The sequence below is a fragment of the Lontra canadensis genome, unplaced genomic scaffold (assembly GCF_010015895.1).
Source record: "Lontra canadensis isolate GAN:19392208 unplaced genomic scaffold, GSC_riverotter_1.0 scaffold11, whole genome shotgun sequence".
Lineage (NCBI taxonomy): Eukaryota > Metazoa > Chordata > Mammalia > Carnivora > Mustelidae > Lontra > Lontra canadensis.
The window spans coordinates 21,158,857-21,303,035 of record NW_022631005.1 but is presented as its reverse complement, the minus strand read 5'-3'; the positions used below and the strand labels follow the sequence as shown (position 1 = coordinate 21,303,035).

The 144,179-nt window shown below is 36.4% G+C and overlaps 1 protein-coding gene across 5 annotated transcripts; it reads left to right on the top strand.

The window, feature by feature from the left end:
• The first annotated feature begins 40,603 nt into the window (after window positions 1-40,603).
• SPOPL (speckle type BTB/POZ protein like) lies at window positions 40,604-104,875 on the top strand. 5 transcript variants are annotated; one of them, XM_032856143.1, is made up of 11 exons: window positions 40,604-40,914; window positions 79,966-80,102; window positions 80,286-80,407; window positions 80,655-80,806; window positions 82,678-82,805; window positions 88,571-88,748; window positions 88,829-88,884; window positions 90,293-90,415; window positions 100,851-100,993; window positions 101,083-101,136; window positions 103,378-103,522. In XM_032856143.1, exons 2-11 carry the CDS (start codon window positions 80,025-80,027, stop codon window positions 103,520-103,522), a joined length of 1,179 nt encoding a protein of 392 aa, XP_032712034.1. In that variant the 5' UTR covers window positions 40,604-40,914; window positions 79,966-80,024. The 5 variants fall into 5 exon arrangements, with proteins under 5 accessions (XP_032712034.1, XP_032712032.1, XP_032712031.1 ...); XM_032856141.1 differs by lacking the exon at window positions 40,604-40,914 and adding an exon at window positions 62,214-62,311; XM_032856140.1 differs by lacking the exon at window positions 40,604-40,914 and adding an exon at window positions 70,631-70,689.
• Window positions 104,876-144,179: the final 39,304 nt, after the last annotated feature.

The following is a 144,179-nucleotide window of genomic DNA, read 5'->3' as shown; positions in this document are numbered from 1 at the left end:
AGGTTGTACAATATAGTGATTCAACCCTTCCGTACATCACCTAGTGTTCATCACAACAAGTGCATGCCTTAATCTCTGTTGACTACTTCACCCACCACAATCCACCTCCCTTCTGGTAACCATCAGTTTGTTCTCTGTACTTAAGAGTCTGTTTCTAGTTCATCTCTTTCTTTTTTTCTCCTTTTGCTTATTTGTTTCATTTCTTTAATTCCACATATGAGTGAAATCATATGGTATTTGTCTTTCTTGGACTGACTTACTTTGTTTAGCATAATACTCTCTAGTTGCACCCCTGCCATTGCAAATGGTAAGATTTCATTCTTTTTTATAGTTGAGTAATATTTTTGTGTGTGTGTGTGTCTGTATCTGTGTATGTGTACACACACACCACATCTTCTTTATCCATTCACAAATTATCACATGCTGTTTCTGTAATTTGTATATTGTAGATAATGCTGCTATAAACATCTGAGTGTATGCATCCCTCTGAATTAGTATTTTTGTATTCTTTCAGTAAATACCTAGTAGTGTAATACCTAGATTGCAGGGTAGTTCTATTTTTAAATTTTTGAGTAACCCCCACACTGTTTTCCAGAGTGGTTGCACGAGTTTGCATTTCCACCAACAGTGCAAGAGGATTCCCTTTCTCTACATCCTCACCAATGCTTGTTGTTTCTTGTGTTGTTGATTTTAGCCATTCTGACAACTGTGAGGTGATATGTCATGGTAGTTTTGATTTGCATTTCCCTGATGATCAGTGATGTTGAGCATTGTTTCATGTGTCTGTTGGTCATCCACATGTCATCTTTGGAAAAATGTCTGTTCATGTCTTTTGCCCATTTTTGTTGGATTATTTGGTTTTGAGATGTTGAGTTTTATAAGATCTTTATACATTTTGAATATTAACCCCTTCCTGGATGTATTATGTGCAAATATCTACTCCCATTTAATAGGTTGTCCTTTAGTTTTCTTAGTCATTTTCTTTGCTATTCAGAGCTTTGTATTTTGATGTAGTCCTAACAGTTTACTTTTGCTTTTGTTTCCTATGACATAGGAGACATATTTAGAAAGAACTTGCAATGGCCGATGTCAAAGTACTGCCTGTGTTCTCTTCTAGGATTTTTATAGCTTCAGGTCTTAAATTTAGGTCTGTAGTACACTTTGAGTTTATTTTTATGTATGGTATAAGTGGTCCAGTTTCATTCTTTTGAATGTTGATGTTCAGTTTTCCCAACAACATCAGTGGGAGACACTGTCTTTTTTCCCATTGGATAATCATTCCTGCTTTGTCAAAAATTAATTGACCATATAGTTGTGGGTCTATTTCTGGGTTTTCCACTCAGTTCCATTGACCTATGTGACTAATTCTGTGCTACTACCAAACTGTTTTGATTACTACAGCTTTATAATATAATTTGAAGTCTGGAATCGTAATGGCTTTACTTTGATTTTCTTTTCTGAGATTGCTTTGGCTATTTGAGGTCTTTTTTGGATCCATACAAATCTTATGATTGTTTGTTCTCTGTGAAAAATGTTATAATTTTGATAGGGATTGCATTAAATGTGTAGATAGTATTGGGTACTGTTGGCATTTCAACAATAATTGTTCTTTTAATCCATGAACAAGGAGCAGACTCCCTGTGCTTCTTGGAGCCTAATGCAGGACTCAATCCCAGACTCCGGGATCATGACCTGAGCTGAAGGCAGTTGCTTAACTAACTGAGCCACCCAGGCGCCCCCAGTTTTCAAGTATTTTTTTTAATTTTTTATTTCCTTTCAACATAACAAGTTTCCAAGTATTTTATTGAGGATTTTTGTATCTATGTTCATCAGAGATATTGGCCTGAAGTACTCCTTTTTAGTGGTGTCTTTATCTGGTTTTGGTATTGGTAATATTGGCCCCATAGAATGATAGTGGAACTTTTCCTTCCTTTTCTATTTTTTAGAATAGTTTGAGAACAATAGGTATTAACTCTTCTTTAAATGGTTGGTAGAATTTGCCTGTAAATCCATCTGATCCTGGGCTTTTGTTGTTAGGAGTATTTTGAGTACTGATTCAGTTTCTTTGCTGGTTATCAGTCTCTTCAAGTTTTCTATTTATTCCTGTTTTAGTTTGGTGATTTATATGTTTCTGGGAATTTATCCATTTTTTCCTAGGTTGTCCAATTTGTTGGGCATATAGTTTTTCATAATACTCTCATAATCAGTTGTATTTCTGTGGTGTTGGTTGTTATTTCTTCTCTCTTTGTGATTTTATTTATTTGGGTCCTTTCTCCTTTCTTTTTTGATAAGTCTGGTTGGAGGTTTATCAATCCTATTAATTTTCCCCAACTCCTGGTTTCATTGATCTGTTCTATTGGGTTTTGTTTGTTTGTTTTGTGTGTGTATGTTTTGTTTTTAGTTTCTATATCATTTATATATACTTTAATCTTTATTATTTCCTTCCTTCTGCTGGTTTTAGCCTTTGTTTGTTGTTCTTTATCTAGCTCCTTGAAGTGAAAAGTTAGGTTATTTGAGATTTTTCTTGCTTCTTAAGGTAGGTTTGTATATTACTATATATTTCTGATCTCTTAGGACTAGGACTGATTTTGTTGCATCCCAAACGTTTTAGACCATAGTGTTTTCACTTTCATTTGTTTCATGTATTTTTTTAAATTTTCATCTCTGACTTCTTGGTTGACCCATCATTGTTTAATAACATGTTGTTTAACATCCTTGTTATTTGTGGTCTTTCCAGATTTTTTCTTGTGGTTGACTTGTAGTTTCATAGCATTGTGGTCAAAAAAGGTGCTTGGTGATTTTAGTTTTCTTGTGTTTGTTAATGTCTCTTTGTGGACTAATTTGATTATTCTGGAGAATGTCCTATGTGCACTTGAGAAGAATGTGTATTCTGCTCTTTCAGGATAAATATTATCTGTTAAGTCCACCTGGTCCATTGTGTCATTCAAAGCTATTGTTTCCTTATTGATTTTCTGTAGGTGATATGTCCCTTGATATAAGTAGGGTGTTAAAATACTCTACTACTATTGATTATTATCAATGGATTCCTTTATTTTTCTTTTTTTCTTGAACTTTTTAATTAAATGACATTTATTAATTTCATTTTATAAATAAATTGTAAAGAAAGTTATGTTGCCAAACATGCTTACTTAACTTTGTCATTTCTTTTTTTTTTTTTTTTTTTTAACTCCGTTAACTAACATATCGTGTATTATTGGTTTCAGAGGTACAGGCCTGTGATTCTGTAGTCTTGTATAATACCTTGTGCTCTTTATTACATTATATGCCCTCCTTAATACCCATCACCCAGTTACACCATTCATCCACTCTTCACCCCTCCAGCAACCCTGTTTGTTTCCTTTGATTAAGAGTCTCTTAGGGTTTGTCTCCCTCTCTGGTTTCACCTTGTTTTTTTTGTGTTTTTTTTTTTTCCTCTCTTCCCCTACGATCCTCTGTTTTGTTTCTTAAATTTCATGTATCAGTGAGATCATATGATAATTGTCTTTCTCTGACTGACTTATTTCATTTAGCATAATACCCTCTAGTTGCATCCATGTTGTTGCAAATGGCAAGATTTCATTTTTGTTTGATGACTGAGATATAGATATATATATATATATATATATATATATATATATATATATATAGTCTTCAGATCATTGCATTTGTATTTTTGGGGTAAATACCCAGTAGTGCAATTGCTGGGCTGTAGGGTAGCTCTACTTTCAACTTTTTGAAGAATCGCCATACTATTTTCCAGTGTGGCTGTACCAGCTTCCATCCCAACCAATAATGTAAGAGGGTTCCCCTTCCTCTACATCTTTGCCAATGTCTGTCATTTCCTGACATTAATTTTAGCCATTCTGACTGGTGTTAGGTGGCATTTCACTGTGGTTTTGATTTGTATTTTCCTGATGCCAAGTTATGTTGAGCATTTTTTCATGTGCCTGTTGGCCATTTAGATGTATTATTGGAGAAATATCTCTTCATGTCTTCAGTCCATTTTGTTACTGGACTATTTTTTTTGGGGGGGGGTGTTGAGTTTGATAAGTTCTTTATAGGTCATGGATACTAGCACTTTATCTGATAAAAAAAAAAATTGCGAACATCTTCTCCCATTCTGTCAGTTGTCTTTTGGTTTTGTCAACTGTTTCCTTTGTTTTGCAAAAGCTTTTCATGAAGTCCCAACAGATGTGCCTAGTAACAAGTTGCTGCAGCTGAGTTTAAAGAGGTTGCTGTCTGTGTTCTCCTCTAGGATTTTGATGGATACCTGCTCATATTAGGTCTTTCATCCATGTTGAGTCTATTTTTGTGTATGGTGTAAAGAAATGGTCCAGTTTCATTCTTCTGCATGTGGCTGTCCAATCTTCCCAGCACCATTTGTTGAAGAGACTCTCTTTTTTCCATTGGGTAGTCCTTCCTGATTCATCAAAGATTAGTTGACCATAGAGTTTGGGTCCATTTCTGGGTTCTCTGTTCTGTTCCATTGATCTATTTGTCTTTTTTTGTGCCAGTACCTTAAGTTCTTGATGATTACAGCTTTATAATAGAGCTTGAAGTCTGGAATTGTGATGCCACCAGCTCTGGTTTTCTTTTTCAACATTCTTTTGGCTATTTGAGGTCTTTTAATGTTCCATACAAATTTTAGGATTATTTGTCCCAATACTGCGAAAAAAGTTGATGGTATTTTGATAGGGATTGCACTGAATGTGTAGATCGGCCTGAGCTGCATAGACATTTTAACAATATTTGCTCTTCCAATCCATGAGCATGGAATGTCTTTCATTTCTTTGTGTCTTCCTCCATTTCTTTCATGAGGGTTATATAGTTTATCGAGTACAGATACTTTCCCTCTTTGGTTATGTTTATTCCTAGGTATCTTATGGTTTTGAGTGCAGTGTAAATGGGATAAACTCCTTCATTTCTTTTTCTTCTGTCTCAATATTAGTGTATAGAAATGCAACTGATTTCTGTGCATTGATTTTATATCCTGGCACTTTTCTTTATTCCTGTAGGAGTTCTTGCGATTTTGGGGTGCAGTCTTTTGGGTTTTCCACATAGAGTATCGTGTAATCTGAAAAGAGTGAGAGTTGACTTCTTCTTTGTCTAATTTGGATGCCTTTTATTTCTTTGTGTTGTCTGCTGAAGCTAGGACTTCTAGTACTATAATTGAATAGCACTAGTGATAGAGGACATCCCTGCCATGTTCCTGACCTTAGGGGAAAAGCTCTCAGATTTTTCCCCATTGAAAATGATATTTGCTGTGGTCTTTTCATATACAGCTTTTATGATATTGAGGTATATTCCTACTATCCTTACACTGCAAAGAATTTTAATCAAGAAATAATGTTGTGCTTAGTCAAATTTTTTTTCTGCATCTATTGAGAAGATGATATGGTTCTTGTCCTTTCTTCTCTTTATGTATTATATCACATTAATTGATTTGTGGGATGCTGAACCACCCTTGCAGCCCAGGAATAAATTCCACTTGGTTATGGTGAATAATCCTTTTAATGTACTGTTGGATCCTATTGGCTAGTATTTTGGTGAGAACTTTGGCATCCATGTTTATCAGGGATATTAGTCTGTGATTCTCCTTTTTGGTGGGGTCTTTGTCCAGTTTTGGGGTCAAGGTTATGCTGGCCTCATAGAAAGAGTTTGGAAGACTTTCTTCCATTCTGATTTTGAAACAGCTTCAGAAGAATAGGTATTATTTTTTTCTTTAAATGTTTAATAGATTTATCTGTTTCCTCTGGCATCTTGGGTTGAGATCTGAAATGAAGAAGGTTGTTGACTTGTTTGGAGGGCTTATCATACTTTTCATGTTGATTCGTGGTTTTGAGGATGTGTCTGTAATCTGTAACCAGTGCTAGTTTCATGTCAGAATTAAACAAAAGCTTTATCTGTATTACCAGAAACCCCGAAATTGTGAAATCTATTTAGGAACTGGCTGTCCTATATCTGGAGAGATGTTGGATTTCTTTGAGTTCCTTTACCATCTCTCTTTTGTGTAATCAGGTTGAAGACCACCCATGGGTCACTCTCATCGAAAGTTCAATCACTTATGTGCTGGCAAATTTAAATATGACTGGTTATCTCCTGATATCCTGCTACATTCAAAGAAATTTTGTATTCACTTTTGTTCAAAAAGAGAAAAAGAATAACAGTAGTAAATGTGGGATAACATCCCAAAAGCCAGTGGGACAGAAAAAGTCAACATCACCTCAAATGGAAAATGGGGGGACTCATCCAGAAGTGTCTTTTGGGGCAGGAATTAGCCTATAAATTCTGGATGGTGAGGAAATCTTGCTGACCTTGGCATGGTGATTGATGATTGCACTGCCTACTAGAAGTTGACTGGTGTCCATGGATATCATCTTTTACAAATTCTTAAATGATATTTTTAAATGAAGAACTTGCTCCAATGTTTATATTAATGAACTCATTGGGTAGGGGGAAAAGGAGCTTCCCTAGATTTTAAATGTGTAATAAAGGAATTTTTAAAAGAACAAAAATAATAACATAAATAAATAAATGTTTGGTAGAATTTCCCTGGGAAGCCATCCAGACCCAGGGAGGGGCTGGGAGATTTGGGGAGATTTTTTTGACTACTGCTTCAATTTCCTTGCTAGTTATGGGTCTGTTCAGATTTTCTATTTCTTGTTGATTCGGTTTTGGTAGTTTGTACATCTCTAGGATTGCGTCCATTTCTTCCAGATTGCCTAATTTGTTGACGTGTAGTTGCTCATACTATATTCTTATAATTGTATTTCTTCAGTGTTGGTTTTGATCTCTACTCTTTCACTCATGATTTTTTTTAAGATTTTATTTATTTATTTAACAGAGAGAGACATAGTGAGAGAGGGAACACAAGCAGGGCAACAGCAGAGGGAGAGGGAGAAGCAGGCTTCCTGCCAAGCAGGGAACCTGATGGAGGGTTCGCTCCCAGGACTCTGGGATCATGACCTGAGCTGAGGGTAGACGTTTAACAATTGAGTCACCCAGGCGCCCCTACTCTTTCATTCATGATTTTCTTTACTTTCGTCCTTTCTCTTTTCTTTTTCAAAAGTCTGGTCAGGGGGTTACAATCTTATTAATTCTTTCAAAGAACTAGCTCCAAGTTTTGTTGATCTGTTCTACTGTTCTCTTGGTTTCTATTTCATCAGTTTCTGCTCTAATCTTTATTATTTCTCTTCTCTTGCTGGGTATAGCCTTTATTTGCGGTCCTTTTTCCTGCTCCTTTGGGTGTAAGGTTGGGTTGTGTATTTGAGAACTTTCTTGTTTCTTGAGAAAAGCTTGTATTGCATATACTTCCCTCTTAGGACCACATTTGTTGCATCCCAAAGGTTTTGAAAAGCTGTGTTTTAATTTTCATTGATTTCCATTTTTAAAAAATTCTTCCTTAATTTCTTGGTTGACCCATTCATTCATTCTTTAGTAGGATGCTCTTTAGCCTCCATGTATTTGAGTTCTTTCCAAATTTCATCTTGTGATTGAGTTACAGTTTCAAAGCATTGTGGTCCAAAAATATGCAGGGAATGATCCAAATCTTTTGGTAAAAGTTGAGACTTGATTTGTGACCCAGTATTTGTGATCCAGATCTATTCTGGAGTATGTTCCATGCGTAGTTGAGAAGAATGTGTATTCTGTTGCTTTAGGATAGAATGTTCTGAATAATCTCTGTAAAGTCCATCTGGTCCACTGTTTCATTCAAAGCCATTATTTCCTTATTGAAATTTTTGCTTAGATGATCTGTCCATGGCAGTGAGGTGGGTGTTAAAAGTCCCCTACTATTATTGTATTATTATCAATGTGTTTCTTTAATTGTGTTATTAATTGGCTGCCCCCATGTTAGGGGCATAAATGTTCACAATTGTTAGATCTTCTTATTGGATAGACCCTTTAATTATGATATAGTGTCCTTCCTCATCTCTTACTAGTCTTTGGTTTAAAATCGAATTTTTCTGATATAAGGATTGCCACCCCATCTTTCTTTTGATGTCCATTATTAGCATGATAAATGGTTTTCCACCCCCTTCTGTCAATCTGGAGGCATCTTTGGGTCTAAAATTATTCTCTTGCAGATGGCATATGAATGGGTCTTGTTTTTTTATCCAATTAGATACCCTGTGTCTTTGGTTGGGGCATTTACCCCATTTACACTCAGAGTAACTATTGAAAGATATGGAGAGGAGGGTCACAATGGTGGAGAAGTAGGAGATCTTGTTTCAATCCATCCCCTAAAGTGAACTAAATATCTACCAGAACACTCTGACACCCATGAAATCAGCCTGAGATGTAGGATTATACACTTCTGGATCTCCATGGGGGAAGAAGACACAGTGGAGAGGTAAAGCAGAGTGGGAATGCTCAGACTGATTGCAGAGGATAAACAGAAGGGGTAGGGAGCCACCAGAAGTGACACATTGGAAAGTAAAACCCCAATACAAAAGCACCCTGTGATTGGGGACAAGCATTAAGTTGGAGTCTGGTGAAAAGCACTCAAAAAGAACAAAAGATCTTAATGGGCAACTGGTGGAATCAGGCAGTCACAGGCACAGACCTAAGCCCACAGACCCAGGACAGCCACTACCAGCGACCACTGGTGCAGAGAGTGTGAGGGAGCCTCCAGCTTCTGGTTCCTGAGCCCTCAGGGTTGTGCACCTTGCAGCACCACTGTATTGGGTGTACTCCCATCCCTGCATGAGGGAGTCTAGTGTGGATACCAGCCTGTGCTCTATAGAACTATAGCCTTTTGTGCTCTGTGAGCACTGCGTGACCAGGGTCTGACCCACTCCCATCCACGCCTGAGAAAGCTCCAAGCAAGTGCTAGCCAGCAGTCCCTAGGACTGGCCAAGAGTCCGGATGCTCCCAGCCTGGGCCTGAAGGAACTAAGCACAATCTCTGGTTGGGATCCCTCAGCAGTGGCCTATACAACTGTGAGGTCTGGATCCCAGACACCAGTCCTGGCAAAGTCAGCCACTGGAAGCAGACTCCCTGTACCAATATTGCTCATGGTTTTAGTGGCACAGGGGTGCAGAGACAAGCAGGCACTTGGGCAACCCCTGAGACAGTGGCTGTGGACATGCACTGCCTGTGGGAGGTTGCACGGTTCAGAGGAGTTTGCAGAAAGGGAGTGTGTTCTGGACCACCCAGAGGGGAGCAGACTGAGGCTTCTATCTGAGAAGGAGGTCTGGGAGCAGTTTGTTTTCCACTAAATCTCCAAAAAGCCACAAAAAGCTGCCAAAGAACAAAAACTTCCAGAGAACAAAAGCCTGAAAAACCAGTTTCCACAGAGCCCAGCCCCTTGATAGTGGGCAAGAGGATTCAACCCAAGCAAGACTGACTGAAAAACAACGTCGTAGACCCCCTCCCCCATAAAGCAAGCCAAAAGAATGAGAGGATAACCACCACAGGGTCCTCATGAAACTGTAAAACCCAAATAACAGGGGAAAACAATAGAGTAAGCTCCCAATATTGCCCTAAAACCTGTATATTTCATAGTTACAACTTTTATTTTTAATTTGTTCTCACTATTCTTGTTCTTTTTTTTTTATCCTACTTACCATTACAACTAGAGGTTTAATACAACATATTCCATAATAACCTTTAACTTGAACTTTTTTCATACATATATCTGTGTTTTTCTTTTTCTTTTCTATTTTTTTAATATACATATGATATAACCTTCATAGTAATCCTCTTTTCCTAATCAATACTACCCCTATATATAAACCAGTTTTAATCTCCCTTTATCTCTGGAAAGTTGAGTCCTTTAACAAAGATATCAAGATACACCCAGGAAGAATCAAAATAAACTTCCTCGCCCACATTGAGGATTTATAACCACCCTCTCAACTTTTTCTTCTGTCACTGTTTCTGTGTATTTGTTTTTGTTCTGGTATTATATAAATCTCATACTTGGGATTCATTTTAGCTGGGTTCTTTTTTTTTTTCCTTGTCATTTACTTTTGTCAGTATTTTTTTTTTTGTCCATTTTTGTTTGTATGCCTTATAAATCCTACTTTTAGGGCTCACTCTGGCTGGGTCTTCTCTTTTTCTTCTCTCGCTCTCTCTCTTTTTTTTTCTTTTTTCTTTCTTTTTGCTGGTGACTTCCAATTGCTCTGAAGCCTTCCAGGGTACACTTTGCCTGGATTAAGGTTGATATTTTCAGCTACACATGCCCTCAACCACCTTTCACCAAGTTAACTAGGAGGAGGAACACCCAACAGAGGAAAAATTCAGAGATTGTGCCCTCTCCATAAGAACTATTGGATATGTCAGAAAGGGAATACAGGGTAACAATTATCCAGGCAATGGCTAAGTTGGAGAAAACCATTAGTGACAACATAGAATCTCTAAGGGCAGAAGTGAAAGCCACCCAAGAAGAAGTTAAAAATGCTATCAATGAGTTCAAATCTAATCTAAATACTCTAACAGCTTGGGTAAAGGCAGAAGATAGAATTTGTGATCTAGAGGAAAAACTGATAGAGAAAAAGGATCAGGAGGCATGGAAGAAACAACTTAGAAGCCACGAAAACAGAACTAGGGAAATAAATGACACCATGAAACGTTCCAATGTCAGAATTATTGGGATCCCTGGGGGTGAGAGGGGGTGGAGAAAGAGAGAAGACTAGAAGATATAGTTGAACAAATTCTGGAAGAAAATTTTCCCAGTCTGGGGTATAGACTCAGCATTCGTGTCCTAGAACAGAAAGAACACTCCGCCAAGATCAACAAATCTAGAAAGACCTTAAGACACTTGATTGTGACTCGTGAATCATAATTTTAGACAAGAGGTTCTGAGGGCAGCTAGAGGGAAGAGATTCCTTATGTACAGAGGATAGTCCATCAGAATAACGTCAGACTGGTCCACAGAAACCTGACAAGCCAGAAAGGGCTGACAAGATATATTCAGGGCAATAAATAAGAAGATCATACAGCCAGGAATACATTATCCAGCAAGGTTGACATTCAAAATGGATGGAGAGATAAAGAGCTTCCAAGACTGGAAAGGTTTAAAACAGTATGTGACCACCAAGCCAGCACTATAAGAAATATTAAGGGGGGGGTTCTATAAAGACAGAAAGAAACTAAGAGTGACGTAGAACAGAAATTTACAGAGACAATCTATAGAAACAAGGACTTCATAGGCAACATGATGTCCATAAAAATGCATCTTTCAATAATTACTCCCAATGTGAATGGCTTAAATGCTCCCATAAAATGGCACAGGGTGGCAGATTGGATAAAACAACAGGACCTGTCCATATGCTGTCTATGAGAGACCCATTCGGAACCTAAAGATACATCCAGACTGAAAGTGAAAGGATGGAAAATCATCTTTCATGCCAATGGGCCTCAAAAGAAAGCTGGGGTAGCGATTCTCATATCAGATAAATTAGATTTTAAATAAATTAGATTTTAAAGACGGTAGTCAGAGAAAAAGAAAAACACTACATCATTCTTAATGGGTCTATCCACAAAGAAGATCTAACAATTATAAATATTTATGCCCCCAATATGGGAGCTGCCAACTACATAAGCCAACTGTTAATCAATATAAACAGTCATATTGATATGAACACATTAATAGTAGGGGATCTTAACACACCACTCAACAACAGACAGATCAGCCAAGCAGAAAATCAATAAGGAAACAAGAGCATTGAAGGACATATTGGACCAGATGGACCTTATAGGCATATACAGAACATTCCATCCTAAAACAACAGAATACTCATTCTTCTCGAGTGCACATGGAACTTTCTCCAGAACAGACCACATATAGGGTCACAAATCAAGGCTCAACTGATACCAAAAGACTGAAATTATTCCCTGATTATTCTCAGACCACAATGCTTTGAAACTGGAACTCAACCATAAGAAAAACTTTGGAAGGAATTCAAACACTTGGAAGCTAAAGACCACCCTGGTTAAGAATGTTTGGATCAACCAGAAAATCAAAGAAGAACCTAAGCAATTCATGGAAACCAGTGAGAATGAAGACACATTGGTCCAAAACCTATGTGATACAGCAAAGGCAGTCTTAAAGGGGAAAAACATAGCCATCCAAACCTCACTCAAAAAAAAAAATTAAAAAAATCCAGAATACACCAGCTCTCATTACATCTTAAAGAACTGAAAAATCAACAACAAATTAAACCAATCCCACTCACAAGAAGGGAAATCATCAAGATTAAAGCAGAGATCAATGAGATAGAAACTAAAGATACAGTAGAACACATCAACAAAACTAGAAGCAGGTTTTTTGAAAGAATCAATTAGATCGATAAACCACTGACCAAACTAATCCAAAAGAAAAGACAGAGGACCCAAATTAATAAAATTATGAATGAAAAGGGAGAGATCACGACTAACACCAAGGAATAAAAATAATCATCAGAAATTATTATCAACAGTTATATGCCAATAAGTTAAGCAACCCAGACAAAATGGATACATTCCTAGAAACCTATAAACTTCCAAAACTGAATCAGGAAGAAATTGACAACCTGAATAGACCAATATCTTGTAATGAGATTGAAGCAGTGATCAAAAACCTCCCCAAAAAACAAGAGCCCAGGACCTGATGGATTCCCTGGAGCACTCAACCAAACATTCAAAGAAGAAATAATACCTATTTTCCTGAAGCTGTTTCAAAAAATAGAAACAGAAGGAAAACTTCCAGACTCTTTCTATAAAGCTAGCATTACCCTGATCCCCAAACCAGGCAAAGACCCTATCTAAAAGGAAAATTTCAGACCAATATCCCTGATGAATATTGATGCCAAGATTCTCAACAAGATCCTAGCTAATAGGATCCAACACTACATTAAAAAGATTATCCACCATAACCAGCTGGGATTTACCCATGAGATGCAAGGGTGATTCAACATTTGCAAATCAATAATGTGATAGAACAAATCAGTAAGAGAAAAGAACCACATGGTCCCCTAATTTGATGCAGAAAAAGCATTGGACAAGATACAGCATCCCTTCCTGATTAAAATGATTCAAAGTATAAGGATAGAGAGAACATTCCTTAACTTCATAAAATCTATTACAAAAAACACACAGCAAATATCTTTCTCAATGGGGGAAAGCTGAAAGTCTTCCCTTTAAGGTCAGGAACACAAGGATGTCCACTCTTGCCACTGTTGTTCAACACAGTACTAGAAGTCCTAGCAACAGTAATCAGAAAACAAAAAGAAATAAAAGGTATTCATATTGGCAGTGAAGAACTCAAACTCTCTCTCTTCGAAGATGACATGATACTTTATATGGAAAACCCAAAAGACTCCACCCCCAAACTACTAGAACTCATACAGCAGTTGAGTAACGTGGCAGGATACAAAGTCAATGTACAGAAATCAGTTGCTTTCTTATACAGTAACAATGAAAATATATAAAGGGAAATTAGAGAATTGATTCCATTTACTATAGCATCAAGAACCATAAGATACCTGGGAATAAACCTAATGAAAGAGGTAAAGGATATGTACTCGAGGAACTACAGAACACTCATGAAAGAAATCGAAGAAGACACAAAAAGATGGAAGACCATTCCATGCTCATGGATCAGAAGAATAAACATTGTTAAAATGTCTATACTGCCTAGAGCAGTCTATACTTTCAATGGCATCCCAATCAAAATTCTACTGGCATTTTTCAAAGAGCTGAAACAAAGTATCCTAAAATTTGTATGGAACCAGAAGAGACCCTAAATTGCTAAGGAAATGTTGAAAAAGAGAAAGAAAATTGGGGGCATTATGTTGCCTGTTTCAAGCTTTACTATAAAGCTGTGATCACCAAGACAGCTTGGTACTGGCACAAAAACAGACACATAGACCCAGTGGAACAGAGTAGAGAGCCCAGGTATGGACCCTCAACACTATGGTCAACTAATCTTTGACAAAGTAGGAAAAATACACAGTGGAAAAAAAAATCAGTCTCTTGAATAAATGGTGCAGGGAAAATTGGACAGCTATGTATAGAAGAATGAAACTCAAATGTTCTCTTAAACCATACACAAAGATAACCCCAAAGTGGATAAAAAACCTCAACATGAGGCAGGACTCTACCAAAATCATAGAGGAGAACATGGGCAGTAACCTCTTTGACTTCAGCCACAGCAACTTCTTTCAAGACATGTCTCCAAAGGCAAAGGAAACAAAACTGAAAATGAATTTTGGGGACTTAATCAAGATCAAAAGCTTCTGCCCAGCAAAGGAAACAGTCAACAAAAAAAAAGAAGCAACCCAAGGAATGGGAGAAGATATTCGCAAATGACACGACAGACAAAGGGCTGATATCCAAGATCTCTAAAGAACTTCTCAATCTCAACACACACAAAACAGATAATCATGTCAAAAAATGGACAGACACTTCTCCAAAAAAGACATACAAATGGCTAACAGACACACGAAAAAATGTTCATCATCATTGGCCATCAGGGAGTTTCAAATCAAAACTCCTTTAAGATACCACCTTACACCAGTTAGAATGGCCAAAATCAACAAGATGGTAAACAACAAGTGTTGGAAAGGATGTTGAGAAAGGGGAACCCTCTTACACTGTTGGGGGAATGCGAGTTGGTGCAGCCACTTTGGAAAACGTATGGAGATTCCTTAAGAAATCAAAAATAGAGCTACCCTAGGACCATGCAATTGCACTACTGAGTATTTACCCCCAAAGATACAGACATAGTGAACAGAAGGGCCATCTGTACCCCAATATGCATAGCAGCAATGACCATAATCACCAAACAGTAGAAAGAGCCAAGATGCCCTTCAAAAGACAAATGGATAAAGAAGATATGGTCCATATATACACTGGAGAATTATGCTTCCATCAGAAAGGATGAATACCCAACTTTTATATCAACATAGACAGGACTCTAGGAGATTATGCTAAGTGAAATAAGTCAAGCAGAGAGAGTCAACTATCATATGGTTTCACACTTGTGGAGCATAAGGAATAACATAGAGGACATTGGGAGATGGAGAGGAGATGCGAGTTGGGGGAAATCAGAAGGGGAGACAAACCATGAGAGACTGAGGACTCTGAGAAACAAACAGGGTTTTGGAGGGGAGAGGGTGAGGTGTTGGGTGAGCCTGGTGGTGGGTATTAAGGAGAGCACGTATTGCATGGAGAACTGGGTGTGATGCATAAAAAATGAATGTTGGAACACTGAATAAAAATAAAATTAAACTAAACTTAAAAAGAAGGTGAAAAAAACTATTGAAAGATATGAATTTAGTGCCTTTGCATTACCTGTAAAGTGAATAGTGTATGTTGTCTTTGCTCCTTTCTGGTCTGTTACTTTTGTTTTCTCTCTTTGCTTAGAGGATCCCTTTTAATACTTCTTGTAGGGTTGGTTGGTTGATCACAAATTCTTTAGATTTTGTTTGTCGTGGAAGCTTTTTATGACTCCTCCTATTTTGAATGACATCCTAGCTGGGTAAAGTATTCTTGGGAGCACATTTTTCTCATTTTACACCCTCAACATATTATGCTAGTCCTTTATGCCCTGCCAGGTCTCTGTGGATAGGTCTCCTGCCAATCTAATATTTCTACCTTCGTAGTTTACAGACCTCTTTTCTCTGAGCTGCTTTCAGGATTTTCTCTTTGTTTCTGAGATTTGCAATTTTCACTATTATACGTCAGAATGTTGATTTTTTTTTTTTTTAAATTTTGCGGGGGTTCTCTGTCCATCCTGGATTTTGATGCCTGTTTCCTTCCCCAGATTAGGGACATTCTCTGCTATAATTTCCTCCAATTTACCTTCTGCCCCCCCCCCTTTTCTTTCTTGTTCTGGGATCCCAACTATTCTAACCTCGTTTTCTGTTATGGTGTCAAGTATTTCTCGAATTCTCCCTTCATACTTCAGTCGTTGTTTATCTCTTTTTTCTCAGCTTCTCTATTCTCCATAATTTGGTTTTCTATATCACTCATTCTCTCTTCTGCCTTATTTTTCATAGCAGTTAGTGCCTCCATTTTTTATTGCATCTCATTAATAGCCTTTTTTATTTTGACTTGGTGAGATTTTTAGTTCTTTTATTTTTCCAGAAAGGAATTCTCTAATGTCTTCTATCTTTTTCAAAGCCCAGCTTGTATGTTTATAATCATTATTCTCAAGTCTAGTTCCAACATTTTACTTATGTCCCTACTTATTAGATCCCTGGTAGTTAGTATGGCCTCTTGTTCTCTTTTTGAGGTGAGTTTTTATGTCTTGCCATTCTGTCCAGAGTAGAATAGATGAATAAGAGAACAAAATATTAAAATGGCAACAATAATCCCACACAATGAAATGATAAAGTATAACTGTAAAAACGAAAATTAAAAGACAAGGAAAAAACAATAGAAAAACAACAACAACAAAGGACGGTATATAAACAGACAGGTGAACAGAACAGAGCAATATACTACCTCTTCAATAAGTGTGTTTTGATCAGTTTGTCAGAAGAAACTACATCTCAAAATTGTAAAGAAAGAAAAACTAATATATACAAAAATAAAATTAAATACATTGAAAGTATAGAATATAACTGTAAAGATAAAAAAACTGTAAAGATGAAAAAACAACCAAAAAAAAAAGAAAAAGAGGAAAAAAATGCCAACAAAAAAGAGAATATGATCAGACAGATGAATAGAACAGAGCCATAAACTAGATTTTGGGTGTATTTTGTTCTGTTAGAATAAGCTACATCCCAAAATTATAAAGAATGAAAAACATATATATACACACAAAAATAAGCTTAAATACAACAAAGAGAAAAGAATGAAACAGTAAGAATGAAAATTTAAAAAGATTTTTAAACAAAATGAGTTGATAAAATAAGAAATTAGTTGAAAAGGGAAAGAAAAAATAATACCTATTCTCCTGAAGCTGTTTCAAAAAATTGAAGCAGAAGAAAAACTTCCAGACTCTTTTTATGAAGCCAGCATTACACTGATCCCCAAACCAAGCAAAGACCACACCAAAAAGGAGAATTTCAGACCAATATCACTGATGAATATGGATGCTAAGATTCTCAACAAGATCCTAGCAAACAGGATCCAACAGCACATTAAAAAGATTATCCTCCATGACCAGGTGGGATTCATCCCTGGGTTATAAGGATGGTTCAACATTCGCAAATCAATCAACGTGATAGAACAAATCAATAAGAGCAGAGAGAAGAACCACATGGTCCTCTCAATTGATGCAGAAAAAGCATTTGACAAAATCCAGCATCCGTTTCTGATTAAAATGCTTCAAAGTATAGGGATAGAGGGAACATTTCTGAACTTCATAAAATCTGTCTATGAAAGACCCACAGCAAATATCACCCTCAATGGGAAAAAGCTCACAGCCTTCCTGTTGAGATCAGGAATATGACAAAAATGCCCACTCTCACCACTCTCGTTCAACATAGTATTAGAAGTCCTAGCAACAGCAATCAGACAACAAAGAGAAATAAAACGTATCTAAATTGGCAATGAAGAAGTCAAACATGATTCGAAGATGACATGATTCTTTATATGGAAAAGCCAAAAGACTCCACCCACAAACTACTAGAACTCGTACAGCAGTTCAGTAATGTGGCAGGATACAAAGGCAATGTACAGAAATCAGTTGCTTTCTTATACAGTAACAATGAAAATACAGAAAGGGAAATTAGAGAATCGATTCCATTTACTATAGCACCAAGAACCGTAAGATATCTGGGAATAAACCTAACCAAAGAGGTAAAGGATCTGTACTCAAGGAACTACAGAACACTCATGAAAGAAATTGAAGAAGACACAAAAAGATGGAAGACCATTCCATGCTCCTGGATTGGAAGAATAAACATTATTAAAATGTCTATACTGCTTAGAGCAATCTATACTTTTAATGCCATTCCGATCAAAATTCCACTGGTATTTTTCAAGAGCTGGAGCAAATGATCCTAAAATTTGTATGGAATCAGAAGAGACCCCGAATTGCTAAGGAGATGTTGAAAAACAAAAATAAAACTGGCGGCATCATGTTACCTGATTTCAAGCTTTACTACAAAGCTGTGATCACCAAGACAGCATGGTACTGGCATAAAAACAGACACATAGACCAGTGGAACAGAGTAGAGAGCCCAGATATGGACCCTCAACTCTATGGTCAAATAATCTTCGACAAAGCAGGAAAAAATATGCAGTGGAAAAAAGACAGTCTCTTCAATAAATGGTGCTGGGAAAATTGGACAGCTATATGTAGAAGAATGAAACTCGACCATTCTCTTACACCGTGCACAAAGATAAACTCAAAATGGATAAAAGACCTCAACATGAGACAGGAATCCAACAGAATCCTAGAGGAGAACATGGGCAGTAACCTCTTCGATATCAGTCACAACAACTTCTTTCAAGATATGTCTCAAAGGCAAAGGAAACAAAAGTGAAAATGAACTTTTGGGACTTCATCAAGATCAAAACCTTCTGCCCATCAAAGGAAACAGTCAACAAAAAAAAAGAGGCAACCCAAGGAATGGGAGAAGATATTTGCAAATGACATGACAGACAAAGGGCTGATATCCAAGATCTCTAAAGAACTCCTCAAACTCAACACACACAAAACAGATAATCATATCAAAAAATGGGCAGAATATATGAACAGACACTTCTCCAATGAAGACATTCAAATGGTTATCAGACACACATGAAAAAATGTTCATCATCACTAGCCATCAGGGAGATTCAAATTAAAACCACATTCAGATACCACCTTACACCAGTTAGAATGGCCAAAATTAGCAAGACAGGAAACAACGTGTGTTGGAGAGGATGTGTTGAAAGGGGAACCCTCTTACACTGTTGGTGGGAATGCAAGTTGGTGCAGCCACTTTGGAGAACAGTGTGGAGATTCCTTAAGAAATTAAAAATAGAGCTTCCCTATGACTCTGCAATTGCACTACTGGGTATTTACTCCAAAGATACAGATGTAGTGAAAAGAAGGGCCATCTGTACCCCAATGTTTATAGCAGCAATGGCCACGGTCGCCAAACTGTGGAAAGAACCAAGATGCCCTTCAACGGACGGATGGATAAGGAAGATGTGTTCCACATACACTATGGAGTATTATGCCTCCATCAGAAAGAATGAATACCCAACTTTTGTGGCAACATGGATGGGACTGGAAGAGATTATGCTGAGTGAAATAAATCAAGCAGAGAGAGTCAGTTATCATATGGTTTCACTTATTTGTGGAGCATAACAAATAACATGGAGGACATAGGGAGATGGAGAGGAGAAGGGAGTTGAGGGAAATTGGAAGGGGAGGTGAACCATGAGAGACTATGGACTATGAAAAACAATCTGAGGGTTTTGAAGGGGCGGGTGGTGGGAGGTTGGGGGAGCCAGGTGGTGGGTATTAAGGAGGGCATGTATTGCATGGAGCACTGGGTGTGGTGCAAAACAATGAATTCTGTTACGTTGAAAAGAAATTTAAAAAAATAATAATTAATTTTAAAAAAGGAAAAGGGAAAGAAAAAAATTAAATTTGAAAGACTAAAGAATCAATGGAAAAAAGGCATGAGTTCTATGTTCTGTATTCCACTAGCAGTGGAGTTTTGCAATTCTCATTCATGGGTAAACTTGGTGTTGGCTGGATGTTCTTGCTGATCTTGGGAGGGGCCTATTGCATTGAATCTCAAGTGTCTTTGCCTTAGGTGAAATTGTACCACCCTTGCCAGGGGCCCAAGCTAAGTAATCTGCTCTGATTTCTTCTCTGTGGCTTTTGTTCCCTGAATGTTTTAGAGGATGAGAATGAAAATGATGGCCTTCCTATCTCCTGTCCCAGAGCTGAAAACTCAGGGCCCCACTCCTCAGTGCACTCCTAGAGAAAAGCAGGCCTGTCTTCTTGGTCTCTGGCTGCACTCTCTTCAAACCTTGCAGACCCCTGTGGTGCACTCTTGCACTGCTCCCCCCACCCCAGGGAGGAAGCGAGGTCTCAATGTTTCTGCTGCTTGTTGGGGCCCATCTTGGAGAGCAGTTGCCTGAATGTGCCGCAGTTTGTGGGTTATGCCAACCCCAAGCTAAGAGCCTATTGCTGGGCTTCCCCACTCCTATACCTTTGAGCTCTGTCACCCTCAGGCACCACCAGTCTTCCTTGACCCCAAGGATCCTGAGACCACACTGTTCCAGCTAGGGTTTTACCCCCGCTTAGACATTTGAATGACTTCCCTCATCCGAGCACACTTCTAAAAGTTCTGATTTTGTGCTCTGCTGCTATATCTCTTGCCAGTAGCCATGTTATGGAGGCTCCCTGCCCCCATGGCTTATCTTCCCATATATCGCCTCAGATTCACTTCTTTGCACCTCCTCCCTTGAAGAAAGTGGTCACTTTACTATTTGTAGAGTTGCAGCTATTCTTTTCTTAGACCTCCTGTTGAGTTTAGAGGTGTTCAGAAGTATTTGATAGGTATCTAGCTGAATGCCTGGGACCAGATGAAATTAAGGTCTCCTACTCCTCCATCATCTTGGATTCAGTCCTCTTTTATGTTTTTATTAAATGTTTTATTTTGGTGCTTCCATGTTGGGTGTATAAATATTAATTTTTTTGTCTTCTTGTTGCATTGTCCCCTTTATTATAATATAGTGCCCTTCTTTGTGTCTTGTTGCAGTCTTTCTTTTAAAGTCTAGTTTGTCAGACTTTACTGAACCTGGTGGCTCAGTCAGTTAAGAATATGCCTTTGGCTCAGATCATGAACCCAGTTTCCTGGGATTGAGTCCCATGTGGGGCTCTCTGCTCAGCAGAGAGCATGTTTCTCCCTTTCCTCCCTGTTCATGCTCTCTCTTGCTATTTCTGTCTCGTTCTCTCAAATAAATAAATAAGATCTTTTAAAAAGGCTTTTAAAAAGAAATAAAGATAATTAAAAAAAAATAAAGTCCAGTTTGTCAGATATAATTATTGCTTCTCCAGCTTCCTGTTGATATTCATTTGTAGATTAATTTTCTCCATCCCCTCACTTTCAATCTGCAGGGTTTTTTTTAATTTATTTTTTTTAAGATTTTATTTATTTATTTGACAGAGGGAAAGACAGCAAGAGAGGAAATACAAGCAGGGGTTAGTAGGAGAGGGAGTAGCAGATTCCCTGCTGAGCAGGGAGCCCAATGCCAGGCTCAATCGCAGGACCTTGGGACCATGACCTGAGCCGAAGGCAAACGCTTAACAACTGTGCCACCCAGGTGTCCCTGCACGTATTTTTAGATTAAAATGAGTGTCTTATGGGCAGCATATAGATGGTTCGTTTTTTGTTTTGTTTTTTTCAATCCATTCTGACATTCTATGTCTTTTGATTGGAGCATTTAGTCTATTTATACTCAAAGTAATTACTAATAGCTCTGTATTTATTGCTGTTTTGTTACTTGTTCTGTCATTGTTTCTGGAGATTTTCTCTGATCCTTTCTTGTCTTTGTTACTTTTGGGCTCTCCTTTGCAATCAGAGTACCCTTTAATATTTTTTGCAAGGATTGGTTTAGTGGTTAAGAACTCCCTCAGTTTTGGTTTTCTGGGAAACTCTTTTTCTCTCCTGTTCTGAATGAAAGTCTTGCTGGATAGACTATTCGTGGCTGCAGATTTTTCCCATTCAGCACTTTGAATATCTCATGCCACCCCCTTCTGGCTTGCCAAGTTTCTGTTGAGAAATCCCCCGCTAGCTTTATGGGACATGCCTTATAAGAACTTCATTTGTTTTGCTGCTTTTAAGAGTTTTTCTTTATCACTGTGTTTTGCAAATTTAATTACAATAGGTCTTGGTTTTAGTTGATTTTGATGGGAGTTCTCTATGCCTCCTGGATTTGCGGGTCTGTTTCTTTCCCCAGATTAAGGAAATTTTTAGCTATTATTTCTTCAAGTAAATTTTTTGGCCATTTTGCTCCCTATTCTTCTTCTGGGATTCCTATAATAGGAATGTTATTACATTTGATGGAGACACTGAATTCCCTGGTCTATTCTCATTTTATATAATTCTCTTTCATCGAGTCATTATTTTCCATTATTTTGTCTCCTAGTTCACTAACCTGTTCCTCTGCTTCTTTCAACCTTCTGTTCATTGCATCATGCCTATTTCAGATCCTAGTCATTGTAATCTTCATCTCTGATTCTTATTTTAATTCTTCTATCTAGTGGTAAGGGTCTCACTAATTTCTTCCATTCTTTTCTCAAGTCCAGTGAGTATCCTTAAGATCATTGCTTTAAATTCTCCATCAGGCATGTTACTTACATCTGTTTCACTTTTATCTCTGGCCATGACCTTATCTTGTTCTTGGATAATTTTCTCTGTCTTCTCACTTTGTTTAAGTCTGGGACTGCTTCTCTGTGTTAGAAAAGCCAGTTATGTCTCCTGTTCCTGAAAGTAATGGCCTAATGAAGAAGAGGTTATGTAGTGCCCAGGGCCTGGCACTTCCAGGGAGTGTCTCCAGTGTGTTTTGCATGCACTGTTGTGTTCTGGCTACTTTGTCCTTTTAGGCCAGTTCTCCACAAGACTTTCCTTCTCTGCTAGAGGAAGTGTTTCTTTTCTTTTTCTTTTTTCTTTTTTTTTAATTAAATTTTATTTTTTTTCAGTGTTCCAAAATTCATTGTTTATGTACCACACCCACTGCTCCATGCAATACATGACCTCCATAATACACACCACCAGGCTCGCCCAACCCCCCACCTCCCTCCCCTCCAAAATCCTTGGTTTCTCAGAGTCCACAGTCTCTCATGGTTTGTCTCCCCCTCCAATTTCCCCCATCTCACTTCTCCTCTCCATCTCCTAATGTTGGAGGTAGTGTTTCATCCCTGATGTGAATATAGTGAGCTTTAACTAGGTGTGCTCTAGGTTGCTTGTGAAATGAAATCTGTCATCACCTCCACAACTGAGGCCCTACAAAACTCTCTGTTTGGGAAAAATAGTGTGGGCAATTTTTTATGCTGGGGAGGGACCCACCCACTGGGACTAAGGTAACCATGACTGAGAAGGACACAGCAGCACAAGGGTGTGGGGGTTAGCAGTTAGGCAGCTAGTGTCCACACTGCACTACTTCCCACAGGTGGCTCTGTGGTATGCTGGGGGTGAGGGAGGGAAATGGCACTGGCCAGGCAGTTCCTTTGTTCTCAGAAAGGTATCTCTGTGAATGCTGCCTCTTACTGACATGGTCTAAGAGAAAATAATCTTACTATGTGCCCCAGGTGTTCTTCAGTTCACTGTTTCTATACTGTCCATCCCTGGGTTGTTGGCCTGCTTTCCATCCTGGAGCAGCACAGTACCCTATCCCAGCCAAGACTGCTGACCTTTAAAATTCCAGACTTTAAGCTCTGCTGGTTACAATACCTCACAATATTCAGCACCTCTCACTTTCCAAGCCAAGAGCTATGGGGTGATGTTCTCCTCAGCATTCCCCCATATGCTCCTTTCTCTTGCCCTTCTCCATGACCGCAGTTGTCTCCCCTCAGCAACAGTCAGGATCCCTTTCTTCCCTAAACCATGTCTCCACACTTTTCTACCTTCTTCCATGTGGCCTCTTCTCCTTAGTTGTGGAGGTTGTTCTACCAGTCTTCTGTCAAATGGTTGACTTCTGGGGTATTTAAGATGAGCTCACAGATATATAGTTGTATTTATGGGACAAGGTGAGCCTAGGGGCCTCCTACTCTGCCTCTATCTTCCTGTCTCTCAGCATTTTTCCACTAATTTTGTTTCAGAAGACTCTTAAGAATGAACTGGTCTTCTAATTCTAAATAAGTGGAAAATTATTTCCTTCCATGATGTCAGGAGAGCTACACTTTATTATCATCAGCAGAGTACCCCCTCCACACACACCCTCAATATATACAAAATATACCGGTCTTCTACTTCTGGCACAGATTTAGTAGGAGCCAGTACTGAATGCCAGAATACAGCCAGGCATGCACTCAGGCCACCCTGATGATCCGCACTTTTAACACTTGTAAAACCTTCCTCATCGTGGTCCCTATTTTCGTTTTTGCATTACCCCCATATAATTTAACTTCAAAACAGAAATCAGAGTGTTCTTTAAAGATGTAAGCTAGATCATGTTACTACTTTGGGCAAAATCTTGAATTCCATTTGAACTAAAAGTAAGAGTCTTTACAGTGGCCCAGGGGACCACATAGAACCTAATATCCCAGGCACTGTTCCACATAGACTCTTTGACATCTTTGAATAAATGAGAGTTGGACAGATTCAGCAGATTCTATTTTGAGAGTAGCACTGTTAAGATCTGCCAATGAATTTGCTGTGGTAAGATCAGGGAAAAGGAACAATCGGATGTGGTAAATGACTCCTTGATTTTCGGCCTGAGCACCTAGGTAAATGCTTATGTGTTAACTTTGCATAAGAAAGACCGGGCCTGGGACGCCTGGGTGGCTCAGTTGGTTAAGCAGCTGCCTTCGGCTCAGGTCATGATCCCAGCGTCCTGGGATCGAGTCCCACATCGGGCTCCTTGCTCGGCAGGGAGCCTGCTTCTCCCTCTGCCTCTGCCTGCCATTCTGTCTGCCTGTGCTCGCTCTCCCTCTCTCTCTCTGGCAAATAAATAAATAAAATCTTAAAAAAAAAAAAAAAAAAAAGAAAGACCAGGCCTAATATACATATGTGGGGTTATAGGTAATAGGGAGGAATTCTATCACATACATTTGAAATTTTAGGAGACTATTAGAAATCTAATAGAAGAGTAAGGGTATGCAGTTGGTTATACAAATCTGGTAAGAGAAAACTAGGTGAGTGTGATTTCACAGAACCCCAGAAAAAAAAAATGTTGTATCAAAAAGGATGCAGTGGCGATCTATTTTTGATGCTTCCAACGTTGAGTAAAATTATGACAGAAGTTGACAATGGATTAAACAAATGCAGGCTATTGGTGATCTTGGGAAGATGGTGTCATTTGGGTGGTAAATGGATTAAGGAGAGAATGGGAGGAATTAAATGGAGGAGAGCTTATACAACTGATTTGATGGTAGAAAGATAAGTCAGTTCCCCCTTGATTATATCCATTTTTATTGTGAACAAGGAGTAAGTTTAACCTTCAAAGTGTATAATTTAGTGATTTAGTGGCATTTACTATATCTAGAAGGCTGTACAACAATTACCACCATTGTGATTTTAGGACATTTTCAATATCTCCCACCCCAAAAAAACACCCTATAATCATTAGCAGTCACTTTCCATCTTCTCCAACCCGTCCCCTAACCTCCAACCCCTGGCAAGTACTAATTTACTTTTTATCTTTATGGGTTTGCCTATTCTGGGCATTTCATGCAAATAAACTCATACAATATGCGGTCTTTTGTGTATGGTTTCTTTCAGTTAGTATTTTTTCAAGGTTCATCTATGTTATATATGTCAAGATTTAATTCTATTTTTTTAAAGATTTTATTTATTTGAGAGTGACAGTGAGAGCGAGCATGAGTTGGGGGGGATGGGCCGGGAGAGAGGAGAAGCAGGCTCCCCACTGAGCAGGGAACCAGACATGGAGTTCATTCCCAGGACCCCAGGATCATGACTTGAGTCAAAGGCAGATGTTTAACAGACTGACCACCCAGGTGCCCCTATTTCATTCTTTTTATGGCTGAATATTTTCCCACTGATTGGTTTTACCACATTTTGTTTATTCATTCATCAGTATATAGACAGTTGCAGTTGTTTCCACCTGTTAGCTATATGAGTAATGTTCATATAAACACCCATGTATAACTGTTTGTATAGACATGTTTTCATTCCTTTGTTATACTTAGGAGTGGAATTGCTAGACCATACAGTAGCTGTATGTTTGGCAATTTGAGGAACTGCTAGACTGTTTTCTAAAAAGGCCATACAATTTTATATCCCTAACAGCATTGTACAAGGAATGTATATTTCTCCACATCCTTACCAACATCTATTGTCATCTGACTTTATGATTACAGTCATGCTACTGAGTAGGACATGGTATCTTACTGTGGTTTTGATGTGTATTTCCCAGATAACCAATAATGTTAAACACCTTTTAACAGATTGTGTTTACTGACCATTTGTATATCTTTAAAGAAATGCATATTCAAATCATTTGTCCATTTACAAGACCAATGCTCTAACCCCTGAGCTATGGAGCCTATTTGTCCATTTAAAAATATATATATTAACTCATTTACTATTCACAACAGCTATAAGATATGGGTGGTACAATGGTCCCTATTTTACACATAAGGAAACTAAAGCAGTGTTTCAGTACCCTGCTCAGGAATGCATAGCCACTAAATCCTGGTTTGAGGTTTAATGCTCTGAACTACAATGCTAAACCCCAGTGTACAGACTCCTGATTTTAAATTCTATTCAATCTTCTTCAACAATATCTCTGTCTGCACCAACCCCATACTTCTACAATTGTATTTTCAAATGTGTTTTAATTTCTGAAAGAGAATTTTCTACCTTTCTTTTACTTCTGCATTTTCAGGATATTACTTTCTATTTTCTCTACCATTTGACCTATAGAATCAGCTTAACTTCCATAAATGATGATTAGGATTACATTTCTAAATTACCTTGGGGAGGATTTATATCTCAAAGGTAGTGTCTGTTAGGAAGAAGCTACGTATCTACATTTATTGGATCTTAAATTGTTTCTGGGGCGCCTGGGTGGCTCAGTGGGTTAAAGCCTCTGCCTTCAGCTCGGGTCATGATCCCAGAGTCCTGGGATTGAGCCCTGCATCGGGCTCTCTGCTCAGTGGGGAGCCTGCTTCCACCTCTCTCTCTCTGCCTGCCTCTCAGCCTACTTGTGATCTCTGTCTGTCAAATAAATAAATAAAAATCTTAAAAAAAAATAGTTTCCAAAAATATGAATCATATTTTTGTTAGATATCTTACAGTTTTGTTGTTGTTGAGAATAGGTTCCTTTTTCTGTTTCACTCTTTAACATATTGTTGATAATATATAGGAAAAAATTTATTTTTTTTTATACCAATTGTGTATCTAACCATCATACTGAACTATTCATTGATTTTAGTAATTTTTTCCTGGATTTTCAAGATAGTTGTTTTCAAATAATTATATACCTGTGTCATCTGTCCATTTTTAAGTTGTTATTCATCTTTTTATTTTTTGAGTTTTAAAAGTTTTTTTTTAATTTTAAAAGTTTTATTTTAAAAGTGGTTTTTTTTTTATATTTTCTAGATCAAAATTCCTTCCAAAATATTCCCTTAGTATCCTTTCACTGTCTGTAGAATCTGTAATGATGTCCACTCTTATTCTCGATGTTGATATTATGTATCTTGTCTCTTTTATTTCCTGAGCAGTCCAACTATAGGTATATCTGTCTACTGATCTCAAAGGATTATCTTTTGGTTTCATCAATCTTTCTCCATTGTTTTTTATTTTTTATTTCTGTTTTGATCTATATTATTTCATGCTTACTGTTCACTTTGGTCTTAATTTCCTTTACTTTGTTTCTCATGGTGGAAGGTCAATCACTTCAAACCTTTTTTGTGTGTAAATATAGGTTTGATGGTATAAATTTCCAAGGGAAATATCCCACTGATTCTTTTTTATGTTTCTATTTTCATGTAACTCAAAGTAATTTTGACCTCTTTGATTAATGGGTCATTTAAAAGTGCATTATTTAATCTTGTAATATTTGGGAATTTTTCAAGGATCTTTACATTATTGATTCCCAGTTTGATTCCATTGTGGTCAGAGAACAGATTCTGTATGATTGGAATATATTTTTTTTAATTTCTGAGATTGTATTATGGCACAAAATATGATCTATTTTGGTAATGGTTCCTATATACTTGAGAAGAATATGTATTCCACTCTTGTGTATAGGGTTTTAAAAAGGTCAATCAGATCAAGTTGGTCATGAGTGTTGTTCAAGTCTTCAAGTTCATTTGTCTATTCCTCCTTGTGGTTCCATCAGTTTTTACCTCACTTTTTTTGAAGTACTGTTAATAGTTGCATAAATCTTTAGGATACATCCTTTTGATGAGTTGACTACTTAATCCTTACGAAATGACCATTGTAATCATTACAAAATGAAAATTTTACAATAGAAATAAAAATCATTTCATAAGGATTATGAAGGATTAAGCCTGGTAATACTCTCCTCTCTGAAAATGTCTTTGTCTAATGGCCACCTCAGTGTTCTTTTGACTAGTTTTGGCCATGCTGTATCTTTTTCCTATCCTGCTAACATATTTCTTTCTTTATGTATGAAGTGTACTTCTCGGAGGCAGCATATAGTTGGATCATGCCTTCAAATCTGATCTGATAATTTTACTGTTTTAATAGCAATGTTTACACTATTTACATTTAATGTGATTATTTATATGGTTAGGTTTGTTTTCTATTTATCTTTGTTAAATGTGTTCTTTGTTCCCCCTTTCCTTTTTTCCTACCATCTTTTGTATTTTTTTATGAATTTGCTGCTTTGTTGGGCTATTCATTATGTCTTTCTTTACTTATTTTATTGATTGCTTTATCTTGTAATAGTCTATGTTCAAATGATAGTATAACACTTAAGCTCTACAAAAACTTTAATTTTTCCTCCCTGAACTTTATGTTAATGTTGCATGCATCTTACTTATATGATTATAAATCCCACAGTATACTGTTACCATTATTTAAACAGTAAGTTATCTTTTTAAATTATTACTATTACTAAAGAGAAAGAGAGAGAAATCACAGACCAGGGGAGAGGGAGAAGCACAGCTGAGCAGGGAGCCTGACCTAGGTCTCAATCCCAGGACTCTGGCATCATGACTGGAGCCAAAGGCAGATGCCTAACTAACTGAACCACCCTGGTGCCCCTAAACAGTAAGTTATCTTTTAAAGGATTTGAGTAGAAAAATAGATATATATTTACCTATATAGTCACCAATTATAGAGTTCTTTATTCCTTTGTGTGAATTTACATTTCCACCTGGTGGTGGAAATTATTTTGTGTTTGAGGACCTTTTTATAACATTTCTTACAGATGTGTCCACTGGTAATGAATTCTTCTAGTTTTTGTATGTCTGAAAATAGCTTTACTTCACTGTTGTTGAAAAATATTTTAGCAGGACATATAATTCTAGGCTGACAAGTTTTTTCATTACTGTAAATATGTTCCACCGTGTTCCCATTTGGATTATTCCCAATTAAAAAAAAAATTGTTTTCAGTATTATCTTTGTTGTTTTGTATGTGTCTTTTATTTTTGGTACTTGTAGGTTTTTCCTTTTTTACCACCATTTTTTAACAATTTAGTGATGATAGACCTTGCTGTAATTTTCTTCATGTTTCTTGCACTTGGGCTTCATTGAGCTTCTTGGATATGTGGGTTTATAAAGTTTGGAAAGGCTTTGAACATATTTCTTGAAAAAAATTTTTCTGCTCCTCTCTCTCTTCTCTGGTAACTCTAGGCCACTTGAAGTTGTCCCACAACTCACTAATACTCTTTAATCTGGGAGTTCCTTTTTCTCTGTGTGTTTCACTTCAGATAGTTCTTATTGCTATGCCTACAAACTCTTATCTTCTGTTACACCTAATTTGCTATTAATCCCATCCACTATATTTTTCATCCTAGACATTGTAGTTTTCATCTCTAGAAATCTGATTGGGGTCTTATTTTTTTAAATCTCTACTTATCTCTTTGAATATATAGAATGTAATCACAATTGTCTTGATGTCCATTGCTACTAATTATATTATCTGTGTCAATTTGGAGATAGTTCTGACCAATTGGTTATTCTTATTGTGGGTTGTATTTTCCTATCTCTATGCAGGTGTGGTATTCTTTGATTGCATGCATACTTTGTGATTTTATTTTGTTGGGTGCTGGATACTTTTAATTCTCATAAATCTTCCTGAGTTTTGCTCAGGAGTAATGCTGTTATAGGAAACAGTTGATCTGTTCAGGTTTTGCTTTTATGGTTTGTTTGACAGATTGGGAGCAGTTCTGAGTCTAGAGCTAATTATTCCCTGCTAGTGAAGAAGACATTCTTGAGTAATCTACCCAGTATCTTATGAACTATGAGTGTTTCTAGTCAGGTTGGAGGGAACAGGCACTATTTCTGGCCCTTTATGTGCTCCAGGTATAGGTTGTCTTTATTCCTTCCAGATTCTTTCCTGGTCCTCAGGTAGTTTCCTTACAGCATGGGCTGATCAGGACTTTACTGAGCATTTTCACACGAGTACCCCTACACATTGCCAGTTTTCTTTCTGTGTAGCTCTCTGCCCTTTTTCCCTCAACCTATCAACTCTCACTGCCCTAATGTCCCTGGACTTATACATTTGTCTCTTCAATTTATGGTCTTAACTGGGCTTCACCTCAGCTTCCCTTCCATATGTGAGGCCTGAAAACTCTCTCAAGTTAATATCCTGGGGCAAAAGTAGGTCTCATCTCTTGTTTCTTGTCTTTCAAGAATCAATTTGTAATAAATTGTCCTTTATTACCTGGTATCCAGTGTCCTAAAAGCCACTGTTTAATTTGTGTTGGTTTTGTTTTGTTGTTTGTTTTGGTTGTTACAGGTGGGAAGGCGAATTTAGACCCTGTAACCCCACCTGTGAGCTTTTCTTAAGCAGAGGTAGCAGGAAGCACTCTGAATGGCTCCTCATTAAGGTCTTTTCTTCTTTATTTATGATGAGAATGAGAAATTTGGTCTACACACACAAACACGCACACACACAGAAACACACACACACACCGTTTTTTTGTTTTTCAGATCTTTAAACACATGTGCGCGCACACAGACACGCGCACACACACACACACACAGATGGAGCAAACACTGATACCACAAACAAATTCCTTTTCCAGGAACAAGAGAATTCCACTGGGGAACACTCCTTTATGTTGTGGTGTGCTAGCCCAAGCTTTATCCTGATAGTTTAAAAATCCAAATTTCTCCCATAGATGGGAAGTTATAGGCCAGATATAATATACAATTTACTGGGGAAATCGCAGTGAACGTAGAGGTAGGCCTGGCCCAAAGTCATTCATATTCAGTAGTATGACAGCAAATAGGAGAGCCCTAACTTTCTGGCCCAACTTTATTGCACATCTTCACCCTCAATTCTTACCACCTACCTCAATCATAAGACTTTTTACTGAAATACCCTATGGGGAAAAAAAATCCTTAAAAGAAGAGCACTATATAATATTAATAATTATAGTTGTATTATTATTAATGCTGGTAAGTCCTTCAAAGAGGACCTCTAGCCCCCCAAAGAAAGGTTAACCAGGAGGATAAAAAATCATAGATGAGGAAATGAATCTAGCTGCCCTGAAGCAGTAAGTATCCTTTTTACCAGTCTGGGAGAGGCTGTGTGTCCACAAAGCTTAGCAATACACTCATGTTAAGGACAGTACATCTCTCTGTCTTCCCAGCGAAAGTACCCTATTACTACTATCCACTTTACAATCTGCTTTGGATAATATTTCCTTAAGCTAGGAAGAATGCTAACCAACAGAGTGATGAGAAACTGCTCTTAGAAACCTGTTGACAATATGAGCTAAAAAAGACAGGTTTGGAAAGCTAGAATCAGTATTTTTAAAAATAATAATTTCTATTTTTCAAATAGTTATGGTTTGCTTGACAGTGGTAATTTAATGATAACTAAGAATATCATATTAGGAATTATAATAATATGAAGGAGTCTACTGATTATGGGCTAGCCAGGATGCTCATAAAACTCTAACTCCTATTGCTACTAAAGGTAGTCTACGCAAGTACAGACCCAGAATATTGAGTCATATTATGACTGAAATCTATGTTCCTACTAATATTCAATGATGTCTTAAAGGACATCAAAAGACAGCAACATATGATATTCAGATATAACGTATTAGTGTTTTTTAATACCTAATATAAATAAAGAAGAAATTAATTTTATGAAGAAAGCCCATCTTGGTTAGGTAGTTTAATCACAATACTAAGCAGGAAGATTAGTCTCTCCAACGTAAATACTTAGTGAGACTCATCACTGCTGTTACAATAACCACTAACTTTCCCTGCAAGGTTTATTGATCTCTTAAGACAAGTTATGTTTCATGGCTGCATTTTTAAAAGTCCTCCCACATAGTCTTCATTTTTAAAAGTCCTTCCTCATAGTCTTCTTTAGAAAGCCAAACTCCATTATTTTTTTTAACAACTTAAATTAATAAGAGGTGACATTTTTCCAAATAGGTTTGGTTCAATCAGTGCTTTTGCTTCTCTTTCTCCCGGGGACATTTGCTAATGTTTACAAAAGTTCTGGTTGTCAAAACTGAAGGGGAGGGTGCTACTGGCATCTATCAGACAGATGCAAAGATTCTACTAAACCTTTTACAAAGTACAGAACAGCCCCCTGCAACAAAGAATTATCTAGTCCCAAATGTCAACAGAATTGAGATTAAGAAGTCATATGTTAGATGTAATGCTACTAAACTTCACTATAAATTCCAATTGGGAAATACCTTTGCTGCAACTTTTAAAGTTACATTTGTTTTAAGAAAAAATAACTAGTCTTACTCACAGTTTTTAAATAACCTCTTGCATTTGCTTCGCATTTTATTGCTTCCAAAATTTTTTCATACGTTTTAATCTCATTTGTTCCTCCCTCTGATGAAGTCATCTTTTCCCTGTTATACTACCAAGGATGTGTTGTATAAGAGGAGACTTTGGGCGGGGAGGGGGACTGTGCCTGGGTCCTGGGATCTAGCCCTGCACTGGGATCCCTTGCTCAGCGAGGAGCATGTTTCTCCCTCACCCACTCTCCCTGCTTGTGTTCTCTCTCTCTCTGTCAAATAAATAAATAAAATCATTAAAGAAGAAGAAGAAGAAGAAGAAGAAAAAGAAGAAGAAAAGGGTTAGAGATTCAAGTAACATCACACACAGATTCAAATTCTGGATGAAAAATCCATGCCCTTTTTTGCTATCCTACATTTGTGACACTCTTGTTAAGAACAATATATAAAAATGAATTTAAAAATTTAAAAAAAGCAAATAAATCATCGGCATCCCTGAGGATATGACTCCAAAAGACAGATGTCATATGCTCTCAGGATGGAAAGTGGCAGAGAACAGGGAATGGGCTGGGTGTTTTGGGAGGTGGGAAGCAAGTATGGGAGATAAGAAGCAAAAAGAACAAACACATTAGTCAAACCATGGGGATAAGCACAGATAGATCCCTAAATTTAAAATGACTACTTCTCTGTGAAAATCATTTTTTCCCCTATAAATAGGATAAAATTCTTATGAAAACATAAAATGGACAAAAGTGCTGAATCCGACCAGTAAAAGAGAAACCACATTCATTACTTCAGAGAATTTGATACAAGGAATCTATTGTACAGGTGATTGGAAAATCTGAGAAGAATCTAGGGATTAGTAACCACAGGAAGCACAACAGTTTTAAATGGGCAGGAGAGTGGAAACAGTATTGCCAGAGCTCAGGGCCTGTCCAGTAGGAGATGGAACCTGGGAGGATAAACAGTTGTTGCTGAGAATAATGCCTAACGCAGAAAGAGAGGGGGAGAAATACACTGGTTTCTCCCTTCTTCCCACCCTCTAGGCATCTGACAGTGCTTCCAATTGGCCTAACTCAGCAGGAAGCCAGCTGACACAGGGCACAGGAAACAGCTGGGAGCTGGCTAAGATTGGGAGCATAGAAGAGCCAAGGGATGAATCTAAAGGAGACAAGCTTAGAGCCATCACATTGTCCTGTGGGCATTTTGCCAATGCAAGGACACCACAAATTAGTTCAAGGCAATAAATGAATATTCCCGTACTAAATTGTTTTCCTGCAAGGCAAGTAAAACAGGTCTTAAGTGTATTCTGGACCCAACAAATAAGTAAACTAAAAATCAAACTCAGAAAAGGAATCTGACAGATGAAGCACGTAATAATTTTTCATAAATATCTAGACCTAAGTAGTGACAACTGAGAAAAATAAAAATACACAAAAAATCCTGCTATAATAGATGCTCAGAAAGGAAGCTTGGATTTTGTCACACCTATTTTGCACACAGTAGGCTCCATATTCAAAACAGAAGGAATTTCTGAGCTCTTGACAACATGAAAATAAAAACATTCATCACCTTTCCTCTTAAAATTGTAGACTATAGCAGAACACGATTTTTAAAAGGCTAGCCTAATTTTCTTTTTGGGAAAAAAAAATACTCAGAAAGTAAACTAAAGAGGCAATAATGTATTACTGTAATGTCTCCCTTTTAACTGGTTCACCGTGTGTACTGAATGTGCATAATTCAATTTAAGTAGGTTGAAATTGTAGAAACACTAGTATAAAACTAGAAATCATGAAAAGTAAAAGCCAAACTTCTAATGGTTATTTCAACTAAGTAATGGTTAATATTTAGAAGAGATATCATCTAGGGTAATTCCTGGCACATTTGGTTTCTTGTATATACTCTCAATTCTGCAATAGTGAATGATCATTAAAACCTTCAGAAAATACAGCAGTGATGCTGTTGGTAACTGAGGCATAAAATTCCCCCTTTAGGGAAGGAGATACCTAAAGCAGATAAATGTGAATAGGCACTGAAGTTAAAAAAAAAAAAAAATGTAAAGTGTGATTTCTGGTAGCTATCCTGCCTCAGACACAAGTGGGCCTTCCTGGTCAGTCCCAGCAGACAGGGTAAGACTGAAGCATCTAAAATGCAGCACTGGGCCTGTCTCTTTGAGTGGAAGAGCCACCAGACAGCTGGATGCAGCTGCAGACTTATGAGAGTTCAGTGTGTAGAGAACATCATCATAGCTACAGGGTCAAGCAAACAAATGCCATAGTCCAAAGCTGCAGTTTCCTAGGGGGAGGAGGCTTTAAGATTGTAACGGTGGGCCCCCAGTGGTAGAAGCACTGTGAAAGCAAATCTAGGGTCTTGTGATGCTGTGAAATCCCAGCAGGCCAGCTGGCATTTGGAATAAAGGGAGTGTCTATGTGAGCAGCGTGAATAAAAGGTGAGTGACCTAGGCAAGGAATCAAACAGAGAAGCCCAGTTATTAAAAACTAGAAAAGAAAAAGATTTAATTGATGATAGGAGGTAGAGGGGAGGGCTTGAACCTGAATCCAGTGTGGAAGTGCTTATATCCTTCCCTCCCTCCCAGAGCCATTTTTAAAATCCTTTTAGGGTTCAGGTTCTAACTAAAGGCACAACCCCTAGAGTCCTTATGTTTTTCCAGGTTTTACCAAATGGAGAGCTGGAAAAGAAAATATCTTGGCTCTAAAAGCTACAGAAAACTGTGAGGTGAAATTAATATATATTTTAACAGGAAAATTATATGAATCTTTCGTTTTGCATAACTGAACATTGTATTTGTCATGTGGGATATGACTGTATTTTTGAGTTTCACAGGATGTGGGATAAGGCCTCTAAAAGAATATCCAGATATTATGGCAGCCCTTTAGTTGGCCCTTTAGCGTGGCGTAGTTCAGGCGGGGAAGGTCAAGAGTATGTCAGAACTTTGGCAAGGATGGGCAGGCAAGAAGAGGAAGGCAGAAACCCAAATCACCAAGACCAGATAGGGGTAGGGAGAAGAGGGAGGCTTGAGGGAGGGGTGTCTGAGACAAATGCAGAGGTTGGGCTTGACGGGGAGCTGGGAGGGGCAGTGCACTGTCCCTGGAGATGGCACAGTTTGGTTTCTAATTTTGGAAATGGCCATACCAGGGTTTCCAAACTGGCAGGCAGGCTGGCAGCAAAGGGCTCTGAATAGTAGAGAGAACCATCTGGAGGCAGGTGGCCACTCACTGTTATGGAGGGGTTATATGCAGAATCAGCAACACCTAAACAATAGGGCTTAGTTTCTAAAGGGGGAAAGAGGCAGAAAGAAAGTAAGGACTGAGCCAGAGAACTCAGTCCTTCTAAAGGAGCAGAGAAGTGAAAATCAATGAGTCAAGGAACACTGGGGCACAGAGGTTCCAAGGCTCCCAGGTTCACTTAGTGTGATTGGCTACTGGGCAACCCCAGGAACACTGCCAGAGCTCAACCAATGGACCCCCAGGACTCCTAGTCTGGGAGTCTGGAGCAGGGCCCAATTCTATATGCTTTCCCCTTGAGAAGAGGGGTACCTTAGTCTAAGCGAAACAGGGGGTCATCAGGATTACTCTGGAAGCAGGGCCCCTTAATGTGCCCAGATAAAATGGCTATAGAGCTATTGTTCCTTGAATCAGGGTCAGAGGGGAGTGAAGTGAAGTGATTTCAATTTTCAAGGAGAAAGCTAGAGACAGGAACCACCCAGCAGGCTTTGCAGGGGCAGATGTTTAAATAAACTCCTCTTGCCAGAAATTGCCCTGATAGCCAGAAGGGTGTGTCTCTCTGGGAGGGGACCAAAGACCCTGACCTGGAGACATTGTGATGACTGAGCAGAGATAAAAGAGGAGGAGACTGAGCAGCTATACCTCTACAGTCATTTGAGGCTGCTGCAGGGGCTGGTGACCTCTGGCTGGAGAGCAGAGCGGAGAGCTCTAGGCTTCCCCTGGGACTATCTCCAAGGTCCAGGATCAACCACAACTGCTCAGGTTACCTAACAGCAGAGCAGGGCGAGGGCACCAGCAAAGGAGAAAGAGCTTAGCTAGCCAACCTGAAGAAGAGAGAGGTCATCAGGGACTACTAGATCATGGCAGTAGCAATCACCTGGATCCTGGCACACTAAAAGATTTCCAGCAACTGTAAGTGACCCCGATGAGAGTGAGTTCTCGGGGCATGCTTGGAGGGATGGTGTAGGGGCTTTGGATAATGTTGTCAAGGAGATCATTTTTGTTGTTTTTGTCCTATTACATTGTAAACATGGAATTTGTAGATTAGGGTAACCAAGATTTTTTTCCAAGACAATTTATTGCCTAGGTAAAAGTTTGCTGTTTCCCATTCATTGTGTATTAGTGATCCAAAATCTAGGGATAATTAATGTTTTAAGAGCCTCAAAAATGTTTCAAAACTGATTAAAATTAATATCTAACTGAATGGCTATAAAATTTAACAGTAAGCCAACTAGTGAACTGCAACTCAACACTTAACTCTTCACATGGTGATAGAACAAAAATAACAAAAATCATCTTTCTTATAGTAGACCCCACAGATTACCCAAAAGACCAAAGCATTAAATACATGAGTACATATTTAATTTGAAACAAGAGTATCTTGAAATATTTGATATAATGTGGCTGGGGACATGAAAATGAAGGTGCCAGAGAAGGACGTAAAGGACACAAAAATGATCCTGTTCTCAAGATTCTGGGTGGGCTCCATCTCAGTTTTCTGGGAATGTCTTTTGAATAAATAGTACATCAAACTTGCTGGCTCTTTCTTGCTATAGGCATCGCTACACAAAGGTTGTAGGTACTTAATCCTAAAATTCTAAAGTTTTTGGATCCTTAATGAGTATCATATAATGCAAAAGTACTACAAAACTAGGAATTCACATGCAAGGTGAAAAGCCAGAGACCCAAGAAAGAAATGGAGATATGGGAAAAGGAAATGAAATTATGTGTAAGTAACTCACAAGTTATTAAAGAGTTTTAGTGTTTTCTTCCAAATAAAAGACCTAAAATTTATAACAGTGAAAAATAATTAGCAACCAAGTTGTTCTTTTCTTTCCACATAAATTCCAAAACATAAATGTTATGTCAAATATTTGTCTGGTAACAAGTGTTAGTTTATGGAAGTAAAGCCTGAGTTTGGTTCCCTTGAAGAAAATTTAAGACGGAAAGGGATAATGGCTAGAAAACTATGAGGAAGCCAGCTCACCAGGAGAGAAGAGCTTGGTGGACATTGGGAAGGTTGGGTATGAGCAAAATGTCCAGGGAAGCACAGAGTACTTCACTTGGGATTCATGAAATATATCATGTTTACCAAAAAGCTTAGTACCACTTTCTTGACTCTAAACAGAATAATGAATTTGGGAATTATTTGCTACTGCATGCTTTAGGTTTTTTTTTTTTTGTTTTTGTTTTTTAAGATTTTATTTATTTATTTGTCAGAGAAAACAAGCAGGGGGAACAGCAAGCAGAGAGAGAAGCAGGTTTCCCACTGAGCAAGGAGCCTGATGCTGGACTTGATCCCAGGACCTGGGGATCATGATCTGAGCCAGAGGCAGATGCTTAACCAAATGAGCTGCTCAGGTGTCCCTGCTTTAGTTAGAACTGGAAAATAATAGTACAAAACAGCTGGTGGTATGGAAGGCAGTGGTGAGTCTATTGTGTGTACCCAGTCACGAAATGGAAGCATTTGTGATTTTAACTTAGAAAAGAAAAATAAAATGCTGCAGTCACTAAAATACCAAAGTGGGACGCATGGTTGGCTCTTCAGATGAGCCTCATAGGGTTAGGTCAAGAAGATCCAAAGTCTAGTCCTCATCTGTGCTCATGACACTCAGAGAACGACTCTTCTGATTTTTATTAACTGCCAACCTATTAATTACAATGAGTAGAACTTTCAAGTCATCCACTGAGGAGTGTGAATGGTTTTCTACAGAAAACTAGCATTGGAGAGAAAAATGAGTATCAAAAGTTTATTGGTGTCTAAGGAGTTAACAACACCTTGCATTGCCTTGAGCAATGCAAACCTGATAAATGACTAGTGGAAGTACACTATGCACAATACCGGTGAAAAAGCTGTTACTTATTTATATATTTATAAAAATCACTTATGGCAGTAATAAACCAAAGCCTATAATAGTTTAGTTTTCCAGTAGATATCCAGTAAGTTCGAAATCAAATCAACAAAGGTAGTTCTTTAGGGGATTGGTATAATAGCACCAAGGTTTAATCCAAGCTTATTGATCACTGTGTCATCTTTTACTTTGCCAAACCATAACAGTTTTATTAGCATTAGTTATAAGCCATCTTTACTCTTACTCTTTCCTATTACTTTATCAGTGGATAAAGTCACCAAAAAAAGAACGGCATGTCCCAACACTGCAGAGAGAGCAAGCCTAGGGAAAGGACGCTATGAAAATACCCTGAGGAGCTATTTGACATTCTTGTGGTGGAACCACCTCCAACCAGAACCCAGTCAAGTGTCAAAGGTCACCCAAGTACCACTCATTCCTTAATACCCAATTGAAAATCTACTTCAAAGATTTATTATAATGATTGCTTGGGTGTATTACATGTATCAGTGCCTAACAATGACTGATCAGTGGAAGAGAGGGTGTGATATAATTTAAGGGGTTGAAAGAGCTAAAAGGCCTGGGCAGAAATCTTACACAATTTTCAGTGTTTCACATAACATAAAGTTAACACAGACCTACAATGAGTACAGCAAATAATTTAACTGTTCTTTGTGTTTGGAGAACACGAAATTTTGCACTAATATTTGCTTTCCCCACTCACAAGTCCCTAGCACACTAATGCTCACCTCCACTTTTGCTTTTTTTAACCCTTGACTAAGGTAATTTTGAACTTTATGGTTATGCTGATCCTTTTTTTTTTTTTTTTTCTGATACTCTTTGGCGCTGGTTGTATCCCTCGCATGTTTTATGTGTTACATCGTGAATAACACACAGTAGTATTAATTTGAAGTGAAGGAGATCTGCTTTCCTGGTATTCAAACCCCATTCACCCTTGAATTACTTACTACTTCTGATCCTCAGCTCCTTTATCTGTAAGATGGGAATCATTTCTACCATGAAACTGTAAAGTTGCTGAGAGGATTTTAAAAGATCATCCAAGAAAAAAAAAAAAAAGATCATCCAAGTCTGTGCTTACAGTGCTCGATACAGAGTAAAATAGTATTTTTCTTCCACCTCCCCTTTTCTTGGAAAAGCAGGTAAACAGTGGACTGAGGCGCAGTTTTAAAAAGTTAAAGGAACTGGGGGGGGCTGTCTTTAAATGATATTCGTGCCTGCACTGTCCCTCAAAACTCTTTAAATGAGTGCATTCTCGGCAGCTAGAGCAAGATTTCTCTCACGAGTGCTGAAACAATGTTCTGTAGGTGGTCATCTTTCTTTGAACTCCATGAGGAAGTCTCCTCATGTCTTAAGACCATTGCTTAGATACAGCATTATTTACCGACGTTTAGTCGTGGGATGCCACCTGTTCTTTCTTTTGCAAGCAAGCCCAGTCGCCTTTAGGCGGACCCCTTCCTTCCTAGGCCTGAGACTTCCACTGCAGGCTCATCTCTAACCAAAAACCGTTCCACTGTGGCATTTCATTTGCCGACCTGGAGTTGTCTTTATTTCTCCCTGGAGACTTTATTGCTGTTTTCGTTTTCGCACTTCACATAGTTATGAACTTGCAACAGGGGCTCGGTAAAAGTTGCACCTTGGCTTTCCAGTCTGGTACAGCACCAAGGAAATCATACCGAGAAACGGTTGCCGCCTATAGCACCTACGTCTATCCATTTAAGAGGCGTTATCAGAGGGCTTTTTAGGCAAGGAAAGTTTTACGCTGGGTCGAAGGGACGTCCCGCAAGAGGAGGGACGCCTGGACCCCTCCAAGGTTGCTAGTGCTTCGGGCGCGCACAGCCTAGGGCCCACCGCCCGGCACAAGCCGTGGCGGCCGAGGCTGCGGCGGCGGCTTCCAAAACCCGGCGGTGGATTCGGGCCGGCCCGGAAGTGCCCGGCGCGTGAGGGAGGGAGGAAGAACCTTGCGAGCCCACGCCGCCGCCGCGCGCACGCGCCCTCGCTGGCTGGGGCTGGGGCTGGGGCTGGAGAAGCAACTCGGAAGCCGGAGCCCGGACGGGCCCGGGTCGGGGAAGGGGGGGGCTGCGCGGGGGCGGGAGCAGCGGAGGCAGCCGCCCCTGGCGGCGGGTTTGTTTATCCCGGGGAAGAAGTTTAGGAGCGGGAGATAGGGAAGGAAGGCGGGCCGGGGAGGAGGGATGCGGCTCGGTGGAGGCGGCCGCCACAGGGACTCGCCGCCATCACCTCCGCCGCCGCGGCCGCCGCAGCCGCCGCCTCAGCGGGAGAGAAGTCGCTGCCGGGACTGCCCGCCGCCGCCGCCCCGCACGCCCGGGTAGGTGCCCCTCCCCCTCCGAGGTCCCCGCCGCACCTAGGTTGCTTGCTCTTCCAACTCCTAGCCCTTTCAGCTCGCTTGCGCTGGAGCGGGGCGGCCTTCTCCTCACCTACTGCGCCCCCATTCCTCCTGGCTCCGGACCCCTGTTCCTGCGGCGTGCCTTCCCTTTCTCAGGGCTGCTTTTCGCCCCCGCCCCTCAGCACCCCCCTACCCCCCCGCCCCGGCAGGCCTTCACTTCTCCAGTCTTGGCTTGCCCCTGGCGACCCCCACCCCCCATCGATTTCCCAGCCTCCGCCTACCAGGATTCCCGAGACTTTCCTCCACGAACCTCGCCCCTTTTCCTTCTCCAGTCTCGCTCCTTTGTACCTGTGTATCTCCACGCCCGCCCCTTTATACCTGGTCTGTTTTCTTCCCCTCTTGGAGTATTGCCTAAAGATGGAAGCCCCTTTGCCTCTCTTCTCCCCCGCTCCCCAGCGTCCCCATCACCTCTCATCCCAAACGTGTGAAGTTATCCCCATAAGCCCATTTTAGCTTGAATTCTCTGCTCCCCGGCTAGACCACTCAGTGTTTACTGCGGTGTTCAGGCCCTCAACCTACTTCCCTACCTCCAAGCACACCTTCCCCTCTCACAAATTCTCTGTCACGTTCACAAGGTAACATCAAACTAGCTCTGAGGTTCAGGGTTCAAATGTTCACTTTCCCCTTTTATTCCCTTGTGCTATCTTTTCCCCTAACTCCTCTTTCTTTGGAGTCCGTGTGTACTGAGTACAGGGGAGAGGATGGTCGAGTTTTCTTCCTCAGAGCAGTAGATGCAGTAGAATTAAGATTTACCTTTTACTTATCTCAACTTTTGACCTCTTTTTCTGTGAATTGTGTCATTCAGCCATACTTTTGAGGCTGTTGATGCTTTGTCTATACTTGAATGATCCTGGGCCTAGATTATTCCATTGTAATACTTGTCTTCGCAGTTTTTCCTTATAGCTGAAGCCACTGTTTTTTAGGAAATTTAAGTAATAAAAGGTTTTATACCTTGGAAAATTACATCTCTGCTGCCATAATGGGAAAGCTGGAATATTTCAAATCATCATCCTGTTATTCTTAGGAGAAATGGCGCCTAGTGGTTAAGAGCTCTGATGTAGCTGAACTGCCAGGATCTAAACCCCTGCTTTGCCATCTTCCAGCTCTGGCCTTGGGCAAGTTATTTAATCTCTATGCCTCAGTATTCTTACACCTCTAAAAGGGGGTAGTGGTATTCTTGATAAGATGGTGGTGATAATTGTATAACTTATTGCAGGTAAAATACAACAGTTCCAGGCACCTGGTAAGCATTCAGTAAATGTTCTTTATCATCATCTCTTAGCTTGACTTCTCTTGTCTATTGGTAGGTTAATTTTGAGGAGGGAAGGTGGGAATGGAAGGCTGCTTTTTGCTCTTTTTCATTTAACACCTTTTTTGATGTAGTCATGATTCATATTTTGTATAAATTAATTCCTTCTGGTGTGAAAAGTACAGAGTTTTAGCTCCCTGTTTAAGGGTAAGTTACTAGGCTACAAGCAAGTCAGTCCCAGCTTCAGGTGTCCTTAAAATGTTACATTTGTTTTGGGAATAGACAAAATACATAGCAAATTTATCGTAGTGGAAAATGACAGTTTTACTGGTAAGTAAAACTGATTGTTCACACTTACCAGTCCTTTATGTTGAATTGGTACTCAAGAACTTGGCTTCATTCAAAAGACTGGTGGCTTTTCTCTCTTAACATATTATGTTTGTTTGTTTGTTTATTTATTTTGAACTTGGCTTCATTCAAAAGACTGGTGGCTTTTCTCTCTTAACATATTATGTTTGTTTGTTTGTTTGTTTTTGAAAGATTTTACTTATTTATTTACCTGACAGAGATCACAAGTAGGCAGAGAGGCAGGCAGGGAGGTTGGGGGGGTGGGGAAACAAGATCCTTGCTGAGCAGAGAGCCCGATGTGGGGCTGGATCCCAGGACCCTGACATCATGACCCCAGCCCAAGGCAGAGGCTTTAACCCACTGAGCCACCCAGGTGCCCCAACATATCATGTTTATTAATACAGCCATGCCTTGATGTTTCCTAGATTTTACTCTTTAAAACCCTGACAGTTATTGTCATATTTGCTTACATCCTGTGCATTATTTTCTTGATTTTTTTTTATAACAACTCAGTTAAAACCCAAATAGGTACTGTTGGTATTGTTATAAATAGTGCCATATGCACTATCAAAATAAAGATGTTGTCCGTGTATAGCTTAAAATTATATTTTATGTCACCAGTGGAATGTACTCCAAACTTTGAGCAACAGTGACTTTGCCTATGCTATTTTCTCACCTAAAATAACCTCTGCTCTTTTCCCAACATACCCAGGTTCTACCTATCTTTCACATAGTTTCTGCCAACACTGGTTTCTTTGTCTCTTGCTTTTCCTGCTGTCTGTATGCTGCATTTTTTGGCTTTGAGTAATATAAGCCCTGGTTCAAGAAAAGTGACTCCCTTAGAGTAAGACTTCAGAAGTTTATAGGAACTTTGAAGGAGTGGAAGGAAATGGACATTTAGCATCTACTTTGTGCTAAGCACTCTTGCTTTGGTTTTGTACATATTCATCCTTTCTAAAAATATTTAATGAGCACTTACTTCATGCCAGGCATTGAGGATATGCAAGAGCAGTCCTTCTGAATCAAGAGTTCTAGTGAGTATCAAGCCCTAATGCTCTAGGGCATCCGAGGTATGTAATGAATTAACTCCTCTCCGATGTATCTGAAATGGTACTAGCTATGTACCTTGAGAGAGAGAACTGAGGAAATAATCACTTAACTCGGTTTCTGTAGGGCTTAATTCTCACAGAACCCTGGCTGAGAAAAGCCCCATCAGAGAATAACAGACTGCTTTTTTGTAAGTTATTTTAATGTGGCACTGACAGAAAATAAGCAAGAAGGCAGATAAAATTACTTTATAAGAGACTGGTAGTATTGAAGATGACGATAATCACTAACAGTTACAAAACACTGTGCCAGGCACTGTTTAAAATAATTTAATATCTTCTTTAATCCTTGTAACAGTCCTTTGAAGACTTTATTGTATCTCAGTTTCACAGATAAGGAAACTAAGAAATTATTTAAGAGCCACAAAATCACACAGCTTTGTAAGCAGTGGAACCAGATGATATTGTTGTAGTCTGTTACCTTTTGTTGCCTCTCAGATCTTTTAGTTCCTTGTTGGTTACTTTAGACAAAGTTCTTCACCTTTTGGGGGAAGAAAGAAAAAATAATTTTGACAGTGAGGTTTCCCTGTCTTTTTAGGTTTAGGGAAGTAAAGGAGATGTAACTTTTTTAAAGCAAGGGATGCATAGACTTATCCAAGTCTTATACATGACTAGATACTGAAGGCATTTGCATTTTTGTGGTCCTGCTCACCATTATGTTTCCTGACATAGGTTTATTCACTTACCAAAAATTTATTGAATGACGGATAGTGTGCCAGGCACTGTTCTAGGCTCTGGTGATGTATGTTAGTGGAAGGAATGTACCTGTATTCATGGAGGCAAAAGCTATTGGGATAAAGAAGCTAAACAGCTAATTACAAAAATAATAATTACAATTATGATTACTGCCACAAAGGAAAATTATTTTAAGCATTGAAAGCCCACTAATGTTAACAGGGAATGCTTCTCTGAAAAAATGACTTTTAGGCTAAATTTGAAGGATTAAGTGAAGTTACCCAAGTGTTGTTGGCAGTTTCAGCTTTCTAGAACTGAAAATCCTGTTGGTGCTGGACCTTAGCATATGAAGCTGGTTGACGCAAAATGACACCAGAGCAGATCACAATGGTCAATCATTGTTAAACATTTTGTACTTAAATTTTGGCAATGGGAAGCCACTGGATAATGTTAAAAACCTGAATAAGTTACTTAAGTTCTTACTTTAAAAATATCACTTGACTGCTCTGCAGAGCACACACTGGAGAAAGGCAAGTATAAAGGCAGGGAGACCAGTTAGGCCAGTCCTTCTCAAACTTAATGTGGAGAAGGACCAGTTTTGGTTGGTTTGGTTTGGTTTGGTTTCTAATATGTACTGGTACTTTAGTGACACAATAAAATGGATGTTGTGGCAGTTGTCAAATTGCTATAAAAATTTCTAAATACTTATTTCAGTTTCTGTATTTACCTTGTCTCAGACCAGTAACAGTAGTTCATGGATGACTGTTGGTCTACAGAACACACCTTTGAGTAGAATTGAGTTCAGCTATTATAGTAGGTTAGGCAGGAGACGATGGAATCCTAGTCCAGGATGGCAGCAATAGAAAGTAGCTTGATTGGGGGAAAGTTAAATTGATAGGATTTGGTGATTAGTTAGAGTAGGGCGTCTAGAGAGAGGAGAAGGCAGGTTTCCGGGGTTGGTGGTTCTTGTTGGTAACACAGGGAATAATACTAGGGAGAGGAGCGGTTTTTTGTTTGTTAGTTTTGGGGAAGTGAAGAGAGTATTGATCATAATTCAGCTCGAAATCCTCGTTATATGGCTTACAGTTGATATCTTACTGTGGGAGCTGGTGAATGTGATTTCCCAGAGAGAGATGGTAAAGGGATATAATAATCCCTTGTGAATTTTCAGCATTTAAACATTGGGAAAAAGAAATGAAGCAGAGGAGACTGAGAAGGTGTAGCCAGAGTTGGGAAGAAATTTTCCTTGACATCGCTGAAGCCAAGGCAATAGACTGTTTGGAAAAGGAGTGGGTAATCAACTATTTCAACTATGTTGAATGAAGCTGAGAACTCAATTTAGTTGGCAACTAAAAAGTACTCTTTGGATTGAGCAACATGAAGGGAATTTAATTTTATTATTTATTTATTTATGGGGGGAGGTGCAGAAAGAGACAGAATTTTTTTTTTAAATATTTTATTTATTTGATAGAGACACAGTGAGAGAGGGAACACAGCAGGGGGAGTGGGAGAGGGAGAAGCAGGCCTCCCATCAAGCAGGGAGCCCGACGTGGGGCTCCATCTCAGGACCCTGGAATCATGACCTGAGCCAAAGGCAGCTGCTCAACCACAGCCACCCAGGCACCCCCAGAGAGAGAGAGAGAATCTTAAGCAGGCTCCATCTCACAACCCTGAGATCATGAGCTGAAATCAGGAGTTAGATACTTATTCTAATGAGCTACCCACAACATCAAAATTTTTTATTTCTTAATAGTCTGTCCATAAACTAGTTGATGATGAATTTTGTTTTAACCTGCCAAAGCAACAATCCTAAATTTAGGATAAAATTATCATATCTATAGCATGAGCCATCTTCAGTCATCAGTTTAGACCTCATGTTAGACCTATGTTTCTATTTATCACCATGTAGATGTTCTATAAGCATCTTAAATTCTTTCTACAACTCACGCATCAGAACATACTTAAACAGTGTTTTTAAAGGTGCTTATCAGGTGTTGAATACTAAACTTGTAGAAATGTGATTAGACTTAAGAGCCTAGGGGCATTGGACAGTTAAATATTGTTACAGTGTATTTAGTGTTGTCACTGCAGCTTATTCAGGTTGCCTTGGAAGCACAGATAAGGCATTAGGGAAGACTTGAGTAGTGTCTGAAAGGTGGAGAGGTGGAAGGGGCCGTCCAGTGTAGTTAGTGATAGAGGAGTTTAAAGAAATGATAAAGAAAGGCTACTAAAGAGATGATACAAAATACAGGTATTTTGAAAGCATGCAAAGGCAAGGAATTGGGACACTAGCATGTGCATGGTAGTTTGGAGAAGTTAGTGTGCCATTCAGAAGTTTTTCTCTTCAACTTATGTACCTCTTTCTGTTTGCCGTTTTGATTAATATCACTACCCATGTAAAGGCACCAAGCTTGGAGATACCTGCTGAATATTTTCAAAAGTTAAAGATAACTATGTTGTAGCATTTATTGTTCAAGGTGATTATTTTTATTGGTTGGCTTTATATTTCATACACTAACACCCATACTTACAGAATTATTAAGTAATTTATAGCATAATTTAAAAATATTGGTTATGCCTTGGGTTTGTTTTTTTTTTAAGATTTTATTTTATTTATTTGCTAGAGAGAGAAAGAGCACAAGCAGGGGAGTAACTGGCAGAGGGAGAAAGAACCAGCCTCCCCACTGGGCAAGGAACCAAATGTGGGACTCATCCCAGGTCCCTGGAATCATGACCTGAACTGAAGGCAGATGTTTAACCGACTGAACCACCCAGGCATCCCTCTTTTGGTGATTTTTTTAACGGGAGAAATTTAATACATATAACTTTTTTCAAACTTGGAGAGTTGAAAATGAAGGCCTTGGTAAGGATTGCTAAGAGTTTACTACTAAACCTCAGGTATATGGTTAATGATGGTGTTTTTGGACAATAAGAATAAGAAGAGGCCCCTGATACCGTAAACACTATTTTAGATAGTTGTCTAAATGTCCCTAGATTTACCCTCTTGCACCGTAGTAGAACACAGTTCATCTGCTGGGATTACTCTCTGAAGAATACTGTAGTTGGCAAAACCTTATTGGCACGATCAAAGGCTCATAGAAAATAGTGTGTTAAAAGGGAAAATGAGGTTAAATGTATTTTAAACTTTTAAAACAGTAAAGTTCTAAAATTGATCTGGGATGGGTTTTATCAAAATTTGCTTCTGAGTTCATTGAGTTACTGTGGAAATGTTGTTATTCTGATCTGCTAAGGTAGTTTCCCTTAAATTTTGTACTAGAAAATTATAACTCTTAATTGTTTTTTAATATCTTTTGCTTTTGCCTTCTCCCTGGTTTTTAGTTCCTTAAATCTTGCTGAATTCTTGTGTAACAATTGTATATTTTTCATATGTTACCATGGTTCTTAGAGGCATACTTTTTCAGGCCTCTTTTTTATATACTTATGTAGAGCTCTGATGTTTTCAGACTTGCCTACATGTTCTAAAGGAGGACAGAATAATTACTAGCATTATATTTTGAATTGTGCTCTATAACTACTATATATGAAACAAAACTTTACATAGATAAAAGATAGCAGATTAAAAAAAATTATCAGCAGATAGAAAATTGTGTTACCTCCAACCATGATTGGGATAGGTTGTTTATACACTGAGAACAAACGTATGATGGAAATAATACATTTATACAATATGAACATGCTTACAAAATACTCTTTTGAACTTGTATTTGCTTTCATTCTTAATTGGATATGAGAATAAATAAAATTGGATATGAGAATAAATAAAATTAATTGGATATGAGGAGAATAAATAAAATTGGATATGAGAATAAATAAAATTTAAAAAGAGGTACTTTACACTCCTATTAAGTAATGCAGTATCTCAAGGGTTGTAGTATGATGCTTTTAAAATACTACTTGAGATTTATTAGCAAAGAAGAAACCATTGTTTCCTGTCTGGATATGTTTTTTGAAGCAAATTTAACAATTTTTTTATTGTGTATAAATGCATTTGTACTTCTCCTACCACCCTGTTCCCTCAAGGTAATTTAAGTGACTTTAAGGTAAAGAGTGCAGTTGATACAAGGTGTTTTTTTCAGTTGTAATTTGGATACGATTTTTGCAGTTTTAGTGGGAAATTCCCCTAAAGGTAAATAGTTTTCATCCTATAAAATCGAAAACACACACACAAAAAATTATTGTATAAATTCATTCTGAAATCATCAAGGCAGATGTCAACACAAGATGCTACCAAATACTTAAATTAATTGAATTTGTTTTAGTTAAAAATTTTGGTGGCAATTCTTAGGACCAGTTTAAACCTTTTTTAGTTATTCAGCATGGAGGTTGAGCTTCAAGTTTAATAGGTCCAGTTTTGTTAGAGCTCGAGTGGGCACACACTAAGCAGATTGGTCATTTCTGATTGCATTCAAAGTGTATTTTTTATTATGGTGATCATTATTATTTATTTATTTATAGAGAACACAAGCTGGGGAGAGAGAAGGAGAGTCTTTTTTTTTTTTTAAAGATTTTATTTATTTATTTGAAAGACAAAGATCACAAGTAGGCAGAGAGGCAGGCAGAGAGAGAGAGGAGGAAGCAGCCTCCCTGCTGAGCAGAGAGCCAGATGTGGGGCTCAATCCCAGGACTCTGGGATCATGACCTGAGCTGAAGGCAGAGGCTTTGACCCACTGAGCCACCCAGGCGCCCTGAGAAGGAGAGTCTTAAGCAGGCTCCATGCCCAATGTGGAGCATGTCGCAGGGCTTGCTCAATCTCATGACCCTGAGATCATGACCTGAGCCAGAATCGAGTCAGACACTTAACCTACTGAGCCACCCAGATGCCCCTAAACTGTATTTTTAAAACTTGAAAATATTTTTTTTATGTGAGCATTTTATCCGTGGCACTTGAGAACTGGCTTGAAGCAAGTGGTATTTGGGAGTATCCTAATTTGTGCTTTATTCTTGATGATTTTAATTTTCTCAGATGTCTTATTTTCACTGTTGTTTTGTCTGTCTGCTTCCCCCCATAGTGTATCCCTTATCAAAGAAAATTTCCTCATCAAGTTATATAATGAAACCAGTATTTCTTTCTCACAAAGGATATAACATGGTCTTTCTGCATATATAACATTTGCACATGGTCTGAGAAACTGACAGTACTGTAAAGGTATTTTCATAGAATTTTCTTATAGATCATATGGTTTAAAGGGAAGAACTACCCTTTAAAACACTTGTACTGTATTTTTTTGTATTTTACTACCTTAGGTATAGATAATAGCATAAATTTTTGAAATGTGCTTGCCTTCAATTACTGGATGCATCATTATACATGTACTCCAAAGAGAGAAGATAGTATCAGTTACAAATATAAAATGCCATCAATTTTAACCCATTTTTTAACCCACTGAGCCACCCAGGTGCCCCTAAAATGCCATCAGTTTTAGAAATGTTAAAATATGAGAGAAAATGGGCATCTTAGAATTAATGAAATGTGGCATTAATGTACCTCATTTTATGGTTATCACCCAAATTCCTCAAAATAACTAACCTCCCAACATGAAGTGAAATTTTATCCTGCTTTACCTTAGAGCTTTCTGAATTCTAAAATTCTGCTTTACTTCAGAGCTCTTTAAGTAGCATAGCACAGAAATTAAGAGCATGTAACCAGACTGCTATTTAATAGCTTTGTGAATTTAAGCAGTTAGCATCTTTGTCTCAACATTCTCATCTTTGAAATGGACATGGTAATAGTACTTACCTTGAAAGAGTTTGTTTTATAAGAATGAAATGAGTTATATTTATATTTAGAGTTGTGCTTTATACATAAAATAAATGTTTTGTGTAAATGTTGGTTGATTAAGGACAATATTATTTCTGATTTAGGATATATAAGTAAATGATGTGTTTAAAAGGGAGGGACAAGGGGCCTTATCAAATGGGTCCTTGGTATTTTGGGCACCCAGTGAAGATTAAAGTACTTTGTTGATTTGTCTTCTTTTTTTCTTTTCCTGTGTCTTTTAACTAATGTGAGATTGCAGTCTTGACAACTTTGATAACAAAGTTGCATTTTTATTTTCATGAAAATAATACTCTATAAAGATTCAGCTGAAATTTGCTTTTCTTTCATCTGTATTATGATACAGTTAGAATTTGACATACTATGACGGATGTCTTGAAAATAGCTTGTGATATACTTATGATTCCTGTTAGCCTCATAAGGAATTCATTCAGATATTTTTAAAGAGTTTCAAATTAAAGAACAATGTTTTAATTTTAGTTTAAAACATCCTACTTTGACATTGTGAAATACATGGGGGAAAATAATGAGGCAGTTTTTGTTTATTTTGATGGTATATTTTATATGTTCATGATTTTGTTGGTTCATTGGAGATTTAAAAATATTGTCATATGCTTTAATAGTAAAAGTAGATTAAGACCTTCCTTTGTACTTCCGAATTTTTTCCTCATTCTCACTTTTGCTTTGTTTTCATTTTTTCTGTTCTATTTTGAGCTCACTTCATTCATTTATTCCATAAGTGGTTATTGACCCAACTACTAAAGATCAGGTTCTGTGTTTACACTGATATATTGGAAATAGCCCTCGACCTGAAAGCCTCATTATTTGGGATATAATACTGTCTAGTCATTAAGTGCTTAAGCACAGTGCTGCAAATTGTATATGCACTCTTTGTTTTAATCCTTATAACTAGCCTGCTAGGGCAGGTTATTACTTGTCAAATGTTTCTTCTAAATGATTGGCAGAAGAGTGAACTCTTTGCTGATGGAAGGAAGGTGAAGGTCTGAATGGTCAAGGTCATGGTGGAGGGGAGAGCTTTAGTGGTAAAATTTTTTTTCAAAAATTTTTAGTGTTTTCTTCTGGAAAGGATTTGGCTCTTGCATTCTATAACCTTAATACAACCTTCTTTGTTTTCATATAAAAATGGTTTTAAATTAGCATGAGGGAAGATTCAAAAAAGTGTTCTCTCCCAATTTTAGACTGGAGGGAGCATGGCACTGGGAACAGGATTTTATTACAGACATCTAGGCATCAAGCTGCTTACTTATTTATTAAATTTTTTTTTTGGATAAATTTTTTATTGACATTTAATATTTAAAGACGTGCATACTACATCATATAGCATATACACCCTTGTGTCTGGCTTCTTACACAAAACATTTCTATTTTTTCTTTTATTTGTTTACTTATTTATTTTTGAGAGAGAGAAAGTGTGGGTGTATGTGCAGGGGATGGTGGGGAGAGGGAGAGAGAATCTTAAGCAGGCCTCACGCCCAGTGTGAAGCCAGATGCAGGACTCAGTCCCACTGCCCTGAGATCATGACCTGAACCAAAATCAAGAGTCAGATGCTTAACCAGCTGAGCCACCCAGGTGCCCCCCAAAACATTTATTTTTATATGATCCATTCATGTAGTGTGTAGTAGCAGCTTATTCATTCTCACTGTTCTGTAGTATTGTTTCACTCTTTAGCTATATACCATAAATTACCCACTCTACTGTTAATGAACATTTAGGTTGTTTCCAGTTTTGAGCTACAGCGAATAGTGCCCCAGTGGAATATTCTTGTGTATGTAGTATACATTTTTGTAGTATATGTTCCTTGTAGTGCAACTGTTGGGTCATGGTATGTGCTTGTATTCAGTTTTAGTATGTATTACTCAGTGTTTTCCAAAGTGGTTGTATCAGTTTATACTTTCATCAGTAAAATGAGAATTCCATTTGTCCCACAGACTCTGCAACATTTGCTTGATATTGTCTCATTTATTTAGCCATTCTGGTGGGTGTAAAGTGGTACTGCATTGTGGATAGGCTAGGTTTTCAAAATAAACTTGATTTCCTTCCCCACTAATACCCACATACCCTCCCACATGTGCACCAAGGAAAAGTAGAATAGAGACATGTTTATTTTCACAAAACCCATCAGATGATTCTGGCTGCATTGTCAGTTGATAAGATGCAGGAAGATAAAGCAAATTTAAGTATAGTTTAGGGAAAATGAGCAAAATGAGCATGTCATGAAAATGATAGTTTCATTGTATAGTTCACTGACTTTCTGACAGATGGCGCATTTCTGCCTAACTGTTGCTAAACGTGGGAAGGTTTTAAGATTTTGCAAGCTGGTGAAAAGTTTTGTAGGCTAGTTTATTGAGTGTGTCTGTGACATTGGCTCAAAGCTTTCATTATGCAATGCTGGAATGCACTTGCTCTTAACTTGATTTCTACCCAGACTGCAAGTTGTGTAGGTTCATTTCTTTTGTGAGGTTCTGCTACTTCTTAAATAAGGGAAACACTGTCTACACAGCAGGATTTACTCAGTTTTCAGATCTTGAATGTTGAGAAAATTTTACCATATGCCCACAGCATGCTGTGTGCTGTTTTATATTTAATTTCTTGTTATATGTGGAGTTTTTTCTTGTGTCAACAGAAGGTAGTGTTGCTAATATATTTTTTGTCATCAGATTGTATAGTGAAAACCAGGGAATGTAAAAAATGTTCCTACCTGTGAATCCTATTCAGTGTTAGGATTATGATTGTGGTTATTCCTTATTCTTCAGTGAATGTAGACCTTAGAATTGATGTAGGGAAGTGCCATTCCTGTACCTTCTATTCTTAATTAGTTGTTGACTTCTGCTATTAAAACACACATATGAATTCATAACTGCAGATAAGATAGTTTTACCTTTTTAATATTCTCATATGCCTTTTCATAGCTATTATTTTTATGTCTGACTTCATTTCTTACTTGTGCAAAATACCGTTCCTGGGTAGAGCAGCTGTTTGATAAATACTTGTATTTATATGTCTATATCATTATACCCTGCATGTACATCACCATTAAAATGACTTTATTTTCCTTAAAAATATTTTCTTGAAGAAGAACATTTCACATAGCTGTTTAGTTTACAGGAATAAAAGAAGGAAAAAAACAGAAAAATAAGAGGGAAAGTAAAAGAAATAAAGCAAAATGATCCATGAAGAACAATGTGTTAGGAGATCCTAAATTTTAAGCCAGTCTTGTCTGAAGTGATGTAGCACATCATCGAACTGGACTTAATAAAAGGATGTTATTGCCATCCACCTACCAGCCCTACCTCTCTCATAAGGAAATGCTTTGCAAAATAAACTGAATCGTTTTAATACCTCATGGAAATACTTTAAAGGACATGAATGCCATCTCAGCTCTTCTCATGAGCTAATAATTCCAAGATTCTTATGACTAGCAATAATCAGTAACAATTTAAGAATATGTAGAGTACAAGTATTTATCAAACAGCTGCTCTACCCAGGAACAGTATTTTGCAGAAGAAATGAAGTCAGACATAAAAATATTAGCTATGAAAAGGCATATGAGAATGTTAAAAAGGTAAAACTATCTTACCTGCAGTTATGAATTCATATGTGTGTTTTAATAGCAGAAGTCAACAACTAATTAAGAATAAAAGGTACAGGAATGGCACTTCCCTGCATCAATTCTAAGGTCTACATTCTACATATAGACTACTGCCCTTTATCCTAAAGCATACTATTTTGCCAGTTTTTTTCCCAGAGATTTTAATAACTGAAAGGTCCAGTAAGTGTAGTTTCTCTTATCTTTTTCAAGGATGATGGTTTATCCTGCTTTTATTTAAGATTTTAATTTTAATTTAATTTACGTCTTGTGTCCCAGCATCCTGGTCTTATTCATTTGTAATGTTTAATTTTTAATAAAATACTATTAATAGTTGAATTAAAATAAGCCTGGGTTGGTTTGGTAGATTTTTACTTCCAGCTGCTGCCACGGTCTAGTGTAGTGGTATGTGAGATACATGTGTAGTAATGAGTTCTGTCTTTAACAGGTGGTAAAATCTGGAATCTACTAAGTATACCTCTCTTTTTCTAACCCTTCTAAGATACAGTGCAACCAACACCTTCCTTTAATAACAGTATCAGCATGGGGATTTCTATGATTAGAAGTGGGCTGGGATGCAAATGACTAGGAGCAACAAACTCCTTTTGGTCTCAGGTGATGGTAAGAGATAGGTGTGATGCCACTGCCTTTATTGACTGCTTTAGGAACCATTTCTTCCGTGTCGGGTGCTATAGCTTGAAGTCACAAGGAGGGCAATAGATAGTGGGAAATTACAGATCATGTGAGCCAATATAGTGACTGAGTAGTCCTACAATGGAGTGTGTAGAGCAGCAGTATTTAATAAAGCTTTGTGCAATGGTGGCAGTGTTCTATAATCTCCACTTTCCATTTTAGTAGCCACTAGCTGCTTGTGTCTATAGAACACTTAAAATGAGTCTAGTACAACTGAGGAGCTGAACTTCTAATTTAACTTAATTTAATTTGTTTTATTATTTGGTAAGATTTATTTTGCAACAAACCCTTTTGACAATAGTTAAAAATAGAAATATGTACTCAATGAAAGAATCCACTTAAGAAATTACTCTTCTGCTTATGAAGATTTTTTACATACTCAGAAACCTAAATAAAGGAGCAGACCTTGGGTGGTTGGGTTGACGAGGAGTAGAGGGTTTACAGAATGGTTGTAGTAGAAGAGAAAGGGAATGAAATGTGAAGCATGCTTGCCAGAGAGTGTTTTAAGTGAGGCATTGTGGGTTTTGAGTTTGATAAAGAAGGAAATGAGCCCAGAATGGGCATAATGACTTAAGAATGGAGAGGGCTTAATGAAGTATTGTGAATAAGTATTGGGGGATTAAATTTGTGACAGATGGGAATAAGTTATCTTATGAAAATGATATACTGAGGGTTAACTTTCATAGTTGGCTTAAGCTATTTTAGGTAATAAGTTCCAAGTTAGGATCTTTGAAAAAGATTGCTAAAATTTCAAGTGGGTGAGATCATTCAGGAAGGTGAAGGAGTTCTGATGCTGGTAGACTGGAAATCAACAGGAGTGCAGTCATCCAGTGTGATGGCAGGAACGGCGAAGAAGACATGGAGACAAGTGTTGAAGTCTTCCACTGTAAAGGAGCCTATCTGGAAGAAAGGTGAGAAGATGAGAGAAGGGAGAAGAGGGTAAGAGAATATAACATTGGAGTCATGCAGTTGTCATACAGTTTTGGCAGAAGATTAGAAAAGTGGTCTGGAAGCAACTCTGGTTGGAAGCAAAAGCGGTTGGAAGAGGGGCGCCTGGGTGACTCAGTTGGGTAAGTGGCTGCCTGCCTTTGGCTCAGGTCATGATCCCAGGGTCCTGGGATCAAGCCCCACATCAGGCTCCCTGCTCAGCAGAGAGCCTGCTTCTCCCTTTCCCTCTGCCTGCTGCCTGTTTGTGCACTCTCTATCTCTCTGTCAAATAAAATCTTAAAAAAAAAAAAAAAAAAAGTGGTTGGAAGAACTATACTTCCTACTCCTTTTTTTAGATTCTTTGCAGGTATAAGGAAAAGACCTTATTTTAGTAATTTTGTTTTATCTGCTTTAGTTAGGTATTTATTTCTCTGACCTTATATTTGTTTCTCCAGTGCCTGACCTATTTAGATACTTAATAATGTTTGTTCAGTAAATGCTAGATGAATGTGAAATTGTTCCAGTGTGCTGGAGTTCTAGAACAAAGAGCATTGCTTAGACACTTTCAGAAAATGATTTGAGGGCGCCTGGGTGGCTCAGTTGTTAAGCGTCTGCCTTTGGCTCCAGTCATGATCTCAGGGTCCTGGGATGGAGGCCCACATCCAGCTCCCTGCTTGGCAGTGGAAAGCCTGCTTCTCCCTCTCCCATTCCCCCTGCTTGTGTTCCTCTCTCTCTCTGTCAAATAAATAAATAAAAAACCTTAAAAAAACTGATTTGAAAACTAGTAAAAGGAACTGTTACTTTTATACAATTACCCCAATTTAATTAGATATGTTTGTATTTGAAAGGGTAATACCAGAAGTAAATTCTGTAACTTTACATAAATCAATGGATGGTAGTTTCTTAATGGGTTATTAAGGGTAGTTAAAATATTTGGGGGACCGTTCTTGATTTTTTAAAGGTTGACAAGAGGACATTGCAAAACTGATATATGTCTTTCAGATCTTTAGACAATTATTAAAATTCTGATCTCTGACAATATGTTACTGTGTTGTTTTTGTTATTGGAACATTAAACTCTTGGAGAAAGGAATTGTAGCAGATTGATTAACTTTGCACAAGACAGGTAAAGAAGTCTTCACTTATTTAAGGTAAAAATTTTTGATCCTCGCTAAATGAGCAGGAGGAGAAGTATGAAAGCAAAAGATTCCATTATGACTTTGTAAACAAACAAAACACAACTGGGGGCAAAAACTTTAATGAAACAAAGTTGGGGGGAAAGTAGGAAAAGGGAAATACAGCTTTTATTTTAGATACATGTTTTAGGACTTAGGTAAATTTGAAAAATGTCTAGGGTTAATGTTGGTGGATCCAGAATTGGCAACTAATGGCAGAAACTACTGTAAGTACTTTTCTGATCTTCTCTCCTTCAGTACTAAAATCTTCCTGGGTGAGTAATTACTCCCTTTCTGAAGATGAGAATGCTAAGGGTCAGAAAAGGAAAGTAACTTGTTCAAAGGTTTTAAGTCCTAATTTTTTTTTAAATTTGCGTTGTTTTATATACAGGTCTTTCAGTTATATTTCAGCAAGTTTTAACAAATGTATTCACCTGTGTAGCAACAGCCCAGTCAAGATATAGGTCATTTTCATTACTCCAGAAAGTTCCTTTGAATGTTACATAATTCCTAAGAGATATTTGGACATCAGTCTTAACTTTTTCCCTCTATGCCTCCACATTACTTGCATTAAAAGGGAACTGAAACTGTTAGAAATAGCGACGTGAAAGCAACAGAGTTAATAGTTGATATAATATTTATTGGAGAGCCAAGTGATAAAGGTTGAAAAAACAAAAATAGAATCTAAAAATACACATTTAGGGAAGTTTCACTCTGCTCTTCTTAATAGTTCCTGAAATTATTACTGTTTTGTAAACTACTACTATCTTTGAGTTTCATATTGATGTTCATACACATTAAACTAATTTATTGAGTGCTTTCTATGTACCAGACACTATCCTAGGTGTTTTTTATACATTCCCACTCAACACAGCAGTCATTTGAGGTAATTATCATTTATTATTTCATTTGTTGAGGTATTACCATTTATCATTATTACTACTATTATACAAACAAGAAAACTGAGGCTGAGAGCCCTGACACAGTTTTAGGATTTGAACTTAAGTCTAATATCAGAAAACCAAATTTTTAACCCTGATGGTACTCTCTGGATCATTCTGTAGTACTAAATTATATTTGGTACTTTGCTTTTTAGGAGGCAATAAATTATATGCTGCCTAGGAAATATATAATACTTTTCAAGTAACTAACTTCAGATCCAGTCAGTATGTCTTTGCTTACTATCTGCTGCCTTGTATATGAGGCAATGGTTACATAAATGTGAAAGTATAGTACTTAACACATTTGGTTAATTAGAAAAATTGTATTATCAACTAAAACTCTTGGATATAATTTTTGACTAATAGGGCTTTTTTGTTGTTGTTTCTTCACTCTATGTCCTTAGAGCACATTGCTTCTGTGTTTCAGATTCCCTAACTATAAAATAGAAGTAAGTATTTCACAGGGTTGTTTAGATGGTCCCATGAGATAATACATGTAAGAGTAAAGTTCTAAAGTGTGAAGTAAAATCTTACAGATAATTGTACTAATAACTACAATAAATTTGATTAATTATTTGAGAGAGAGAGCGCAAGCACAAGCAGGGGGAGAACCAGAGGGAGAGGGAGAAGCAGGCTTCCCACTGAGCAGGGAACTTGACATGGGCACCATCCCAGAACCCTGGGATGATGACCTGAGCCAAGGGCAGACGCTTAACCCACTGAGCCACCTACACACCCCTAACTTTGATTAATTTTGTGCAAGAGGCATTGGTTATAAAAGTACTTGAGTGGCTAGGGAATAATTCATTTTACTGAAAAAAATGGTATGGGGTTATAGATTGGTTAGTAAAAGTTTTACAAAAGAGGTGGCACTTAAGATGGGCAGATTAAAAGGTGTTGGTGCTTAAGGGTTAAGACTAAATTATCATTTGTTAATTAAGATAATTTACTACTCTGAGTTGGGTAAAAGAGTGTGGTATGGTATTGTAACTAACAAATTAATGCTTAAAATAAATAAATTAACTTTAAATTTTTTAAATTGTATCAGAAGTTTATAACATTGTATATAGTGCCATGCTGTCACACATGTTTTAAATAAATTATGCATTGGTAATTTCTGATTGTCTTGTTAGGACCTTTAAGCCATTGCTAAAATTTTCAAAATTTAGGCTAATATCTAGGTAAACTTGCTTTTAGAGACTATAGTGAACTCAGAGGTACTGCTTTGGTATTAAGAGTATCTGGATGATCTTGTTCCCTTAATCACGTTTGTGCTGCTCAAAAATATTACGGGGGCACCTGGGTGGCTCAGTTGGTTAAGCGTCTGACTTTCTATCTCGGCTCAGGTCTTGATCTCAGGATCATGATGGGTTCAAGCTCTGTGTTGGGCTCCACACCCCTACTTTAAAAAAAAAAAAAAAAAGACACACACATTTGGGTAACAACATTTAGTTTTAGTTTTCTGAAATTTTTACCAAAAAAGACATGATTAAGTTTTTACTTTGTTCTCTTAAGCACATTTGAAATTACAGATTTTCCCTGGGAGACCTATAAGATCTAGTTCAAATGATGAGGTCAAGGGCTGTCTGTCATCCTTCCTTGTTTCCACAGGCTCTAAGTGTACATTCTCCAGTGGGTTAGTACATAAGAGAAAATGACTAAAGGAAGGAAGGAATGATTTAAAAAAGAAAAAAAAGAAATTTTGTAATTTGGCCATATTGAATGAGTAGTCTCCTGACTGCTGGTCTCACCCCTTTTTAGTTTACCACAGTTTATATATTACTACAATTTAATATCTTACCTTATGAGATTATTAATCATACTTAAAAAAAACTATCATGTTAACTGAAGCTGATTTTTGAAAACCCCAGTACCATCTTTATGAGATTTCTGGAAATAATCTCCTTTTAAAAAGTGAAATATTTATTTGTAGATAGACTTCTGCTTTTCTTATTGTGCCTTGTATATGATGTATCACATAAGTAATAAGAAAACAATTGAACTTGCAGCAACTAACAGGAAATACAATTGTAGTTGTTTGCAAATGATTTTTTAAAGCTTCCAAAGAGCCAGAGTGTCCTCATTATTTTATGCTGTAGGAAAAGCAATCAGGTTCTGAAATGATCTGTAGTTGATTTTTTTTTTAAAAGACATACATTGCAGTTTGAGGAAGTTAATGTGATGATACCAAGTAAGTCTTAGTCTTAGTGTTGGGTATGAGACTTAATAATTCTTGCCTCAAACCCTTTATGTAGCTAAAAGCTCAGTGCTGTGCAAAAGGGCATGTGGCCTGAAATCTAAAATGGCTGGGAGTAGAATCCAGATCTCTCAACACATGGTCCTCAGAGGTTCCCCACCCACCCACCCATTTTTACCATTCTTTTTTTTTTTTTTATTTCTTTATTTATTTGATAGAGAAATCACAAGTAGGCAGAGAGCTAGGCAGAGAGAGAAGGGGAAGCAGGCTCGCCACTGAGCAGAGAGCCCGATGTGGGGCTCGATCCCAGGACCCTGGGATCATGACCTGAGCCGAAGGCAGAGGCTTTAACCCACTGAGCCACCCAGGCGCCCCCATTTTTACCATTCTTAAGGAAAATGACATACCTATCTCTAGAAATGCTGTTAAATGACTTCTTACTTCTAGTCTTTTCTTTGAAATTACAATAAAGAAACAGAAATGGAGTGATTTTGGTGGAGTTACGGTGTACATACCCAGGGGTTGTGTAGTTTGTTCTTGGTTTTTGTTTTAAGGGAGAACTTTGGTGTTGAATGACAAGGCAACAGTAAGCAGAGGCTTTAAATCTCTGTAGAAACCTTCACCAGCATGTATTAATGGCCTTTAGGAGTTACCGAATAGAAAAAGAGTTGGCATTAAATGTCTATAAGTATTTTGCCTATCCTTGAAAAGTTTCTGTGAATGTCTGCAATTAAAATTACCTGCTTACTTTCAGTGTTTGACGTTGAGGATTTCAAAAGAGATTCCATAGCATTGGAATAAGACCCTGGAACAAGGGCGCCTGGGTGGCTCAGTGGCTTAAGCCTCTGCCTTCGGCTCAGGTCATGATCTCAGGGTCCTGGGATCGAGGCCCGCATCAGGCTCTCTGCTCAGCGGGGAGCCTGCTTTCTCCTCTCTCTCTCTATGCCTGCCTTTCTGCATACTTGTGATCTCTCTGTTTCAAATAAATAAAAAATCTTAAAAAAAAAAGACCCTGGAACAAAAAAAATTGAAAGCTAGCCCAACTCCACAGGATAACGCTTAGATAAAATGGAAGATTCAGTCAGAGCTGAAAGGACACATGGATGGTCAGGCAGTGATGATGAGATTCTTGTGTTTACGGTATTAAAAGCTTTCTGGTCTAACCCTCAGACTAGATCCGTGGTTCTCAAGGTGAGATCCCTAGATCAGCAGCATCAACACCAACTGAGATCTTTGTCAGAAATGCACATTCTAGGGCCCAGTTCAGGCACACTAAATCATTAACTCTGGGTTTAGGGCTTTAGCATTCTGGCTTAACGAGCCTTCCAGGTGATTCTAATGCACACTTAAATTTGAGAATCACTGCCCTAGAGAACTATAATTTATAGTTATAATATATAGTTATATAAATATATAGTTATTATAAATCCTTAGCCAATTTTTTTTTTGAGGGTTTTTCATCACCACCTGTTCCTTACCCCTAAGATTCTTCTCAGTAGCACCTGTGTCTAGAAATACTGCCACTGAGTCAAATTATTATACTGAGTCATAGCTGTTTCTATTTGGAAGAAGAGACTTTCTCGCACGGTATGCACATTTTAGTGAACTTTAGATTTTTAAGCAATGGCAACTATAAGATGACTTCTCTGTTTTCGTATACATATATTATAGCTATAATTAGCTATTCCATTAATCCCTTAGACCTTGTAATTAATTCTCCTCCTTCTTTAAACACTAAGGCTTTGCACTATAGAAATAGATAAAACACAAAAAAACCTTCAAAAGAGATCATAGTAGACTAAGTAGTAAAATGCTCTAAATGAAAGGGGTGATGGAGGTGATAGAGTAGTAGGAGTGTTTAATGTGAGCTCACTATGGCAGTGAGTAAACAATTTCAGTTTTCTAAATGGGCATACTAAAAAATAGTAATAAAATAAATGGGCATACGGTGTTATATACTGCTCCCCCCTCCTGGCTAATAATACTTTTCAAAAATAGAATCCTAATTGTGTTGAGATTCATGTTACATGAGAGTGAAAAAGATAGAGGATAAGATAGGGCTTCCCTCTTTCCCCTCCCAGTTCCACTTTTCACTATAAATGGTTCCTGCTTTTATTTCTGTTAGTGGTTTTTATTGATAATGTTATTTTTTATTTATAAGCTCTAGACAGTAGTACCTTCAGGAATGATAGTCTTGATCCTCTCCTTACCCCCCCATCTCCCAATTATTCATTGTTAATTTTATATCTACATTTTGTTTTGTAACTAAAATTCTTTTTTGCTTTACTTACAGATCAGTTCTAAAAACTTTAAACCTTGAAATATGTACAATGTGATTATATAACTTACTGTAGAACAAAGTAGAATGGTCTTACAGAGAACAAAATGTAATCGTATGTACATTAAAACTTTATAATTGAAAATTTTCCAAATATCAAATTCTGGTGGATTCACCTTCAGTTTTTTTCAATTTCCTTCTCTTCTTCTGAGACCTATTCAGTTCAGTTGTTTCTTCAGTTCCATGTTTTTTTCCCCTTGGATTTCTTTTTCATGTGGTTCAGAGCTGTGGTCTTCAAAATGAGGCATCCATCCACATTAAAGAGGGTACGTGGAATAATTTTGGGGGGGTGTTGGAATATCCTTGAAATTACGTGTTTCATCTGATGATTATTTTTTTAAAAGGTTTTATTTATTGATTTAACGACAGAGATCACAAGTAGGCAGAGAGGCAGGCAGAGAGAGAGAGGAGGAAGCAGGCTCCCCGCTGAGCAGAGAGCCCTATGCGATGCGGGGCTGGATCCCAGGACCCTGGCATCATGACCTGAGTTGAAGGCAGAGGCTTTAACCCACTGAGCCACCCAGGCGCCCCTATCTGACTATTTTTTAATTTTTACTTTAATGTGCTTTGTAATACACAAACATACTAGTATAATGGTGTGTTAATTTATAAATATAAGATATTATAAAATATTTATAAATATTGAGAGCATATGTTCAAATGGTTTTTACTCATAAAGGTGTGTCATAAATAAAAACATCTGGATTTCTTTGGGCTCAGAATACCTCATTGAGTAATTACCAATATAGACTGGCATACTTTTCAAGTATTTGCTGTCTGAAAATATCCTGTATTTAGCTTGCATTCATGAATACATTTAAGTATGGAATTCTGAGTTTATATTTTTTCTCCTTATAAATCTTAAAAGCATTAGTTCTGTGTTTTAACAGCATTTAGATTTCAGTGTGACTTGTTTCTTTGTGGATAACATGGTGAAATGGAACACTTTTACTAAGATGTGTCTGTGTATAGATATATTTTTCACTAAGCATTTTGGTACTTGGTGAGCCCTGTTTATGAAGTGTGTCTTCCTTCAGATCATGGTAATAGCTTCGCTTTTTTTTTTTTTCTTTTTATATGTCCCTATTTTTTCCTGTTTTTATCCCCTTCAGGAAGCATCTATTAGCCATATTGTATCTCTTCAACCTGACCTTCAGGTCACTTGTTTTTCTTATTCCAATATTCTTTGTATTTTAGTCTGTCTCATCAAAAATAGTCTTCAACTTTTATTTTGCATTCATGCATCAGTTATGGCCATTTACAAGAATTATAAGAATTAATCTTTTCTGACCACTTTTTCAAAGCAGCTTATTCTTGTTTTATTCAGGTGTACTTTATGAGAAATTTCTTTGAGTGTGCCATTCTGCTCACTGTATGGTCTCCATTTCTATCAGTTGTTTTGTTTTGTTTTCACTTTTGGGTCTTTTCCCAAATGTCTGTCGTCCTTGGTTTTCCATTAATATTTTGGGATGAAGAGCTAGGTTATTAAATAACGGTGTCTGGCTGGCATGGTTTTCCCTGAGGTTGCATAGGTCTCTTCCCCATCAGCCTTCTTCCCTGAAAGGGAAGGCTGTGCACGAATTCAGTGTAAGTGGACATAGTGTTTCAACATTACCTACTTCTCTGTAGATTGTGTCGGTAGGTTGGGGACTACCCCCTTCCCCATTCCCACACATTTTAAAATAAAGAGGACTTTATTTCATGTAGTAGAGTATTTAATTTCTGTTAGGAATTATCTCTTCTTGTCCCATTCCTAATGTCTTTTATTACATTCAGAGTTTGTCCAGTCTGTGTCCTGTTTGTCTCGTAAGCACTGATAACTCTTATAAGGAATATATCCAGACAGGTGGCCAGTTTCCCTTAGGGAGCAGTTCTTGGGCTTTGGCATGATGGTAAAAGCCACAGCAGTGAGCCTTGGGAAAGGGGAGGGCCCAGCTGTCTCAGCTAGCCCAAATACTGTTTCTAAAATAATTAACCTTATTATTGCCACTTGGCCTTTTCCTGATTTTTGTATTTGGTGAAAGGTTGGTTCTTCTTTGGGCCTCTTTGAAAGAACTGTGGATACTTATACTATCTTGGATTGTGATTTTTCTCCCTTAATTTTTCCATAATTTTCCCATATGATTGATGTCTTTGCTAATTTATTCCCATTTATGTGCCTTGAATTTTTCAGAATTTCTGATCCACCATTATCACCCTTATTTTCCAATCCTACTAATGTCTTTATTCTTTTGTGAAAACTTGTCATCTCACTGATAATGTTGGAAAGTAAGAGACAGATAAATGTGCTCAGTTCTCTGCCTATAGCTATATTCTGTTTTTGAAGTTCCATCCTAAGTGCAGTATTTGATCTAGGTATTTAGAAATCAGAAAATTGATAGAAGGCTCTATATCTTTCACATGAGTTTGGAAGAGGGTATGAATCTCCTTTGTTCTGTTTTTGGTTTTGTTTTTTTTTTTTAAGTATTTTTATTTATTTTTGCAAGAGAAAGAGAGAATGAGCAGAGGAGGGGGGTGGGCAGATAGAGAAGCAGGCTCTCTGATGAGCAGGGAGCCTGATGTGGAACTCGATTCCAAGACCCTGGGAACATGACCTGAGCTGAAGCCAGATGCTTAACCCACTGAGCCAGCCGGGTGCCCAGTGTTCTGGGTTTTTTAAACCAGGCTTAAAATTACTTGAAAAAACATAACTTACCAAAACTGACACACAATATGAAAGGGAAAATCATAAGCAGTCCTATTTTGATTAAAATTGAATTCATTATTACAAACACCCCCACAATGAAAACTTACACAGATGGCTTCACTGCATAAGCTCTTCTGCAGAATAAGAGACAGGAACAAACTTCACAGTATGTTTGATGAAACCAGTGTTAACTTTTATACCAAAACCAGTCAAGCACTATCATAAGAAAGGAAGGTAAGGAAAATCTCTCATGAACACAGATGTAAGAACCCTAAATAAACTAACAGCAAATCAAACCTAGGACTGCATAAAAAGTATTACAATTTCATGACCAATGGGATTTTATTTGAGGAATGCAAGGGCGATTAATATTAGAATCTATTAATGTAATAGATTCTGTTAACGAAGAAAAATAGATCACCTTGATACATCCAGAAAAAGCATTTGATGGAATTAAATGCCCTTTCAGAACAAAAAAATCTTTACTACTAGGGATAAAAAAAAAACAACTTCCTTAATTTTACAAGTGTCTTAAAATACACACCAACACCCCTACAGGGAGAGTTTCCACTGAGATGAGATGGGGGCCGTTACCAGTGTTTTCATTCAATACTGTACTGGAATTCTAGCCTTAAGGCAAGAAAAATAAAAGGTATAAGAATTGAAAAAGAAAAGAAAATAATCAGCACTCATAGATAACATGATTGTATAGAAAATAATGAAATTAACAAGCAGTTTTGTTCATGCTGTTGCGTACAAGGTCAACATACAAAAATACATTTTATTCCTATAAGTTAGCAACAAATAACCAGAAAATAAAAATGTTAAAAAACATGCCATTTATAGCACAATTTAAAAACCAACTTCTAGAAATAAATCTAGTTAAGGATGCTCACAATTTCTACACAGAAAACTACAAAATGCTGTACGAGAGCAAAGTTAAGGGTCATACTCTGAATGATTTCAATAACCTGAAATTTGTTTGCAAGGCTTTCTTTATCATGCAAGAATATGATTAGTTTTGGTAAATGTTTTCTGTGTAGTTGAGATGACTTTATTCTTTTGCTGTTGGGTGTTGTGTTCTGTCTCTGTATATCTATGTATATATGTCATTAAGGTTGTTCTTTCACTTGTTGAGGAAATTAGTCTCCTGCTATAATTTTTAGAAGCAGTCCTATTGTATGCAGACATATTTAGAATTATGTTCTTGTGTGGTTCAATGAGTTGAGCGTTCAACTCTTGGTTTCCAGTTTAGATTTTGATTTCAGGGTGTTAAGATTGACCTTCTGTGCTTAGGACAGAGTCTGCTTGGAATTCTTTTTCTCTTTCTCACTTCCTCTTTACCCCTCCCCCATGCATGTGCATGTTCTCTCTCTCTCCCTCTCTCTCTCTCAAATAAATCTTAAAAAAAAAAAATTACGTTCTTGTGATTGACCTTTTTTCTCTTTTTATTACTCTTCTTTTTATCTTTCCTGAGGTTTCTTGCTTTAAAGTCTGTTCTGTCTGATTCTAGTGTAGCTATACCTGCTTTGTTTTGGATAGGATTTATAAAAAAGTATACATTTTCCCATCCTTTTAATTAAAAACTTTCTTACCCTCATATTTGTGTCTTCTGCAAACAACAAATAGTGGCAATTTATTCTTTCCTCACATAGCTTCCCATCATATTAACACCATATTAAGTTCTATGTTAAACAACAATTAAATGTAAATGCTTTGTTATTATTGAATAAAACAACAACATTAAATTTAAAAAAAAAGAAATTACCTTTTGTATAACATACGGTTAACTAACTGTAGACTTGAATCAGATTTTTGCCAGTATTCCCACTACTGCCTTTTTACCATTCCAAGATCTGACATTGAACTTAGTAATTATGTCTTTGAGTATATTTAATCCAGTCTGATAATTGGCATAGGTAACATACTTATATGTTAATGTAGTATATTTACATTATATATTTAGTATATATATATAAATGTAGTTATTTATATCATCTACCATCTTACTGTTTCACTTTTATATTTTTTTCCTTTTTTGTTGTTTATCACATATTTTTAAAAGATTTACTTATTTTGGGGGAGAGAGAATGAGCATACGTGCACACGAGTTGGAGGGGTGGAAGGAGAGGGAGAGAGAATCTCAAGACTCCATGCTGAGCACAGAACCTGACGGGGGTGGGCAGGACTTGACTCTGGGCTTGATCTCACAACCCTGAGATCACAACCTGAGCCGAAACCAAGTCTGAGACCTAACCCACTGCACCACCCAGGCCCCCTTGTTTATCATAGTTTTAGTTAAGCTATCTCACTTCTCTTTTAGTGGTTACCCTAATTATCATAGTATGCTTCATTGATTTATTACAGCTAATACCAGTACTTAAACTTACCATTTCTCCAAGAATGCTAGAAACTTAGACACTTTTTATTCCATTTATCCTGATGTCTTTTACATTCTGGAATTTTGGGATCTCCTGTCCTGATTGCTTGAGCAGCTCTAGATAGATGCCTATAAACAGATTTTATTTTTTTATGTCAAGTTTTCTACTTAACAGCAGAATTTAAGTTGCCTTTTTATATACATTAATTACTTGTTTTGGTTATTATTCACCCTTACCACCACTGCCCTTAACCACCATTTACCCTCAAATGTCACTTGTGAAGTTTTCATTATTATATGTGTTTTCTGGTATTCAGTTTGTGCAAAGTGTAAGCATGCACATACCCACCCACATTTTACAAATGAAGGAATCTAAAGAAATTTTAAAATGCCATTAATAGAGAAAGGAAAGGCCCAGTGAGTGTAAGATTAAAGAATCCTTGACAAAACAGTGATCCAAGCTGGTCTCAGCATAGAACATTTGCTGTTAAAATCTGTGCTATAGTTTGTGGTCTTCCTGTCATTTATTTGCTTCTTCCAGAATCCATCTCAGGGACTATCTTCAGGATATCCTTCTTGTCCTGAAAGTGTTCATTATTACTGTGTACATTCCTCTGTCACATTATCATAGCAGAAGTATGCTACCATGTATCTGTTTCTCCTACAATATTACAGTCTTTTCCAGAGCAGAGACTATATGTTATTTCTTTGCAGTTAAAGGTCCATTAGAGTGCATGATATATATCTAAGCATATAGTAAATACTTACTGTTCTCTCATGAAGTCATTGTATGCTTAATTCAAGAGATTTAAGAAATCTATGATACATATATTATTGTTTTATCATTTTTATAAATATTTATAGTTATTCTTCCTGATAAATCTTAGCAAAACTATTTGAACATGATATATTAAGTTACATATTAACTGATCTCCTTTATTTTGTAATTATAGTCATCATGTATATAAAATTGCTTGGGCAATTTCAGACTATTTTCAGTTATAACTTCATGATGCAGTTCAGAAAACTTTAAGCATAAATATGGTAGTATTTCACAGTTGAAGAATGATTTACAATTTTTAGTTGAAAAATTAATAAAAATGCTTCTTAAATGTGTATATATCGTTGTTTTCAGTAAATTTGAGAAGTTTTCAGTCATTGTTTCTTCAAATATTTTTTCTTCCTTTTTGTCTCATATCTCCTTTTTATGTCAATGTGCTTAATAATGTCCTAGATTTCTCTGTCTCTATTCCTCTTTCTTTCTTCATTCTTTTATCTCTAGATTGTATAATCTCTATTGATTTCTCAGTAAGTGTAATAATTTTTCTCCAAGTTTGTATCTGCTGTATATGAACATAGCCCTTTATGTGAAATTTTAATTTTAGTTATAATACTTTTCAACTCCAGAATTTCCTTTTTGTGTGTATATATCTTGCGACTCTTTATTGATGTTCTTTACTATCAGTTTCCTTTTGTTCTTTGGGCATATTTATAGTAGCTACTTTGAAGATTTTGTCTGTTAAATTCAACATCTTCTTGGAACCATAGTTTCATCTCCTTTTTTTATCCTGTTATGTGAGCCATACTTTCTTATTTCTTAGCATGTCTCAAAATTTTTGTTGAAAACTGGACTTTTTATACAATGTAGAAATTCTTGGAGCTGGTTTTTCCTTTCTAGTGCCTGTTACTGTATCTCACTTGTTTGTTTATTTGGTGACTGGCTGGGTTATTTTAGCGGAGTCTACATTCCTCTTCTTCTGTCCCCACATTCCCTTACACACACACATACACACACACACACCACCACCACCACCACCACCACCACCGCCACCACCCCACCACCCCCTTCCTTCAGATGTTTCTCCTGAAGGGGCACAACCTTGAGTGTTCCTACAGTTACTCTGGGATGACAGTAGTTTGAGCAGGGCTCTTTTAGACTATCTCATCCTGACTGCATGTAACTTTTAAGGTCTCCTAATACAGTGCTAATTACAATCTTGTTTTCAACAGTGCCTCTGGCTTTAATTGCTCTACAGATTAAACTAATCAAATTTGAGTTCCTTTGGAGGGATAGTTTCTTAAATCGGTGCTTGAAGCTTGTTCTGACTCCAGGCAGGTTACTTCTATTACCTCTCTTTTTTGTTCAGTCTGGCAAACCAGCCAACCAACCAACCTGTGGTTTAGTCTTTATGTCTAGTGATTTCTCCAGACTCCTCTCAGTTGCCTTTCCACCAGGGCCTCCACTGTTTTTCAGAGCACGTTTGTCCATTTGCTTGCAAATGAAGTATTTCTCAGAGAAGAGATTTGGAGCTGTATGTTTTATGGCTCCCTTCATCTCACAGGCAGTATCTCCAGATCAGGTCTCAAGTATACAGTGGGGACAGTGATGCATTTCTCTCCCAGTTATATCTCTGCTGTAGGATCTGAGCTGTTTGTGTAATGAAGGGAATAGTATACACATGTCTACTTGGGTTGGCTCTCCCAGTATGGAATTCTAACCTTAGAAGCTGGAATAATAGCAGTCAGTGCCCCAGCAGCATTATGGGAAAGTTAAAGCCTACATCCCATCAGTGTAGGTTGTATGGAAAAAGAGAGCCTCCCCTCTGCCCCCCAGCCCCCCCCCCCCACCAAAATACTTGGTGGCATTTACCTAGTACTTTACCTTCCAGCAATAGGTACCTAGAAGCAGGATGAGAAATGTTGATATCCTGACCTTCCCAATAAGATAGACTCTTGAGCCCACAGGGGAAAGAGGGAGCCCTGTTCTCAGCTGTACCAGTCTGGAGTGGAGTTGACACTTTCTGAGTTAGGGCAAAGGGGCCAGGCGAGTCCTGGTACAAACATCATAGACTCTCACTTGTCTTAAAATCCCTAGTAGATTTTCTTGAGTAAATCTTTCTTCATTTGCCCTCTGTCTCCAGGACCATTTCCAGGGACTACAACAAATGGTTGTAGTTTTGTAATTTTCACTGGAGAGCAAATCTATGGAGTTCTTCAAGCTGTCATGCTTCGAAGTTTTTTGTTTTTGTTTTGGGGTCTGCTTGTTTGTTTGTTTTTGATTAATAATTCAGTGTCTTTAATGATTATAGGCTGTTCCAGTTTTCTGTTTTTGAGTCAGTCTTCATTTGTATTTTGTTTTTTTTAAGGAATGTGTCCATTTCCTCTAGGTTATCTAATCTGTTGGTGTACAAGTAATTAATATTCCCTTATGCATTTCATTTCTGTCAGGTTGGTAATAATGTCCTCACTTTTGTTTCTGATTTTAGTCATTTCAGTCCTCTTTTTTCTCTTGGTCAGGTCTAGCTAAAGGTTTGTCAGTTTTGTAGATTTTTTACAAAGAACCAACTTTTTTTTTTACTCCTTTTGTTGTTTTTCTATACTCTATTTCATTTTTCTTCCCTTTAATTTTTGATATTTCCTCCATTCTGTAAGCTTTCAGCTCAGTGTTTTCTTCTATTTCTGTATTTTCAAGGTGTAAAATTGGGTTATTGATTTCAGATTTTTCTTTTTTTATTATAGGTGTTTAAAGCTATACATTTCCGTCTGAATGCATCCTTCATTGTATCCTATAAATCTTGGTATGTTGTATTCTCATTTTCTTTTGTCTCAAAGAAAATACTCTTTTCTAATGTTTCATGTGCTATTTCTTTTTTGCCTCTTTGTTGTTTAAGAATGTGTTCTTTAATTGCCAAATATTTGTGAATTTTTCAGTTTTCCTCTTACTGATTTCCAGTTTCATTCCATTGCAATTAGAAAAGATACTTTGTACAGTTTTAGTCTTTTAAAATTTATTAGAACACTTATTTTATGTCCTAACATATGGTATAAATGGAGTCTGTTCATGTGCACTCAAAAAGAATATATATTCTGCTGTTGATAGGTAGATGTCTATTAGGTTTAGTTGTTTTTTTGTTTGTTTGTTTTTGTTTTTGATTTCACTTTTTTTTTAAATTAACATATAATGCATTATTAGCTCCAGGGGTACAGGTCTGTGAATTGTCAGGCTTACACACTTCACAGCACACACCATAGCACTTATGGTTCAGTTGTTTGTTTTTGTTTGTTTGTTTGTTTTTTAAAGATTTTATTTATTTATTTGACAGAGAGAGAGATCATAAGTAGGCAGAGAGGCAGACAGAGAGAGAGGGGGAAGCATGCTCCTTGCTGAGCAGAGAGCCCGATGTGGGCCTCAATCCCAGGACCCTGAGATCATGACCTGAGCCAAAGGCAGAGGCTTAACCCACTGAGCCACCCAGGTGCCCAGTTCAGTTGTTTTATAATGCTGTTCACGTTCTCTATTTTTGTGTTTATGTTCCTCCTGATGGTTCTATGCATTATTGGAAGTCAATTATTGATATGTTCAACTATTTTTGCAGAATTGTGTATTTCTCTCATTCTATTGGTTTTTGCTTAATATAGTTTGGAGCCTGTTGTTTGGTGCATATATGTTTACAGTTGTTTTATCTTAATCCTTTTATCAATATGTAAGTTCTTCTATGTATTGTAACAATTTTGATGTCTGTTTTGCTTATTTATATGAAGTATGTTTTTCCATCTTTTCAATTTCAACTTATTTTTTACTTCCATAAATACATGGAAACCACTTCGGGCCTCGTAGCCAACACTGTCTGGACATTACTTAGGCAGGCTATTTAGAACTCTGCCTTCATCTTCACTTTCTACATGGTACCGGAAGGTGAGCCAGAGTTGATAGCTTATGGAGTTCTCTCATATTTGGCAAGCATATGTTTGTTCCCAGATATGCACGTGGCCTTCTAGTTTCCTCCGTTTACACAGGATCTTTTCTTTGTTTGTTTGCTTCTTTCTTCCTTTCTTTCTTTGGACTGATTTTAGAGAGAGAGAGCATGAGCAGAAGGGACAGAGGGATAAGGAGAGAAATCTCAAACATTCCACACTAAGCATGGAGTTAAATGTGGGTCTCAGTCTCACAACCATGAGATCACAATCTGAGGCAAAACCAAGAGTCAGGATGCTTAACAGGCTGGGCCACCCAGGTGCCCCATGTGGGAACTTTTCAAAGCCCTTTGCCCCCCACGTATCTTTCTTAGTTTTTTTCTTCCCAGACTTTCCTGTCTGGGTATTGCTTATTAACTCTTAACCCATGTTCCAGGCAGCTGCAGCTAGCTAGTACATTGGCCTTTAAATGCGTTGACAAAGGCTGCCATCCAGAATACTGCTTCTACCCTGTGGAAGCTCCAAGGCATGTGAAACAAAGGCAGGCTCTTGAGCTGAGCCTTCAGGGAGTTACAGACCTAGAGGAAGCACATAACCACAGTTCTTTTGGAATAAGTCTGTATAACTCCCTCTGGTATCAGCAACCTGCACCAGAAATATGGGCTCATGTCTTCATGGCTGCTGCTTAACTGAGGAAGGGGCCATGGTAAGTACATATGTTAAAACGTACTCCCTGAAATTTTAGCAGCTGCATTCTTCATCAGACATTTTCCTGATTGTAAGTTTTCATTTGATTTCAGAGTTCCAAAAAGTTTTTCCTGGCTTATTCATTGCTTTTGTGAAGGGATGGGGTTTTGGAGTTCACCACTTTGCTATTTTTGATGACATCTATGTTCATATACTTTATTATGTTATCTGTGAGCTTCTCTCTATATAGTTCAGAGATTCATAAGTGGGTAATAAGAATGTGAAGAAATTTCATCACTGTGAGGACAAATTCAGAATATAGATAACTTCTTGTGGGGAGAGGAGATTTGGTGGTGGGAGGGCATGCAAGGATAGTGGGAGGAAGATGGTTGACATTTTTTGAATAATTGAAATTCTTTATAATTTATGGAGTTATGTGTATGTCTATGACATATACATTTGAACACTAATTTGGCACTCAGACATTTTGTTAAGGTAGAAAATTACATGTGTTTATTTCAATAACAAGAGACTTGTTTTCCTTTAGTACGTAAAACTAGGAAACACTACTTAAAATTTTTAAAAGCCTATGGAAGAAACTTTTATTTATTTGTTAATATGTGTTGATTGATTATCTTGTATTATTCTCTAGCTCTTATTTTAGTTTTGTGCTCTCTTTCTGCAAGCTCTTCTGTGAGAACAAGAGTAGGAAGTCCTGAATGTCCTGGACATAGTTGATAGTTGATAGTCTACTGTGCTTTTTTTTTTTTTGGAAGAGAAAAAAAAAATGGAATACTGGAAATAGCACTGAAATGGACTTTGGGAGTTCTTTTTCTTTCTTCTAATATTTACCTAACAGTATAAGCTTGGACAGTTTATTTCTGTACCCAGTCTCTCTCTTGGTCCTCATCTGTAAAATGAGAGTTGGACCAGTTAGGTATGGGCTGTTTCAGCTCTGTAATATCAGAAGGGGCAGCTGATTCCATGGAAAGAGTATATATAGACTTTGAAACCTGTTAAATTTGTGTTCAACCATTTTCTGATTATCTGTAGTCTAAAGTAAGCTTTCTAACCTGTCTGATGATTTTCTCATAGTTAAGATGGGATTATTACCACAATCTCATAGATTTGTTGAAGAATAAACAAGTATGTAATGTCTTGTAAGCGCTCAGCGGCATTCTCCATACTCCCATTCCATAACTGCATCATTTGCAAGAATAGTTGGAAAAGAAACAAAAATCTTTGTAGCCTCTTACTTAGTTGGCTTTATATATGAATTATGTTGTGAGTTATACTTGAGGAGGTAATAGCTCTTATAGAGGCATTAAAGAACTCTGTTCTTTATGCTTCTGGTTTTTTAAACTTACTTACGTATTTTATTAATGTTAAGTTAGTTGGTATCTTATGAAAATTTAAATATTAGGAAGATTAACATTAACATTTTCTTTGAACATCTCTCAATCTCTCCTACTTAGAGAGTAATACATGCACACACACACATTACATGTTTTCTGTGTGTTCATATGGCATGCAAATAACTGTGTTTTCTACTTTTAAAAATAATAACTTAAATTTATTTATTAACATAGAGAAAAATTAGAAAATCTTACCACCCAGATACAGCCTTTATTAATATTTAGGTGTATAACTTATCAGTGTTGATATTGCAGTGCCAGAGTATAACTCAGTGATCTTTGTGCCTGTCTGGTTTTTTTCGTGCATCTATACTTGTATTGACTCTATATGTTATTTATATAAGTGAAATCCTTTTAGGTGTACTCCTATGTACATATGTATGTATATAAATATAAAATTATATATCATTAAATATATTACATTAATTAAAATTGTATATACCCATGCACAGCAGATTTGAATACTTTCCCTGTCATTAAGAACATTTAATACTCTTAATGGTTGCATAATTCTACATGTATATCGCAAAAACATACTGTATTTATACTTAATTTTGTTTTTCTACAGTTGTAATACTTTTCTCAGGATAAATATGTAGGCTGAATCTGGTAAAGAGTTTCTTTAGATACTAATCGTAAAATTATTTTACAGAAAAGGCTAACTGGGGGCGCCCGGGTGGCTCAGTCATTGAAGCTTCTGCCTTTGGCTCAGGTCATGATCCTGGGGTCCTGGGATCAAGCCCTGCTTCTCCCTGTCCCTCTGCCCCTCCCCCTGCTTGTGTGCTCTCCTCACTTGTACTCTCTCTCTCATAAATAAAATCTTTAAAAAAGAAAAAAAAAGACTAAATGTCTGCCTCTCCGCAGTTTTGTTGGCTGTACAGAGATTAATGATTTAAAATAATCTTTGACCATAGTATAGGTAAAAAATTGAATGTGTTCTTTTTGTATTCATTGATTACAAAGGAGGTTAAATTTTTTCTTTTCATGTGACTTGCTTGTATATCTAGCTATTTTTCTGAATGTTTTTTGAAATCATTCTAAGTTGCCAGAAATTATATAAATTGTTCTCAGGGCCATCAAATAATGCCATAGGTATTCTCATACTTAAAATAAAATTTGTAGCTTTTTTATTAGCATTATTTCCTTCTCTTTTGCCAGGAATTTCACCATTAAAAAAAAATGAGAAGGGTGATTATTAAAACAGCTTTATAATTTATATTCCCATTAGAAATGTATGAATCTTTTGGACTGTTGTTGCCAGTCTGATAGGTTAAAAAATAAATTCTTAATTTTCTTTTAAGTTGTATTTCTCCAATAATGAGAAAAGTTCTTTTTCTGTGAATTATTTGTATTCTTTTTCTAATTTTCAGGAATTTCTTACATACTGGGGAAATTAACCCCTCGTGATACAATACAGTGCAAATATTTTTCTTGGTTTGTGTTTTTGAAATTGTTCATAATGGTTTTATCAGCTTGCTTTAGAGCAGCTGACAAAGTATTAACTAGGATAGGGCCCTTTCACATATTTCTAACAGGTAACTCTGACAATCATTACTCTTTTTAGTACATTTATTAATTTAATTTGGTTAAGAGAAATATCCAATTCATATTTCTGCTCATATTTCCACTCCCAGCCCAGTAAACAACAGTGGCAGTTTTATCAGTCTGGGCCTAGCCAGGAAAACAGCAGTTGTGCCACCAGATTAGGTGGATTTGATTTCGGGCCAGAGGGTGGGGAACCTGTAGTTTAGTCAACTAAAGGTAACAGACTCAGCAGAAGGAAGGGGAACAGCCTGCAGTTTTGCTAAGTAACTAGACAAAAAAAAAAAAAAAAAAGTAATAAAAAGCCAGGAGGAACATCAGCAGCCACACTGTATGGTGGCAACAGATACTAGTGTTAATTCCAGGCAAGTTACTAAAAAGAAAACAAAAATCCATAGAAAAACAAATCAGGATTCAGAGTCACTACAATATATTAATCATTGTCCAGCTTTCAGCCAAAAATTATGAGATATGCAAAGAAATAGGAAACTATAACACACATTCAGGAAAAACCGTAGAAGCCAGACTTAAAACTACACATGATACAGTTCTATTTAAATGGAACATCTAGGTAAGGTATAACTATGGAAAGCAGATTAGTGGTTGCCTAAATGTGGGGGTACAAAGGACCTTTGGGGATCATAGGAGAATTATAATACTCTATTGCATTGATGAGTGCACAACTGTATAAATTCACTAAAAATCATTCACCTATAATGAGTGAATTTTGTGATATGTAAATTATGCCTTAATAAAGCTATTAAATATGTAGGGAGAACTATTATCTTTAAAGTGACTGTTAGTGATCTTAACTTAGTGTTGTGAGTGTTTGTCTTATGTTCTGCTTTCAGATAAAAGTAAATAACCATATGTGTTTTATAAAAGCAGTTGAAGGTGACAACTTGGAGGTATTTAAGACCAGTACCTAAGTTTTATGCATAAATGAGAAATTCTTGTTAAAGTGACAATGGGCAATGCTCTTAAATTACATATTCACTTTTCTTTGAGGCATGCTGTTTGCCATCATTCATCGGTATTTTGGCTTTTTTTTTTTTTTTTTTTTTTTGATTTTATTTGACAGAGAGAGAGCGCACAAGCAGGGGGAGCAGTAGAGGGAGAGGGACTCAGAGTTCTGTCCCAGGATCCTGGGATCATGACCTAAACCAAAGGCAGATGCTTAACCCGGCTGAGCCACCCAGGTGCCCCTATTTTTGCTTGTTTTGTTAAGGAACATCCACTTTTTTTTTTTTTTTTCCCTAACCTCTCCTTTAATGCTGTTGTGATTTTTAAGTACTCCTGATAGAATAATCCCAGTGTTATTATTCTGACTTTCTTGCTGGATATTTTGGTGATTCTCACATTTTGCTGTGCTTCAGATACATCACGTGACAGGAACTCTTGTATGTGAGGAACTTGCACAAATATAAGTACATTTGTGTGAGTGTATTAGTTTAGTTGTCATACTTTAAAGGAGAAATGACACAGTTTACTCATAAAGGGTTAATTTTAAAGTTGTTTCATTTGAAATATTTTCATCATTGCACATACCACTTTAATGAAGTTGCATCCCCCATCCACCCCAAAATTACTCTTTTGTCTCAGTCTTTCCCATCTGAGTATATGGCATTGCCATCCTCCCCATTCAACCAGTCCCAAGCTAGAACCTATCTTTGATTTATCCTTCCTTTAGTTTTATTCTATCACAAATTCTGTTGATTTTTGTGTTTTTAATTTTTTTAAAATTCTTTTTATTTTTAATACTTATTTCAATTGATAGGACCACATTCCTCACCTCCACTGTTACGCTGTATTAGTCTATTGTCATTGTCTCTTGCCATACAATTCTTAATACCCTCCAATTTGTTTTCTTGCTTTTATTTAGTTTATTTCCTGAAAAGTTGTAATTCTGATCTTACTACTATCTAAATTACATTGTTAATCTGCTAAAAAATCCATCAGTGACATGACTCCTTTCTTTTCCTTAAATTTTCTCAGATTCTTTCTTGCCCTAGGGACTTGACAATGGCTGCTCTTTCTCCTCTTACACATACCTTTTCCTTGACTTGTCTTTGCTGTTTTTCTTACCTTTTAGTTCTCAACTCAAATATCAACTCTCAGAGCATAAGACATAACAGATTTTCCCCATATCTAATTGAAGAATTTTCAGCTATTGCATAAAAATTACTTTCCTTCTCTCTTTTCTTTTAGTTTCATTTACTGTCATTTATTGTCTTACTTAGTAATTCATTTAGTTTATTTTTTTCCATGTTTTCTGTTTTTGAATTAGTTTTCAGTGGTTCAGTGAATTATAATTAATTTGTCAGGTTCTTTTCCTTTAAACTAAACCTTAAATCATTTAAGTTAGTGAGTTTTTTCCCCCACAAACCTGTCTTTTGATTTGAAGTAGCTATTTCTTGATCTAAGGATCAGATGAATAGCACCCCTTCCTTTATAGATTTCTACTGATTTTGTGCCGTAAGAATAACTTACCTCATAATTTTACTTAATATTTTATTCATTTGACTTATTTTGTCACAGTGCTCTAAGAACTTTTTTTTTTGATGTCTGTAAAGTTTTAAAACATACATTTGTTTTACATGTTCAGAGATATAAAAATGAAAACTTAGCATCATGGTGGAAGTTTTTGTCTCTGTTCTTGCTTTTGATTCATCTGACTTTGGCTGGAAAATAATTTGCATGAATTAATCCCTTTAACAAATAGCTCTGGAGGTGGTTTACGTATTTTTACACATCTGGAAATGAATTTCTGCTGCTTTAAACATGAATAAAAATATGATAGAGTGTAGAATCCTTGTGCTACAGCTCTTTTTCCCTTAGAACTCTATAGTAATTATCCTGTTACCCTCAGGCATTTCACAGTGAGAGGGAAAAATAGGGCCATCTTGATTTTTTTTTTTTTTAAGATTTTATTTATTTATTTGTCAGAGCGAAAGAGGGAGAGAGAGCGAGCACAGGCAGACAGAATGGCAGGCAGAGTCAGAGGGAGAAGCAGGCTCCCTGCCGAGCAAGGAGTCCGATGTGGGACTCGATCCCAGGAGCTGGGATCATGACCTGGGCCGAAGGCAGCTGCTCAACCAACCTAGCCACCCAGGCGTCCCAGGGCCATCTTGATTTTTGTCCCTTTAAAGGAACACATGTATACTTGTAACATTTTCTTTCTCATTTTGAATTTCACAGAAATATATCTCAGTGGTAGTTTTGTATTTTTATTGTTTATTTCTGGTGCAGATTTTTAATGTGCTTCTTCATTTGTACTTCTAAATTGTTTTTATATCTTTTATAGGTCCTTTTGTTTCTGTGCATCTTTCCAATAGCTTTCTTCCATCTTTGTTTTCTTGTTTCATACTACGGTTTCATTGTAGACACAGAACAAATATTTTCTTACGAATTTTGGATGATGTGCCTATGTTTGAATGTAATCTTCAAACACCCCCACCCACACACCTACAAACTACACTTAGATCCTCTTGAGTTCCGCTTTTCTTTTATAGACTTTACACGTTGCAAAGAATCATCCTTTAGTCACTAATATCCTGGCAAGATTAGGCTGAATTAATTATGTGTCTAAATGAATGTAGTAAGACAGCAGCTAACTAGGAGGAAATTTTATGATAAGTACATATTATCTGGTAGGGGACACTCTGGGACACAATCTTCAACAGAGACCTGTTTATCTGAGATATTGGTAGACTTCTGTGGAAATCTGTGTTATTCTTCACATAAAATATTGCTTGTTAGTTTCTACTCTTGTGTTTTGACCAAAACTTAGACAGATGAGTGACTAATATTTGTAGTTTTCAGGACTGCTCTAACTTCGCAATCCTTTTGATATATCAGAAGATAAAGGTGAATCAGATATTAGTTGACACTTGAATAACATGGGTTTGAATGTGCAGGTCAACTTATATGAAGATTTTTTTCAATAAATACTGTACAGTAAATGCATTTTCTTTATGATTTTCTTAATAACTTTTTTCTCTAGCTTTATTGTAAAGATACAGTATATAACATATGTAAAATATGTGTTACTCAAGTGTTATCAGTAAGACTTCTGGTCAACAGTAGGCTATTAGTAGTTAAGTTTCTGGGGAGGCAAAAGTGATATGTACATTTTTGACTGCCAGGAGGTTCAGTGCTCCTAACCCCTACCTTGTTCAAGGCTCAATCATAATGTTATCAGTAAGCATCCATGTTATTTTGTGATTTTATGTTTATACTCTTACTATTAAACTATATGTTATTTTTTGCTTTGTGGTATTTTGATAAGTATACCTTTATAAAATAATATCTGTAAGCATTAAGTTTGTTTAGATTTTAAGTGTTACATGTTACAAAATGTTTTGATTTTTTTCTTTTTTAATTATTGATATAATGAAATCCTTGCACGTTCCCTCATAATCAAATTTGGGAAACTAATTGTCTTATGACTTTAAATACTCCCTCTTGATTCAGTCAAACCTTTTGATCAGTAAATGGAACTTCTTTTCTTTGTAGTAAAGTATTTATCTGTGTGGGATATTGCATAAATCTTGGAAGACTGCAGTAAAGTGGCAATGTCTCGGGAACCCAGCCCACCTCTCCCTGGAGATATGTCTACTGGTCCTATAGCAGAAAGCTGGTGTTATACACAGGTACATGCTATTAAAAATGCCTTACTTTATATCACTTAAAAATTTTATAGTATTTTGAAAATATTGTAAAGCATTTTGTTAGAGTTACTACAGGTGTTAAAAAAGTAGGTCATGGGATTTTAACGTGACAAGTTAAAAGCAAAAAAAGTCATCATTATAAAAGTGGTTTTCTGAATCTCTTAGGTTAAAGTAGTAAAATTTTCCTACATGTGGACCATTAATAACTTCAGTTTTTGTCGAGAGGAAATGGGTGAAGTGTTAAAAAGTTCAACATTCTCATCTAGCCCCAGTGACAAAATGAAATGGTAAGATTTTTGTTTTGAATTTTTGTTTTTGATATTATCAGCTACTTTATGGTTTTGTTACTGTTTCTTAATGGATTATATTAGATTTATAATAAGTTCCTAATAGTGTAGAGAATTATAAAGAACTGGAGATATTTAATAGGAGTGCTATTTGTGAGATTTAACAACTAATTTCAGCATTGCCTCTCTCTTTTTTGAATGTTTTAAGTTTTATATTCCTCCATATGAGCTTGTTGTTTTATTTTAGGTGCCTGAGGGTAAATCCAAAGGGATTAGATGATGAAAGTAAAGACTACTTGTCCTTATATTTGCTTTTAGTCAGCTGCCCAAAAAGTGAAGTTCGAGCAAAATTCAAATTTTCCCTTCTAAACGCCAAAAGGGAAGAAACAAAAGCAATGGGTAAGTGGTTTGGAGTAAAGTCTCTGAGTAACTATGTGTTAACTTATGTACTTTTGCCTAGAAAAGGATATATTTTTTTTCCCCACTGAAATCTGCTTAACCTCAAACATGCCATGTAGCCATTGTTTAATTTTAAATGCTGGTCTGGACTTACTGTTATTTCAATGAATCTTAGACTTCATAAGACATGTAAAATTTGTTAAAAATAATATTAAAATTCTACTTTTCATGTCCTAAAACAATATTTACTTGTCACTTAGAAAAATAGTTGCTTTTAGGGCATGGTGCCTGCTTCAATTCCTGGCAAATATAATTGGTGTTCAGGAAATAGTTCTCCTTTGCTGTTTTTCCAAATAATAAAATCTGAGGAACAATGTGAAAGGAGATTGAATGTTCTGGTATTCTGTCACTAGAATTTTTTTTGAGGGATGGACTGAACACTGACCAAAAGGAAATCAGTTTTTCTTAGTCTCAGGGCCTATTAAGTTCATTTCAAAGCTTCATGTATATAGCCAACTGAAACTCTTCATGATAGAAGAGCATTGTAGGAAATGTATAGTATGCATAGTAGGAAAATATATCATGAACTGCCACATTAATTTTTTTTTAAATTTTATGTGATTTCTAGAAGTGAATCATAGAATCAAGTAATATCATTACCAAAAATAAAAAATAAAAAAACCTTCCTCCAGATAAAATTTTAAATAATATCTTTTATTGCCAAAATAATACATAGCTTTATATATATTTTCCTCATGTCTGACATTTATGGTAGTGGAGTGTCTTGGTTGAGGCTGCTATAACAAAGTACCATAATAAACAACAGACATTGGCTTCTCACAGATCTGAAGGCTGAAAGTTCAAGATGAGAGTGCCAGCATGGTCAAGTTCTGGTGAAGACCATCTTCTGGGTTGTAGACTGCTAAATTCTCACTGTCTTTATATGGCTGATGGAACTAGGGAGCTTTGTGGAGTCTCCTTTTTAAGAGCACTAATCACATTCATGACGTCTCTACCCTCATGAACTCATCTAATTCTAATCACTGACCTCCTAATACCATCCTTCAGGGGCATGTGATCACAACATAAGGATTTTGAGGGGATACAAACATTCAGTCCATAATGTGGAGTCTATTAGATTTATTACTTGTTTTTCACCTCTAGTTAATACTTTCTGTAACAGATTGTAAATACTTTCTACTGAGGATCTTGTTTATTTTATAATACACAATTCTGTAGTATGCTAGGCATTTGAAACATCTATCTCAGACATTATTGGTTGTCTTTTAAAAATTGTACTAAAATCATCTTTTAGCCTTCATGAAAGTTGTTTTTAGGGATGAGGGGATAGATCTAGGAGTGATAAGAGACTTTGTTTTGTTTGATGGATCTTTCTCTAGTTGAGTAAAACTTAAATTAGTGGGATAGATGCCCCAGGAACGTTAAAGGATGCCCTGGTGATACAGAGCATCCATTTTTAGAGGGAGAAGCAAGAAATGAGGGGTATGTGTCTATAATCAGGTTTTGATGAGGAGGAATATGGCTATGCCAGTGTATTTTGTTCCTCCTCCATTATTCAAGGGCCCGCACTGTTAGAGAGATGTCTTCCTTCTCCAAGAGTTTTGATATGGCTTTTCTTAGAGATGCAGAAATCTGAATGTGAGCTGATTGATGGTGGCCAGAATTTGAATTCTGCTGTGAAACAATCTTGTCCTATGTGATATAACTCTTAAGACATTTCATTTATGAACACATACATCTATAATTCTTATAATGGATATATTGGCCAAGTTTTATTTTTGTGCATTCATTTAACTGTGTTATCAATTAGATGATTTTTTTATTTAAACTTCTATTCTGTTTTCCACCAGAAAGCCAAAGAGCATATCGGTTTGTACAAGGGAAAGACTGGGGTTTTAAAAAATTCATTCGAAGAGATTTTTTGCTTGATGAAGCTAATGGTCTTTTACCAGACGACAAGCTTACATTATTTTGTGAGGTGGGTATATTTTTTATTTCAAGGAACTCCAAAGTTATATCTCATGATAAACAAAAATAGAAAGTAGAACAATATTGGGTATACTTTTTTAAATTTAGCGTATATTTTTAAAATTAAGTAATTGGTATAATTGATAAGGTTTCATTTGTAAGTGTTTTACCAGTAAGACTAGATTGTTTCAGAAATCAGTGTAGTAAGTAGCTCATCCTGAAAAAACTGTCATGTGTATATCTATAAATTACATATGGTAGTTATACTACCACATACTAAATACTTCTTCCTCCTAGGAAGACTATGGATATGTATATCTTTTTATGAAAATGTGTAAGTATGTTCTTCATTCTGAATAATTCTAACATAGATGTTCGTCATTTTTTTGTCATTTTCAGGTCGACCATATTAAACATGATGAGTAGTATATCAATTTGAATACATACTGAAATAGATACATACATAATGAAAGTGCCTGAAAAAATTGGGAAGCTTTTTGTTTATTCAGACATTTGGATTCATTTAATTAAATAGATGTTAGCATTATAAGAAATAGCATCCCAAATTTTTAAAATTTGCCCGTGTCTGTTCACAAATTTGCGAGGTATATTTATTTGTATAAAATGTCATATTTTAACAGTTACCAGCATAGCCCCTGTAATAATTTACACCTATGATTTGTCTTAATTTGAGGCTGGAATTTGCTTTTTTCATTGTTACCATTACATGGTTTTACTCATACAAATTGTTGAGATTACTCTTTGGAGTGAATTCAAGGATTATGTTATGTTACCAATACAGTTTATAGAGAATATACATAGTTTTATCAAAATGTTTAAGGTAGTTGATAATTTTCATAGGAAAACTGATTGAAAAGTTATGATCAAGTAAACTCAGTGTTAAATATATTTCAGACCAATGAGTGTCTTGGAAGTATGGTAACTTACTTTAACAGCTATAAAATTAGCCTTAATCTCATTGTAAGAATATGTAGAATTTCTTGGCAACATTATAAACTAATTGTATGATTTTATGCTGTGTCAGAAAAATAATTGAAATGTGGCTCTAGAGACTACATAATGCAAATACAGTGCATCTTATTTTCACTTAGGCAAGTTAAATGAACTGTAGGATGAATTTGTTATGAATATAATTATTTGGTTGGTAAAGCGCATACCACTAGTGTCTTCAGCAGAGTTTATCATTAAATAATTTGTAAAACAAATACTAAAGCATTTGTTGCCAATAGACATATATTCAGAGTAATATTTTAAATAAATACAGGTTATATTATTTTAAAATTTTAGCATCCTTAATGTAGACTCTTTCAGAATTTTAGCAGTTATCTTAAATTCCAACATGTTAAATTTTTTAAGTCATATAATCTTTGAATTTAAAGGACCTTAAAAAGTTATGTAATCCAGTTTCAAAAATTTATTGCAGTTAAAAGTCTTTATGTAAATAAGCTCTTTTAAGAAAATAATTTCTTTTTGTTGTTGTTAGAATTCAAATAGTGTTAACAGATATTTTCCTAAGCATATTATATTGGAACCTAGTCAACCAAGAAATTCAGAATGAAGGCTGAAATTAAGATCTTTTTTCAATATATACTTTTGAAGTATGTTTTTTATCCACCTACTAGTGAACTCCTAAAAATATAACCCACCATGACTTGTAAGTTGGCATTGGTTAGATTCAGTTTTGGATAGTTGTAATATGTACCTTTTTACTGATGTAGAGACTTATACTCTGGGCACTGTATTTAACATCGGTGGGCAGAAAGTAATTTGAACGAACATTCCTCATGCCCTCCACCATTTCTTCCATACCTCTCATTGATGCCCTTCCTTCTACAGCACCTTCAGCACTGCTTGCAGAAGAGGAGGAAGCATTGCACTGCCCTACCTAAAGAACTGCCTCCTCCCCCTCCCCTGCAAGTGGTGCTGTAGACAGGTAAGGCAGTTTGGTGCTACCCTTTTTCTGCAAGACCTAACTTCATCTTGCAACTTCCATATCATGAATCAAGTAGCCAGAGGTAGATATTTCTAGCAGTGTAAAGATCTCTGCCCCTTCTCTCCCTCCCAAAATGATGCAGAAAACAAGACTTGAGGAATATGTTTGAAAATAGAAAACTGTTTAGATTAGTCCATCTTTTTAAATCCAATAGATTTTTTTTTTAAAGATTTTATTTATTTGACAGAGAGAGAGATCAGAAGTAGGCAGAGAGGCAGGCAGAGAGAGAGGGGGAAGCAGGCTCCCTGCTGAGCAGAGAGCCTGATGCGGGGCTTGATCCCAGGACCCCGAGATCATGACCGGAGCTAAAGGCAGAGGCTTAACCCACTGAGTCACCCAGGCACCCAGTCCAATAGATTTTAAACTTCATAGTTTATAGACCCATAGTATTCCATGATTGCAGAAGATTATGTATATACAGATAGAATATATGTATGTATTGAGTTTTTCTTGAAGTTAATTCATTTAGAAGGATACACCGTTTTTCCCATCCTATCTTTTTGTTGCTAAGTTATCACTTCTGTTTTAAAATATTTGTGGTAATGGATGGAAGTTAGGTTTTATTCTTTAAAAGCCCTTTTATGGGGGCACCTGGGTGGCTCAGTGGGTTAAAGCCTCTGCCTTCGGCTCAGGTCATGATCCCCAGGTCCTGGGATCCAGCCCCGCATCGTGCTCTCTGCTCAGCAGGGAGCTTGCTTTCCCCTCTCTCTCTGCCTGCCTCTCTGCCTACCTGTGATCTCTTGTCTGTCAAATAAATAAATAAAATCTTAAAAAAAATTAAAATTAAAAAAAAAAAAGCCCTTTTATGACAAAATGACAGCCTTGTTTCTGTCAACCAAATTTTTAAGAAGGATACCTATCCAGGACAGTCAGAAAGTCTAAGATCGGCTATTTTAGAAAATGTGAAATTGGACTATCGAAAGTTTCTTACTGTGGAGCCACTGTGAGGGATCATTAGATAGTTGATTAAGAGTGGCAAAATTTGTACTATGAAGAACCATTGTAAATTCCTAGCTTTTAAAACTAGTTTGGAGAATTGAGATTTTTTAAAACTGAAAACATAAGTCCTTCAGTTGACACTATGGGAGACCCAGGTTTCTAGGGTAGTCACAGTTGATTAGAATTTGTACATGTTCATCTTTAGTCTAAATCCTAATTCTCACAATTGAGCTAAAACCAAACTTGAAGGAGTTTTCAGATGTGTTTCATGTTTTGCTTTGCAGCATTTGTCAGTTTTGAATATTATAAGTTTGCCTTTTTATTTTGAAAGAACAACAATTTAGCCATAGGAAAGAATCTCAGACTTTTTTCTGAATTTTTTACTCTAGGTTCCATTCAGTAAGAATGTTCATTACCTGTGTTTGAATATGTGCTAGAGAAAACTAAATGTTACCAACTTCTTAATTATAGGTATCAAGAAAATAATCAGATTTTATTCTGTTAATTCTGTTAATAGTTGTTAATTTTTGCTGCATAATATATCTTGAATATACCTTGAATATGTGAAATTGGACTATTGAAAGTTTCTCACTGTGGAGCCACTGTGAGGGATCGTTAGATAGTTGATTCAGAGTGGCAAAATTTGAATATACCTTGAATATGCCTTGAAGTATGAAATCTTAATTAAGTCTTAGTTAAAATTTGTGGTCGCCATGATGATACTGTGTAGGTGAATGTTAATAATACAACTTCTGAATTATGATTACTTATACAAAATAAAAATGAAACATTATCAATATCTGTGCCTCATAAAAATAGCTTTATTTTTTCATTTTATTTTTTCTGTCACCTGATTTTGGCCAAATTTTTATATTTAGTATATTATTTTGAGTTAGGATAATAGACAATAAATAAAATTTTAAAAATCCTTTCCTAAATTATGTTGTCACATTTTTATGACTTGACTGCATACTTTATGCAAGTAATTGAACTAGTCCACTTCTACTGTCTAGAAATTTTTAAGAGCAGAGCTTGATAGGAAGAAGTAAATATTGTTTATGTGAGAAAAAAGTGATCTCTAACTAAACCCTGAGTATCAACACCAGCATTTTTTAAGTATCATTAAGTTATAGTGGGTGGCAAAACAGGATAATTAGGTAGGGATTAGTGAAGTTCTTTTTTTCTTTTTTGTAGTCATTTTAGAAACAATTTAGAAGTTTAAACAATTAACAGAATAAAGAACCTTTATTGTTGGATTTCATGTATTTATGTATGTATGTACATACACAATATTGGCTCCTATATGTAGAAAATCATCTCACACTGTTTTTGCAATAAATCCTTTTTGAACCATAGTTGCATTAAAGTAGCACTACTGATTTTAAAAGATATCCAAAGAAGTATTTGTGTAGTACAAAGAATGGTCTAAAAACAAAAGTATCTTGAGAATTATAGTCTCTAGTCTTCCTTTGATACTGATTGCTAGTGGGATTGACACATTAGTTACCTTCTTTGATCTTCCTTTGAAGTCTTTCTATAAAACAAGGTGATTAAATAAGATGATTTCTATGATATACAGGATTCCAAATAGTTAATAATACAAGTTGTAAAATCAAAATGGCTAATAAAAATATCCTCAGAAAAATAAAATTTTTCTCTAGAAGTATCTATTTATTCGCATGTGATACATGTTTTTATACATCAGGATGAAGGAGGACTTCCTGAGAGTTAATATTCTTCAAACATTTTATACTGGGCCAATATTACATGTTCTGTGTTAGCTAACAAATGACCACAAAATTTAGAAGCTTAAAACAGTAGATAACTAACACGTAGCACTAATGCACTAATGGTTCATTTACTCTGAAATATTTGCTTTACTAATTGACTGGTATTTTCTTCCACTTATTAAATGTAATATGAAATTTCTAATATTAGTAACATACTTTTTCTAAAAAGTCATGCACAAGAATCAATGGTCTTTTAAGATTTTTCGGTATATAGTTATCTTTAAAGAGAGAAAATTTAATCCAATTATATTGAAATCTTTATAAAAGCAGTGTTTTAATCATACTAACTTTCATTTATTATTTCATAGATAAACAGAAGGTTACAGATTGAACTAAATTGTATTTGTATTATTCTTACTGTTGATTATATTAAAAGATTTCCATGAATTTTAATGAGCACAATTGCTTTTGTGAGAATTCTTGTACTTTACAATTTAAATCAATATTACTAGATATTTAAATCAATTTTACTAGAGTCAAAACATGTAGGAATTACACTTAAAATACTTCAGAAATTGCATGTCATACACTGTAGTTGTATAACCTTTTTTAATACTCTAAAAAGTCCTTTTGAGTGTGATGCCATTATACATTATTATACATTATTATACATTATTACATGTATAATAAACTTTAAATGTTGATAGGTCTTTGGTGTAAGTGAGAAAAATTAAAGAAATTTCTTCCTTCATCTCTCAGAAATGTCTCCTGCTTGTTCAGTTCGCCCTCATCTTAATGACTTTTATTTTCCTGAGAAATAGTTTTTGTGATTAATTTAATGACCAAGCATTCCAACCAATCGATAAGTCATCTATTTACATAAAATGTCACTTGAAAATGATCTAGTGTTTCTGATCTTTTTCTAGTCTCTCCTTTAAATTGTATCCTTAAATTTAGTTCCCAGTATTAACATTTATGATCAGGAGTACTTTGAATTATCCAGATGATTTTAATGATAAGAAATCTAAGTATAGACTTAATTACTGATACTAATTTATAAAAGTGTTTTTCTTGCTGTCCCTTTTTTATTAGGTGAGTGTGGTCCAAGATTCAGTAAATATATCAGGACATACTAATACAAATACTTTGAAGGTGCCTGAATGTCGACTAGCAGAAGATTTAGGTAATCTCTGGGAAAACACAAGATTTACAGATTGCAGTTTTTTTGTGAGAGGACAAGAATTTAAAGCTCATAAATCTGTACTTGCAGGTACTTTCAACTTTTGGGCAATATTGTACATTTTTTCCATACATCTGTGCATTAAATAATGATGCTTAATCTTGTTACAGCTCGATCCCCAGTTTTTAATGCAATGTTTGAACATGAAATGGAAGAAAGCAAAAAGGTAAACATAGTTTAAAGGCTAATATTTAATTTATGCTAATGTAGAATAGTGAAATGTATGTTTTGAAAGTAACGGTTCATGTTCTCATTGTTACATTATGATTTTAGAAATAGGGGAATAGGGAAAAAATAGGGGAAAAAATGGTCTGTAGTAGAACAATAGATGTAGCCTAATGTGGGTGAATATTCCAAATAATAGCTATTTTGATGTCCATCTGGTGGCAAAATAAGTGGGTAGTTCTTATCCGAAAGAGTGGTTCTGGTCCATAGCTATTTGAGAGCTCTGGTTAAGATGTTTATTCTTTTCTAAACTATCTGTTGATTTTGGAATTCTGCATTCTTTTTACCACTAAAATAAGATATTTATTAGATTTTTTTAAAAATGACATAAATTACATCAGTGTTACTGTATGTCTACGGTAACCAGTATCTCTTTGGATTTCCCAAATGTTTGTCCTTCACTGTTGTCTTAAAATGTAGTCAGATTAAAGATCAGAAATTGATTCTTTGCTGGTTACATTACATAGCAGCCTTCACGCTCTAACTAGATAACTCCAAAGTTGATTTATATGGCTCTCCTTCATTTTTTCTGTAGAACTAAAGGCTGCAGCAAATAGCTGCTTTCTTTCCTTGGAGTGTTGTTCTGCCAGATACTATGATTAGCTTTCTGATGACTTCCACACAAGGAAACATGAATAATGTCAAATATTATTGTCAGCAAAGGGTCAGAAAAGTCTGGTATGGTTTAGTGTTGGATGTTTAGCTTCATTGATCCCTTGAGAGAAATCAGATACAAAGATGTAGGAATAAAAAGGGGATTACTGCTCAAAAAAGGTGGGGGAGGTGGGGAATTACTGCTCATTGGACTTGAGTATGTTTTGAGCAAAGAGGTGATATGCCCGTAGATAGTATGACACGTCATTTTTGCAAAAGGGAAAGTTCCAAGGTATTGGCTGTGGAATTATATGAAATACCTGACCCTGCTTTTGCTTAGTGCTAGGAATAGCACCATTGGTTTTGGGGTCATAGGCATTGTGCTACGACCTTGGAATTCAACAAAGAAAAAATTAATAGCTGTCTTCTTCTAAGAGAGAGGTTAAAAACTGAACACACATATTTTGTTTGGCCTAAAGGCTTTTGTTTGTTTTTTTACTCTTTTTTAATTGAAAAATTGAGGTTTTATGTACCTACATGGTAGTACTTGTCTGGGTATACTTCTGTTAGACCTGCTTGCTTCACTTTGCCTGCTTAGCTTACTGAAGATTTACTTATCTCCATTTAAAGTAGAGTTTAAAATAGAGCACTTGGGTGCAGATTTAGTTAAATTATTAATCAAAGTTTTGCTTTGGTTCATTTGTGCGTGTATATGTTCTTTGAGTGTAACTTTTTTATGTTGTTTTCAATATCAGAATCGAGTGGAAATAAATGATGTAGACCCTGAGGTTTTTAAAGAAATGATGAGATTCATTTACACAGGGAAAGCACCAAACCTTGACAAAATGGCTGACAACTTGTTGGCAGCTGCAGACAAAGTAAGTAATTAGGTCTTAAAAAGCTGAAAATCTCCTCAACTTGTTGTATCTAGAAAGCTATCATCAAAGAAAAACTCCAAATAACTTAAAATATTGAAGAATTAATTTATACTATTTATAGATGGCTCTTGAGCATATTATGAAATAGACAGTGAAGATAATATGGAAATTAGATTTTTTTAAATCAATAAGGCATCAAAATATCTTGAACTAGTTTGAATATATAAATAAAATAATAAGATAAAAAAGAAGAAAATATTGGATTTTTTTCCTAACTTAATTCCCTGTACTTAGACATTTATTTTTTAACATGATAGCACAGAAAGAGAAAAAAAATGTTAATGTTACAATGTTCTTTAGTGAGATTTTTGTAAGATTTTGTAAGGTGATTTTTTTTTTTTAAAGAAAATTTATGTATTTATTAGAAAGAGAGAATATGCCCATGAGTGGTGTGGGGAGAGGGGGGAGAAGCAGACTCTCCACTGAGCAGGAGCCTAACATGAGACTTGATCCCAGGACCCCGAGATCATGACCCAAGCTGAAGTCAGATGCCCAAACAATTGAGCCACCCAGGTGCCCCTATAATGGTGATTTCTTAAAGTTTGAGAATCAATGCAAAAATGCCAGAAAATCTCAAATCCAGTAGTTCTCAATCCTGAAGGACATCGGGAGGTTTTTCTGAAAAGTATTGATGTTCATGCCACTTGTATCTATGTATATAATATGTAAGTTTATGCATACGCCTATGTGTGTGAATATGTGCATGTATATATACGTACATATATACACATATACAGACAGAAGGAAAGAGAGAGTATGTGATATTGTACTTTTTTTTTTCTTTTTAAGATTTTATTTATTTATCTGATAGAGAGTACAAACTGGGGGAATGGCAGAGAGAGAGGGAGAAGCAGGCTCCTCGCTGAGCAGGGAGCCCAACCTGGGGCTCAATCCCTGGACCCTGGGATCATGATCCAAGCTGAAGGCAGACGTTTAACCAACTTAGCCACCGAGGCACCCCAATATTGTACTTGTTTTATAAAATATTACCAGCGGGGCCATTACTAGGCCAAATATGTATAGAATCTGCTATTTCTTTTATTCCCCCAAGTTGTTATTTAAATTTTTGTTAGTTAGCATACAGTGTAATATTAGTTTCAGGTGTACAACATGATGATTCAGCAATTCCATATATCACCTGGTGCTCGACACAAGTGCCCTCCTTTATTCTCATCATCCATTTAACCCATCCCCCCCATCTACTTCCCTTCTGGTAGCCAGTTTATTCTCCATAGTTAAGACTGTTTCTTGATTTGCCTCTCTCTGTTGTTGTTTTTTTTTTCTCTCTTTGCTCATTTGTTTTGTTTCTTAAATTCCACATATAAGTGAAATCATACGGTATTTGTTTTTTTCACTTAGCATAGTATTCTCTGGCCCCATTCATGTCACTGCAAATGGCAGGATTTCTTTTTTTTTTTGGCTGAGTAATATTCCATTCTGTATATATCACAACTTCATTACCCATTCATCCGTCAATGGACACTTGGGCTATTTTCTTAAATTGACTATTCTTGATAATGCTGCCATAAACGTCAGGGTGCATGTATTCCTTTGAGTCAGTATTTTTGTATTTTCTATTTTTAACTTTTTGAGGAACTTCCATACTGTTTTCCAAAGTGTCTCTACCAGTTTGTATTCCCACCAACAGTGCAAGAGAGTTCCTGTTTCTCCACATCTTCACCAGCACCTCTTGTTTCTTACATTGTTGATTTTAGCCATTCTGACAAATGTGAGGTGATACCTCATTTCAGTTTTGATTTGAATTTCCCTGATAATGAGTGATGTTGAGCATCTTTTAATTGGTCTGTTGGCCATCTGGATGTCTTTAGAAAAATGTCTGTGTCTTCTGCCCATTTTTAAATTTATAAGTTCTTAAATTTATAAGGTCTTCATATATTTTGTATATTAACCTCTTACTGGATATATCATTTGCAGATATCTTCTCCCATTCTGTAGGTTGCCTTTTAGTTTTGTGGATTGTTTCATTTGCTTTCAGAAGCTTTTTATTTTGATGAAGACCCAATACTTTACTTTTGCTTTTGTTTCCTTTGTGTTAGGAGACATATGCAGAAGGAAGTTGCTACAGCCAATGTCAAAGAGGTTACTGCCTGTGTTCTCTTCAAGGATTTTTGTAGTTTCAGGTCTTGCATTTAGGTCTTGCATTTTGAATTTATTTTTGTGTATGGTATAAGCTAGTGGTCCGGTTTCATTCTTTTGCATGTTGCTGTCCAGTTTTCCCAACACAGTTTGTTGAAGAGGCAGTCTTTTTCCCATTGGATGTTCTTTCATGCTTTGTTGAACATCAGTTGATATATGATTGTGGATATATTTTTGGATTTTCTATTCTGTTCCATTGTTCTTTGTGTCTGTTTTTGTGCCAGTACCATACTTCTTTGATTATTACAGCTTTGTAATACAACTTGAAGTCCAGAATTGTGATGCCTCCAGCTTTGCTTTTCTGTTTCAAGGTTGCTTTGGCTATTCAGGGTCTCTTGTAGTCCTATATTAGTTTTATGATTGATTGTTCTAGCTCACCAGGGAACGCTATTGATATTTTGGTAGGGATTGCATTAAATGTGTAGATTGCTTTGGGTAATAAAACATTTTAACAATATTTGTTCTTCCAGTCCATGAGCATGGAATATATTTCCATTTCTTTGTGCCATCCTAAGTTTTTTCATTAGTGCTTTACATTCTTCAGAGTACAGGTCTTTCACCTCTTCGGTTAGGTTTATTCCGAAGTATCTTATCGTTTTTGGTGCAGTTGTAAATGACATTGATTCCTTAATTTCTCCTTCTGCCGCTTCATTATTGGTATATAGAAATACAACATATGGTTGTATGATGATTTTGTATCCTGAGACTTGACTTAATTCATGCATCAGTTCTAGCAGTTTCTTGGTGGAGTCCCATCTTCTGCAAATAGGGAAAGTTTTACTACTTCCTTGCCGATTTGGATGCCTTTTAATTTTTGTTGTTGTCGTCTCCTTGCCATGGCTGAAACTTCCAGTACTATGTTAGTGAGACTAGACATCCTTGTCTTCTTGTTCCTTAACATAGGGAAAGTCTCTCGGTTTTTCCCCCAGTGAGGAGGATATTAGCTGTGGGGTTTTTATATATGGTCATTGTATGTTGAGATGTGTTGCCTTTAAACCTAATTTGTTAAGGGTTTTTGTCAGGAATGGATTTTGTACTTTGTCAATTATCTTTTCTGCACCTATTGAAATGATCATATGGTTCTTATCCTTTTCTTTTATTAATGTGATCTGTCATGTTGATAGATTTATGAATACTGAACCAAACTTGCGGCTCAGGAATAAATTCCACTTGATTGTGGTGAATGATTTTTTTAATGTATTGTTGGATTCAGTTTACTAGGATTTTCATATCTGTATTCATCAGGGATATTGACCTGCAGTACTCCTTTTTAGCGGTGTCTTCATCTGGTTTTGGTATCGGTAATATTGGCCTCATAGAATGAAAGTGGAAGTTTTCCTTCTTTTTCTGTTTTTTAGAATAGTTTGAGAAGAATAGGTATTAACTCTTCTTTGAATGGTTGGTAGAATTTGCCTGTGAAGCCATCTATCTAATCCTGGACTTTTGTTGTTAGGAGTTTTTTGATTACTGATTCAGTTTCTTTGCTGGTTATCAGTCTTTTCAACTTTTCTATTTATTCCTGTTTTTGTTTTGGTGATTTATATGTGTCTGGGAATTTATCCATTTTTTTCTAGGTTGTCCAATTTGTTGCGCATATAGTTTTTCATAATACTCTCTTATAATCGTTTGTATTTCTGTGGTGTTGGTTGTTATTTCTTCTCTCTTTGTGATTTTATTTATTTGGGTCCTTTCTCTTCTTTTTTGATAAGTCTAGCTGGAGGTTTATCAATCCTATTAATTTTCCCCAACTCCTGGTTTCATCAGTCTGTTCTGTTAGGTTTTTTTGTTTTTTTTGTGTATGTGTTTGGTTCCATTTTTAGTTTCTGTATCATTTATTTCTGCTTTAGCCTTTATTATTTCCTTCCTTCTGCTGGCTTTAGCCTTTGTTCTTTAGCTCCTTCAGGTGAAAAGTTTAAGCTTGAGATTTTTCTTGCTTCTTAAGGTATGCCTGTTCCATCTTAGGACTGCTTTTGCTGCATCCCAAAGGTTTTAAACCATAGTGTTTTCACTTTTGTTTCCATGTATTTTTTTTTTTAAATTTCGTTTTTGATTTCTTGCTTGACCCATTATTGTTTAATAGCATGTTATTTAACATCCTGTATTTGTGGTCTTCCCAGATTTTTTTCTTGTGGTTGACTTGTAGTTTCATAGCATTGTGGTCAAAAAAGGTGTTTTGGATGATTTTAGTTTTCTTGTATTTGTTAATGGCTCTTTGTGGGCTAATTTGTGATTATTCAATTGTTATATCTTGTTGGATTATCCCCTTTATTATGGTACAGTGTCCTTTGTCTCTTGTTACAGTCTTTGTTTTAAAGTCTAGTTTTTTTTATATAATTATCACTACTCTGGCTTTCTTTTGACATTCATTTGCATGTTAATTTTCTCCATCCCCTCATTTTCAATCTGCAGGTATCTTTAGATCTCAAATGAATCTTTTATAGGCAGCATATATGGGTCTTATTTTTTTAATCCATTCTGACACTCTATGTCTTTTGATTAGAGTATTTAGTCCATTTACATTCAAAGCAGTTATTAATAGCTATGTATTTATTGCCATTTTATTACTTGTTCTGCCATAGTTTAGAGATTTTTTTCTGATCCTTTCTTGTTTTTGTTACTTTTGGACTCTCCTTTGCAGTCAAAGTACCCTTTAATATTTTTTGCAAGGGCCGGTCTAGTGATTAAGAACTCCTTTAGTTTTGTTTTTCTGGAAGCTCTTACTCTCTCCTATTCTGAATGAAAGCCTTGCTGGATTGACTGTTCGTGGCTACGGATTTTTCCCACTCAGCACTTTTAATATATCATGCCACTCCCATCTGGCTTGCCAAGTTTCTGTTGAGGAATTCCTGGCTAGCCTGATAGGTCATCCCTTTTAAGGACTTCATTTGATTTTCTGCTTTTAAGAGTTTTTCTTTATCACTATATTTTGCAAACATAGTTATAATATGTCTTGGTATGGGCTTGCTTTAGTTGATTTTGATGGAAATTCTCTATGCCTCCTGGATCTGCAAGTCTGTTTCCTTTCCCAGATTAAGGAAATTTTTAGCTATTATTTCCTCAAGTAAATTTGCTGCCCCCTTTGCTCCCTATTCTTCTTCTGGACTCTTAAAATAGGAGAGTTACACATTTGATGGAGACACTCGAGTTCCTAAGTCTTCTCATGTTGTGCAATTCTTTCTCTTTCATTCAGTTTCATTATTTTCCATTATTTCTAGTTCACTAATCTGTTCCTCTGCTTCTTTCAGCCTTCTGTCCATTGCATCAAGCCTGTTTCTGATCCTGTTTATTGTATTCTTCATCTCTGATTGATTCTTTTTTAATTCCTTTATCTCTGTGCTAGGGGTCTCACTGATCTTCCAGTCTTCTCAAGTCCAGTGAGTATCCTTATGATCATTGTTTTAAATTCTCCATCAGGCATGTTACTTATATCTGTTTAACTTTGATCTCTGGCCATGACCTTATCTTGTTCCTTCACTTTGGGTAATTTTCTCTGTCTTCTCATTTTGTCTCCTGCTTCTCTGTGTTAGAAAAGCCAGTTATGTCTCCTGTTCCTGAAAGTAATGGCCTAATGAAGAAGAAGTTATGTAGTGCCCAGGGCCTGGCACTTCCAGGGCACGTCTCGAGTGTGTTCTGCATGTGGTCCACTGTTGTATTCTGGTTACTCTGTCCTTTAAGCCAGTTGTCCACAAGACTCTCCTTCTTTGCTGGAGGCCATGTTTCATCCCTAATGTAGATGTGGCAAATTTTAACTAGCTATGCTCTGGACTGTTTGTGAAATGTGACCTGACACTGCTTCATCTGGAATTGAGGCCCTCAGAACTATGGGCAGGGTTTGTGCTGATTTTCCGGGGGAAGGGCCTGCTATGCTGGGACTGACAGAAGCTTGACTGAGAAGGGTGGTCCTACTGGAGTGCAAGGGAGTGGGGCTTGGTGTTAGCAAGTAAGGCAGCCAATGTGGATGCAGTGCTGGGTCTGTATTTATGCTGAGGGGTGGGGGAGTTAACTGGCACTGACTAGCTCCTTTGTTCTAGGAGAAGTGTCGCTGTGAATGCTGCCTCTCAGGGATGTCCTCAGAGAAGAGCAAATAATGTGACCCTGATGTGTCCCAGACATTCTTCAGATAGCTGTTTCTACACAACCTACCCCTGGGTTTTTTGTCTGCCTTCTGTCCAGGAGCAGGGCATTACCCTCCAAACTCTATCCTAACCAAGCCCACAGAACTCTAGCCCCACTTATTGCAAGAAGTCATGAAATTCAGGTCCTCTATTTTACAACCCATCATTTTTGGAGAAACATTCCCTTTTGAATTCCTCTGTGTGCTCCTCTCTCCCTCATCCTTCTCCATGTCTGCAACTGCCTCCCCTTTACAGCACCCACAATCCATTCTCCACTAAGCCAGGTCTCCACACTTCCTACCTTTATCAGTGTGAAGCCAGGTCTCCACACTTCCTACCTTTATCAGTGTGGCCTCTTCTCTCCCTTTACCTGTGGAGTTTGTTCTTTCAGTCTTCTAGTCTATTCCTGGGGGTATTTAGGATAATCTGATAGTTACCTAGTTGTGTTTGTGGGACAAGAGGAACCTAGAGTCCTTCTACTCTGTTGCCATATTTCTCTCAAGCTGGAATCTATTAATTTCTTAAAACTACACATGAACCATAGCTATCTCAATAAAAATTTAAATTAAAAATGACATTTGCAGTGGCATCAAAAATATTAAATATATAGGCATATATCTGGCAAAAGATATCAAAAGACTGAACTGATAATTATAAGATATTGATAAGTGAAATTCAGGGACTACCTGAATAAATAAAAACAGAAATTTTGGGGGCGCCTGGGTGGCTCAGTCATTAAGCGACTGCCTTTGGCTCAGATCATAATCCCAGGGTCCTGGGATCAAGCCCCATATTGGGGGGGTCCCTGCTCAGCGGGAAGCCTCCTTCTCCCTGTCCCACTCCCCCTGCTTGTGCTCCCTCTCTTGCTGTGTCTGTCAAATAAATAAAAAAAAATTTAAAAAAAAATTTTTTTTGTTCATGGATTAGTAGTCTCAATATTAAAATTTCAGTTCTTAAAATTCACTAGTAGAACCAACATGTCCTTAGCAGGTTTTTTTGTTTTGTTTTGTTTTTTGACAAGTGGATATAAAATTTATGTGCAAGTGCAAGAGCCTAGAACAGTCAGATAACTTTGAAAAAGGAGATCAAAGTGAAAGGCTAAAACTGCACAATAACAAGTCTTCCTATAAAGCTTCAGGATTTAAGAGGCACCTGGGTGTCTCAGTCGGTTAAGCATCTGCCTTTGGCTCAGGTCATGATCCTGGGGTCCTGGGATCAAGCTCTGGCATCAGGTTCCCTGCTCAGTAGGGCGCCTGCTTCTCTCTCTCCTGCTGCTCCGCCTGCTTCTCTCTCTCCTGCTGCTCCGCCTGCTTATGCTCTCTCCCTCTTCCTCTCTCTCAAATAAATAAATAAAATATTAAAAATAAATAAATAAAGCTTCAGGATTTAAGAAGTGTATTGGTTACAAGATAGACAACTTATTGGAACAGAATGGAAAGTACAGAAGTAGACTGTTATAATATTGATACCTAATTTTTTTTAAGATTTTATTTATTTGACAAGTAGAGAGGGAGAGAGAGAGGAGGAAGCAGGCTCCCTGCCTAGCAGAGAGCCCGATGTGGGACTCGATCCCAGGACCCTGAGATCATGACCTGAGCTGAAGGCAGAGGCTTAATCCACTGAGCCACCCAGGCAGCCCCGATACCTAATTTTTGATAAAGATGAAAAGACAATTCAGTGAAGAAGGGATAGTATTTTCAACAAGTGATACTAGAACAATTGGATACCTATATGCCTGAAAGAAAAAAAAATATGAACTTCTTATATGAACTTCAAGCCAAATACAAAAAGTAATGCAAAATGGATTATAAATCTAAAACTTAAAACTTTGAAGAGAAAACATAGAATAAAGTCTTCCTAGTCTTGTGTTAGGCAAAGACTTTTGAGCTATCACACCAAAAAACAATACATAAAAGAAAAATTGATAAATTAGGCTTAAGTAAAGTTTTAAAACTTCAGAAAACACATAATGAAAAGACTAGACACAAACTGGGAGAAAATACTTTGCAAAGCATCTATACGGTTAGCAGCTTTTATTCAGAATATAGCTGCTAAAAGGCTTTTTTTTTTAAGATTTATTTATTTATTTTAGAGAGAGAAAGAGCACATAAGCAGAGAGAGGGGCAGAGGAAGAGAGAGAGGATCTCAAGCAGACTCCTTGCTGAGTGTGGGGCCTGATGTGGAGCTTGATCCCATAACCCTAACATCAGGATGTGAGCCAAAATCAAGACAAGAGTTGGCTGCCTAACTAACTGAGCCACCCAGGCACCCTGGCTAAAGGACTTTTGCATTCAAACTATATAAAGAATTGCCAAAATTCAATTATAAGAAAACAATATTTTTTTAAAGGAAATATGTATTTCCTTTCTTTTTTTTTTCTTTTTTTTTTTTTAAAGATTTTATTTGAGAGCGAGCACGAGCCAGGGGAGGGGGGGAGTGGTTAGAGGGAGAAGCAGACTCCCCTCTGAGCAGGGAGCCTGATTCAGGACTCAATCCCAGGATCCTAGGATCATGACCTGAGCTGAAGCCTGATGCTTAACTGACTGAGCCACCCAGGTGCCCAACAATGTTATTTCTAAAAATAGAGAAAATATTTGAACAGATATTTTCTCAGTTAATGTCAGTTAACTATATCAAAAGATACTCAACATAATTAGTTATTAGGGGAAGGTAAATTAAAACCATATGAGTTATTTCTACACATGTAATAGCTGAGATTACAAAGACGACATTAAGTATGGTCAAGGATGTGTAAGTTAGGACTCATATACTGCTGATGGAAATGTAACATGTTACAACCACTTTGAAAGATTGATGACTTCTTAAAAGTTTCACACCATGTGATCTAGTGAGTCTACTATTTTATCTAAGAGGGAAAAAAAAAAGCATATTCCCATACAGTGACTTATATGTGAATATTTATAGAAGCTTTATTTGTAATAGCTAAAAACTGGAAACACCCAAATGTTTATCAACAGAGGAATGCAGAAACAAATACGGTATGTCTCTATGCAATGGAATTTTTATTTTAGCAATAAAAAACATTGAACTCTTGATAAAATAGCAGACATGCATGAATCTCAGAATAAATATTCTGAGTAGAAGAAGCCAGTCAAAAATGAGTACATATTTTATGATTCCATTTGTAGAAGACACCAGAAAATGCAAACTACAGCAGTAGAGAGCACATCAGAGGTTTAGCCTGTGGTGGAGTGAAAGGGGAGGATTACCAAGGTAGGAAGAAACTTTTAGGGATGATAAATATGTTCAGTGTCATGTTTTAATAACAGTTATAAGTTATAAACTTACCAAAGCATAAACTTTAAATATGTGCAGTTTGCCATATATCACTTATACTTCAATAAAGCTGCTAAAGTTGTCATAATAACTAAAGAAGTTATCAAAATTATTTTTTCAGCTTTATAATTCATTCTTCAAGATTGAACAGTGGCAACATACAGGTACCTCCTGGTACACTTCGGCGTTTAAAATGGAGGAGAGAAATTCACTCATTAAGAGTATTGAGCAAGAAAGATTTTTTTTTAAAGGAATAAAACTGTTTTAAAAATTGACAGTATGTATTTTGCATAAATTGAAATTTCCTAAAGAAAATTAGTCTTTCTCTTGAATTCATTCAAGAGAATCTTCTTAATATTAATCTTCTTAATATTCATTCAAGAACATCTTCTTAATATTAGGTTAAAATAACTTTGAGGTTTGTTTTTTTTTTATTCTCAGTCATAGGGGCACCTGCGTGGCTCAGTCCGTTAAGCGTTGGCCTTAGGCTCAGGTCATTATCCCACAGTCCCCTAGGATCCAGTCCCATATCAGCCTCTCTGCTCGGTGGGGAGTCTGCTTCTCCCTCTGTCCCCACCCCCCACTCATGCTCGCTCACGCGTGCACGCACTTTCTCTCTCTGTCTCAAAAATAAATAAATAATCTTTTTAAAAATAAAAGACTTTTTCTTAATTCTCAGTTCAGAATATAATGTGCTTTATTTTCTAGTTTACAGATACCAAGTGTTTTCTAAATTACAAATACCAAGTGTTTAAAACTTGGTAGTTTGAGTAAATGTTTAATTGTTATGTTTTCCTTTTGGATAGTACGCACTGGAACGGCTGAAGGTCATGTGTGAAGAAGCTTTGTGTAGTAACCTCTCAGTAGAAAATGTTGCTGATACCCTTGTCCTTGCAGATTTGCACAGTGCAGAACAGTTGAAAGCACAAGCCATAGACTTTATTAATAGGTAAGCTATGCCTGTATTTCAGTGGGCGTGACACCTTCAACATTTTTTCACCGGATTTTTTTTTAAGTGTGTTTAAATCTTCAATGCAGGTGCAGTGTACTTCGACAGCTTGGGTGTAAAGATGGGAAAAACTGGAACAGCAAGTAAGATGACATCAGTTTCTGACTTAAAGTTGATCTGCATACATGAAATTAAGTGTTTGCATAGCCTTTTGCTCATCTGCATTAAGTATGAATCCAGATATTAGTTACATGAAGTAAACTGCCAGTTATTTTAAAAATTAATAATTTGACTTAGTGGATTCTTGAGGCTATGCTTCCTTGTAGATCAGCTTCTAATGTGAACTGGGATCGACATTTTAATTTCTTATGCACATATGCTTATAGTATATAACTGAGTCCAGGTATTTCAATGGCTATTGGAGATCTTTTCCCTGCCCCTTCAGAAAGCATTTCTAAAAATGTGGGAAATACTCATTTTATCTTCTAAGGCGTGTTCCTCCAGATTTGCTTAGAAAGTCTTTACATTTGAATGCTCATCTACTGCTTCTTAGGTTAGCCAAGTAACTTGAATCATACAGTATTTTAGACTAGCTGCTGGTTCAATTTGGTCTTTCCTTTCTCTGGTAAAACTGTAAGAGGTGTGATAGTTGTTACATGTTTCTAAGCCTGGGCCTTCTGAGTATGAACTACTAGAACTTACTATTCCCTTCTTATGTTTTCTTCTCTCATTTTTAGAATGATTTGTCTACGTTTTATAATTTTTCAAAAAATCAAAGAAGAGTTGATAGTGTAAAGAATTTGTACCTGCTTTTGATTAGTTTTTACTTGTAAACCCTTCAGTTCCATTTTCACATATTATCAAAAGTTGATATAAGTGAAAAAAGACAGTGTTAGAAACGATAAAATGAGTGTTGACCATTTAATTACTTCCCATTGTTTTCATCTATGACCACTTTTAAGTTATTGGCTGTTCTGTATATTGATTGGTGTGTGATAATACATTATCATCATGGCATTTGATCCTAAAAAATACATTTGAATCAAAAATATAATGTATTAGCTGTAAATGATAATTTTGTGATCCTTTGTACTTAGCCACTTTCAAGTTCTAATTGTATTCTGTTAAGAAAATATTACATTGAACAACTTTTTTCCACTGTCAACAAATGCCAGTTTATTTCACATCCCCTGGAGAAGCTGTTGTAGATGCAGATCTTCAATAGATATTTGTTGAATTAAATAAATGAAAATGCCAGGTCTATTGATAGGTATCTTTGTGATTCTGAACAATTAGTTAAAATTATAAACACAATGACATAGAGGTAATATAATGTCAGGCAAATTTAAAAAGTTGTTTTATTGTTATTAGCTACTGTTTAGTTCCACAAACATTTACCTAGTACTCTTGTGTCTCAAGCACCATGCTAAGGAGTTTCATATAAAAATGAGTAGGAAAAATCCTTTCTTGAGAAATTTATCTATTGATAAAAACTAAGTACATGAATATGTTATTATAATGTGGTAAGTAATGTGATGAAGATATATACAGAGCACTGGATAAAGGTTGGATGGTTTAGGGATGGCTTTCTGGAGATGACTTCTGAGCCTTTAAACATGAATAGGAATTAGTAAAACTAAGAAGGAAATAACAGGCATTGTGAACAGAAAGGATAGCTCCATCCAAAGTATAGAAGCATGAAGCAGTAGGTGATCATTCATTTAACAGGTATTTACTGTTAACAGGTATTTATATTTACTATCCAGTAAATACCCTAGGCACTGTGCTTATACAAAGAATATCGTGGTGAACATGATGATGAATGTTCCCCTGCCTTCATGGGGTTTATAGCTTAGCAGGAGGCAAATTGGAATCAGGCAAGTAATTGAAATAAAGTGTAACAATAGATACTATATAACATACCCATCCAAGCATATAGCAAAAGAACCTTACCTAAGCTAGGGGAAGAAAGCCTTTTTGAGGAATTATTGAAAAAACACCTTAAGTATTAGTAGGAGTTGATAGTATTGAAGTAGAGGGAGAAGAGCAGAGGGCAAAAGTTGGAGCTCTAGAGAAAACCTGTGTGTAACAGCCAGGGAAAAGAGCTGTTGAAAGAGCTGATACACAAATGGTAACAATGGGAGTTAGGACTATGGAGAAAAGTGCAACATAGTTCCAGAGTATAGAACTTCCAGAAGAATTTAAGAGTTTCTGTTGCAACATAAAATACCAGTAAGGTGAAGATGGTATTTTCATGAATGCATGGGGCCTGATGACATAGAGAAATGAAGTGTTTAAAACATTTTGAAATTTGTAAGTTTTAAAAATAATAATGTGTTTTGAAAAGTACTCTTTAATAAACATAACATAACTTTATTTTTCAGCCAAGCAGCGGACATAATGGAAACATCGGGGTGGAAGTCCATGATTCAGTCTCACCCTCATTTAGTAGCAGAAGCCTTCCGAGCACTAGCATCTGCACAGTGTCCACAGTTTGGCATTCCACGCAAACGGCTAAAACAGTCCTGAAATCTTCCATGAACTGTAGAAAAATGGAATTGACTTTTACTCCTCCAGGTCCAGAAGGATTCTAATATACAAACCATAAGCAAGAGTTGTTTCTGTTGTCTTGTCCACAGAACAGAAGCTGAAAAAGCATATTGCTTGCATTTCAGGTGGATAATTTATGGTTTATTCTTCAGCTTTAAATTAGACTGATTATACTCTAATTCACTTCAAGGCCTTAAATTATCTTCAGTGACTTCTCTTGTTCATATAATACTTTAATTTTTTTATTGTGCCTTGTCATTTTGACTAAGGCTATGCAGGATTGCACTAGGTCCATAATGCAGTAATATTGATAACTGAAGATATTAAGTTTCAAAAGGATCTTCCATTAGTTTGAGAAAAAAGCAAAGCAAAATGAATTTTATAGGGTTTGTCCTGTGCTGTCTCAAAGTTTAAAACTAGGTTCTTCTTAAAAGCACTTGAATTGGAGATTACGGATAATGTCTCCAGTCTAAGTTCTATACATATAGGAGAACCTGCTTACCTTCAAGGTAAGTTACGGCAATACACTGCTTCAATTCTAATTTATTTTTCATTTCAGGGGGCAAATATGCAATGAGTTGGCCCAAATTTTTAGTAAAATTTGTGATGTTTGTCTGTGTGTTGACTGTCCAACAAACTAAGAAAAGCATAACAAACTTTTGCTTGTGTTTTTTTGTGGATTTATTCAAGTTTACAATGATTGAGAACTGATTGAGGTTAAGATTTCAATAAAAAGAAAGCATGTTTTATGCTGAATTAATTTTTTTAATTTATAGTGACATACATTTATATGAAGAATTCTGTCCATGTTGAAAGTAAGGATGACCAAATGTAAATTTAAGGAGTGGGCCAATTAAGAAAGATATAATGCACTTTTAATGTGTAACTTTTGTATGCTAAATGGTACATATATTTTTTTTGTTTTTGAGGGTATTAATAAGGTTTAATTAATTGTGTCTTAACTTTTGAAAGAATTTTTTAAGACCAATGGAGGCAATTGGGATGTTTATGATAATAGATAAGAATGATAGCCTTGATTATAGTTAAATTGGTTTAAATTTCAGATATTTATTATTGAATTTATTCCTGTCTTATCACACTTTGGAGAAGGCAACTGAATAAACAAATCCTGGATACTCTACTCTCCTCCTGAAAACAGTGAACTTACATTATTTGCAGACTAAAGGAGAGAGCCCTTAGAAATGTCAGGCCACACTCTGAACCTTTTTTCCCCCCTAGCTTTCTCCTTTCTGTTTCAGTTACTGTAATAACATTGTGGATGATATTGAAATTCTGCATAATGTGAACAGGATAAACTATTTATAAACTGCTTTTCATGGGCCAGTTCTTTATTATAAATGAATTTAGCTTTAAACACATACACATGTTCAGTGTTTGGATAGCTCTGTTCACAGTGGAGTCTGTTCTGGTACATTATCCCAGAGAAGTAGGAGTGATCAGTGGCAAGTCACTGCATCTGATTTTCTGTGATAGTGACAGTATGCTTCTTAGGCAAGATTTATACTTGACCACAAGGGAAAAAGTGTCACTGGAAAAAACAAACAAACAAACAAACACATATACCTATATATTTACGTACATACTTTATTCCCCAGATTAAAATTTGTATGATATGTTTGTTTAACTTTTGAATTTAGGACAAAAGGAGAAAAATGAAGCCTGAGGTTTTAAAATAGATTTCGTTTTTGTTATCTCTTTGTTAGGTAGTCACTGAAGCAATTTTAATATATAAAGAGTGATTCATACTTACATTAAGCAAGCACTGTTAAATAAGCATTTGTTAATCCACAACAAACTGTAGTTTGAGAAGATCATATTTTCAGATAGCTTCATTTCTTTCTGTGTAGTTTAATGGGAATCTTTCTTATGTTAACTTATATTTGAAATTGGAAAAATCCCTTGGGATAGAAGGATTCTTACATGTTATTGGACTCCATCCTGTATAAGAATACTGAAGGGAGTAGAACCTCGCTTCCTTAAACAGATTGAATCCATTAAATTTACAAATGTACAAATTTTATACACACACATACATATACACGTTAAGATTTTAATATTTTTTCAAGGTCTTAAAACAAAATGCCTCAGGCTGTAGAACCTTGTTTTCAAAAAAAAAAAAAGTACTGTTGGGTCCATTTATATCAAATACGCACAGACTCATTGTGAATTAATTCAATGCTTATATCTACATTTCTAACGATAGTGACTTCAGTAATAACACCCATATAATGAACACTGCAGCTTGCTCCTACCTACTTACTTTAGTGTTTATTGCAGATCTTAAGGTTTTTATTATAAAGTTGTTTTTTGGTTTTGTTCTAAGTTTGGTAGCACATTTTGTACCAAAAACGTCAAACACTGTGCTGTGAGGAGATACACGTTTGTAGAAATGTCCACTTTTCAGATTATATAATGCCTACCATTATACTAACAGAATCATATCATAGTTGACTTATTTTTTTTATTTATTATGGGAGATTTTTTTTTGGTATTGTGGGTTCTTGAGGCAATGAAAAAAAAATGTATTCTGATGTGAGTGCTCTAATAGCCTTTTTATTTTTTCATTTTGAAAGTACACACATTGTTTTCAGTAGGGACAGAATCTGTCTGTCCTGAACAATTTTGCCTTTTATTAGCCTGCTCTTGTTCCCCTTTTGTCACCTAAACAGAGCTTTTCCTTAGAAAAGTAGTGACTGGTTTTAAATGTTGTTACATGTTATCAAAGTAACCATTGGAGAGCTGTTCATTAGCTTGAGATACAGAAATACTGTATTTGTGCCTTTTTCGTTTTTAAATTTTAACATACATTGGTATTTAGAGCACAAATATGAAGGTGCCATAATGTTATGGCTTGCCGTTGTTACCTCCTTGAATATTCATGTGTCATTGTCTTGAAATAGTAATTGGAAAACCATGCATGTATTATGTCATCTGGGTGTGTGTGTGTGTGTGTGTGTGTGTACACGTACTTGTGTCTGCTTGGACTTGCGTGTGGTATGTTCAGAAGAGTGAATTTCTGAAAATAGGACTCAGTTAAATGTTGAAAATTCAGGTTAGTTGAAATATTTCATTAAATGAGCTTTATTTTGGGGGCAGTTGATAGGAAATTATAATTTTCAAAAATGTGACCATTTACTGCATGATGAAATGTGAAAACAGTGCCTTTTTAGGACATCAAGTTTAAAGTTAAGTTTTAAAATATTCACAAAGATATCTTAAAAACTTGTCATGAACATTATTAGCTTATTTTTAAACTAGACCTAAGTTAGAATTTAAATTGCCAAAAGCATAATTACTGATTTATTTACCCACTTAAGTTTTGTGCATAAATGTAAAACCTAAGTAAAAGTTTTTATAAAAATGTGGCTCATACATGCTGCCCAGTGTTACTAAATTAGAACACTAGAGACTTCAGTAAATTGTTTTGTTAAAATCCAACTCAACAAGCTTTCTTCCTAGCAAGGTATTTGAAAGATGAATTATTCTGACGTGGACATTCTTGCTCTTTGATGGATAAAATAAAAATATTCAGTGTATTCTTGCAAAAGGAGGTGGATGAGTGGGCTTTACTGTTTTCAGATTATAAAAACAGCACTTTCAGCACATAAGAGTATTTTTTTTTTAAACCTCTTTTATACAAATTATGAGCTCTACTTTAAGTGTTCATGGGATGATGTCAATTTTAGGTCTAGTTGAACAAATATTGAGTGCCTATCATATGCAAAACTCCTCTTCACAAGGAATGAAATCACCACACCGTGTCTTCTGTTTGCAGTATGTGGACTTTATGTTTAAAAAGGAATTCTTATATTTAAATCTTTTTCTGTTTGTTAGAGTTTATCGTTGTATACTGTAACCCAGTTAATTTCACATCCAGTTTTTTAGAATGAAGATATAACTTAAGTGAGTCCCATTTTTGAAAATAAAATTCTGCTAAAATTATTTAAAAATTAATTCTGGGGGAAATTGATTTTCAAGATTCAGATGTGTAAAGACTTATATGAACTTTTCAGCCTCATTTTTAATCAGCTGATGTTAATGATGAGATACATACTTTCTGTATCTTGTTGCTGAAAATATTTTTTGCATTTCAGCACGTTGAGTTAAAATAAAGTTGTTACTACTTATTCAGAATTAATTGGTTTATTTTGTGTTTATTTGAAAATAACTCTTTCAGTTCCTATGATGTTTTACAAAAGAGCCATGTGTTTGATGTAGTAACTTTAAATTATGCATAGTGGTTAATTCTCCTACATAGGAAAACTTGTATTTTTTGGAACCTACTAAAGACTTACTCCTTAACTGTGAGATATACCTATATTTGCTTTTATGTATGCATTATCAATATTGAAAAATTTATGCTAATGTCCTGTAGCTTTAATGTAGTACTTAAAGATCACCTCTCCCTGGTCCTACTGTTCCTTCTTCATTACTAACAGACAACGTAATTATTTGCTGCCATCAATAAGGGCAGAATTGGGGCAATGCATTCCTGGCCTCGTTTAGTAACAGTAACACAATTAGTGCATAAAAACTGTGGCCAAAGTAGCAGTATGAATGCATAGTGAAAAAACCTTCCATACACCCAACACACATATACACATGTGCACGCACACTATACATTACCCTTAGAAGAATAAAGGAAGGCCTGAAAAACTTAAGAACATTGTCTATTCAATTAAAGTAAAATAGGGCAGGTAGTGGTTATATTCTAAACTTTAAATGAATTATGTATAACCATTCCCTTTCTACTCTGCAGCAGCCAGCATTCTGAGTATATATTTTTTAGAACATTGGAATGTAGTGTTTCCTTAGTTCTACCACCCAAGAATCATTTATTTCTTAGAGAATGCCAAAAGTGGTATTTGTTTTGATCACTACTTTTTTTTTCCCCAATATCCATTCAATTTTAATTTGGTCACACTTTCAAATAGAAGACACACTGGTAGAAATCTTGCATGTGATATGTTGTTGCTACTTTTTTGGTATCAGAAAAGTTTGCTTGTATCTGCAATGGATAGTAGCAAAAGAGGTTTGTCCTTTCTGTTATGAATGCTGCCTTTTCACCTCTTCTTCTATTGCTTTACATCCTTAATTTTTTTATGAAGGATTGAGATACAGCCAGACAATTGTAGGATTTAGGAATAACAATACAGCATACTCACGTGTGCGTGCCGCACACACGCACACACACACACACACACCCCAAAACCAAACAAAAACAGTGTCCTGACAATTCTGATACTTAACTTTGCTCTAAAATAAATTTATTGCTATGGCAGGTTATTAAAATGTGCTTGAGTTTTTAGCTAAAAAGTTGTGTAATTCATGAAAATGGAATGGGCAGAAATGAGGAAAAATAAAAATGACATGCAGCTGAAAAAGAGGAACAAAATTAGATGCATCATACTTAATACCAGAGATGCAAAGCAGGAATTTGAATCAATAGAAGACAAAGCTCATAAGTGCTCCCAGATTACAAAGACAAGAATAGATGAAAATAAAGATGATTCAGTTTAATTTCTATATCCAGATAATTAAATAGAGTGCCAGGCATTGTACCAAACTTGGTAATATAAACAAAATATAAATAGCTCATATCCTCATAAGTGTATTCTTGAAGAAAGCACAGTTATATAATATGTATGAATTATAAAATATATATATGTATATATATATGTATGTGAATTGTGATAGGAGTACAAGAGGGCCATCTAATCTGGGAGGGTGATGGAGATCTCAGATACCCTCTGAGGAAGTGATATCTAAATTGAAATTAAGTGGAAGTTAGGCAGCTTAGTGGGAGTATCATCCACCCCATTATGTGAAATCCCAGAGGTTGAACCAAAGTTCATGTAGAACGTGTATGGGAATGAAGATGAACATGGCTATATCCTTACGTGTAAGAGAAGGAAAGAGTAAACCAGAAAATGAAGGTCATGATTTTTTTGAAGGTATCAGAGGAATCAAGTTTTAACTTGAGGGATTTTAAGTATGGTTATGTCATGATCAATAATCTATCAATCTTCAAATGAACTGCAGGGGCCTAGAGTAGAAGGTAAGGAAAGTTCTGAAGAGATGAGGAATGCTCGTGCTCTGCTAGGCCAGGAGCTCTGAAATGGAACAAAAGGGAGAAATCTGTGAGGAAATACTGTGAGGACTTTGAAATAAATTGCATGTGGTAGAAGGAACAGACAGGATTCAGGAGTGACTCCTGGGTGTTGTAATTGAGCAACAGGATGGAGGGTAGTACCATTCACTGATACAGTAATCACAAGGGTAACAGCAGCTTTGAGAGAAAAGCAATTATTTTGATTTGGAGCCTGTTAAGCTTAAGATTTCTATTGGACATTCTGATTGGCTATGTGAATCTTAGACATGAGAGTGATCTGGGTTATCAAGTCAGGAATCCTCAACATAAAGAAGATAATCAGTGCATGCAGGTTAGTAAAAAGCATAGGGAAGAAACAAGAATAGAGAAAGTAGCTTTTACAAAAGACAAAATGGTCACAAAGATAAAACCAGAAGAGTGACCCATCTCAGAAGTTAGAAAAAACAATGCTTCAAGAGAAGAAATAGCTAACAGCATCAAATGCTGAGCCGTCAAGTAGGAAGCTAGAAAATGAATTCAATATTTGAAAGAGAACCTGACAGGAGTCTGAAGTGGGGAAAGAAGTAGGTAGGATTGGAGTGAGAAAATGGATGCTCCAAGTACAGAACATAGGATGTTCGGCGAAGACAGCAGGGAAGAAACTAGCTATGGGATAGGGTTTAGGATCAGTTTCTTACTTTGATCTCTTTTATGCTAGGAGAAATGTGTGTATATTAAGCTAATGACAAGGAGTCTGAAAGTAGAAAACAGATGGGATTACTGAGGTTTTAGAAGAGAAGAGAAATGGAATTAGATACCAGACAGGAAGATTGCTCCTAACATGTGCAAGGGAGAAATGATGGATGCAGAGTCAGACTTATACATTGTTTTGTTTTGGTCTGAAAGGTAATATTTTATGTCTCATTCCTTGTGAAGTCAACTATTCAGAACAAAGGCAGGTGATGGGTTTAGAGCAGGGGTCAGCAAACTTACTTCATAAAGGATTTAGTTAGTAAATATTTTACCTATTCAATTATGCCATTGTAGCATGAAACTGCCATAGACAGTATGCAAACAAACAGTGTGGTTGTGTCCCGTTAGAACTATTTACAAAAGCAGGCATTCGGCTGGATTTGACTATTGTGCCATAGTTCACTGAGTTCAAAAGTTCGAGAAGACCAAAGTAGTTTTGGAATAACAGGTATGAAAATACATGGATGGCCCAGTTGAGATTGGAGACCATGACTTTACAGAGGATGAGTTAAGGGTAACAAATCTTTACATAATTGATAATATCAAAGACATAATTGGAAGACAGTGACTAAAGCTATTAATCACTTTTCTTTAAAAAAGATGAAATTTTGGAGTGCCTGGCTGTTTCCATTAGTAGAGGATGTGACTTGATCTCAGGGTTGTAAGTTCAAGCTGCACTTTGAGTGTAAAGATTACTTTAAAATATTTTTTAAATGAATTTTGGAAATAAGAAAATATATAGCTCTCTGGGTAAAGTTCATCAACAGTTATCCAAACCCAGACACAATGGGTGACTTGTAAATTGGAAAGATAGATAGTGTGAGCATCCAAGAAGTAAGTATTTTAAAAGTCCTATTTCTCTGACGAGACTTCAGTGAAAGAAATTCTTACTCAAAAACTCTTAGCTGTGTAATAATTCACTTCTAATGTTAACATTTAAATTATAAAGAAGTAGTGGATTAACACAGTCCCTAAAGTGTAGGCAATGATGAATATTAACAAAAATTAATCTGAGCGTAGGACGTTGAGCCTTATAAGGACTGGCAATGAGTATTAAACTGTTAGAAAGAAGTCTAACTTATTGTAACATACGTAAATATAAATGTAAAACTTGACCACAACTCCCTCACCCCAAGCCAGTGCGTTCCCAACCCTGCCTGCCCCTCTGCCCCTGCCTTCAGGATGACCTATGGAGAAAGCTATTAGCCTCCCTGCAGAGGGGTCTTGCCTTGCTGATGAACCTTGACTAGTTTAGAAGTATGAACTATGTAAAATGTAAAAATATAAATGTCATAAATGTTAGAATGGTCATCTATTGTAAATATAAAGGAAACCAGATAGGAGGAAGATGGGGAACTGGAATTGGGCAATAAAAATACAAAATTCTTCCTCTTGCATAAATGGGAATTAAAAATATTTTTTTACTGATTTTTAAACATTGAGTTATAAACATTTAAGGACTTTTTAAAACTAAGAAGCTTAAACTATCCATTGGTAGAATTTAAAATAGACTACATACATATCCTCCAAAACATTGTGTGTGTGTCACAGTTGGGGAGAACCCAATTAGGACACCAAAAAAAAGGAGAAGGCAAAGAAAATTACAAAGATCTAGCAGAAGTAGTATGACAATTGGAAAAGGTTAAACACACCTACTATAAGAAAAAGTTATTTAGCAATGATCTCATTCAGCAGGTTGTGCGAGCTCGAAATGTAATAATGAGAGAGAAATGCCCTATTCTGATAGAGTTTACTATAAATCCAATAATAAAATATAAGCCTTGTGAAAGGGAAGTAAAGGATTTTGTGAAGCACATCTCACAGTCCACAATTGTTAGAAGAGCATTTTTTATAAAGGGACAAGTATGACAGCCCAGGGGAAAATGGGGGGTGGTGGTTTTACTGAAATACAGTAGAGCTGAAGGGTAGTGCTTTTTGTTGTTGTGTAATGTCTCTATGTTTCTGTGTCTTTTCTTGAGGCTAGAAATCCAAGTGAGAGAATCCCAGTAGGACTAAGTCAGGGAAACCCTTTTAAGTTCTAAATTGCCCAAATTGACTAGACCAAGGGAAAAAAGTGGAAACAATAATCAAATAATTACCTCCACAAAAGGCTTGGAATTAGGTTGACTTTATATGGAAATGATTTCAAACTTTCTAGGAACTGATCATTCCCATGATACATGAATTGAAGTAAACGCTGAGAAGTATTTTCTTTTAAGCTACTATAAACCAGGTAACCTTAGGAAATTGCAGAAAGTAAAGGAAATCATACGTGTAAGACTGCTGCAGCGTCCTAGTGGTAGCGGTAGCCTAGTAAATATTCTCACCAACCGTAATTGTGGATTTGTTCATTTCTCCTTTGAGTCCCGGCAGTGTTTGAATTTGAAGCTCTTTTTATTAGATACACACATAGTTAGGACTTTTACATTTTTCTAATGACTTGATCTTTAATCATAATAAAACAGTCCTCTTTATCGCTCAGAATGCAGTCTTGAAGTCTAAAGTTCACATATTAGCCTGGTGCATATAATGGCACTCTTTCAATTGCAACCTATTTGTGTTTTTATATCTAAAGTGAGTGTTTTATAGACACTGTATAGTTGTGTCTTATTTTTTTATCCAGTCTAATACGTTCTGCTTTTTAACCGGTGTGTGTAAACTATAAAATACATTTTATAAATTACATTATATAATTACTGATATGTTAGAATTTACGTGTTGTCTTAATATTGCTTTTCTTTATTTCCTTTGTCTTTTGTTCCATTGTTGCTCCTTTCCTGCTTTTTGTATTTTTTTTTTAAAGATTTTATTTATTTATTTGACAGAGATCACAAGTAGGCAGAGAGTCAGGCAGAGTGAGAGGAAGAGAAGCAGGCTTTCCGCCGAGCGGAGAGCCCGATGCGGGGCTCGATCCCAGGACCCTGAGGTCATGACCTGAGCTGAAGGCAGAGGCTTTAACTCACTGAGCCACCCAGGACCCCCTTGCTTTTTTGTTTTTTTTTTTAAGTTTTTAATATTCTATTTCTTCTTTTTATTCCATGTTCTATGTTATTTCTTCTTTTTAGTTTTTAATCTATACTTTTTTGCATTTTTGGTCATTGTTCTAGACTTTACAATATGTATCCTTATCACAGTCTACTTGCAGTGTTGCATCATTTCATATAAACTATGAAACATGTGCAATTGTTTCATTTATTACTGTCTTTTACACCACCCTTGTCATATGCTTTACTTCAACATATAAACCCTAAAATATCATGTTATTTCATGTTATAATTATTGTTCTAAATATGTTATAGTTATTTTTATCATGTTATAGTTATTCTTCTATCGTATTATTGTTCTAAATACAATATCATGTTATGGTTATTGTTCTAAACAGTGAATAGCACTTTTAAAGAAATTAAAGAGAGGAAAATTAATGAAAAATATTTTCTATTTACTCATATTTACTATTTCAATGCTCTTATTCCCATAAATCTGACTTTCCATCTATTTATTGCATTTATTTAGAGAGCTCCGGAGACAGTTTTGGATAAGTTAGTGATTCATAATCTGAAAAGTAAACAAATGTACAAACAAAAACATCAACTCCTGGAACCAAAATAGTCCTACACAGAGGGAATGAAATCAGCATACTATGTGCCCCACCTGAGAACGATGTTTTTGTACCAGCATCATGTTGTATACACTGAATAGTATCATAACCACAAATTGTGATTTTATGCTCTGATCTTTCTTAGTGGGAAATTAATAATATCTGAAAATAAAAAGTACAAAATTAGGTTAAGAATTTAATAGTCATAACTGCTAGCTTGGAGTTTGGAAAGAGGAAAGTAAGTTTAGAGGGAAGATCGGACAGTTGGCAGAGTTTGCCTCTGGGAAGCAGGAGTGGCAGTAGGAGAGGGACTGCTCTTTCTCCTAACAGGTTTAATTTTACCGTTTGACTTTTCATGTTATATACGTGTACTAATCTGATAACTAAAACAATTGTGAAGCTAATGGGACTATTCCAGTGAGAGGAAAAACACAAGTATAGAAGAAACAGACAAATAGACCAGGTAAGATTTCTGACTACACACATTGGTTTGATAATCCAAAAAGTAAATGACCTTAAATACAAGAAAACATAGTTCTTCTGGTCTCTTGAACAAGAAGAAAGGATGATAGGATCAGAGCAAATGATGGTAGCTCTCTGTGTCTGGTGGTAGGAAACTGAAGAGTGTCCTGATTCTATTATCTCTATGACCGCAGCATGAGAGTAAAATGTAAGCAAAGTGCTACTGCTTTTCCCTGAGGCCCAGCTGTGATGACAATGAGAGGGGTTTTTTGTTTTTTTTTTAATGATTTAAAAAATGTTCATTCATTTTCTTTGGATTATTTTTGTTATCATGTTCATCCTTATAGCCTGATACATTACTACTTTTAATTTACTTTGTATGCTTCCTTTCATAATTTCTTTTTTCTTTCCACTTAGTCTCAGGTTTACTCCCCTCAAGTGACTTCAGTCTTTTGAAGATGTGTTCTTTTTTGTTCTGTGAATAACCAAAGTAAGGTTTGTTTACAGATACCTGAGGGCTGTTAGCATCTGCAGAAAAATTGTAACTGTCTACATCATCCCTATAATTTCTGAACTCCTGTGTTTTGGATAGTATATCGTCAAAATGTTAAACAAGTTTAAAATCGAATGGGAATACAAAACAAAGTCTACTGTGCATAAATTTCTGTCTTGTAGAGCCTGTAGATGTGCTCTGGGCCTAAGAAAGGATTTGGTATGCCTGATGATAGTGACGAGAGAAGGCTGCATAGACATTGAAGGATGCTTGGTCTAAGTCTGACTGACGGTTAGAACTTGGGTCCACCAACCACCAATGTTTCCTGCTCTCAGCCCACATAGATGTTATTAAGCAACTGGGAGTTGGTATCACCGCAATTGAATCCTCTATTGCTTACCAGCTGTGTGTTTTGGGCAAGTTACTGAAACTCTGAATTCATTGCCCCATTTCTTAAAATGTTGATAATAACTTTATTACCTTATAGGAATGTTGTGACAATTGAATGACAGAGTAGATATGAATGCACCCGTTACACCTGACATACATACAAGCATATACTTTGCTGTAGGAGGCAGTAGCTTCTGTATAAATGTGGGTTTATCATGAAACTAATAAAGCTTCAGCTTCAAAGCTCCCTAACTTGCACAGATGAGCTCCTTCCAGGGCTCTGGGAGAAAATCTGGTAATGTGATTGCATATTTAAGTGTTTTCATAAAAACTGCAAAATGTTTTAACTGCAATTGTAAGACCATTGCCTTTCGCTTCAATTTTCTGTCACTCTTCCCCTTGTACTAGGGGGGTGTTGGAGTGGCCACAGGAATTTTGAGGCTCCTACCAAGGAAAGATGAGTTGGGAATACATTTAGTTTGAGTTTTGTGGGCTGTATATATGTGGGTTACAAATGTTCACATACAGTTAAGATACTGCTAGTTGTTCTGGTAAGAATGGCTTCCAGGAATAATCCTATGCCCACCATGCCACTTCCCTAAAACCTGTAAAAAAATTAAAACAAAAAACAAAAAAACAAGTACAGGATCATATGTTGTATCATGATATAAACATGTCATATTACACCTGGCATTGAGTAATGGATAATGAAGGAGAAACAATGTTTGAAAAGTATGGAGCCAAATGGCTTGTGGGAAAGTCTTCTATCAGATGTGTAAATTTTCCAGAGGTGAATTTGGTTCTCATTAATACCTAGAAAAAACCAGAATCTGTGTTAAGAATATACTCAATAATTCACCATATATAATTATCAATGCATGATCATTTTTTCTCTCTTGATGGAATTTGTGTGAAATTTATCCCAATATCTATATTTACAGCACAAAACCTGTAGCAGTATTGAAGATGTGGTACACCTGGGTGCAAAGTCATGTTTCATGCATCCCAACATACCGCATCTCATTATCAATAGCAAGTTGTAAGGCTGACTTTAAAAAAAAAAAAAAACTAGCAGTACTATAATGAATTTCATCAGCCATGTTTCAGGCTGAGTTATATTTCTTTTACCTCTTTAGAGACAATATACCACAAAATTTCCAATATGAGGAAGTGTTCAAAGGTTATGCAATCTAAGAAAAAGAAGTATAGCATGTCAGGCAATTAGTAAAAATATGGTGTTTATATTGATTTTATGATGTCTATCACCTTTGATAAGTTTGTAGTTTATTGTAATTTTGTTCCCCATTCAAAATAAATTCACTTTTCTAACAAATTTTGTAGTAATATTTTAGTTATTTTCTCTTAAAGAGCCCCCTCCCCAAATTGTATAAATCTCAAACCTCATGAAATTGACACTGTCTATACAGTGAGATAATGCAGGACAGAACAGTTTTTCCAGAAAGGGACATTAGTTCACTCCTAACACTGCTGAGAGCTTCCAGTTAAACACTAAACTCAAATGAATCATACCACAGACTGGGCTCCTCTCAGAAATTGACTTCTTTTCTTTTAGTACCTAACTACAGTCTCTTAATTCTCCATAATGGATCAGCTGCATCCTGGAGCAGATGCTGGCCAAAGCCTTTGGGCATCCTTGCACTTAATGACTTTCTCTTTCAAATTAACATGAGACCTCTCAAGTCTTGTTTCCTTCCAACCAAATGGGGCAGCCAGGACATGGGATCTAGAGATACCAAAGGAAAATCTGTGATGTTGTTTTTGTTACTGCTCTAAGTAAAGAATTTCTTAATTTCTCTCTTCCCACCCCCCCTTTTTTTTTAATTGAAGGATAAATCTAGGAAGTTGTCTTTATGTCTTACAAATCCGAAATGGGGCTTGAATTGTTTCTGAGATAAAAGCAGGTGCTCTTTGTTGCGGGGATTAGAAACAAAATATTAATATTGTGGATCTAAATTTAAGTTTCATCTTTATCAAGGTTGAAACTATCAGTCTTTTTAATAAGATCTATGCCCTGGTTTCTCAACTCCCAAAACAAGCTTGTTGAACGAACTTCCTGAGCTAGAAACCATGGGGGAAAAAAGCAGAGCAAACATGAAGCTGCAGCATTTTGTTAATCTGTAAATTAAATGATCCTCACATGGTCTGTCTTCCTTCTGCCTGGATCAGACATCTGCTTGTTTGTCTTTTCCAATCAGGCAGTGTTTCATTCCTTCCCTTCCTCTCTGAAATGTTTCTTTATTTTCAGATTTGTAGAAAGGGCTTTACATAATGGCTATATTTATTCCTTTTGTAGCTCTTGGAATAAAATGTATCTCTCTAGCTCATCTACATTTAAGTTTAGTGATTTCCTGTCTTCTTGGTCACTGTTTGTATCTCTTAGGGTATTGAGTTTGTTTTGTGAAAAAGATGCTGAGAACCTCTTTCCAAAATTGTCTAAGATTAAGTGACCTTCTACTTAGAGTCTTAGGACCTATATTTTTTAGCTGATGCTTTCCTCCTTTTCCCCTCCATTTCCCTATTCTTTGTTCCTTTCCCTGGCCGCTTTATCATTCAAGGAAGGGTGGGGAGAGCCAGAAGTTATTTGCTGATTCCCATACTCTCTCCTGGGACTTGAAGGTGACTTGGTGTACCCTGACAAGATGACTGCTGATGACATCAGGCAAGAGAGCAGTTTCCTCCTAGAGACCATTTGGATCTGAGACTGGGTTACAACCATTGATGAAATCAGAACATCACATAAGGAAAGGACACTCTGAGCCACAGATAGAAGTAACTGATTGTGTCTTTAGGACAGTGCTTCTTAGAATTGTGAAATGAAGTTTTATCTTTTTGCTTCTGGGAGAGCTACAGCCCCAATCCTACTTCTGATATCATTTTGAGAAAATATTCACTCAGGGTACAAAAAAAAACTTCAAAAACTTGGATTAGAGCTTATGTCTTTCCAGCCCTCTGAACTCAAGGTCCAACCTGCATTTTTATTTATGTTTAATCCACATTCTTCACTTAGTCCCCAGTGTTCTTCTTAATAATTTGTCTCTTACATCTTCGGTCCTTATTCCAACCACAAGGGAAATATCTTCAGAGATCCAGGCGGCAACAAAAAATGTTGTGTGTATCTTGACTCTTTGATTAGTGTATCCTCACAGACCTTCAGTACCTCTTATGTGACTATCTGAAATCAAGGCTTAATTTATCTATGTACCACGACTGTTACATCTTCCATTTCCACTGGATAGGGATGGTCACCAGCTATTTAACAACAATTATTTTTGTACTACACCTTTTATAATTAAACTTAATAGTACAGGAAAAAAATTTAAGTATGCACAAATTAAGAAAAGAACAGGAGAAAACAGGACAATCATTAAATGTCAATATTTGAGATTCTTGTTAGCCAAGGCAAAAAGCAAAAACTGATGAATTAACATTATCCCATAAAAGGAAATGTACCAATTCCTCAGATGATACCTTTTTAAATGTTGACTTGTTAATGTAATTGAATATATTACAACATCCCAATAATACCAGCATCTCCTCTGTTCCAGACTCTCACGTACATTCAAAATCTGTAAAATGGCAACAGCAATAGTAACCATTAGAAATCACCATTTTTATAGGTCAGAATACTTACAAATTGCCAATTCCATATGGCATAACCCCACATCTCATTAGCTTAAGATTAGTAATATGGGTAAAAATTTATTTCTATCCCTATATCCATTCAAACCCATTGCTCCTTTTAGTGGTAATTTTATTCATCCAGAATATCTTTACATCAATATAAGCAAAAAGCAAAAAAATAAAAACCAACTTATTCTTTATTTTTTCTTTTCTTTGCCAAAAAAAAAAAAAGTAGACCATGCTCAGTTATATGCTTTGCTTTTTTAAAAATCAACATCATGATTTTTTATCAGTAGCTTCTTGTCCTCCTCACCTCTCCTCTTTTTAAAAACAATTATATAAATATTCCATTATAAGAATGTAATATGACTCATTTTGTCACCCCCAGTTAATGGATTTTTCAGGTTGGTGGTATTTTTAAGATGACTATTGATATCACCAGGCAAATCTTTGCTATTACGAACAATGTTGTAGTAAATAACACTGACGTTACATCCTATGTGTGCAGATGTGGGATTAAAATACATTCTCAGTAATGGAGTTGGTGGGTCCAATGGTAAACATACTTGCACTTTGGATAAAAGCCATCATATTGTTTCTATAGGGGTAGTTTACGTTCCATCAAGCAATGAATAAAAAAACATTTTCCTGAAGCTCTGCTAACGTAATATGTCATTAAATGGTTAGAATTTTTGCGTATATGATAGGAGGAAAGTAACATTTGTTTGGTTTTAATTTATATTTCCATTACTATGAATAAAGCTTAGGGGTGTGTGTGTGTGTGTGTGTTTCATTCTAGGAATTCTCCCCATCCCCTGACTGGAAGGAAGCTATTCATCACCTTTCTCCTTTACTGTTATGAGTCTTATACTTTTCATTTTCTAGAAGCTCTTTATTCTTTATTAAGAAGATTGGCACTACTAATACAAACTGTAAATACTTTTTTCAGTTAGTAATATTTTGACTTTGCTTTTGGTCTTGTTTTTTAGTTGAGTAGAAGTTTTTATTTTTATAGAAGTGAGTGTGTCTATTTATCTTTTCTTTAATAGCTTCTAGATTTTGAATCCTAGAAAGGCTCCAAGTTTGTAAAGGAATTTGCTCAAGAAGACTTGAAAACTTTTTTTAGACAATTATTTGATTGATGTGGAATTTATCATATTATAAAATGGAAGATTTGAAATAACGTTACTTATTAGATGGCTGTTAAGCTCTTCTGACATCATTTATTGAAAAGTCCATCTTGTCCCCTGTCATTTCAAATGCACTTGTATATAGGTCTATCTCTGGATCTTTTTTTGTTCCATATTTACCTTGTTACATTGTCTATTCTTGCACCTATACCACACTGGTTTCATTATGCAAAATTTATTATCTGTTTTAACATCTGATAGTTTTAGTTCCTTTTCAGTGTTCCTCTTTTTCAGAATTGTCCTGTTTATTTTTTGTTTGTTTGTTTTTCCATACAGTCTTCAGAATAACTTTTTTTTAGTTCTTAAAAGTGTCCTGTTGATACTTTTGAGATTATAGTACATTTTAAAATTAATTTAGGGAGAACCAACATCTTGTTATGTTTTCCCCCGCAAAGCTATACATTTTCTTTGTTGCGATTAGAAATGAGTTTTTTTTCTATTACACTTTGTAGCTTGTTTCTGTTATATATGAAATCTATTGATTTGTGAATACTAATTTTCTACTCTACTACCTTATTGAATTCTCTTGTTGCTTCTAGTAGTTTTCAAGTTGATTTTATTTTCCAAGTATATAATCATATCACCTGCAAATAGTGACAGTTTTATGTCCTCCTTCCCATTTTATATAAGCAATATATGAATACATTATTCATTGTATAAAAAAATCAAGCAATACAGAAATATTTTGAATCACAAATAAGAATCCTTTAAGTTCCCCAACCAATCATTTTTTTCAAATGCAGCCCACTTCATCTAAAGTTTTTCCTGCGTATTTTCACAGGTTTCTATGTAAAACTATGCACAGTTTTGTTTTTTATTTTCATATTTATAATGTACTTTATATACTATTTTACATAGTTGTCTTTAAGAATCTTTTAAAATAATCACAGATGTAGAAATTTGCAGTTGCAAAACAAAGACTTGCTTTCCTGAATCATTTGAGAGGAAGTTACTGACCTGATAATCCATAATCCTGAATACTTTAGTGCAAACTTCCTACATTCGAGGATGTTATCCAAGAAAATCATCAAAGTCAGATAATCAACATCAGTACACTAAAACTGTCTAGTCTGATGGGGCGCCTGGGTGGCTCAGTGGGTTAAAGCCTCTGCCTTCGGCTCAGGTCATGATCCCAGGGTCCTGGGATTGAGCCCCACATCGGGCTCTCTGCTCAGCAGGGAGCCTGCTTCCCTTCCTCTCTCTGCCTGCCTCTCTGCCCACTTGTGATCTCTGTCAAATAAATAAATAAAATCTTAAAACACACACACACACACACACACACACACACACATCTAGTCTGAGACTCTCTGGACATTTCAGTTGTCTCAGCAATGTTCTTTACGACAAAAGAATCCAACTCAGCCTCACTTGTTACATTTAGTTGTAATGTCTTTAGTCTCCTTCAGTTTTTCCTTAACTTTAATGATCTTGACTCCTATGAAGATTACTGGCCAATCATTTGGTAGAATGTCCTTCAGTTTGGGTTAGTTTGATTTTTTTCTCCTGATTAAATTCAGGTTACACACAGGAATACACTAGCAGGAATATCACAGAAGTAAACCTGTGTTCTTCTCATTGTGTCTTATCTGGTGATAGGTCACTCTCCTTTGTCCCATTACTGATTATATTCATTTTGATCATTTAATTAAGATGCTCCCTTCCAGTCTTTTCCACTGTGATGTTAGTCTTTTATATTTTGAAATTAGTTAAGTCTTTTGTGACAAGTTACTCTGAAACCAAGTACATATCCCACTCCTTTATGTATTTATTTATATCCATATGAACATGCATACTTTTTTTTTTTTTTTCCAATGGGTTACAACCCATTACTATCATTATTCCTTTTGATGGTCAAACTGTCCCTGATCTAGGTAGGGTAACTTCTATGGTTTTTTGGCCATGTCTCCTGATATTCTTTAAGCATTTTCTTACTTCCTAATACAGCAATATATTTCAGACTTATATTTTTGCCTCAGCCCTAGAATCAGCCATTTCTTCAAGTAACCCCAGTTTCTTTAGTGGAGAATGGTATTTGGATCTAGGCACTTTGTATGCTTATTGCTACTAGAATATCTGTTCCCAGATCCTTTTCATGGACAGAGCTAGAGAATATATGTATATGTATATGTGTATACATTTATATACTTATATCTTTATACTTATTTTACACCCATCTCTATATTGAAAACCACAGGTTGACATCAATACTTCCAAATCCAATACCAAACCACACGATTCCTTTTAATGTTCTCTCTTTTGTAGCTATATGCTTCTTCTTTGCCAGTGATAAAACTGTCTTACATTATCCTTAATAGATTTAGTTGTTTTGTCAGTTATCCAGAGTGCAATCAATCTCTTATCTGTACCACCACCCCACCCCACAAGCTTACACTGGTATCCTTTTCACCCTGTTCAGTCTCTTACATCCCACTCTGGGACACTGCAGCTTCTCCTTTCTCTGGTGTGGTCACCTATCTTGCTCTACCCACATAATGACTGTAGAATTGAGGTTGTTCAGGAAGGAGTAGGGAATTGGAAGTATAGCTAGATATCTTTAAAAAATTGTTTTGTTGTAAAATAACCCAAACATCAACTTTGAAATTAAAAACGGTCTTTATTTTAATTTGCTTTGTGTTTTACTTAATGCATGCATTGGAAATCTTTCAGTGTGAATATACATGTAACTACCTCATTCTTTTTAAATTTCCTTGATTAATTCTATAATATGGTTATACTATAGTTTATCAATAGAAGGATAACAAAGTATACATTTGGTTTCTTGAATTTTTAAATTTATAAACAATAGATATCTTGTACATATTCCTTCTTTGTGTATATTTCCTTTTTTCTTTAAAGATTTTATTTATTTCACATACACACACACACACACACACACACACACACACAGAAAGAGAGAAAGAGGCAGGCAGAGGGAGAAAGAGAAGCAGGCTCCCCGCTGAGCAGAAAGCCCAACATGGGGCAAGATGCCAGCACCGTGGGATCATGACCTGAGCGGAAGGCAGATGCCCTACTGATCTACCCAGGAGCCCCGTTGTGTATATTTCCATGTAGAAAATACAAAGTGGGATTTCTGGACTGAAGGATATTACTGGTATTTTATTTTAGTTACCATTTTTGCTAATTTGTTTTTGAACTCTCTCTGTTTTTCTTACTGATTTGAAAGAAATTCTGCTTATTAAGACTATTAAAACTGTTTCATAAGTTACAACTCTCTATTTTTGGTCTGCAATTTGTTTTTTCATTCTTTTATGGTGTCTTTAAGCCATATATATATGACATACATCTATTTATATGTAATATAGATATATATAGATACATATGAGGATTTAAGAGGATTAATCTATCCATCCTTTTCTGTAGCTCTCATTGATTTTTTAATTTTCTTTAGAAATTTCTTCTAGTTTTGTTTTTTTTTTTAAACAGCTTTTTTTTTCCCTCTGATATTTTTAACTGGGATATAACTTACATAAAACAAAATGCATGGGTCTTAAATGTACAGTTTAATGAGCTTTTCTTATTGTCAACCTACCCCAATCATATTGAACATTTCCATTACCTCAGAAAATTTCCTCATTCCCCTCTGCAGCAAATCCTCTTGCTCCAGAGGAAACACCACTAATTTCTATCACCATAGTTTTGCCTGCTCTTGGCCTTCATATTAATGAACTTATACAGCATGTACTCTTTTATGTCTGGCTTCTTTCACCCAACATAATGCTCTGGAGATTTATTAATATGTTGTATGTATCAGTAGTTTTTTTTTTTAATTTCTAAGCTGTAGTCTATTATATGTTTATGTAACGATTTGTTTATTAATTCTTACGTTGATGCACATTTGAATTGTTTCCATTTAAGAACCATTATGAATGACACTACTCTGAACATTGCTGTACAAGTTTTTGTTTTGTAAGTCTGGGATATTTTCATTTCTTTGGGATAAATACCAGTGAGTGAAACTAATGGATTATAGGATGTGTGTATGTTTAACTTTATAAGACACTAGTTCACAGTTTTCCAAAGTGGTTGTACTTTTTTACATCCCTACCGTAAAGTATGAGAGTTATGGTTATTCCACATTTTTGCCCACATTTTTTAATTATTGCTATTCCATTGTGTGTGAAATGATATCCTTGTGATTTAATTGTTAAATGAATGACATTGAACCATAACTGTTGTTGGTCATCCATATATCTTCTTTTGTGAAGTGTTCAAGAGTTTTGCCCACTTTAAGATGTTTTTATTATTTATTTTATTTTATTTATTTCTAATACAATTTAATTACTGTATTATTTACTTATCATCAATTTTATTATTGATTTATTGTTCTTTGTGTATTCCAGATACAAATCCTTTGTCAAATATATCTATTTTTTTCATCCTAGTTTGTGGTTTGTTTCTTCATTTTCTTTTGAAGGGTTTTTTTTTTTTTTTAAGATTTTATTTATTTATTTGACAGAGAGAAAGAGAGCACAAGCAGGGGGAGCAGCAGGCAGAGGGAGAGAGAGAAGCTGGATCCTTGCTGAGCAGGGAGCCCCATGTGGGGCTGGATCCCAGGACTCTGGGATCATGACCTGAGCCCAAGGCAGAAGTTTAACCGACTGAACCACCTAGGTGCCCCTCTTTGAAAGGTTGTTGTTGTGTTTTTTTTTTTTTTTTTAATCGATTTATATGACAGAGAGAGAGAGAGTACAAGTAGGGGAGCTGCAAAGGGAGGAGAAGCAGACTTCCCCCATTGACGTGGTGCTTGATCCCAGGACCCTGGTATCATGACCTGAGCCTAACGCAGATGCTTAACCTACTGAGCCACCCAGGTGCCTATGTTTCTTCATTTTCTTAATGGGGATTCTCAGTGAGCAAAAAATTTTACATTTTGGTGAAATACCATTTTTCTATCTTTTAAAATGGTTACCGCTTTTTGTTTCCCATCAAAAAAAATTTTTTTTACCTGTCCCAAAGTTCACAGAGACATTTATTTTTGTTTTCCTCTAAAACATTTGGAATTTAACTTATATAGACAGATTTATGATTCATTTTGAATTGATTTTTGTGGATGGCATGAGGTAAATGTCAAGGTTCTTTTTTTCCCTAAATTTCAATTGAATATCCTGTTGTTCAAGTACTATCATGTTTAAAAGACTTTTCATTACCTCAATGAATTCACTTGATCTTTTGTTGCTGTTGTTAAAATGAAATTTGCATAACATGAAATTAACCATTTTAAGTGTAAAATTGAGGGGCATTTAGTACATGCACAATGTTGTGCAACCATCACTTCCATCTAGTTTCAAACATTTCATCACTCCCAAAGGAGACTCATAACCATGGTTGCCCCCACAATTCCTTGAATACTTTTCCTAAAAATCAAATCATCAACAAACTGACCAATATGGTCAGGTCTTGATTCTGTTCTGATGAAGTATGTATCTACCTGTATGACAATACCCCAATTCTTTTTTATTATTATTGTAACTTTATAGCAAAGCTTTGCAATCATGTTGTGAAAGTTTTCCAGCTTTGTTCAGTTTGAAGATTGTCTTGACTACTCTAAGTCTTTTGTTTCAGTATAAATCTTAGAATTAGTTGTCATTTTGCATTAAAATAAAGCCAGGTAATATTTTGAGTGAGATTTCATTGAATCTATAAATAAATTTGAGGAACACTGACATCTTAACAATCTATTGAGCCTACAAATTCCATGCATATCATATATTTATTCACTTTTTTTAAAAGAGATTTTATTTATTTATTTGACAGAGAGAGAGATCAGAAGTAGGCAGAGAGGCAGGCAGAGAGAGAGAGAAGGAAACAGGCTCCCTGCGGAGCAGAGAGCCCAATGCAGAACTCGATTCCAGGACCCTGAGATCATGACCTGAGCTGAAGGCAGAGGCTTTAACCCACAGAGCCACCCAGGCACCCCTATTTATTCACTTTTTAAGGCTTCTTTTTCTCAACAGTGTTTTCTATTTTCAGGGTAGTGGTCTCTTACTATCTTTATTCCTAGTTCTTTGATTTTTTTTATGCTAAGATAAATGACATTTTAAAAATTAATTTAGAATAGTTTGTTGTTATTAATTTAGGATAGTTGTTGTATTTAGAAATGCAAAAGACCTTGTCAAATAAACTTACTATGACCTTGCCAAATAAACTTACTAATTCAAATAGGTTTCTGTAACTCCATTAGGGTTTTCTATCTGTATAATCATATCATCTCCAAATAACAACTTTTCTTCTTCCTTTTCGATTTTAATATAATTATTGCACTTCTCTTGCTCAAATGCCCTGGCAGAAACCTCCAATACAACATAGAATAGCAGTTGTGGGTGTTACATCCTTACCTTAGTCCTGATCTGAGAGGAAAGACATTATATATTCATCATTAATTTTGATATTAGCAGACTTTTCATAAATAGCATTTATCAGATGGAAGAAGTTCATGTGCTTTCCTGGTTTTCAATCATCATTATTATTGGCAATTTATTTTGCTAAATTCATTTTTTAGGTAATCCAAATTTTCTCTCTATTCTCTTCATATAGAATTTTTTTTTAAGTTAAAACTAAATTTTATTCCTGAAGTAAACCGTTTGCTATTTTCTCTTATAATTAGATTTGATTTCCAAGTATTAAAGATATTTATATATGCTTAAGAGGAATATTGGTTTGTAATTTGCTCATCTTGTAATATCTTTGTCATATTTTGGAATTAGAGCTATACAACCTCAAAAAATAGATTAGGAAATCCTCTGTTTTCTGAGTGTTTGCATATCATTGTTTTCTTCCTTTCTTAAACGTTTGGTAAAGTCATTTAGGCCTAGAATTTTCTTTGTGGGATTATTTTTAATGATCCACCATTTTAAAAATAAATATAAAGCTATAAAAATTTTTTATTCCTTTAGTACATTTTGGTAAGTTGTGTTTTTTAGGGTATTTGTCCATTTCACCTAATTTATTCAATTTAGTGGTATGTTGTTTATAATATGCTTTTTAAAAAATCTCTCTAATGTCTGTAAGCTCACCTCCCCTTTGGTAATTGGTAGTTTGTATTTTATCTCATTTCATCTCAACCTGGTTTTGCTGTGTTTATCCATTTTATTAAACTTTTCTAAGAATGAACTTCTGGTTTTATTGTTTTTTAATTTTTTTCTATTGCATTGATTTTGATTTCATCCATATTATTTCCTTTCCTCTACTTACTTTAGGTTTGATTTCCTCTACTTTTCATAACTTCTTAAGGTGGAAGTTTACATCATTTATTTTATGTTTATGTCATTTTCAGATATAAGCATTCAATTAACACTATAAATTTCTCTCCAAGCACTATTTTAGTTTCCTCGTAAGATTTGATTATGTTTTTACCATTTAACTTGAAATGTTTTCTAATTTCCTTTATGATTTATTGTTTGAATCAAGGATTATTTAGAAATGGGCTGTTGAATTATCAAGTACTTGGGAATTTTCTAGACATTTTATTGTTATTGATTTCTGACTTAATTCCATTGTCACCAATGAACATAGTCTGTGTAATTTCATTTGGAATTTATCCAGACTTGTTTTATGGTGTAGCATGTGTTCTATCTTTGTGAGTTTTCCATGTGTACTTTGGAGTTGTTAAGTGTAGTGTTCTATGCTGGGTGTCACATTCAGGAAAACAAATGTCAATTCTTGTGAAAGGAAAATTTTCCACAGATAATTTACTAGTGGATTTTTATTCAGCTATGTGTGAATCAGACAGTACCCAATCTTAGTACCCAATCTTAGCTGATAGGAAGGAACTCTGAAGAGCTGCACAAGGCAAGAGATATCTATAGAACAAAGTGAGGAGGAACAAAGAAGTTATAATGGACATCTACTGGTTGGTTAAAGCAGAATTGCTTTCCCAGTATGGAGCAAAGGGAAGTCTAGGAGCAGGTCAGATAGCTTGTGCAAGGAAACAAGTTGTGATTGATTGACTTGAGCCTCCCTATTCTAGGTGAGCTGAGCATAGAAACTTAGTATTTGCTTTGCTGACATGGGCCTTGGCACAAGCAACCCAATCTTGGGCTTGCTTTAGATATCTTAACGGTCTAGTCCTGATATACATATAAATTTTATTTTTGAATGTGTGAAGAAATAGGAATCTAATTTTTTTCTTGATAATTGTTTCAATACCTATCATAGTTGATTTAAAATGATGCCTTTTACATGTCAGTAACTATTCTTGGCTGCTATATTACTTCCTGGGATCAGGTACACAATTACCTAATATGAGACCTGACATAAACAATTAATTCCACCAATTATTGACTGGAGGAAATATTTTTTGCATAGATGTAATTCATGAACACAATTATAGTTCTTCTTCGTCTCTCTCTATAGCATCCTAGCCTATTTTTCAAAGGAGATTTTATTTATTTATTTGTCAGAGAGAGAGAGAGCACAGCAGGCAGGGGGAGAAGCATGCTACCAGCTAAACAAGGAGCCCAGTGTGGGACTCGATCCCCAGACCCTGAGCCAAAGACAGACGCTTAACTGACTGAGCCACACAGGGTTCCCTAGCCTATTTTTATATATATTCTACCTTATATATATTCTAAATATAAGATGACTACATATGTTTAGGGTGATATATAAAATCCTTTCACAGCAACCTGGCTATGCAATGAATCACCAAAAGATAGCTGTCAGAGACTGCATTCTTAGAGAACTTATGACTTGTACTAAATAAATGCTCAACCTATATCACATAATTTGAATTGGCTTAACTTCCTGATATTTTTTCTTAACTCCAGCAAATAATACTATTTGGAGTGTTAGAATCTTCCTATAATTTAACTGTTAAGTTGTGACATGGAAGACTGTCTCATGAGAGAAGTGGTATGAGTAGTTGTGTTAGTTGGTCAGGGAAGGATGTGAGGCATATGGTAGTGGCTGACAAGTGTTTACTCTGGCTTCTTTTCCTTCTTCTTCCTTTATTCTCCCTCTTCTTCTTCCCTTCCTCCTCCTCCTCTTTCTTCTTCTTCTATTACTTTTCCTGTGCTGCCTTGGATAGAATTAATTTTTCACTCTTAGAATGCTTAGTGCTTCTCTCTTAGGATGTTGGTCATATACTTACTGACTGGCACTATTATTCAGCGATATGGCCTACTTGGTCTATGAAAATGTTTCTCCTGAATATACTTGCACACATACAACAATGGAATTCTTTGTCCATTCATCTGTTGACAGACATTGGGTTGTTCCATATCTTAGGTATTATGAAAAATGCTGCAACATACATGGGAGTACAGATATCCCTTTGAGATAATTGATTTTGGTTCCTTTGGATATGTACCCAGATGTTGGATTGCTGGATTATATGGCAATTCTATTTTTAATTTTTTCACAGCGGCTGTAACAGTTTATATTCTCACAAAAAGTGTACAGGGGATCTCTTTTTCCATACCTTCAGGAACCTAAAAACATTGAGCTTGTAGAACCAGAGAATAGAAAGGTGATTGACAGGAACTGGGGGGCTAATGGGAATATGTTTGTCAAAGGCTACACACTTTGAGTTAAAAGATGAGTTCTGAAGTTCTAATGTACAGAATGGTGATTATAGTTAATAATCCTGTATTGAATCCTGTATTGAATACTTGCAATTTGTTAAGAGAAAAGATCTTAAGAGTTTTTAATACCACTTCCCCCCCCCACACAAACAGTAACTATGTGAACTGATGGATGTGTTAATTAACTTGATTGTGGTAATCATTTCACAGTATACATATATATAAATCATCATCTTGTACACCTGAAAAAATCACATTATACAACCTAAATACATACAATTTTTATTTGTCAATCATACCTCAATAAACTGGAAGAAAAAAACTAAAAACCACAATACTAATGCAAGTTTTATCATTATCATTCTAAGCCTGAAAGAACCAAAATTCAAATTTAATTTGCAATTAATTGAAGGTTTTGTTTTTGTGGAAGAAAAAGTTATAGGCATTATGTCATAGTAAAGACTTGTGCAGAGACAAGTATTTATGGAAAAATGATTTTTATTTGTTTAACTGCCAACAGCTTGCTGCCTTAAGCAGATTTATATAAACTCTAAGCACCATTTGAATATAGGTAGAAATGGTTTAGCTACAGAGTTCCAAATATACTCCTTTAAATACAATCATCTCTCATGGCAGAAAAATTCATGTATGATCTTGGTATGAGTATGAATTAGTTGGAAGGTAACTTGGAAAGTTCCATCAAAATACTAAAAAAGAAGTATACTTTGCAAACTAGCCATTCAAATCCTATTCACTAATTCTTCAAAATCAGTGTACATACTAGTTTGTATGTATAAAGCTATTCAATGAAGCATTTCCAAAATTGCTGAAAATACAAGTGTCATAAACTCTAGTTGATAAAGGGACTGTGAAAATGCTAGTTGTTGAAAATAATATGATAGATCTAATGATACAGATGTAAAAATATCTCAAGACATATTGCTATGTTTAAAAAAGGCTAGTCACAAGTAATACATAGTTCTTGACTTAATTGATGTGAAAGGAGACCATATATGTGTCTAGGTACACTAAGCTACATCCTGTGATTCCCAAGATTACCTGGGAAGAAGAAAAGGATCCTGGTGGAACATAAAAAAATGACCATAGGTTTTTGCTACATACAATTTTGTGTTTCTTGAATATTTTAACATGAGAATGTTGTCTTTTGTGTAATTATTTTCATTTTAAGAATTAAAACATAGAGAAAAAGTAGAGTAATGATTAATGTTGTCTTGCCCTGTCCAATTGAAGTCATGTACTGTAGAGGATAAGAACAGGAACTTTATAGGCAGGCTAATCTGTGATCTGAATCTGATTCTAATACTTAACAGCTGTGACTTTCTATAAGTTATAACTTCTCTGGGTCTTTTTTTTAATCTGTAAAATAACAATATCTAAATGAGATAATATGTATACAGCATAGACCACAATGTTTGGTGCATAATAATTCTTTGATAGTAGCTTCCTTTTTCCCCACTTTCCCTCCTAGTTATTATTATTTATTATTATTATTATATATATATTATTTTATTATTATCCCTCCTTTTTATTATTTATTATTATTTATTATTATTTTATTTTATTATTATTATTATTATAGTATCATATCATCAAAAATGATTTCAATTTAAGTCATCCACATTCATGGACTATTTAAAGTCAGTATATAGTGTGTATGTGTGTTTGTGCACATATACTGTTTAGATGTCCTAGTTTATGAATGTGATTACCATGGCCACTTTTGTCTGTTAGGTACCTATGATAATGAGACTGTGAGCCAGCAAACTAAGCTAAGTGGAGTCCCAGGACACTAATGACTGCAGTATTGCCCTTATATCTGGGCAAGAGGGCTCTTTGGCTCTGAGCCTTCTATATTATAGTACCCGTACATCAGGTTCCCGAGACACCAAATTGCTTATACTCTATCTCTGAAAGAATAGTTGATTGTGAAAATTTGATGTTCGAGTTGCTTCCAGCTTTAGAGACAGACACTAGTTTGGAGTTTGAGGAAGTCTTGGATTTGAAGAACATTTAGAGGGTGCCTGGGTGGCTCAGTGGGTTAAAGCCTCTGCCTTCAGCTCAGGTCATGATCTCAGAGTCCTGGGATCGAGCCCCATATCGGGCTCTCTGCTCAGCAGGGAGCCTGCTTCACCCTCTCTCTCTGCCTGCCTCTCTGCCTACTTGTGACCTCTCTCTCTCTGTCAAATAAATAAATAAATAATCTTTAAAAAAAATGAAGAACATTTAGATAAAAGAAAAGGTGAATAAATTCATTTGTCCAGTCTTCCCTCTCTGATAGCATAAATGTCGTAGATTTTGCCTACCAAAATGTCTTTGCCTAGTAGTGCCCAGCATTCATTTTCTTTTCTTTTTTTTTTTTTTTAGATTATTTATTTATTTACTTGACACACACAGAGAGAGAGAGAGAGAGAGAGAAAGAGGATGCTGGGATTATGACCCGAGCTGAAGGCAGACGCTTAACTGACTAAGCCACCCAGGCACACCTATTTTCTTATTTCTCTTTCTGTACCAATCCATGAATTAGCACTGAATCAACCTCAATTTACATAGTGACAGATAAATATTTTGTTATATAAAATAATCCCAATATTTTATACATATACACATGCATATTCATGTGTGTGTAAACTATAGAATATATTTTTATAGTCAAAAGAAACTACATGTGAGTTACACAATAAAAATACTTGTCAATAAAATATAAGAAAATTAATTAGAAGTTAGAAACAAAAATAACTTCAAGAGAAGCAAATAATATATGCAAATAATCCTGAAATTAACGTTTAAGAGGGCACCTGGGGGCACCTGGCTGGCTCAGTGGTAGAGCATGGGACTTGATCTCAGGGTTGTGAGTTTGAGCCCCATATTGGGTGCAAAGATTACTTAAAAATAAAATCTTAAAAAAAAATTGTTCTCTCCTATTATAGATTAATATAGAGTCCTGTTTGAAGAGAGATCTGAACAAATCTTACAAGATAATGCAACTATTTTCAGATTTCTTTGTAAACATCCCAATATTGAAATATTTGAAATAAAAACTAAAGAAATGTAAAATGGCTCTAGATATTGCTTTAAATAATAAACAAAACTATCATATATAAGTGATAATAATTTTAATAATAAAACTAAATGTAACTTTTTTCTATGATAATTTTTCATATGTAAATGAATTATGTTTGAAAATAATGTATAAAATTCATGACTCATGTCTCAATCTAGGCATTGTTTTATGCATTTTGTTGAAAATATGAGTTGTTCTTGCCTCAGCAGAGCAGTTTTTCAAGATTAAAATTCATAGAAGCTACCTAAGAACAATAATCACTCAAGAAATTTGGTCTAATTTGGCAATCCTGTCAATAAAACACAAATTGTGAAAAGCTTGATAACAACAACATGATTAGTACATTTTCTGAAATTAAGGCAAGAAAAATAAGTTCTATGAGATAAACATATGATAATTTATGGATTATGTATGTCTTTATTTTATTACTCATCTTAACATCACCAGTCCCTCAACAGAACACCCAGGTGGATCACCATTGACATTTTTCCAACTTTCAGTTAAATCAAAACCATAGCTTTCCAATTTATTTTAAAATTTTGTAGAGATGTTAGTATATTTGTCAAAACAAGAGAACAGAACATATTTTATTTAACAATATGTGGCATGAAACATAACTTTGAGATAATTAGACATATGTGATGCGGGTCTTTGTATTCTTATCCTGAGCCCTGCAAATGTCAGGGGCGAGCTAGTATGTTGTGATTACATTAGTGACCTCTCTACACATGCAGTGAACAAGTAACCATATGTGCCAGAGGTCTTAGTGCAGAGGATCAGGTCTGCTAGGAATGAAGAGTGAGGGAGGGAAGCCCTGACTATGGCACTGCTTGTTTTTCTGTATAAGTATCATGGTGTTTCAAGCCTGACTCATGATATTATTTCTACGAGAAATACCCTCGCCTCTATATTCACTTAGATGCTTCCTATTTGTTCATCATGTGCCAATGTTGTGGGTTGAATTGAGTCCCCTAAAAAGCTATGTTGAGGTCCCAACACCTGGCACATTTGAGTGTGATCTTATTTGGCAATAAGGTAATTGCAGATATAATCCAGGTAAGAGGAGGAGGTCATACTGAGTTAGGGCAGGCCCTAAATCCAATAATTGGAGTCCTTCTAAGAAGACCATGAGAGAAACAGTGAAGACGACCATGTGATAACGGAGGCAGAGAGAAGCTAAGGAATACCAAGAACCACCAGAAGCTGGAAGAGGCAAGGAAGTGTCTGGTGTTTTCAAGCCTGTAGACTGAACTCACAAGGTTCTTTCTTGGAGAAATACCCTGTCCTCTTTGTTCAGTTGGACACTTCTTGTTCATCCTTCATGTACCACTCACTGATTCCAACTTTGTTGGACTTTGTTGACAGCCCAGGGCAGGTTTGGTTTTATGTCAGAGTAGAATGTGGCCAAGTATAGGGTGATGCTGTTTCTTCTAACCTTGCATCATATTATTGTTTCTCCTGCAGTTGGGAAGAGCCATGCACAGTCTTAAGGCAGCGGCCAGTCTTTCTAATATCTCTTGGTATCAGCTGTCTAACAAATTGGACTGACACAGCCTTGGATGATTCTTTCCAACTCCACCTTTTGGACAGAGGCAACCTTGGCCAGTAGCTGCTCATTCTCTAGGAAGGACAGCTATCTTAGCACTCATTCATCTGGGAAAAAAAAACCAGCCTTTTGCTCTGCAGATAATTCCACCAGATACAATGGCTGAGCTTCTATGTCTGATCCCGTGTGTCTGAAATCTTCAGTGCCACCTCCCTGGCATTTAAGTCAGGAGCAGCATTTTCCAAAGGACCCTGGTGTCAGCAGCTGCTTGCTGGGGTAACACTAGGTGTAATCATCCACTTATGCTCTCAGATTAAGAGTTGATTAGGCCAATTGTATCCAGATCATTTTTCCCTATGAACAATGGCAGCTGCAGAGCATGTTTTCAAGAGACCTAGTCCAAAATATGAGGAAAAAATATTTCTTTTTTCTTAGAAGTAAAATAGATTGTACTTAGCTCCTGAATTTTATTTTATCTTTCTGTGGGTTTTTATAGCAATCCTAACATAGCTGTATTAGAAAAGGGCATTTTAATCTGGAGGGAAGAGTTTGCTCTCTCAACAAATCAACATTCTCTTCTCTGCAAAACATGGAGCTTGAATATGCAAATGATCCCCTAGTAGGAATTATCATTAGTCATGCTTTCACAAAGAAATAATTGAAGAACATTGTAATATATGACAGACAGCATTAAGATTCATCAAGTTTCAATTCTTGGGATCTGTCAGCTTGTCAAAAAGCAGATGTCTGATTTTGTGGCCCTGCTGGTGTAACATTGGACTCTTTCTCTTAGTGCACAATTGTCACCTCCTATAATTTGCTTTGAAATGAACAAGATCTGGCATGGTACATCTTCTGTCTAAAGGGCAATATTACAAACAAGATTAAAAGAAATGGCTATAAAGTTGTCTTTGCCAGTTGAATTTGGCAAGATTCTACCGCAGGCAGCTAATAAGCTTACAAGATATATTACCTGGACTGATCACCCAACTCAGGAATGGCATAGTTTATTTCACAGGCCTTAGGAAATATATGGGGGAGTTTGTCATTCAAACACTAACAGTTACAAGAATCTAGGATGGATTCTAGCAAGAAAACCTGTAGTTCAATTATAGATGCAAAGGAAGGAAAAGAGATCATTATTCAGCATAACTTCTACTGTTCACTTTGATCTTTGAGATAGAGTTGAGGAATCTGTAAATTTGAAAATTTTTTCTATTAATGTTGATAAGAGTTACCATTTACTGAACAGTTAGTATACAGCACCCATTGTATTAGTACTTTCCATCTAATCTTCATCGTGATAAAGGGAGGTAAGCAACACTCATTCTCATTATCTAATGAGTAACATGAAGGTTTTAAACATTAACTTCCCCTAAATCAACAGCTAGAAAAGGGCAGCGTCGGAATTCCATCTATGCCCATTTGACTCTAGAGCCTGCACTTTTTAGTCACTGGGTTAAATATCTCTGAGCCAGAGAAGACCATACTATTGTTGAGAACTTCTGTTTATGAAGCCGACTGAGCCACCTGATTGCTTTGGGTGTGTAACCTAGATCTACATAAACAGGAAACATGCCTGAGGAAGTGGCACAATGTGCACTTGGCTCTTAGGACAGATGTGACTTCTTCCTGGTTTTTGCTCACTCCGAGCAAACAGACATTCTGTACCTATAGAAGCACTTTAGCTTCTCAAATGAGAGGTTTTAGGAGTGTGGTATTGTGATTTATAATAAGAAATAGATATTTGGTCTTTGTCCCTCTTCCTGGTGGAACTCGTAAAACCCTTGGAATGTCCTAAGTGATAAGAGTGATGAAGGTGTCTTCATATTCATAACAAACTCCTTTCAACCACACCTGAGTTTATGTGAATAAGTTGACTTTTGCAAAGCACAGAAGGATGGGGACTGGTTGTCAGAGGAGCCAACCATGTGACTGGCAGGTTGAAACTTTTCAGTCCCAGCCTGCTGACCTCGGGGGAGGGGGAAGGAGCATGAGACTGAATCAACTGCTGATGGCTGATGATTTAATCAATCAAGTCTATGTAATGAAGCCTCGTAAAGCCCCAGAAGGATGGGGTTTGGAGAGGTTCTGGGTTGGTGAATATGTGGAGGTTTGAGGAGAGTGTGCACTTAGAGAGAGCATGGCACCTCCGTGCACCTTCCACATACCTTACCCTACACATCTATTCCATCTGGCTGTACCTGAGTTACATTCTTTTATAATAAGTAATCGAATAAGTAAAATGATTCTGAATTCTGTGAGTCACTCTAGCAAATTAATCAAACCCAAAGAATGGGGCAAATCCATAGCCAGTCAGTCAGAAATACAGGTAATAACCTGGATTTGTGATTAACATCTGAAATGGGGAGAGGATCAGGCTTGTGGGACTGAACCCCTAGCCTGTGGGATCTTATGCTATCTCCAGGTAGATGGTGTCAGAATTGTGTTATAGGAAACCCAGCAGGTGTCAGAGAATTGTTTGGTGCGGGGGAAAAAACCCACATATTAGATTTGATACCAGATTATAGGGGTATTGATTAATGTGACTTTAATTCAAAGCTTTCTGTGGCAGATAATTTTAAATGACCTTCAACCTAAAATACTTCCAACTCTTTTCTTGACACTTGCTGACCTCCAAACACTATTTTCCAGTCTCTCTTGAGCTAAGTGAGGCCATACGACCTACTTCCAGCCCACAAGAAATAAGTGCAAGTCAGTTGGGAAGACATTCTAGGAACGTCTGTGCTCTCCTGATAAAAGGGGATGATGAGACTATTGATCCTTGAACCAAGTTTACCCTAGACTGTTCTATGAGAAAAATAAACCCAACTCCTAAAATTACTGTGAGTTGAGCTGTTTCTTTTGCTCAGTTACACTCATAACAGCTATAGCTCGCAATATTTAACCATATTAAAATTTTTTTCTTATTTAGTTTAATTAGGTCAAGAGTCATATACAATAAATAGTATGATTTTATCTCCATTTTGAAGATAAGGACAACACAATCTATGGTGATAAAGCTCCTGGTGCAAGAGCTGGATGTGCAAGCCAGGCCTGCAATACCTGGCTGGTGCCCTTCAAACCCTCAGTGAAGAAGCTGTGAATGCTGTGGCATCTTTCCTGATCTGTGCATTAGTAGCATTGAGGGGCTCCAACACTGCACTGTTCTCTTGCCTCGACATCCCTTGCTCGTGTGTTTTGTCTGTTTAACTTTGATTCAGCCTTCATATCTCCCCTCAAACATCACCTCCTCAGAAAAGCTTCCTCTGACCATTAATATTACAACAGAGTCCTCATTATACATTTTCTAGGTACAACATACTTTTCTTTTTTGGCACTCACCACAGTTTTTATTATTATGTGATTCCCTGAGAAGAAAACACAAGTTAGAGGAAAATTAATGAAGGGAACTGGTTATAAAGATGCTGGACTTGTGAGAAGCAACTGTTGATGAAAACCACTGCCATCCCTGGGGCTGTAGGTATGATGGGGAGAGAGTATATTATCAGAGCCCAAAAGTTGGGGATGCCTGGTGGATGCTGGGGGAGAAGCCACATAGTGGGAGTTAGAGTCACAGCCAGGGCTGTCCAAAGGAGATATAGTGAGAGAGGAGAAATATCTCTTGGCTTTCCCCCTCCAATAACCCTCCAATCCTGACCATGTCTTCTGTTGGCTGAACTTCTCAAGAAGTCAGAAAGCAAAGGAAATGCAACAGATTGGGGGAAGAGCAGAAAACAGCTCTGAGAGCAAGCACCATACTGCAAGTTATATATTTATTTATGTGATTTTTAAAAAAGATTTTATGTATTTATTTGACAGAGAGAGAGGTCCGGAGAGGGAACACAAGCAGGGGGAGAGGGAGAGGGAGAGGGAGAAAGAGGCTCCCCACTGAGCAGGGAGCCCGATACAGAGCTCCATCCCAGGACTCTGAGATCATGACCTGAGCCCAAGGCAGATACTGAACCACTGAGCCACCAAGGTGCCCCATGTTTATGTGATTATTTGTTATGTGGTAACTTATCTCCCATCTAGACTGAGCTTCTTGAGCAAGGGCTGTGTTAATATTACTGACCATTGATTTGTCAGTGTTTTTTTCATTCCTCAGTTAAGGACTAACACCTGTCTTTAATATCTGTTGAATGAATGAATGAATGAATGACAACCAAGAGCGCCTAAGAATGGAAAAAAATTATCTACCATATCTTGATAGGCATTAACTTGAGAATGGACATGCTTTTCTCCATCTCTTCCATTAACGCCAATCTACTTCCCTTTCTAGAAGTTTCCTGAGAAGTCTTAGTACTCTAATCTGGTGGTATGTTGCTGGGAGAATTGACAAAAGGGAAGAGACTTTGGTGCTAATTGCTCACATTTACACACACATGCATGAATGCATGCATAAACACACACACACACACACACACACAGAGGCACATGCCTGCACACACAGTTTCTTTCCCTTCCCTCAGCCACAGGAACAGGCCCCTGAGGAGGGTATTTTGTGGCTTGCAGAGCCTATCACAGCAGAATCTGTGAAAAACTGGGCAGATGCCAGGCTTCTCTTTTCCAAGGAGAATTAAATAATGGAGTCCAGTCCCTCTGAATTTGAGCAACATATAAAATCTGATAAAAATTAAAGTGCTTACATTCATAACTATCTTATAAACTGAGTGAAATAGATATTTGCAAACATGTTTTTGGTCCTATTTCCAAAACCTGTCATGAAAGTTATTTGAACTGTTTTGGGAAACACTGATATTTTGGGTGAGCTGTCTTAGAAATTATAACTTCCAGGAAAGGTTACTGTAACCATAGCCACAGATAACAGGTGGTAGTGGCAAAATTGGGAGGAAAGTGAGATACATTCCCAGATGTCCTTTCTAATTAATTCTACGTGTTGTGTAAAATTGTATCTGAACGTCCCTTTATTGGCATTGGTAGTAACGTAAGGCAGGCAAAGACCAGGCTCCCTGGACCCATGAAAAGAGAGACAGAGGTGTTTCACAAACATTCCAGTTGCCATCCCACATCTTTCAGCATCCTCACAGGTAGGCAGAGCTACGTGATTGGTTCTGGCTAATGGGTAATGGTTGGGAATGATGTGTGTCATTTCCAGGCCAAGGTATAGACAAGCTGCCACAGCACCTGATCTGGACCCATGTTGAGATGTCCAGCTTGGGTCACTGAGTCACACATGGAGGAAAGTTGCTCTCAAGAGTTATATGGACCCACAGGAGACTTTTTGTGAGCAAGAAAGAAAACTGTTAGGTTAAGCTACTGAGATTTTGAGATTATTTTTTACTACAACATAGGCTAGCCTATCCTGACCAATAATGTGTGAATATGATAAAAGCAGAAAGCCTTTAAAACCTTACTTTGCTTATATTGTTTGGCCTTCTCTGTCTTTTCTCTTTCCTTCAAGAGTGTAAGGAGTACATTGGGGTGAAAAATAGCAGTCTAAAAATTGAGCTAATGTGGAATTTGGTTGTGACAGTCTTTATTTCAAATATGTTACTCTAGAGTTAATAATAAAAGAAGGAATTCCTGGTGAAAGTGGACAGGCCAAATTCTTTCAAAGCCACTGAACTTTCATTACAGGACACCTCCCAGGGAGCATTCCTGGGCACACCCTCTGGGCATCATGTTACCTGGAGAGGAGGTGTTGGAAGAAGTCTTCTTGTAGCTCAAGAGATCATCTACATTTCCTCAAGGACACATATTTGTTGGACTAAGACTTTTTCTCTCATTAGTGTTTGGAGATTAATGAGCACTTCAGGAGACACCAAAGATGTGAAGAGAAGAGCCTCTAAATGCCTAAAGGCCTTCACAGGACAATACTCTCGGACTTGTAACAAGACATTAGAACGCTGGCCAGCCATGAATAAATTAGGGCACGGTTGCACTTCAGAGCCTACAAGACTATTTCATGGCCCTGTTTTATTTCTCTTATATACTTATTGCTACCTGAAATTATTATTTATTAGTTTCCCTGCTTATTAACTGCTTCCTTCATTAGTATGCTGTCCCACAAGAGCTAGGGAGTTGTCTGTGTTCATCAGTGGATCTCCAAAGCCTAAAGAATTCCTGGTACAGAGTAGATGCTTGATAGTGTATTTGTTAAATGAATGATAAGAGAGAAGTGCTCTGTCCACGTTCATGGCTGAATGGGAATTGAGTTCTGCCTGGAGCAGCATGAGAACTAGGGGAGTCTGGAGGCCTGGCTGACTGGGAAGGTGGGAGCATTGTTCTCGAAGAAAACAGGTAGAAGTGGAAAAGGAAAGCTTACCTTCACAGTGTGCCTTAGAGCCACCGCTAGAAATCTGACACCGGTTAAGTGGCTAAGAAAACCCTGGAATCTTCCAGTTAGCACTCTCTAGCAGGTCACCTTTCCTGATCAAGGGCACACAAAACCTGTGGATGCAGAGTATAACACAGGGAAAACTCAGTTTTCAAAAGTGGCTCCCAAAAAGGCATTTCCTGAGGCTTTGCAATATTTCTAAATATTTCAGAAGCTGTATGGTATTTTGGGTGTTCTGTCCATAGGACCTACAAGAATTCATAAGTGCACCATTTTGATGGATTGCTTGTTGACTCTATTGTTCTGAAAGGAGAGAAAATATATACAAATGAATTACATTTTTGCAAATAAAATAAACCCTAAAGTAAATATTAAGTCTGAGCTGCCACTGCTTAGGCATCATTTAAGAATCTTACAGCCTTCCACTGGGGCTTTGGGTGCTTGCTTGGTCCCAGGGTCTGCTGCAGTTCACCCTGAATTCACACAGGTGCAGCCGGACAGAGCTCAGCCCCAGGGCTGTGGGGGAAGGGTGGAAACCCTGGTTGAAGTGGGTGCTCAGACTACTTGGGCAGGCACAACCTGCAGGTGAGGGGCAGCAAACCTGGGAGGCAAGCCTTTGGCCAATGAGAAATGGAAGTGGAGAATCAATACAGGCTTCCCCTCCCCCCCCGACCCCCCACACACAGCAGGCCACCCAGTCACAGTCATTCACAAGGCTTTATAAAAGAGTGTCCCTTGAGATCCAGCCTCTGGAGGCCAGCTTAGTGACCCTTGCCTGTCTCATTCCCTTCTTCCTAGTCCCACCTGGGAATTATAGTCTCTGATCAATATTAGCACACACATTTTGCCTCAGGCTCAGTCTCCTGGGAATGCAGAACAGAACACTGTCTAAATATTGTCTTTTAAGAATTTTTATAAACATTAAAAGAAAGAGAGGACTGGAAGGTTAAATATTTATTGTGTGCACATTTGTTTTTCACATTTATACCAAATAACATAAAGAAAGGCCAAATGCTCTGAGGAGCCTATGGAAACTCAGTTGAAATAAAATAAAAGTCCAACTTCCTGCCAGCACAAGTGTTCTTTCCCATGGACTAGAGTAGGTAGACCATATGAATTAATACTTTCATTAGTAAACTCTTTATAATTTCAAGAATTTTTCAGATTACTATCTCTTTAGGTCTTTGTACTCATACTACTTTTACATAAGGGGAGATGGAAAGTAGGAGATTTAATTGACATGTTCAAAGACAAATAGTAAGAAGGTCCCCAAACAGGGTGTAAATGACCCAAGCCTTCTCCTGTTCAACCAAGGGTTCTCCCCTAATACTTCCCTGTTTCCTTCTCCAGACCTAAGTCTGTAGAAAAGCATCCAGACATGCACGCTACACGAGTACCTGGAGGCAAAAAGCAAGCACACTGGCTGACATGGGTAGAAAAATTCAAATACTCTTTCACTTAGTAACTTTAATGTAAATAAACCTCAAATTTCAAATACGATCCTGCTCCCTGGAAGATAACGGGGTGTTCCCTTTGAGCTGTTTCTGCTTAGGAGGCTTTGTCCTCTGACATAACATTAAGAGCTTGGCTTGAAATGCATGGGGGTAATGAAAGAGTCCAGGTAACCTGTGCCAAATTACTGCATGCAAAATCCGAGAACCAAGAAAAAGGAAAATATTGATTTAGAATATAAAGAGAAAGAAGAACCAGTAAAGATGTCGACAGTTATTTCAAGAGCAGGAGTAGTGAGTCCAGAATTTTATTTTGCCATTTAAAGTGTTTTTCAAAAGATAGCACTTTCAGGTATATTCCTTGTGGTGGTGTTTTGTTGGCATTCACACTGGAAGCAGGAGAGTGATTTAGGGGTCACGGGCTACAATAGAGAGGCTGTGCCAGAGGGTATGCCTGGGGGACTTAGTATCTGAGCCCAGAGTCCTTCTGGCATTCTTGGATAGAAAATACAGGTTGGAGGCATAGACAGCTATAGATCCCCTAGCTCACACTAAGGTGCAGCTTGGCATGAATTAAAAAAAAAAAACAAAAACAAAAAAACCCACAATCCCTCCGAGGGGGCTCTGTTGCTGTTACCCTCATGTGATGCCCATTGTGCTGGCCATAGCTCTCCTCTGATGGAGACCACTGCTGAAACCCCACTGGCCTTAGGAGAACCCACTGTGCTCTTGGTAACCCTCCCAGCACAACTGAGACACACCATGACGGGACTTCTAGAGAGACTTCGCTGTAAACTAGGGGGGAACAGAAGCACAACACAGACTGAACTTAGCAACTTCAATGGCAACGGCAAAGACTAATCTCAGCTTCCAGCGAGTCAGTCGAATTGAAATACACTTTGAATGGACCCTTGTCACTTAGGTCCTGACCTGCAGCCCTGTGGCAGAGACCACTCAAAGTGCCCCCTCCCCAGAATACACCCAAACTCCCACTTCCCTTGGGACTATGGCCTAACCATCTTTCCCAATTTCGAAGTACTTGCAATCCAAGGGAGAGAGAGGACTAACCCCACCTTGTTCAGGCTCTGGGACTAGCCTTGCAGAAGGATACTTGATAGTAAGATAACTTACTCCACCTAGAGAAGGTGGATCATCATTCCCTTACTCTCAGGACGGGATCTGGCCCGCAATTCCTTTCCTAGTCTTGTTCACTGAGCCATGCAGCACACCTGTGGAGACCACCCGTCCTGTCCCAGGAGCAAGGGGTCAAGGGCAGCCTCCATCAGCACCGGTTTTCTCGAGCAAGAAGAACAAAAAGCAAGTCTGTGTTCATCTCCTGAAGCAGCCCAGTCTTGGTGCTCATTACTTATAAATAACTGTTGAGTTGAGAATTCACATGCCTCTCTCAGGAAAGCCACATGTTTCAACCACAGGACAATCTACTCCTGTTTTAGTGTGAAGAATTTAACAATTCAGGGATACAGTTTGCTAAAACATCTAATTTACATTGCTATACAGTGTACTCGGTATTTCAATCTTGAGTATTTATATTTGCTACACACAAGGCTTCCCTCAGGCAGTATCTGGGTGCTTATCTTACACTTGCAAGACTAAAAGGGTTTTTTCTAGAACAGAAAGGTAGGCCACAAAGATACATTATGGTTTCTGGAGCAGAACACCAGAAAATGTAAAGAAAGGCATTATGACAGCTTTCCGTCTTTAAAACACTGTATCCTCGGTTCCTTCTGGGATAACTAACATTTATCCAACGAGAGCACTGGGGAAAACCTTGTTCAGGTGTCCCCGAAGAATCACTCCCTATCCTTCCTGTCAGACTCTCAGCCTCGCTTGATGTTTGGTTATTATTTTTGGCATACACCCTGGTCCATATTTCACACTTTTAAGGACCCAATTACTGACTTGTGCTATTGCAAGTGTAGGGCATTTTCTGTCCGACACGCAGTGCAGGGTATATGTCAACTCTTTATACCTCCTTCCTTATTTCCCTGCTCTGGTATCAGGTATGTCTGTGCGAGCTGCTTTGCTAATGAAATGGGATAGGATTGTCCTGTGA

Bases quoted from the DNA above. Each gene is read 5' to 3' on its own strand.
- SPOPL (XM_032856144.1), top strand. From the start codon at position 80,025: ATGTCTCGGGAACCCAGCCCACCTCTCCCTGGAGATATGTCTACTGGT. The intron at 80,807-82,677 runs GTAAGTGGTTTG...GTTTTCCACCAG, and splicing joins GGAAGAAACAAAAGCAATGG to AAAGCCAAAGAGCATATCGG. The intron at 100,994-101,082 runs GTAAGCTATGCC...TCTTCAATGCAG, and splicing joins GCCATAGACTTTATTAATAG to GTGCAGTGTACTTCGACAGC.